Raw genomic sequence first — 121896 nt, forward strand, 5'->3', positions numbered from 1 at the left:
CGGTCCCGCACTCTAAGAGCGAGCAGTAGCTGGAGGGACAGAGAGCGCCTGCAGGGCCCCGGGGCGGAATTAATCTCCATCCCAGCAAATCAACATGCATTTACGCCAATTTCTGTCTTATTCAAGAAGCGTGCGGGATAGATGCTAATGACTGGATGGATGATTATGAGCCACTCCTCTCATTTACACTCCGTGTGTCAGCTCAGCAGACCCGAGGGCGGTTGCTGGGGAGGTCAGCCCTGCTCCTGCCGCCCAGGGGACAGCCAGTGACCAAACCTGCCCGCGCTACCCAAAGCAGGCAAGAAGTTTTTAAAAATCCCCCTGCTTTTGAGAAAACCCTGCCCTGCAGTCGCTCAGGTGTGCGGTTTCTCCCGCTGGAGTTTGCTGTGCTTTGGGGGGGGTCTTTGCACAGCACCAAGCGCAGCGGGGAACTGGTCCCTGCCCGGGTCCTCGGCACTGGGATGGTGGAAACAACCCACTGGGAACCTACTCCCAATCCCAGCGGTGGCTGGGAGTGGAGCCGTATCACGCTTGGAATAGCCGGGCAGTGATGCAGCCCTGGATGAATCCAGAATTTGCAGCTCCCACATCCAGCCCTCGTCCCTCCGCAGCCCCCCACTGTCGCCAGCCCCGGATGAAGCCGGGATTTGCAGCTCCCACGTCCAGTCCTGTCCCTCCGCAGCCCCCCACTGTCCCCAGCCCCTGCGCTGCCGCCGGGAACCAGCGACCGGGGACGCGCCTCGCCGGCTGCTGGTGATGGTGAGGAAGGGAGCGTTAAGCACGTGTCAGCGGCAGCCAACCCAGCCCTTCATTTAGACAGATTAAGCAAGTTGCTTATTGCCTGTGACATAATTTAGATGAATGGTGTGGGTAATCCATCAGGCAGACCCCTGCGCAGGCCCTGCGAGCAGCCGGTGGGGGATCCCATTACCTTACATGTGTTAACAGCCAAACTCCTTTGTATAAACAACAAAGTGGCTCTCCTGAAAAGGCCGATTTTCCCTCATTGTCTGGGAGAGGAGCGGCGGGTCGGCGGTGATGGATGGCGGCGGCTGGCGGGGCGGGATGCGGCCGTGCGGCGGGTGAAGAGGGACATCGTGTGGGGATGCGCCGATGCACCGCGCCGTGCCACGCCGCACTGCTGCATGCTGCAAGCTCCCCACGCTGCATCGCTGCACGGCTGCATCCCTGCGTGGCTGCATCCCTGCGTGGCTGCATCCCTGCACGCAGCTCACGGCATGGCTGCATCCCTGCATGGCTGCATCCCTGCATCGCTTCATCCTTGCATGACTGTATCCCTGCATGCAGCACACTGCATGGCTGCATCCCTGCGTGGCTGCATCCCTGCGTGGCTGCATCCCTGCACGGCTGCATGGCTGCATCCCTGCACAGCTGCATCCCTGCACGGCTGCATCCCTGCACGCAGCGCACGGCATGGCTGCATCCCTGCATGGCTGCATCCCTGCACGGCTGCATGGCTGCATCCCTGCACGGCTGCATCCCTGCACGCAGCGCACGGCATGGCTGCATCCCTGCACGGCTGCATCCCTGCACGCAGCACATTGCTTGGCTGCATCCCTGTGTGGCTGCATCCCTGCATGGTTGCATCCCTGCGTGGCTGCATCCCTGCGTGGCTGCATCCCTGCATCACTTCATCCTTGCATGACTGTATCCCTGCATGCAGCACACTGCATGGCTGCTTCCCTGCGTGGCTGCATCCCTGCACGCAGCGCATGGCATGGCTGCATCCCTGCACAGCTGCATCCCTGCATGCGGCACACTGCATGGCTGCAGCACACTGCATGACTGCGTCCCTGCGTGGCTGCATCCCTGCATGGCTGCATCCCTGTGTGGCTGTATCCCTGCACACAGCACACTGCATGGCTGCATCCCTGCATGCAGCACACTGCATGACTGCGTCCCCGCATGGCTGTATCCCTGCATGGCTGCATCCCGCATGGCTGCATCCCTGCATGCAGCACACTGCATGACTGCGTCCCTGCATGGCTGCATCCCTGCATGTAGCACACTGCATGGCTGCAGCACACTGCATGACCGCATCCCTGCACGGCTGCACCCCTGCATGGTTCCACCCCTGCACACCGCATGCAGCACCGCTGCACTGCAGCACTTGAGCACGGCGCTTCGCCCCAGGAACGCTTTGCCCAGGTGGTGCCAGCAGCACCCGCGCCGCTGCCCGTCTCCCCAGGGAGCACCAGCTGCACCAGCCCCTGCCGTGGAAGCCACATCTGAGGGGAAGCTCAGCTGCTCCGGGGGGTGTTATCCTCCCCCTTGGCTGTTGTCACTGGGGCACCGCTGAGTTGTGCCCTTGTCCCCTCCCCGTGTCGCACACCAACAGGTTTCTAGCTGCTTGAGCAGAGTGATTTGGGGAGAACATTTGTGGCTTGCTCTTCATAAATTCTGAGGTGAGACCTGACTAGCGCGGTGCTGCGGGTGGGGAATCAAGAGCTGGGAGGTCACAACCCCGACACACTGGGGCGTCCTCAGTAAAATTAGCTGGGCTGCGAGACACCCCTTGTCCGCCCTGCTCTCTGCAGGGTGCGGCGAGGACAGAGACCAACATGTCAAGACACACAGGGGACATGGGAAAACACGAGCTGTAGTGCTGGAGGGATAAAACTGCAGGAGCAGAGGCAGCTTTCCCATTCCCCCCCCTCGGGTGTTCGGTTTGGCAGCCCCACGGCTGTGTGTCCCCGGGGCGCCTCGGTGGGGGGGTTCCACACTCCGGCTGCAGCAGTTTCTCCTCCTCCCTCTGGTGTTATTCTCCATGGTCCCACGGAGGCCGAGGTGTCCCCAGGCTGCAGCCACCCTTGCGTTAGTTAAACAAGATTTGGTGGGGGGGTCAAACGCCGCAACTGGAGCTGGGTCAGTCCCCTGTCAACAATCAACATTAAAAACCTCATTAGGCTTATATTGGAGGCACAGAAAAGAAGGAAAGCAGTTACAGCATCTTAAAAACTGAGTATTCAGCAAAGCTTTCAACTAACAAACCATTTATTTCCTTTCCCCGTGGTAAGAGCCAGGCTTTAAAAAGGGGAAAACCAGAACCTCTCAGCCAGACGTGGAGATGGTGACACCGTGCTGGGGGCATCAGCCGAGACTGGCTGGTGCTGCTGCTGCCGCTGTTGGAGCTGATCTCTCTTCCTTGGAGGCAAAATGAGAAAAACACAGGCAAAGGGGAGAAAAACACACGCAAAGGGGAGAAAAACAGCAGAGAGAGAAACTGCTGCTTCGGTGTGTGGCACCCAGCCCCTCTTACCGCCCCAGCGGGCTCAGGGGGAGCAGCATGAGACAGTGGGGGGACTATGGGTGCTGGGTGGCGGAGGATGAGCCACGGCCAGGGGAGACGTTAGACTGGTTCCCCGAGAGCCAGCCGTGGCAGAGAGGCATCCCCGGGTATCCCTGCTCACAGGCTGCCCCCTGGACAGGCATCCCCGCTCGAACCACCCCACCTCCAGCATTTGAGGTCTCTCTGGGGTCTCGGGGCGATGTGAAGGGCCGTGACAGATACCTGACGAGGAGGATTCCCCGTACCCAGCCCTCATGCCCTGGCACAGCCCGCAGAACCAGCCCAAAGTGCCGGAGCCGCCCAAGGGCTTCCCCATCAGGACAGCCCCTGCCTTACTCCAGCCTTAAAACCAGCCACCAAAGTCGTTTCTCGCTCCTCAACTCCCCACCAGGAACATTATCCCTTAATTGCTGCATTTATTCAGACTTATTCTGTATATCTAACAATAATGAGTATATTAGATATGTAATTATTACTGTCATAAACGTAATAGTGACAAAACAATAATTGAAATAGTGTCTATGAGGATAATTCACCATTGCAATTAATACTGCCCTGCTTAGTTAATATGTCACGGTTTAAAATAAATGCTGTCATTACTCCATTACTAATACTGTGTTATAATAATTATTGCGGCAATAATTAAGTGTCTATAGTGATCGTGGATTGCCATAGATGGGAATAAAAATCACCGTAAATAACACGGGAGAAAGAGACACCAGAGGACGAGGCGAGTTTTGGCAGAGAGCGTTGACGTGGGGATGCTCTTTGTCTGCACCGCCGCGACGAAATTCATGAGCCGGCGGCTCTGCTCGCTGACCCCTGCATCCCCGCGCTGCTCCGGCAAGCCAGGCATCACCCCCTGAAGTCTTCGAGCATCTTTTGCCAACGCTGGGGAGACTGTGGGAGGAGGGGACGGGGAGTTTGCTGGGCGGGATGTGCATCCCCATGGGGTTGTGTTGGGTGGGGGGATGTACGGTGCCCGCAGAATCTTCGCTTTCCTGGGATGCCTGGGGGGCAGCCGGGCGGCCTTTTGGCCGCCCGGCTGCCCCCCAGGCATCCCAGGAAAGCATCAGCCATCCCAAAGCTAACACCAACCCTCGCTAACTCCCCCCAGTCTACGCTGGACGGGGGTCCCTGACCTCAGAGGGGTGACCCACAGCCAGGTCTCTGCCGTTTCTCCAGGGGAACGTCACCCAGGCGCCGGCCCTTCTGCCCGGGGAGGGGCCTGCGCTGCAGCTGAGGGCGTACGGTAGTGATTACATATCTAACACACTCTATCTACCATATCTAATAATAATCCAATATAATAGTAATCATCATCATCTGATATAATCATAATCTAATAATAGTCTAATATATCTAATAATTACTTATCTAATGTACTCTATCTAATAACAATCTAATATTATAATAATCTAATAATAATCTAGTCTATCTAATATGCCCAATACACTCTAATATATCCAATATATCTAATAATTAATCTAATAATAATCTAATAACAATCTAATGTATTTAATAATTGCATACCTAATATACCTAATAACAAGCCAATGTAATAATAATACTCTAATATAATAATAATCTAATAATAATCTAATAATTACATATCTAATACTCTAATATATCTAAAAATAATCTAATATTACAATAACAATATAATAATTACATATCTATATACTCTAATATATCTAATAATAATCTAATAGTATAATAATAATCTAATCTAATAATTACATGTCTAATATACTCTAAAATATCTAATATATCTAATAACAATCTAATACAATAATAATCTAATTATAATCTAATCTACCTAATAATTGCATATCTAATCTATCTAATAATTACATACCTAATAGACTCTAACGTACCTAATGTATCTAATAATCTAATGTAATTATGTAATAATAATCTAATATATCTAATAATTGCATATCTAATATACTCTATCTAATAATAATCTAATACAATACTAATTTAATAATAATCTCATAATCCAATATATCTAGTAATTACATATCTGATATCTACAGATCTAGATACAGATATACAGATATACAGGCTATAGATATAGAGATATATAGGCTATAGATATACAGATATACAGAATAAGTCTGAATAAATGCAGCAATTAAGGGATAATGTTCCTGGTGGGGAGTTGAGGAGCGAGAAACGACTTTGGTGGCTGGTTTTAAGGCTGGAGTAAGGCAGGGGCTGTCCTGATGGGGAAGCCCTTGGGCGGCTCCGGCACTTTGGGCTTGTTCTGCTAAAACCGGGAGGATGAAAGACCACCAGCAAGAGCAATAAAAGGCAGATCGCCTTAGCGCTGGCTGGCAGAAGTGAGGAGCAGATTCCCGCGAGCGTCTCCCTGCCGTTGTGCACTCGAGATGCCCGCGGGCAGCAGCAGGGATGCCCCGTCCATTGGGAAGAGCTGGGTGGGACTGGACGACCTTCCAGCTCGGCAGGCTGCTCCCCACAGGGAGGCTTTAAAGCACCCGGCGCCACCAGCACCATCAGTTGCTCCACTTCGCCTGTTTTTTTTTCGGTACAGAAACTTTCACAGTGCAAACTCTCCTGGCCAGCTTGCAGCCGGTCTGCTGCAGCCCCTTCGCTGCTTTACCCCCCTCCCGCCCCCGCTTTCCTCCCACGCCTTCGTCGAGTGCGTTTTCTACCCAGTGCAGGTACTTCATGATAACTCAACTTTACTGGAGCTCAACTCAATTTTCTCAGATTAAATAAAATTTCAAAGTGTCACTCACTAGCAAACTATCAGTTGGAAGGTGGTTGATTTTTCTAACCCTATCTCTGGTCCAATTACAATTTTTAATCTATATGTAGATAATGGTGAACAAAACCCCTGTAGAAATGTCAAGAGTGAGGAGGTTATTAGCTTAGTTTTAATTACTGTCTATCATTCTTAGAAAACCGCAGTAACCTGATAAATTAGGTGACAGCTCCCGTTGTAGGAGTTTAGGTGGGCTTTAAAGGCAGATGATTTTTTTTAACCAGAGGTATCTGGGGGTGGGCTGTCCTTCCGGGTGGGCAGCGTTAATGGTCGCAGATTTTGCTGAGTCTCCTGGCGCCTCCCCATCCCCGGAGCAGGCACCCATCCTCCTGCAGCACCCTCCCCGCACCCACCACCCAGCCCCGACGGCCGGGAAAACCCCGCGTCTTCCGCTGGGAAGAGGCTGGCGAGGCGGCTTATTTGTTCAAACCATCATTTGAGGTGAGTTTTGTTTCTAAATGAGCAGGGGACGGCGCCCGGCGCTCGTCTCATTGACAAACAGCGTGTCCATCGCTTTTAAGGAGACAAGCTGCCATTTGGCTCCCCTGAAAAGCACATAATATGACAGGTGAAATGTCAGAAATGAGACTAAAGGCTCGGGGAAAACATTCTTCAGCTGGGAAGTATTCCCGCCAGGAATGTTAAACCGTAGATTAAACGTAAATGTCTCTAAAAGCCAGGAAAGCAGCGCACTTCGTCAGCCGCGTGTACACACACCCGTCGCCACGTGTCTACACGGGAGGCTCTTTGCAGTTGGGCTCAGCGCCCGCTTCCAGCGGCTCCGGAGATGCCGAAGTGGGCACGGCAAGGGATGGGGAAGCAGCCTTGGATTCTACCTCCAGGCAGGGCAGGGTCAGGTTTTGGGCAGGACACGCGGGGTCTGCTCTGCAGGGTTTCCCAAACCCTCCCCTCCGAAGATGCTGCTGAACACAGCGCACGGCGCGGAGAGGAGCCGGGCTGCTCACGCTGCTGCGGGAGGGATGTCGGGGGGATGCTCCAGCCACGGCAAGGGCCCCCCCCTGCCCCGCGTTCCCATCCCCACGCAGGAGCTCTGGGGGCTGGCAGGTCTGCGGGGATCACCCTGCGTGACAGGGCTGTATCCATCAGCCAATAAACAGTTCATTGCGCTGAAAGAATTATCTTTGCTGGCATTAAGGTCAGCTGTAACACAGACATTATTACTAGCGGGAGGCATATAAGTAGAGCCTGTGGCAGAGAGCAGCCTGTAACTCTTTATTATTTATACCGAAGCTCCCGGGAGGCGGAGGCGCGGGTCCCCGGAGCCCGCAGGGATGGCTCATTCCCCCCCGTGCTTCGTGGGGACACCCTGGGATGGGGCACGGGGAGCGGAGGGCTGCGATGCCAGGTCCGGCTGTGGCTCCTCCCGTGTGCTCCTGCCAACAGGGTCCTGCCCCGGCCGGTTCTGTGCACCGCCGGGAGTACTGCATCAGCCGGGAATAACACAGGAGCAAATAAAACCTGGAAGACATTTAAGGACACGGCGGGGTTTCGGCTGCGTGCTCGGCTGCTCCAGCCACGTGTCGGTTCTGCCGCTCGCGGTGCTGCCGCGCGGTGAAGAGCATCCCGGTGGCAAAGCATCCCGCTGGCAGCTCGGATGGGGAGGCGTGGGCAGCTCGGCTGGTGCTCAGCGAGCCGAGAGCCCTTCAGGAATTCACCAGCCGCATCCTTCATGGCATTAAGCTCAATTTTTCTCTAAATAAAACTTACCTGCAGCACGCTGCCCAGGCTCCGGCAGCTCCCGTCGAGCCCCAGGGTGATGTTCAATGCTTGCACAGGTCAGAAAGCCACTGTTGTCCCAGCCACCTGACATTGTCATGGAAATCCTGACACCCTTCCACACTTCCCGAAGTTGAAATGTGCCTCGTCTATCAGTTGTTATCAAAAATAGAAGCATTTTATCTATCTTTAGTACAGAACACAGATTGCATGGAGACATTCAATTTGGAGTCAATTTAAATTTCAATTGTCTGTGAAATCTAAATCAATAGGCTATAGTTCAATGGCGCTTTAATAAAACAGGACATAACAGAGAAATCATTAGGGATTACATATGATAAGAGATTGAAAACAGTGTCTGTGTAATGGTGGAGGAGCCATTAGAGAATTACCTCAAGCATTTGCAAGTAAACCAACAACCTCCTTCTCCTCCTGAGACTAACAAGAAGACTTAATTGTGCTGCAGCAGCTAAAAATACATCTCTGTCAGCCCTTGGATTGGTAGACGATTTACAGGGACATAAAACCATCCGGGTGCTCTGCGGCTCCTCCTCGGCGTGGGTCGGCCGGTTCCGCTCCCCAGCCACCCTCTGGTCCCCCGTTGCCATCCCTCATCCCTCTGCCCGGCCGCGCTCCGGGAGCTGCTCTGCACGGGCTACGGCAGAGCCGCAGCTCCCCTTCACGTCCCCAGGCGTGTAATCACCGTCCCCAGTTAACGGGAAGGTAATTGAGGGTCTGGGCAGCTCTGGACACACAGCCAGGTATTTAGAGGTGATAACTACCTGCGGTGATATATTACCCCAGGTTAAACCTTCCCCTGATTTATGCGGATGGTGCAACATAGAGCAGCTCCCAAACAGCATAATTTAACTTTTATTTGCATTTAATAATAATTCACTTTTCCTTAGCTCATTGCAAATTATCACAATCAGACTGAAGATGAGATTGGATTTCATCAGCCTTGGTTTTCCACTCTGCAGCGAGACAATCATCTGCATAGAAATGGCGTTCTCGGGGTGAGAGGAGAGGACAGCGATCACTCATCTGCCATGCGAGCAGCACTGGCCCTGACCCACCTCTGCCCAGGTCTCCTGGCGAGGCGCAGGAGCAGGAGCAGCCGTCCTGGCACTGCTTGGGTGAGTGACCCTTGGGGACATCGGCCAAGGGGCTGGCTGGGGGGAAAAAAGAGCTATTGCTGAGTGTGGAGAAGCGTTGTGCCACAGCCATGATGGTCCCAACTGCTCTAAGAGAGGAGGAGGCAGTGAGGAGGGGAGGAAGAGAGGAGATTGGGTTGGGTTGGGTTGGATTGGATTGAGTTGGATTGGATTGGGTTGGGTTGGAATGGATTGCGTTGGGTTGGGTTGGGTTGGATTGGATTGGATTGGGTTGGGTTGGGTTGGGTTGGGTTGGATTGGGTTGGGTTGGGTTGGGTTGGGTTGGATTGGGTTGGGTTGGGTTGGGTTGGATTGGGTTGGGTTGGATTGGGTTGGGTTGAGTTAGATTGGGTTGGATTTGGTTGGGTTGAGTTAGATTGGGTTGGATTGGGTTGGGTTGAGTTGGATTGGGTTGGGTTGGGTTGGGTTGGGTTGGATTGGGTTAGGTTGGATTGGGTTGGGTTGGATTGGGTTGAGTTGGGTTGGGTTAGGTTGGATTGGATTGCATGGCAGAGGGATGCTCCAGTGCCAGTCCCCAGCCTCCTGCCCTGCCCTCTCACTGGGGCTGGCCTTATGTGTGATTTGCCAGGCAATGCCCCTCATGGGCAATTAAACTAAGAGTAGTTTTAATTGCTGCAGATCCCATTTGCACCGGTTTAGGGGGGGATCAAGGCAACAGAAGACACTGACCTAACCACGAGAGTTTTGCGAGCTTGTCAGAAAAGTCTCAACAGCCAAACCCAAGGTGTCCTCGGCCACCGCAGGGCCCGACCCAGCCAGGGCAGAAGGTACGCGTGTGCCTGTGTGGATGCACGAAGGAGTTTGCCAGGCAGAAATTTAACACAAAAAGTGCGAGGACTGAACTGACACGGAAATCTCGGGGTTGTTAGCCACAACACCCATCCGGGGTGGTGCAGAGCAGTTGTGCGGCCCCGGCGCTGCCCGGGGAGACACCAAGAGGATGCTCGAGCCGCTGCCGGGGGAGCAGAAAGCTCAGCTCAGCCAGATAAGAGCTGGTTTTGCCTATTTTATACCAGTGTGATAGGGAAAAATATCTAAACGCAAGATTAACAATTTCAATAACAAACCAAGCAAAGTTAAGGGCATTTGAAAAATGTTTTTACAACCTTTGGTTAACCTGCAGTAACAGCTGTTTGAGTGTGTATAAATAAGACTATTCTGTGGAGGAGGCAGGAAAAATTGGTTTTATTTTAAAGGACACTGTTTGGCTCCCGCGGTGCAGTGGCATCTGAGGAAATATTGTGTAGCGGCGACTGCGCGTCATGTTTAATACTCAGAAATGCAGCCATGGAGAGCAATACATTTGCTGGCTCCTGACAGCTGGAAAGCTGGGGTGTATTTTAAAAGCAGCTTCTCTCTCAGAAGGAAAATTTCGAGAGGGATGCGGATGAAAAAAACACCTTCCAAAGAGCCGGGATGCTTTCCGGGTGTGAGCTGCCTGGCCGAGGGTGCAAGGGTGACGGTTCAGGGGTGCTCGGGGTGCACGGAGGAGGCTCGGCGGGGGCTGCCCGGCTCTGCCCTGCCCGCGGGGCTGCAGTCGTGTCCCCAGCACAGCACCAAGGTGTCCCAGCTCTGCGTGGTGTCGCCCACCTTTCCAGCACTGCAGGGACAGGGGCTGCCACCCGCCACAGCCCCGGGAAATCCATCCCCTGGAGTAACGGCCGTAAAATACAAATAATCCCCCATGCCCCTTTTGTTAGAAAAAATCATGGCCTGGCTTGGAACCAGAGACATTCTTTTCTCCACCTGAAAATAAAAGCGTCACGCTGCTCGCCACTTCAAACCCTGCCAGAAAGGACTCGGGAGTCCACTAAAGAGTGAGACTTTAAGCCCCGCCGTTAAGAATTACAAGAGATCCGCTGGGCAGCGTGGAAATACAAGAAATACTACAATGCCAGTGCTAAAACCTAATGAGAAATGGAACAAGCTGAGACAGAAGCTTAACAAGAAATACTGGACAAGTCCCCCAAGAAAAACTACAGGCAGCAGCGGAGAGGAGCTGCCAGCCGGCTCTGCAGCTGTATTGATCAGGGCCGGAGAAATAAGAGGAGGCCTTTGGAAAGTAGATAAACAGGGAGATATACAGCGGCAGAGGTCCAGAACTGATGAAAACAGGAGAAAATGCAGCTTAAATCAAAGGGCAAATACACAGAAAGGGAAAAGGTAATAGGATTTGTGTTTATGGCTAAAGAGGAGAGTTGTGGGGAGGTGATGAGACACGGCGGTAATTGAAAAGAAATGGAAAATGGAGCTCAGTATAAATATTTTCTTGGGAGAAAGTGGGCTGAAAACTTGAAATAAGCCGTTATTAATATCAGTTCTAGCCTGAGTCTGGGAAGAATATGCAGGGAGGTGTGCAGGAGGGGGGTGTGGGCAAGGGATGGGGAGCGAAAGTAGGGGGTTAAGATGCAGAATGGCTTCTACTTGCCCCGCGGTGGCCCATCCTGAGCTGTGCCGTGGGTCAGGCGAGGGAGGTCTCCTCTGGCTGAGCAGGAGGATGAGGATCCCCCTTCCTCGCCTGCTCAAAAGCCGGTGGCAATGTCCCCCTGCCCCAGCCTGCAGCGTGCCTGTCCCCTCCTGCCTGCCCTGCGATGCTGCTGCGGTGTGGGGGGTTCTCCGCAGGGAGAGGGGCTGTGATGAGCTCCTGGGGCAGGGAGGGTGTAGGGCTGGATGGCGTGGGGCAAGGATGGCGTGGGGCCGGGCTGCGGGGTCCTCTGCCCTCCTTGGGGCAGGAGATGGGCATGCAGCGTGGTCCATGAACCCTCTGCCCGGGCAGGAGGACCATGCTGGCTCCGGGGACAGCACGGCGTTAATCCCAAAGTCGTAAGGGTCCAGGGCTTGGGATCGAGCGAAGGGTCCCTGTCCCTCCGAGCGAGGGGTCCGGGACCCACGGCATGGCTGTGTGGGGCTGAGGGACCGTGTGCTGCTGGCTGCTGCCTGCCTCCACCTCCCAGACTCTGGCGCCATAAAGCAGGGAGCCCATACACAAATTCTCCGCCTCCTGCCTACTAAATCTCGCCTGTCTCTGACTTGCTGCAAGACGCACTCACCAGCATGCAGAAAATATGTGCCGGGTGCGGGAATTTGCAGCCGCCTCACTCCCTCCGTCAGTGCCGGGCAGGGGTGGGAGGGTCCCACACTGGGAGGGACTGGGGGGCACTGGGCAGGGGGCTCAGCATCCTCATCCACCTTGCACACTGGGGTCTTTCCCAGGAGCTGCCTGCTGTCCCGGGGGGGGCTGAGCCCCACTGGATGGGGGGGATCTGGGGCCAGATCTCCGCATCCCACCCTGCTGCAGCGGGTCTGGGTGCCTGCACAGAGCCAGGCGGGGGGCTGGGGGGGCTCTGGGTGATGGAGGACCCCATGGCATCCCACCAGGTGCAGCCCATCTATCCCTCTCCCAGAGGGGGATTTTGGGGGAGGCTTCGCAGCCAACCCAACCGGGGGGGTTGGCTGTTGACAGGGAGGGATGCATCTCCCCCCATGCGCCCCTCGCAGCTCTCCAGCCGCTCCTCCGCGGTTGCCATGGCAATGAGGGAGGAAGGCTCCCCTTCGCCTCCCGTGATGCTCGGCGCCAGCATTCCTCCGCATGGCCATGGCCGCGCTGCCGGGCCACCGCTGAAATATTAATCAGAGCTAATTGCCAGGAAGCCACCCCCATCCTCCTTGCCGAGCGTGGCAGCTGCCGGCACAGGGTTGTCCCCAGCCCACGGCTTGCCCTCAATGGCACTGCGTCGTCCCCGGCAGCGTGAGGAGTCCTGGTGTCCCCAAACCTGGCCCGGAGCGGGGCCCTGCGGTGGCAGAGCATCATTTGGCAGGTCCCCTGCTCCTTCTAAATGCCGCCAAAGCTCTTCACACGGCACTGGGGGAAAGCTGATATATTCCCCACATCTAAAAAAAAAAGTAATTAAATGGAAAGGTCGTTCTTATTTATTCTTTTGTTACGCAAGCCCCGAGCTATCAAATAGTCAAATTAAGTCTTGGAAGCATTTAATGAAGGATTTGGACTGGAGGCAGGGGCTGGGGCTGCTCCGGGGCTGGGCAGATGCTGCAGAGACGGGCCCCGGGGCTGCCGGGCAGGGACGGGGCGGCAGCAGCACCGCAGCCCGACGCGTTACCCCGCGCAAGAGCGCAATATTCGCAGGGGAAGAATTTTTTTTAATAGGGCCCCATGGAGACATCAGAGCAATTTTCAAGGAGGCTTGAAGCCACCGGGAAGCTTATTAGATCCGTTCTGCAGAGTTAATTTGATGTTGGTAATCAGTGAGCAAGTTAAGCAGTTAAGGAGATAGTGGCTGCTGAATGGTTTGGCTGTTTAGCCTGCTTGTAAGCAGTGGTTACTAATGAGCGGTTCATGAATATGAATGAGAGATGATTACAGTGTGGAAAGGGCAGTCAGCAAACCATAAACTTAATTTTAATCTTTTTATTATCAAAGTCACGTTATTAATAATAGACTTTACATTAAGACCAAGCTTCATCAGCCAATTACTGCGCTCCCCTGCATCCTCCAGCAGCACTCAGCACCAGGCTCCGCGGGGTGGGGGGCGGGGGGCGAGGACGGGAACTGCCACACTCTGACATGCCCATCACCGGGGCATCTGGTCTCCTCCACCAGTGTGGGCTGGACCACCGGTGACCCTCCCCCACCCCCCTGCCCAGGGCTGATGCTCGTAGGGTGAGACCACCCTGTCCCCCCCCCGACATGGTGGCCCTGTCCCACCAGCCACCAGCATCCCGGTCACCGCCGCCGCCACGGGGGTGGCACATCGCAACTGAACACTGTCCCTCGCTCCCTGTAAAAGGACGGTCCTATTGTCTCTGTGTCTAATTAATTATAATTATTTTCTCATGGCACTATCAATACAGGCTGCTCGTGTAATGAGGCGGCAGTTCCTGTGTGAAATGCTGAAGCAAGGAATGTAGAACATGTTAAAAAATATTAATCTACAAATGAAAATGATTTTAATTGGATTCTGCCTTTGGGGTCGGGTCACTGTTACATTTTCAATCAGAGTTGTCCAGTCAGCAAAGCGGCTGCACAGCCCTTTCAAATGGAAACGGCGAGTGGCTCGCAGAGGTTAATAGGAATGTTGGAAAATAAATAGGTTATTGATTGATAATAACAATAAGCTGACTCCAGTCCTACCTTGGTGACCTTCCCTCACCCAACTTAGAGAAAACTCAGTTAGCATCTAATTATGGATCGTCTTACGGTCCCGCGTATTAATGAGCAGGCCGGGACCCTGCTCTCGGCGGAGGGGAGATCCCGGAGCGTGGCCGGACGGAGCAGCCGCAGCCACTCTGAAGGCGCCGTGTCCCTTGGAGATGACACAGGGGACCCCACGGCATGGACCCAGCCTGTTCACCAGAAATCACCCGGATCCCTTCCCCTCCCTGCTGCACCCCTGCTGCCGGGGCCACCAGCATCCGCTGGGCTGGTGGGCACTGGGGGTTTATGTAGTGAGCTTCTCCCTCGGGAACATCCGAGCTGATCTTTTACCAGCAGTGATCACCGGGATGGCTCCATCGAGAGGCTTTTCCTTTATAAAGCATCCCTGCCTGCCGGGAAGGGGTGATCCTTGCCCGGCCGCGGCTGCCATCGGCGCAGCCACGGGGACACTTTGCTCCATGGGGGCGTTAAATATTTATCGTGGTACCCAACCAAGTGGCAGCCACTGCCGTGTTCTGCAAAGGTGGCAGAAGAAAGGATGGCGGCTTTGCACGCGCGGAAGTTGGTAACTGATATTTTAATTGCTTCAAGACGTGCCAGGATCTCCTCGCCTTAAGCTTCAGCTTTACTCATTATTCCACATATGGCTTTCGGCTCTGTTTGCTGCAAGATATGAAATAGTCATAACCATCTGGGAAACAAGTGGATTCCAACCGGTTGGCACGGCTCTCGTGGAAGGAGGCTCTTCCTTGCCCGGATGCGAGCAGCCGTGCCAACAGCCCGGGGCAACAAGGCGCCCACTTAAACCCTCCCCACCGGGAGATGCCATCGCTGCCCGCACAGCAGGGCACGGCAACGGGATGATGCCTGTGGCTAACAACAGTTTTCCCATTTAAGGTGCATTCACCATACCTGTTTCCCTGCTTTCCAAGGGTATTTCCATGCAGACCCTCCCAGGACGGTGGCAGGGTGACCCGATGGTCCCAGGCACGGATCCCGGGGGTGCGGGAGCTCCCGGCAGTGCGCGGCTCGTGCAGGGTTTGCTCAGAAATGAGGTTTGGCCACGCAGGAGCCAGAGCATTAGCAGAAATGAATGTGCTTCCCCAGCTGGCACCACTGCAGCCCTGGGTGTAAACGCCATGAAAAGGCCCAGACACCCAAAATGGCCCTGAAACGGGTTTCATTTTGCACTGCCCACCTTTTTATCACTTTCCGAATATTAACCCGATGGAGTTGTGGGAATGAGAAGTGGCAAGAAATAAATTAAACCAGGAGATTCGCACAGTTTGGGACTGCACGCTTTTAATTAATCTTACTTCCACCTTCCTAATGAGGTTAGGTTAAGAGGCCGCGTGTGCAGCCGCATTTCAATCCACACCGCGACAGGCCAAACACAGTCCCCCCGTGGTGGCCCTGCAAGCTGCTGGGGACAGCAAACACACGACGCTTCCCAGGATCGAGCTCCAGCACCTGCAGAAAACCTCACCAAGGGTCCGTGTGACGGGTGCGTGGCACGGTGACAGCGCTGCCACGGCCAGCCACCTCCAGCACCCGCTTGGCTCCATTTGCCTCCTGGAGTGAAAGCAGGGAGGGGAAAATGGAAAATTTATTTTTTTAGTGTCGTTTTTGCAGATCTGGGAGCAGAGATACTAAAACTTCGTCACACCCACCTCCCCGGGGTCCCTCGGCAGCTCTACAGCTGGCACCGGGACCTTTGGGAAAGCCGGCGGTGCTCGGGGCTTTCACAATCCCGCTGGCAAAGCCCTTCCCTTGGGGACCCTTCGTGGCTCCCTGCCTGCGGTGGCAGAGGCGCCCGCACCGCTCGCAGCCGCTCGCAGAAATGCCACCTATCAATTTCACAGAACCGCTTCGCAATTTGATGCAAATGAACAACATTTCTCTTGCTTGTACACATTTTCTGTCAACATGTGTTTGAGAGACTTGCTGTGACATGTCAAAATGCTGCTGCTTACTGGGGGGAAAATAAACACGGCGGTTTGGCTGCTGCCTTCCCGCACCACCGGGAACGCCCGGGGCAGGGGCCGTGGCAGCGGGGGCTCTCCAGCCTCCCTCCTAGGTGGGGGGCAGGCGAGCGCTGTGTCCCCACGCTCCGTGACAGTTTTGCCCCCGGTTGGAGCTGCCACCCTGTCCAAAACGCCTCCTCCGCAGCTGCGGGGGCTCTGGGCTTTGCGGGATGCCAAGTGACACTGTCAGCTCCTGCGGGTCCCTCCTGTGCTCCCCTGCCCTGGGGAGTGTCCGGGCTGAGCCTGACCCCGCTGGGAGCAAGGCAGGGACACGCCAGGCCTGCTCACGCAGCCATTGCTGCACACACGGGTTCGGGCTCACCCCGCTCCCTTGCCCCGCGTCTCCCTGTGCAGGGCAGGAGCTGCCGGTGGCTGCGGGGCAGCCGGGGTGGTTGCCCTCAGCCCCTTCTCCGGGGGGATTCGGGGTGCTCTGCAGCACCCAGGCATCGCTGGCACAGCCCTGCCCGGGGCTGCCCTGCGGGATGGGGGCCTGGCTCAGACCCTCTGCCCTCGCTTCTGCTGCTGGCTCCGGCGCAGGGCTGCGGGCAGGGTGCGGGAGGAGTGCAGCTGGAGTGTGGGCAGGGTGCAGGCAGGGTGCGGGCAGGGTGCGGGCAGGGTGTGGGAGGAGTGTGGAGGGGGTGCGGGCAGGGTGCGGGCAGGGTGCGGGCAGGGCTTTCCTGGAGCACGAGCTCCACCTGCCGCCGCCCTCCCGGTCCGGGCCGGTACGGGCGGGTGTCCGGCGCCCCGCGGCCAGGGCCGGCAGCACCCTGCACTCCGGGCCGGTCCCCCGCATTCCCCGCACCCCGGAGAGGTGACCCCGCACGGGGGAGGCGTCCCCGCAGCCCCCGGGCGCTGCCCACCCCGGCGCCGCGCTGCCTGCGGCTCCCCTCCGCCCCCCCCCGCCACGGGACCCCGGGGACGTCCCCGCCCCGCGGTGTGTCCCGGAGCGAGCGGGGACCCCGGGCTGTGCCCTCCGCCGGCGCCGGCACCGCACCCTGCGCTGCCCGGGAGTGCTGCCTGCGCTGCCTGCGCTGCCTGCGCTGCATGATGTCACTTCTCCGCTCCAGAGCCATCCTCCGGCAGTGCCTGGGGAGGTGACACCCGCCCTTGCGCCCTCCCGCAGTGCCCTCCCCCGCCTGCCATGGGAGGGAGCCCCTTCCTCCCGCCGGGCACCCAGGGACCGTGGCATTTTTGTCCCCTCCCGCCCTGACGCCCCGTCGAGTGGCCCTGGCTGCTCAGCGGGGTGCCGAGATGGCCGTGGTGAGAACAGCCTGTCCTGCCCCCCCCCCCGCCACGCTGTGCCCCATGGCATGGTGCGCACGGGAGCTGGGGCACCCCCAGACCATCCTCCCCGTCTCCCCCCGCCTGCCTCGCCCCACAAAGACACCAGACTGCAGGCCGTTTGCACACTTGCCATTGTTCACAGCAGAGATTACAGGCAGTAGGGACATCCTGGGGGCTGTGGGGACGCGCTGGGCTCCGGCTCGCGCCACAGAGGTAGCCCCAGGAGCCCCTTCCCCAGGGCATCCTCACCCCGCGCCAGCGCTCAGCCCCGCTCCTGCGCCCAGCCCCACCACGGCCGTGCCCGCTCCCACCACACTGGGCGAGGGGCGGCAGCGGGGTCCCAGCAGAGCAGGAGCAGCCCTGGCCAGCTTGGGCTGGCATGCCCTGGGCAGGACGGTGCCCCCCAGGGCTGGGCACCATCCCTGGAGCTCTGCTCACGTCGCTGCTGGGGTGACATGGCCCCACGCCTGCTGTCACTGCAGCTGGTAAAGGGGGATCTGCACATCCCGCTTGCGTTGCTGCCTTCCCTCTTCAGACAGCTCTGGGGACACCAGCAAAGGGGGGTGGACAGACAGACCGACCGACTCCTCTCCCAGCTGAGGGAAGTGGGGAGCAGGCGCAGGGAGCCCTGAGGTGCTGGGGCAGAGCAAAGGAGCAACCTGGCTCTTTCGTGAAGCCTCTCTTGCCCCCCAGTCCCGCTCTGTTCAGAAGGGGTGGCCCTGCAGGGGGGAGCAGCCATCTGGTGGGTGCTGGTGTCCTGTCCCCACCAAGGTAGGCAGCACTTGCTGCCTGTGCGGGGTTGCACTTGCCCGGTGCATCCTCTGGGCCACCTGCGTGACTCGTGGTCCCATTGCTGTCTTGGTGACCGGCCTGGGAAGGTCCCCCTGGGTGCGAGGCTGGCTGGAAGGCTGCTCTGGAGCTGAAAAGGGGGTCTGTGGGGGCAGCGAGGGCAGCCCCTCACGACTGGCAGGCTCCGACAACCCCTGCCCGGTGCTCATGGTGCTCCTGACCCGTGCAGGAGCCCTGACCCCGCCTGCCCCGATGGGCACCCACCTGCTCTGTGCCCAACCCGTCTTGTCCCCCTGACCCTTTCCCATCCCCATGCCTCTGCTTGACCCTCTGCCCCGAGCCTGCAGCAGGGCCCTGCCTCCCCCTTCAGTCAAAATGAGGAGCATCAGCCCAAAAATCCCCCCTGGTCCCAGCCGTGCAGAGGAAAGGGAGGTGCGTGGTTAGTGGGTTAAGGTGGGGGTCGAGCAGCCACGGAGCTGGGTGGGGAGGGCAGCCCCGTCAGTGAGAGAGCCCAGCAAGACCCCCCTGTCCTAGCTGAAGGGCCAGGCTGTGGTCGGTGCGGACCAGGGGTGCCAAGGGGAGGCGGGCAGCGGTGCTGCATGAACCCGGCCACCCGGGGCACCCGGCTCCAGCTCTGCCTTCCAGAGCAGGAGAGCTGCTGTCAGGTGAGACTGAAACCAGACAGCAACACTGGGTTATTGGGGAAGTCCTCATCACCGGGTTAGCGAGCACAAGCCAAAGCCACCAAGGACAAGAGGAAGAGAGAGCAGCTGGAGCTGGATGCTGGCTGGATCCATTCACCCCCTGGACAGAGCTGCCCCGACCCTTGAGCGAGGCAATCCCCCCAGGTCGCCCCAGGGCTGCATCCCCCCAGCAGCCACGGTCCGGGATGTCCTCAGGAGCCAGCACCCGTCCCGGCCAGCAGCATGGGGCCACCCTCCTCTCCTGGCACGGGGCTTGGCTTCTGCCCCGCGGGTCACCGCAGCGCTGCTGCCGGTACAGCCAGCACTTAATGCTGACGGTGTCTTCACCCCGGATCACTACCCTGCGTGCCAAACCCACACAGATGGGCCAGATCCTGGAGCCTTAACCCCGTCAGAATCCCTGTAGAGGCATGGGATGTTTATCTGCCTGACAGATGGACAGAAAGCAAAGCACAGGGTGCACCCCCCTGGCTCTGCCGGGCAGCAGGGCCACCATCCACCGCTCGCTGCCCACTTCTGCCCTTCCAGCTCGTGGCCGGGGGTGGGGGGGGGACCCTGCAAGTACCAACCCCGTGGTTAGATGCAGCCCTCGGCGCCGTGCGGTTAGTCAGGACCACGCTGCCGGCAACGGCTTCCACATGCACCAGAGTCACAAGATAAACTGTGGAGAGACAAAAGGAGTGAAGAGAGGAGCCCGGGAGCGCCCTGCAGCCGCCCCGGCGCCCGCGTGCCGATGCGGGGAGCAGCACGAGACCATTCCCCATGACGGGTGAACTGGGGCCCCGGGAGAGCCCCGAGCCCGGGCTCTGTTGGGGCTCATAGCAATAGCATCGCTTTTTGGCTCAAACTCTGCAAACTGGGTTTGCTGGACTTTTGTGGCCGCTACCGATTGTTATTAGCGGTTTCCACATTGTCCTGTTTCCACTCAGCCTCTTCTCTTCGTTTAGCCCCATGAAATTTCTTGGAAAACAGAAGGCCAATAGGGAAATTTTCAAAGCCCCCCCAGCCTGAGCGTCTTCCTTCCCATCGCACCGAATGGGAGACAAAGATGCTCAGCAGCGTTGAAAACTGGGCTGCTGCAAGTGAATAAGCAAGAGTCCAGGAGGCGGCCACTGTTCATTTGTCATGGCGAATGGCGTCCGAGAGTTAAAAGTGCAAAGAGTATTGGTTAGTAGCAATAGAGAAACAGGTCAGGAACGATTAGTACAGGCGGTTAGTGAGAGAAGCATGGCACAATCAGTCTGACTTAGAGGACATACATACTGGAAGAGAAATGAAGAGAAAAGCAGCAACGGTTAGTTTGTTTAATTCAGTTCAGGAATGTGTTAGTAACAGAGATCTACTGGCTTAAAAAGGAACTGAAAAGCTTCTGCTGATAAAACCGTTTTAGGCTCCTAGTCAGCAACAGACTCCACAGGCAGAGCCGGGGATGGCGAGGTGGGGAGAAACCCTCTCCTCGTGCGGGTTGTGGGGCAGGGGCTGCCCCACTGCCCCTCCTGCCCGCTGCGGGGGCTCAGACCGCCCGGCGCTGCCTGCGCAGCCCGTCACCGACGCAGCATCACCCGGCACTTACAAACCTACTTACCCAGCTTTTCCGTTCCCCTTTAAAGACTGTCCGCGGTTAGTGGGGGGGCGAGACAAGGCCGGTTAGTAGGGCATGCGCTGGAGCCGGTTAGTGGGTTAGTCCGTTCGCCAGGGGCTTCGGCAGCCCCTGGGCACCCCGTGCAGACGGGGGTCCCAGCGGTTAGTAGGTTAATATGGGAGCGCAGCGGCAGCATGCAGAGCCGGTCCCGGTTAGCCCCCCCGCTGCTGGTGGAGGAGCACCCTCCCGGGGGTGGGTCTGCTCGGCTCCTGCGGAAGCAGCGGGGCTCCGGCTGGCCAGAGCAGGAGGCATTTTTGGGCTTTGCTACTGGGTTGAATTTGGGAAGGTGTTAGCGGAGGGCTCAGCCTGCGTAATGTAACCTGCTTTCCAAGTTAAATGCTTTGCGGGGGATCTGCCCTGTCGTCCATGGGGGTGAGGTACCCACCCCCAGCAGCGTGTGCTCCCACTCAATACACGTTTCCCACCCCCGGTACTGGTGAAGAGGAGAGATGGGCTGCACAGAGGAGACAATCCTGGCAGTGCCGGACTGACTCGGCATTGCAAGGCTCCGGGGTAAGGGTGCGAAAGGAGCTGGAAGAAGCAGAGAGAGGGAAGGGGTGACGGCATCGCTGGCGGTGCCTGGAGCAAGGCTACGGGCAGCTCTGCAAGAGCAGGGCTTCTGCCGAGACAGTGACGGCGCCTCTGGCTTTCCACCGAGCTCCCACTGCCCATGGAGGGAGGAGGGGGTCCAGCAGGGAAAACCAGGGTATGGAGCAGAGGAAAGGTGCCTGACAGCTTATCCCCTCCCCGTCAGAAGCTGCCTCTCCCCAGGGCTGCCCGCAGGAGCGGGTGGCTGAGCGGTGCCGGTTGTCCGGGGGCGGCAGGAGCAGCAGCTCTGCACCGTGCCCAAGAGATAAGGCTGGGAAGGGGCACCCAGGGCACCCTCTGCCCCGTGTTACCCTGGGTCACCTCCTCCTGCAGCGCTAACTGCCTCTGGTCCCCAAGAGGATGCTCCTCCATTTTGGGCTTCAAGCCTGCTGCAAGCCTGCCATGAGCTGTGTCTGTCCTCAGCCCCCAGCCCACCATACGCCCAGCCCTCCTGCCTGCTCGGAGAGGGCTGCTCAGCGAGGCAATGGTCACACACGCTTATGGGGCCACTGTCGGCCCCACACGGCCCCGCAGAGGCCATGCCACAGGCTTCTCGGGAGGAGGATGCACTGCCCATGTCCCTCCCTGTGCTCCAGGCTGCTCCACGAACCAGGTGTTTTCTCAAAGCAGAGTAGGGGCAGGGTCCTGCCGGGACGTGGCACCGGCAGTGCAGGGCACTTCCAGAGCAGAAAGTACTGGGACAGAGGGACAGATGGGCAGGATCAGTGGGACAACCAGGGTCCCTTTGGGCTCTGGGCCCTGTGTCTCCTTGAGGAGGTGGCACAGCTCCGCTCCCGTCCCCTTCTCCCTCCTCCTACACTGCATTCAGTGAAGGGGACGGGTCTCATCCTGCCCGTTGCTGGGGAGGGCACATGGGGAGACCCATGCACTGGTTCTGGCTGGGATGGAGCAGCAGGAGGGAAGGGGACCCCAGCACCTCGTTGTAAAGCCGCGCGCACACGCAGACCCATGTCCTCAGGTGTCACCACCGCCGTCTCTTCGGCCGCGTCCCCTGCAGTGGCCGGGCTCATGGCTCTGGCCCATGGCAGCCGACACCAGGTTGCTCTGCTGTGGCTGGCCCGTCTCTGGCATCCGTGCGCGGGTGGCGATGGTGGCTCCTGAGCCCCGGCTCCCCTCCGGGCACAGCTGGTCTGGCCGGTCAGGAGCTGGGGCTGTGCCCTGGGGCTGGTGGCACTGGGGAGCAGAGATGCTGTGAGACCCTGGGCAGCGCAGTGGCTGCTCCCTCCCCACCACTGGGCATGAGTGAGGGACGCATCCTCTCATGGAAGTGACCCTGGGGACAGTGTGACACCACGGATCCAGCCAGAGCCCAAGGAGAGCCCGTGAGGGGATGGGACCCCTGGGAGGAAGGCTGGCTCCCTGCTGCCCAGAGCCCTCCTGGGTCGCGAGGGGTGGGGGGAGCACGGGGCTGTCACTGTCCACGTCCACCACCCCAGGGGTCCTACCTGTGGTCACCGGCTACGCGAGTGCCATGCAATGTCCCCCCGTCCTGTCTGGCTGCTCCGCCGCAGAGGCCGCGCAGGGGACTGTGTGTGAACAGACCTCAGGTCAGTCATTAGCAGCTGCAAAAGAAAGCAACCAACGCAGCAAGGGAGAGCAATGCGGTGCCGCCGTCCCCGGCAGAGCCGAGCCGAGCCGGTGGGGGACGCGTGGTGCTGCTGGGAGCCTGGCAGGAGGCACAGGCAGGGCAGGGCAGGCAGGAACGCAGGCAGAGCCTCCCTCCGCTCCCCTACCACCCCTGCGGCTCCCCATCCCTGCAGGATTAAAGCCCCCAGGTGCCATCCTCTGCTCCGAACCCCACTGCTGCTGGCACTGCTCCTGGTCCCTGCAAGGCGGCTGGGCGCTGCCCAAAGCCGGGGGCAAAGGAAGGGGCCGGATCCCGTGGGATGGGGATGTAAGACCTCTGCAGGGGGAGATGCCTTGCCAGCGGCTGAGCCTGCCCCGTGCAACTTCTCCGTCCCACGCACTGGACTGCCCGGGGGAGCAGGGACCAGCCCGGGCATCTTGGCAGCTCCGGCAAAGTGACACCCCTGTCCTGGCGCTGCCTTGGGACAGCACGGCAATGACCAGCTGCCTCCTGCAGCGGGTGAGCCCCCTGCCCCACGGGTGCTCCCCCAAACCAGCGCTGCCCCTTGGCGCCTGGGTGCTCGCAGCAGCTTGTATGGCTGCAGGCCGCTGGTGCTGGGCTCTGCCGTGGGGCAGAGGCAGGCAGGGGGCAGCTGGGGTAGCAGGAGCCTTGGGGGAGCTCCAGCCCGCACTCCCCGTGGGGACCCCTCGCCCCCTGCGTGGGTCTGCTCGGCTGCCCACCTCTTGCTGTGGGGCACCCAGTGACCAAGGAAATGGCCCCTCTCCCTCCTGTGCCTGTCCCTTTGCGGGGGCCAGGAGGGAAAGCCGGAGCTGCCACCAGGGATGGGACACTGGGAAGGACCACACCAGAAGTGGCGGCAATGCCCCAAACTGTCCCTGTCTGCTGCTGGAAATCCCTGCACAGGGGCAGGGACTGTCTGCCTCTGCTGCCTCTGCCACTGCTGTCTCTGCCACTGCCTCTGCCACTGTCACTGTCACTGCCACTGTCACTACCTCTGCCACTACCACTGCCACTGTCACTGTTACTGCCTCTGCCACTGCCTCTGCCGTCTCTGCCACTGCTACTGTCACTGTCTCTGCCACTGCCATCTCTGCCATTGCCTCTGCCATCTCTGCCACTGCTACTGTCACTGCCTCTGCCACTGCCGCTCCTGTCACTGCCTCTGCCACTGCCACTGTCACTGCCTCTGCTGTTTCTGCCCCTGCCTCTGCCACTGCCACTGCTACCGCCACTGCTACTGTCACTGCCTCCGCCGTCTCTGCCATTGCCCCTGCCAGTGCCTCTGACACTGCTTCCACTGCCACTGCCGCCCCTGCCCCGTGGTTACACTGGGTCACTTGGATCCTGCGTGTGCCGCAGGCGCTGGCCGTAGGGAGCGGCCGTCGGTCCCCACCATGCTGCGGTGGGTGCCGCTCCACCTCCGCGGGGCTGTGGGCACACGCGGCCGGCGCCAGCCTGCGCTGCCCGCCCTCCTCCTGCCCTGCCCGCCTGGAAAAGCCACAATGGCAGCTGGTCCCGGGGGAGCCGGGCCGTGATGACTCTGCAGTTCAGCTGCGGAGCCGCTGTTGCTCCCCGCGGCTCATTGTCTCCGCACTTGCCGGCAGTTCTCCCGTGGGGACAGCATGTCCGGGCAGCATTTGCAAACCAGCTGCCGTGGGGCCGGGCTGTGGGAGCCGGGCTCTGGCTCGGCGGGGGGATTGGGCAGAGGAGATGCCGTCGAGCATCTGGCAAATGGATTCCCCGCCTGGATCCGAGCAGGAGGTGCCTATGGTGGGGCAGGCGGGATGTGTCTGCGCGGGATGACCGCGGCAGGGTGGCCTCTCTCTTGCTCAGCAATGAAGACAGGGGGGAGAAAACCCTCTCATCCCTGCCAGCACTGCCCATCCCTCGCTGCCACCCGGCAGAGCCCAGGCTCTGGTGCTGCCGCAGCGGTGCCGGCGCTGCCTCCCTTTGTCTGCAGCTCTCGGGGGCTGGGCAGCCCTGGGAGAAGGCGGGGGGGACACAAAGGCTCCCTGGAAAAGCCAGAAGCGACTGAAAATCTGATTATTTCTGGGCTCCTCCTGGCTCCCCAGGGTAGGATATACTCGCAACACACAAAAGGCGGTGAGACAATGAGGGAGAGAAAATGGCTCCCCAAAAGGAGCCCAGGGAGCATCTGTCAGGTTAACTCTTTGCAGGGGGGAGGGCTGTGCTGAAGCGCCCTGGGGGGGTGCTGGCCCCAGCCTCTTCTCTAACCCCCTACCTAAGATCACCAGGTTTAGGAGAAAATGGTGGTTTCAAGACAAAGAAGTAACCCAGCATTTTGGCTACATTTCCTTCCAGGAGCATTGAAAATCAGGCAAGAATCCATTTACCTGTCTCGAGCCCTATTCTTGATGAGGTTTCTGAAAAAAAGATACAAACAAGTGGTGCATCAGTTAATCTTAATTTTGGTACGGGGGCTGCAGACGGTGCCCAGCTGCCCGGGTGCCGCCATCCGGACCGGGCATCGCCCCGTTGGGCCGGGTCTGCGGCCGGGAACGCGCTGTGGATGCGGCTGCTGCTCCTGCTCCTAACAAAGGGAGCGGGGCCCAGGCTGCCCCCAGCCTGGTGCCCCTTGGGAGAAGTTGGCGGCTCTGCCATCGCGTGTGGGTTCGTGTGAGAATTACTTATAACCAGGGAATAAGAATATAGGGGGGGGGGGGGGGGGGGCAGCTTTTTTTTTTTTTTTTTTTTTTGGAGACCGAGCGGATGGAGCAGCAGCGCCCGGAGGCCCCCGCAGCCTCCCGGGAGCGATGCCCGCGGGACAAGCCGTGTCCCGGGGGCAGCATCTCTCCCTGCTCCTGTCCCTGCATCACTCCCCGAGGTGGAGGGCAGCCCCCGGCGCTCCGCCTTGACGCCCCTGCGCCCCAAGACAAACCCCCCCCCCCCCGCACCTCCCCAGCGCCTGGAGAGGAGCCACATTCCCGTCCGGAAAATAGCAGAGAGAAACGTAAGGGCGGTTTTACCTGATTTCCAGGGGAGGGCTGGGCTCGGGGGTCGCCGGGCTCCGCACGCTCCTGGCCGCGGTGCAGCTTCTTTGTGCTGGAGCTTTCCAGAGAGCATCCCTGAGGAAGAGATTGCCATGCAAACTCCTCCTCCCCGCAGCCCCCGCCGGGCCCGCCCGGCCCTACCTACGGCGCAGGAGGATGCTGCAACTCCCATTAAATTTTAATGCTGGAAATGCGGCCGAATCACCTTCCCCCCCCCCCCCCCCCCGGCCCCCGCACGCGGCCCCGCACGGCTCCCTGCTGCGGCAGACCCCCCGGGGGACACCCACCCATCTGCAGCCGGGCCACGGCCCCCACCGCAAAGGCCACCGTCACCCCCTCTGCCCAGGACACTGGCCCACCGCGGTGGCATGGGCTCTCCACGGCCATTTGGGATGGCGCGGGCACTCCATACCCATGGGGGGTGGCACAAGGGGACGTGGGGTGGGGGACACAAACCACTTGGGGACATGGCGCGCAGGATCCGGCCACGCTCAGTGGGATGGCAGGGAGACCAGCCCAGCCTGGGGACACATCCGTGGCCTCGGTGCCAGGACACGCAGGGGTCCGGGAGTGCCGCAGCCCTGCCCGGCTGGGCACAGCCAGGCACACCCCCATCACGGGGGCCACAGGGCTGTGACGGCCCCTCCGCAGTGCTTTGCAGCTGCTGGGCTCTTGCATTGTTCTCCAGGTCCCCGCCAGGTCCCTGGGGACCCACCAGTCCCGCTGCCAGCTTCCCGCCGTGCCTGGCTGTGTGCTGGCCCCGCTCCCAGTCGCCCACGTCACCCCAGGGCTCTGGGACTGGGCAGGGGCAGGGTGGGCTGGCCAGGATGGGGCTTCCCACCAGATGTGGCCATGGAGGGGCCAGGAAGCTCCACTCCTCCACAGCTCACTGACTGGCAGCCCCAGACGGGTTTGCCCTGGGGCGGCAGGAGGGCTTCACTCAGCCCATCCCCAAACCTTTTGTTTCTTCTTCTATTCTGAATTTTTAATTATGATTTCCTGCGGAGAGAATCCCTTCCTGGGCAGCATTGTCTCCAATGGTGGTCCTTCTGCTGCAAATGTCAGGAGTGGGGTATTTTCATCACGTCAAACCTTTTCTCCAGAGCCCTTCTGAAATGAGAAATTTTTCCAAACCAGCCTTTCCCTGCCACATTTTCAACTTCAGTTAAAGGCTGCTCTCTCATGAGCTGAAGAAGGTGGTTTATCAGCAGCATCCGATGGCTTCTCGCTTCCCCAGGTATCCTGCAGCAGCAGCCCAGGGCCATGCGGGGAGGAGCAGGCGCTGCCTGTGCCCACTGCGCTGCTGGGGCAAAGACGGAGCCACCAGCCTACGGTGTCACCTCGCTGTCCCAGGGCCAGCACACGGTGTGGCCTGGTCCTCCGCACCGCTGCGGGCAGAGGGGCTCACCCGCCTCTGCCCTGGGTTGCCCGCTCCACGCCGGGCACGAGGGGTGCTGCAAGCTGGGGTGGGTGCTGGGGTGCGTGCGTGGGTACAGGGGGGTGCGTGGGCGCAGGGATGGCTGCAGGGGTGCGCAGGGGTGCGGGGATGGGTGCAGAGTGCACAGCTGCAGCTTGCTGGATCCTGCAGCTCCTTCCAGCTCCCGAGCAAGGCTGAGGCTCGGCAGCGGCCGCACGGTGTCCTCCTCAGCCTTGCTGGAGATGCAGCGCAGCCCCCAGCAGGTACCGGCAGAGCGGATGGGGTCTGCAGGGATGTGTGGGTCCTGCGGGGATGTGTGGGTCCTGCAGAGCCCCGGAGCCGGCAGCCGGGCTGGTGCAGGGACAGGACAGACACGGTCCTCGCCGGCGGGATGTGCAGCGCTGTGCAAGGGCTGCACTGCTGCTCCCGCTGGGTCAGCGCCCGGCTCCTCACCCCTGCACTGGGCCTGACCACTGTGCCCTGGCCCCGCAGCTCCTCACGGGGCTGGCAATGGGGCCGAGGGCAGGCCATTGCACAGCATTGCATCTCCGTATATGAGCCAAGCAGGGGCTTCGCCTGCCTGTGACAGGGACATGTGGATGCCTGTGCTGGCTGCAGGGGCAGAAAAGGGTGGTTGTTCCCCCTCACCCCATCCCTGCCCCTGCAGAGCCCTCATTCTGCATTCAGGCATGGCGTCACTCCCAGCCACGCACCCCCATGGCGTCCCCTCCCCAACTGCCAGCGTGCTGCCTTGGACAACTGAGCCTTTATTGAGCTTTGCCCCCGCCGCCTGCAGGAGAGACGGTGCCCAGGGCACACAGCCGGCGGCACAGTGGCTCCAGCACCGGCGGTCATTGCTGGACCCTGCGGATGGACTGGACCTGGCCCGTCTGCGCGTGGGAGCCCCACTCCCGCACGTGCTTGTACTCGCCCGCGTGGCTGTCACTCTCCAGGAGGTACTGGAAGCCCCGGTACCCCGGGTACTGGGAGCAGACCCACCTGTGGCAGAGCAGAGAGTGGCGGCGGCTCAGGGCTGGCAGCACCATGAAGCACCCCGCACCGCAGGCAGGGTGCCGGCAGCTGCCAGAGCATCCTCAGCTCCGGTGCGTGCCCCCGGTGCTGGGTCCTGGCAGGATGCAAGGCCACGGGGTACTCACGCGCCGGAGCGGACGAGGAAGGAGCCCACAGCGCTGCTGTCCCAGCCCAGGGCAGGCAGCGAGGGGCAGTCGTCGCTCAGTTCCGCCCGCTTGCCCTGGAAGTTCTCCTGCTCGAAGAGCATCAGCCTGCTGCGCCCGTGGTCCTGCCACCAAGAGGAGCATGGCATCGGCATGGCTGCCCTGCTTGGCCCCCCAGCCAGCGGCTGGTGGTGGGCTCCAGGGGCCAGCCCCAAGGTGGGGAGCTGGGGAGGGGGCACTCACAGCGCAGGCGATGGGGCGGAAGGAGCACATCCTCTCCACGTGGTAGGCGTTGCTGCCGCTCCACGCCTCCCAGCATGGGTACTCGCCACGCTCCAGCACAAACTGCTGCCCCTGGAAGCCACAGTGCTCGAAGCCTGCCCACCTGCCGGGGGCGGGAGGGGGGTGAGACCCCCACGGCACCCACCACCCCGCTAACACAGAGCCCGCTGCACCCCACGGGGACGAGGCTGTTCCCCAGTGGAGGCAGCCCCATGGCTCAGGTGGCAAAAGGCACTGAAGACCTCCATTCTCCAACCCCCCTCCATCCGTGGGGTCCCACAGCACCGTGGGGTGGCAGCCCCCTGTGACCCCCACTCACGCCCCGCTCTCGATCTTGCAGGAGCGGACGGTGCTGAAGCCGTGCTCCGGGGTGCTGTAGCAGTCGGTGGTGAACTCGTGCTTCTTGCCCTGGAAGAAAGCCTCATCCCACACCACGATCTGGGGAGGATGGAGCAGGTCAGGGGGCTCTGTGGGTGCAGAGGCCCCGAGCAGAGACTGCAGCCCCATGCCCAGGTGTTCATGGGGCTCAAGCTGCGTCGATGGTCCTCCCCAGGCTCTTGTACCTTCCAGAGGCTGGAGGATCTCCTGCAGCGGTGGGTCATGGTGGCTCTGCCAGGGCACAAGGGAAAAGGACCGTTAAACCTGCCCCAGGGCTGGTGCATCGCTGGTCCCTGCAAGCCTGGCCTCGCCGCCGTAGCCTGGCCAGACCCACCAACCCTGCGCTGGGGGCCTGGCCTTTTCCTGGGACTCCCGCATCCCGGGACGGGGCTTCAGGCCATGCGTTGCGTGGCCAGTGCAGGCAGATGGAGGCAGGAGCCCGTGGCCTCCTGCTCCGCACTGCAGGGCTCGCTCCAGCCTCTGCCCAGGTGACTCGGGAGCCTGTGCGTGTCCCTTCACCGGAGGGGTGGGAGGCAGTGATGGGGTGGCACCACGCCGCAGTAGGTGCAGAGCATGGGCCAGGGCTCTCCCAGCCCGCCCAGGGCTGCCATCCAGGCCATGCGGAAGCCGTGGCCCTGGCAGCCGTCCTGGCAGCACGGCAGTCCCGCAGCGGGGTGAGCACGCTGCCTGCCCGCGGGGCTGCCTGTGCCCAGCCAGGCTCTTCCTCCCGCAGGCACATCCCTGAGCCAAAGCCCCCGTGCAGGCAGCCCCGGTGCAGGGTCCCCCTGTGGGTCCCCAGGCGCGCTCACAGAAGCGCTGCAGAGGTGGCCGCGTGCCCACGCTGAGCAGCAGCACCCTGGCCCCTGATCCCTGCCACCGTTCCCCCGCGCCGAGGCATGTGACGGCAGAGCAGAGCCGCAGCCCATCCCCGGCGGCTGCCCTCTGCTCGTTCCCCAGCTGCAGAGCCCCGCAGCCCCCGGCCACGTCATGCCAGCAGCTTCGGATTCTCCTCCATTCTCCTCCTCCGCTCCCAGGACCCGGCCATCACGGGGCAGGGGCAGCTGCCACCAGGGTCCCACGCTTACCTGGGGTGAGGCGCTGGTGCCCGAGGAGGTGACATGTCCAGCAGCCCTCTGGCTGGGTTTTTATAGCCTCCAGATAGAGACAGAGCCCAGGAGAGCATTACTGAAACCCCTAACTCAGCACATGGCAGGGAGGAGGGACCGGGCAGAACAAAGGCGACGCTGCAGAGAAGCTGATGAGCCGGGACGTCGCAACTCCCGCTCCCCCAGCCCACCGGGCATGGGCTCTGAGCCCCGGCACCGCAGCTCCGGAGCCGGAGCATCGGCCCTGGGGTCTGCCGGGGCAGCAGGTTGAACACACAGCAACCACAGAGCATGGTAACAAGCGGGTACTGGGGGCACAGGAAAGCAAGAGGCAGGTTTGCAAAGGCATTAGAGGGACTAAAGATGCAGATCAAGACTTCGGGAGTGCCGCGGCCGCCTCCTGCCTCTGCGCACAGGGACCTGGAAAGAGCCCGCTGCATCCACATTTTGGATATCTAAATACCTTCAAGGTTTGCTCACGGTGACACCACCACCCCTACAAAATCATTCCGGGGTCGTGCTGGGAGCGTGCAGGGCTCCCAGGGCTGGGCACCTTGCAGAGGGACCCCCACAGCCTGCCATGGGAGGGGGCAGCAGTGGGGCAGCAGCGATAGGAGGCTGCTGGCCTGGGAGGCAAAACCCATGTGTCCAGGTCGTGCTGCGTTTTGGGACAGCATTTGCCAGCAAACTGCTGGAGCATCCTCCTTTGTGCAGCCCCGGGCACCGCGGGGGAGGCAGAGCAGGAGAACACAGCAGCCAGGGAGGGCTCACATCCAAGGGGCTGCTCCTGGCCACAGTGGGGCTGCGCTGGCCGTCCCCGACATCTGCACATGTGTGTTTGGCACAAGTTGCCTCTCGCTGTGGCCTGAGCTAAACTCGGCTTGCTGCCGGCCACCAACGCGGTGATGACAGCTTGGTCACTCTCCACGACACGTCCCAGCACCGGGACGCGGTCGTGCGGAGCCCGGGCTGTGGCTGGGTGCACCCGTGGTGCCGCTCAGCGCTGGGCAGGGGACACGGCAGCGGGAGCTGCGCGTGCAGCAGGGCTCACCGGGGCAGAACAAACCCCTCGCGCTGGGCATGTGCCCGTGCCTCTGCCTGCCAGGGCTGAGCTGGGTCGGCTCCAGCCATCTGCATGGGGGGGACGCTTGGGCAGCTCTTTGCTGTGTTTGAGCTCAGCGTCACACGTGTCCCTCCGCGCCGGGGCGGGACGGTGCCGTGAGGGGACAGTGCGGGACAGGACGGTGCAGCGAGGGGCTTTCCAAAGCGCCTGCAGCCGGCTGCGGGGACGCTCAGTAGGGAGGGCAGAGATTTTGTGTCCGGGGGGGGGCTCAAGAACCGCCAAGGACAGATCCCTGCTGTCAGCCCTTCCACAGCACCGTCTCAGGGAAAATCACCAGGCTGCCGAGTCCTCGGAGTAATGGCCAAAGCAGCGGGGAGCAGCCGTCGGGAGCAGAGGTCCGTCCCTCCGAGCCCCGTTTTCCAATGCCCAAGTCCAAAGGTGCTGGGAGTCGGGAGGGAAAGCAGAGGCAGGAGCAGGGGTGGGTGAGACCTGCCGATTAACAGATGAGGCAGAGCGGTTAAAAAACCCACCCCGGCTCCCAGAGGAAGAGAACGCAGCTTAAAATAGCAATCTGTCGAAAAAACATGAAAATTAATGTAAATTGAAAGCCATAAAAGCTGCCCAGTGTCGAGGTGAGAGACTGCGGGGAGCACCCAGGGGAAACGGGGCAGCAGCACCCGCACCCGGCCGTGCCTGCGGGCACGGCACAGCCTGCCACAACACTGCGAGGAAAGAAGGAGGAATCGATAAATGCTTTTTGTTTGGGATTTTGGGCAATAGCCCGGAGGGTGCAGCCGGATCCCACCGCTGCCAGTTCGCGTTGGAGGGGAACGAAAGAGGACAGCGAAACGGAGGGCTCTGAGCTTTCTGAACGCGCAGCGCTGGCTGATTTACTGCTGCCAGCAATGAAGAGCCAGCCCAGGTGCTGGATGCTGCAGGAGGCTGGGAGCATTGGAAAGATCAGGAGGAAAGGAGTGTGTAGGTATATACACAATGACCAGGATCACAGCGGGCAAACAGGGCGAGCAGCTGGTTGAAGGCTCGGTGGGAGCCAGGGGAAGGTCCCCCCGGTGCCTCTGAGTGCGGAGAGTGGCCGTGGGGTGCAGGAGACGCGGCACCGCAGGCTGAGCCACTGCAGGGACCGATGCCCAGCATGTCCACGGCCAGCCGCCCCACGGGCCCCTCCGCCTGCCATCAGTCAGAGACAGCACTGATGCACCGAAACCCCACGTGGGATTTGGTACCGTGATGGGAAAGCTAGGGATGGTATAGAATGAGCACAGCACAAGTTAAATGGGCTAAAAACTAGCTAACGTCCATGCCAGTGGCCACAGTGAGCAGGGACATCCTCAAAGGAGAATACCATTTTCAGGGACTGAGATGTTTTGGAAAGTGTCAGCTCGAATTACACGTCATTTGGAAAAAAAACTCCAACCCCTGAAGCGTTTCAAAACACTTAATTCTTGCATCCTGGCATCTTCAGGGCAGCACACTCAGGCGTTTGCGGGTATGGAGTGATGTTTAAAGCAAGAGATATAGTGTTTAGAGGGGAGAAACGAGCAGAGCGCGGTGCTAGGGCTGGGCACCATGCAGCCATGGGGCTGGGCATGATGCAGCCATGGGGCACAGGGCTGGTGCATCCTCCCCGGCTGCGGTGGCACTGGAGCTGGGTGCCCGTGCTGGCACAGGCACCGGGGGCGGTGGGCAGGGGAGAGTGGCGTGCTGGCACCGGGCGGGTGGTACAGGGGCTATATATGCCCTGTCGGGGTGGCCGCATGCGGGGCAGCGGGTGCCGCCGCATGCTGCAAAGTGGCACGGTCAGGTCTTCTGTTGTGCCGCGGGCACAAAGGAAAGTGCTGGGTTCAGCGGCTGGGCACGGGGCTGGGGAGAGGCTTCCAGCTCGCCCAGCGCTTTGCAGGATGTGATGACTGGGCGGCCGCGCAGACACTGATGAGCTGGCAGTTCCTTTGTGCGCCTGCCCGGGGGTCTGCCCTTGCCAGGCTATAAAGTGGGGGCCTCGCTGCACCCCGAAACACAAGCCCGCTCACTCCAACAAGAAGCAGCAGCTGCCCAGGTAAGATGACAAAGTCCCCGGGCACCGGGCTGCAGCCGGACCCGAGGAGGGGAGAGGGAAACGCAGGGTCTCAGCCGTGGCCACCACTGTGGTCATCGTGTCTAGGAGCACCCTGGTGCTCAGCGTCCCACCACCCTCCGCTCCCCCGGCAGCCACTGGTGACGCTCCTCTGTGCGGCCACCAGCTCCTCTGTGTGGCCACCAGCAGGGTGCCCGCTGGAGGGCCTCAGCAAAGCAGGGCTGTTCCCTTCCCACCCCATCATGGGCTGCCCCGGTCCCCAACGGGATCCCAGGCACACCCTGTGTGGGACATCCCCAGCACCCGCTGCAGCGTCAGGCCCCAGCCTGGCTCGGGGGAGCACGGAGCAACTGGGCACCGGGGCTCGGGGCCGCCCTGGGCACCCCTGCAGCGGTGGGACCATGCTCAGGGCTCTCCTGACCACAGAAGGAGAGTGTCAATGCCTGGGACCTCCTATGGTCCTCCTGGTGAAGGCAGAACCCCTCTGCCTGTGCCTGCCTGGAGAAGCTCCCGGCAGCTCCTCTCCTGCCCCCAGCCGCCCACCCCACTGCTGAGCCCCCCCATCCCAATGCGACCATCCCCAGGGCAGGGGAAGGGCTGGGGCGGCTGGTGGGTGCCCACGTCCATGCCTCCCCTCTAATCTGCTGGCATCTCCACCTGGTGCCCTGTCCCAGACTTGAGCCCCAACACCACGATGTCTGAGACCACGAAACTTGCTGCTCCCGGCCAGGCCATGGAGGAGAAGGAGAAGGTGGCCCCAGCGCCCACTCCATCCCTCGACCCTGCTCCCGTCGCAAACAGCAAGGGCGAGGAGCCCTCCACAGAAGCCTTCAGGGTAAGCCCTGCTGCTCCCCACGCGCAGGGACGCAGTCCGGGGATGAGGGACTGTGGGAGCATCTCTGGGGCAGTTGACAGGAGGAGATCAGAGGCGTCCCAAGGGGAAGGACCCTCCTTCAAGAGCAGGAGAGTGTAGACGATGCTGTCCCTCCCTGCTGTATCTCTCCTGGGCAGCCGCTCTCTAGGTGCAGGATTTGGGCAGCCGCTTGCAGGGCTGCTGCATGAGGGATGTTCCGTGTGCCCCTTGGCTGGGACAGCTTGTTGGGGACCACAGGCTTTGGAAATGCTCTCCCCGGGTCATGGAATCAGGGCTGGGTGCTGTCACCTGCTCCCCCTGGTCACCCTCTGCATGCGGGGGGGTCCTGCGGTGCTGCTGGGGGGTGGAGGAGGAGGCTGCGGGTGACAGGGCCAGCACTGAAACACCGCGGTGACGCTGGGGCATCATACCACTGAGGTGCTGCAGAGGGGCTGGGGACAAGGGGCGAGCAATGTGAGGGCTCCGGCGACACTTCCGCACATGCCAGGCATCGAAGGCGATGGCACAGATGCAGCTCCTGGAAAAGCAGCTCCTTTCCAGCCTGGCTGGGGCCCAATGTGGGCACCGGCACAGGGAGATGTGGCTTTGCAGCAGCAAAACCGGAGGCAGGATGAAGCTTTCTCAGAGCAGGGATGGTCGTCAGGAGGGGACCTTCTTGTGCTCAGCCCACGTTGGGATGGGGCTGCTCATGCACAGAGCCCAGCTCGGCTTGCCCAGGCACCAGATCTGAAAAGCTGCAGGAAGCCTTGGAGAGCCAAGGGGGAGGCGTGGGGTGGTGGGCTCATGAATGCAGGGTCCCTGCAGGGACATGCAGCACTGCCCTGCCCTCCCGGAGCATGCCTGTCCCTGCCCGACCCTTTCCCTCTGTCCCCAGATCATCGTCTTCGACCAGGAGAACTTCCAGGGCAGGCAGATGGAGTTCACCACTGAGTGCCTGAACCTGGGGGACCGCGGCTTCGACCGGGTGCGCAGTGTCATCGTCACCTCTGGACCGTAAGTGACCCCAGCCATGGAGGGGACCATGTCCCTGGGGGGGGGCGGTCCTGGGAGCAGCCCTGGGCGCAGCGTGACGTGCGGGGACATTTCCCTGCAGCCCTGGTAGAGGGTGGAACGGGGCCAGTGCAGGAGCAGAGCTGGGGACCCTGGGTCTGCTTTGAGGAGGGCAGGGTGGCCTGGACAGGCAGGAAGGATGCCAGGGCCATTTGTAAAGCAAAGGGCACCAGAGGCAAAGTCGAAGGCTGAGGAAAGGCGTCCATCAGATCCGCTACATGAAGCCGTCCATGAAATGCAAGAGACCTGTAGATTTTAGAAAAGCCAAGGTGAAACGAGGCAGGTGCCTTGGACCTGGTCGGTGGCCAGGGCCACCACAGAGACAAGGCTAGAGACAACTGTTCCCACGGCTTTCGGACCTCCCCAGACCCTTTATCGCTGCTCAGCTGCCTGAGCAGCAATAAAGGGTCCGGGGAGGTCCGAAAGCCATGGGAACAACTGACACAGGCAGGGACAAAAAAGATTGCCAAACCAGATGATAACTGCACAGACAGATGATTTTCGTGTTGAAAGAGCATCTCACCGCGGCCGTGACCGGCTGGAAAGGCTGTGCCTGGTGGCACTGGGACAGCCGGGGGGTGGCAGTGCTGCAGGGAGGATGCGCGGGATACGGCTTGCCCTGACAGCAGCCCTGAGGGACAGGGCAAGGTGACCTGTGCTCACCTTGAATGACACCACGTAGCGCCGATGACAACTTTTTTATTAGGAACCCAGAATATCCAACTCTTCTTGAAATGAAAAGGGGATGGAGCAGGCCCAAAGGAGCTCAGGTGTGACACCTGGGAAGCTGCACTAGATATAGAACGGGTGAAACTTGGAGAACAGAGGTCCTCAATCCTCAGGGTTTTCTTGAGAGTCACTGGTGACTCTCAAAAATTTACTTAGGGAAAGACAACAGCAAAATCAACCAAGCCGAGCCTTAGAAGTCAGTGTAAGGTCATGCTGCCTGTGGTACTCGGAACGCACCTCCTGCCGTTAGGAAAATACCTGTTGGCATCTGCAGAAATAGCCCTGTTTTGCAGCAAAATGTGAAGCAGCAAACGCAGGGCTAGGCTGGCGTCGAGGGCTTTTGGAGTCCTGAGCCTGTGACATTCACAGCACAGCAGCACCTTGTGGCCCTGCTAAAGAGGTGACATTGCAGCTGCACGAGCCCTGAGCGCCCGCGCCCCGGGAGCGGGAGGAATGCCAGAGCTGGCTGAAGCTGGTGCAGTGAAGCGTGCGGGCATGCCAGGATCAGACAGCCTGGGCTCAGTGGTGCAAGAGGGAAAATAGTCAAAATCCTGAGATAACACAAGGACGAGTCTCCGGGGTGCAGTGTGCAGGGCTCGCCAGCTGCCTGGGGGTCCCGCCGCTCCCCGGGGTGAGGAAGGGGAGCACCGGGTGTCTTCTCCTGCCTTGGACACTGAGCCGAGAGCCTGTGAGCTCGGTGCTTCACGGCAGCTGCCAGCTCTGTGCATGCCCATGCTCTGAGAAAGGTGGGAGCAGGATGGTGGGGCCAGTCCCGACACCTGCAGCCTTTTTGGGTGCTGGGAGCCCAGCTCTGGCACCCCACAGGCTGGCAGAGCAGGAGAGGAGCTGCTGGGTGGCATTTGACCTGCTGTCTTCTCCTCCCCCTCTCCCCAGCTGGGTGGCCTATGAGCAGGCCAACATGCGCGGGGAGATGTTTATCCTGGAGAAGGGTGAGTACCCTCGCTGGGACACCTGGTCTAGCAGCTACCGGAGCGACTGCTTCATGTCCATGCGTCCCATCAAAATGGTGAGTCCTCCAGGAGCAGAAAGCACCCAGTGGGGTCTGGCCAGGGCCGGATCTGTGCTGCTCGATGCCTCATGGCAGCGAGCTCCAGGGCTTTGGCCACACGACCCAGCGCCTTCCCTCTGTCTTCCCCAGGAGGCTGAGGACCACAAAATCTCCCTGTACGAGTCTGCTGACTTCAAGGGCAACAAGATGGAAATCCAGGAGGATGACGTGCCCAGCCTCTGGGCTTATGGCTTCTGCGACCGTGTGGGCAGCGTGCAGGTGCCCAGTGGAACGTAAGCCGGGCTGCGGCGGGGGCTGCCTCCTGCCAGGCCCCCCCTCCTCCCCCCTGCCCCAGCTCGGGGGCAGCATGTGCCCCACTCCAGCTCGCTGCCCGCTGATCCTGAGCATCCGCACGGAGCTCTTGGGCAGCCAGAAAGTGACACATGGCTGTTTTCGGTGGTGGTGTAACCCATCACCCAGGGGCACGGGAGGCGGCGGGGGGCTCTGCCGGCTTCCCGAGAGCGTGCCGGCCACGTCACTGCTACCTGTAGCAGCCGACACCGCTCAGGTGCCCTGTGTTTGCTTTCCCTGCAGCTGGGTCGGGTACCAGTACCCTGGCTACAGAGGCTACCAGTACCTCTTTGAGACCGGAGACTTCCGACACTGGAACGAGTGGTCTGCCTTCCAGCCCCAGATCCAGTCCATCCGCCGCATCCGGGACATGCAGTGGGACCAGAAGGGCACCTTCGTCACCCCCGACGCGCCCTCCGACTGAGCGTGCCCCCTGCTAGCTACGAGTCCCGGGCCCCGTGGGGCACCCCCGCCTCCCCTCGCGCTCGCCTGCTCAGCACTTTCCTTGTACATTGCACATTCCCTGGATGTACTCGACCTTGTGAGGCAAATTAAAAAAAAAAACAGAAGCCTAGAGCTGCTCGGGAGTCGGTGGAGCGCGAGCGCGGCCGGGGGACGGCTCTTCTTCGCCGTCCCACTCAAAGCCTGGCGCTGGAAACCGGGTGGGATGCAGTGGAGGGCGATTTTCCCAGGGGAATCGCTCTCAGGGAGGGAGGGCCCCCCCCACGCTGGGGATGCTGCAGGGTCAAGGGAGACCCCGGTGGAAGCTGGAGCATCCGTGGGAAGGAGGTGCCTCCGGCATGGTCTCACCAGCCCCCGGGGGGTCTCTCGTAGGTGGGGGGCTCGGGGCGTCCTGGGAGCAGTTGGACCATGACGGGGGGTTCCTGTGTCCCCCCGTGCTGCGGGGCCGGGGGGAGCGGGGGCTCACGGGGCCCTGCCGGCGGGTACACGCCACGAGACAGCTCTGTGAGCAGCCTGCAGCAGAATCCACCCGAGCGGTAAATAATTAACAGCCCCTAATTGCAGTCAATCAAAGCCTAATTCACTTTCAAGGAGGTGCTTTTTCCCCTGGGACGCCCCCCTCCCCACCGGACGCCCCCGCCCTCCTCCCTTCCCCGTCCCCTTCCCCTCCCGCTGAAGCACTTTCGGTGGCATCTTCCCGCGCTCCCACTTTGCTAATTAGCGATGGCGGTAATTGATAGCGGCGGCGGCGCCGCCGGGCACCGTGCAACCAGCACCCCGGGGCTCGGGGGCGATGGCTGGGGGGGCGGGCAGCCCCCCCACCTCCGGAGCACCCCCCGCCACGGGGCCGTGTCCCGGCACCGGCTCCCCCGCGCTGCCCGTGGAGTGTCCCGGGCACACGCACCCCGGCCGCTGCAGGCACGCGCCTGTCACGTGACATCTCCCGCCGCCGTCGCCGTCCGCGCGCCCCCGGTGCCGCCCGGTATCGCCCGCGGGCGGCGGGGCGCATGCGCAGTGGGGGCGGCGCGCGGCGCGGGGATCCCGGCCCCTCGTGCGCGTGACGTCGCCGCGTCTCGCGCCGCTCCGGGCCGGCGGCGGCGGCGGCGGCCCCGGTAAGTGGCGTGTGGGGAGAGGGGGGGAGGGATCGGTACGGCGCGGCGGGGGCTGCCAGCGCTGCTCGGCAGCGACACCGGCAGCGACACCGTGCCCCCCCGCCGCCGCGTCGGCCGGCAGGTGACAGCGGCGGGTCCGGGCGGCGCTCGGTAGCGGCGGGGCGGGCGGGGGGAGCGCGGCGGGCAGCGCTCGGTGGGTGGCGTGCGGGGCGCGGAGCGGCGTGGGATGCTCGGTGCTCCGTGCGGGCGGCGTGCGGGAAGCTCGGTGCACGGAATGGTGCAGGGCGCTCGGTGCGGGGTGCTCGGTGCACGGCATGGTGCTCGGTGCACGGAGCGATGCGGGGTGCTCGGTGCGGGGTGCTCGGTGCACAGAGCAGTGCAAGGTGCGGGGTGCTCGGGGCACAGAGTGGTGCAGGGTGCTCGGTGTGGGGTGCTCGGTGCACGGAATGGTACAGGGTGCTCGGTGCGGGGCACTCAGTGTGGGGTGCTCAGTGCATGGAGCGATGTGGGATGCTCGGTGTGGGGTGCTCGGTGCGTGGAGTGATGCAGGGTGCTCGGTGCACGGAGCAGTGTGGGATGCTCGGTGCAGGGTGCTCCATGTACCTTTTTTCCCCCCCTCTTTCCTTCCTTCCGACACGCTCCCCTCACCCCCAGTCTCCCTGGCACCCCTTTGGGAGCCCTCCATCACCCCCGTGTCACTGTACAGGACAGCGGTGTGGAGAGCAGGCTTGGGCACGCTGCTTGTCCGGAGGCACCCACGGGCTGGGGCTGTCTGTCCGTCCATCCAGGCGCCTGGGGCTGAACTCGGGGGTTGGGGCAGCCCTCCTCTGCTGGGGCGAGTGGCTGCCTGTGTCGCGGTGGCCTGGGCAAGCGAGTGCTTGGTGAGAGGCTGCACCCATGGGTCTCGCTCGACGTTAGCCTCAACTTTTGGGACGAAAGGTGTTGGGCAGCAGCTGAGGTCTGGGTGGCCATGGGGTGCGGGTGCCTTGGCAGGGACATTGCAGACAGGCTCCTGAGCAGCTGCGATGGTGCCTCGCGGCCCCCCCCAAAACACCGATGCTCTCCCTGCTCTGCCCTTCTGTCACCGAGCCGCTGCCCTGTGGTGCTGCATGGCAGGGATGCGAGATCCACGCTATTTCCGTAGCAAGCTCGAGTTCCCTGGGACTTGTGGCTGGAGCCACAGTCCCTGGCGCTGCTGGCAGCGCGTTCCCACTGCCGGCAGCATGAGCTGGGCCACGCTCTTCCATGGGAAGGGTATGGTTTGCATTGCGTGGGCCTTTGTTCTGTCCCTCGCTGTGTTTGTTTGCATGCTGGGTCTCCGTCCAAAAAACATCTCACAGCTTGAAACCCCTTCACACGTCTTCCTCTTGCGATTCGGAGCCCGGCCCCGCCAGCTGCTTGTGCTTAATATACGGGTGGTGAGTCTCCCCTGCACACAGCTGTGCTGCTCTCTCACGCGCGGGTACCGAGCGAGGGCGAGTGGAGAGATTAAAATGATTTGTACTAACAGGTTTCCAAATTTGACGTTGCTTTTCTGGGAATACTGCAGTGTGCTCGTGGGGAGCTTGTCAAGTGCCAACGCAGGTTCAAATGTTTCCTGCGAGCAGGGTTTTGTAATAGTGTGGTGCCTGCCTGCAGCTTGTGCTCCTGCGTGTGTGGCGCTCGGCAGGAACAGCCACGCCGTGCCGCCCGCAGAGTGAGCCAAGGGTCTGCAGGGTGCTCAGGCAGGGGGGGCAGCCCCTGGAATTTGGGGGGTGATTTCCAGTGCTGATCTTTGTAGATGTTCCACGGTTTGTTCGTGGACCCGCAGGGGTGGAGTTGGAGGGGTTTGAGGAAGGGACTGGTGGAACTTGCTGGTGCACCCATCAGCGTCCCGGTGTTTTGGTCCAGGGCATTGAGCTTTCTCCATTCCTGCGAGTTCCTTCTGTGCCTGTGTGCGCGCTTAGGGGGTAACGCTGCTCTCTGGGGGTGCAGTGGCTGACTGATGCCAGCAGCTCCGCGTTTCCCAGAAGACCGGAGCATCGCTGCTAGGACCCGGCCATGAGAGCCAGTTTCTACACCTCGGTGTTTGGCAGCGCGTCAGCTGAGATGGGGCAGCCACCACCGTGCTCCGGGCCCCCTTTGCCAAGCTGAAAGCGCCTCGCCTGGGGTGAGCAGCACCGTATCCCGCGGCAGCGGCTGAGCCGGGCATGGTGCCGCATGGATCTTTCCTGGCATCACCCGGAGCCAGTGCCGGCATCAGGGGCATCGCTGCAGGGGGACGCGGGCAGAATTGTGCCGTCCACACCGGTGCTGGCGAGATGTCCCAGGCTGGGGGCGAGGAGGCAGGAGCCGATGCGGGTCTCTCCAGGACATGGTTCGCTGGTGGGCTCACCAGCAGGACGGGCAGGCTCATGCCGCTGCCATTCTCTGCCGGTAGCTTTTAAAAACTGTATTAGTAATTTCTGTCGCTATTTTAGGAAGATACTTCCAAAGGCAGTTTGCATTACAGATACGCTGAGCCTTCAGGGGATGTGCGGGATGGCAGGAGCGCTACAAAACACAGTGACTTGTCAAGAACATTTTTGGAGAGAGAAAACAAACACCCAGCAGGTGGTTTTATTTGGCACCGTACAGATGCGTCTTCTGACGAATTTGTGATGCATTTAGGAAGCCTCAGCTGAGCATGTTTCGCTTTGGATTTCACAGCCCTCCGAGCGCAGGCAGCGAGCACGTGGGCCGGCGGGAGAAGCTTGCCATGTTGTCTGCCTGCTTTGTTTCGTACCATTTTGCAAGCCTTTAGTCTGTGCAGTTCTCCTAAACCTCTATCCGTCTCCAGTATCGCAGGGATTCTCCTCGAATCCTGTTTAATGGTGAACGATGCTTTTTTTCCCCCCCCCCCCCCCTTTTCACCCCCAATCCATCCTTTTTGCTGATCTTGCAGCACAGGTGCAGGCAGGAGCATGGGCTGGCAGCGCTGCCAGGGGCTGGCCGTGCCCGTAGGAGCCATGCGGTAGGCGACAGGCTCACCAAGGAGCCCCCCCGAGCCCCTTGCCCTCTTGCTGGGTCAGTAAACAAGACCCAGTGATAGCCGCAGAGGGTTGCTCAATCCGCAGCGCTCGGAAGTTAAGCAAGCGGCTGGTTCCCATCGTGCGTTCCCAGGCGAGTGAGCCCAATTCGAGACCAGCGAATCCGCAAGTGGCTGCGGCGTCGAGGTGCTTCTCCATGGGGAAACGACTGCCGGCTCGTCAAGGTGCTTTTCCGTGGAGAAATGACCACCATCTCATCGGCTTCGGAGCCGCTGGGATCCGCAGCCTGTTGTAGCAGGACAGGGAGAAGCAGCTGGGTTTTTCCAGTGCTCCTGTTCCTGCTCGGTGCTGGGGGTGGATCCTGTGGCGTGAGTGACCGTTTCTGGCAGCGGCTTTGCCCGGACACGCTGCAAGGGTGGTGGGAGAGCACCCAGCCCCCCCGGCCGGCTCCCAGCTGTGCTCACAGCTGGCTGTGGGCTAGCGCGGCGGGGTGTGGGTGGCATGCAGAGGCAGCCCTCAGTGGCCCAGCGTTTGCAGCTGTAAATGGCAGCAGAGGATGCAGGGCTCGCAGCTGCGTGTCTGAAGACAGGAACAGAGCCGTGAAGCACTCGGATGTGCTGTTCAGGGTAATTTGTCTTACGGGTCAGCCATGCCACGCACAGAGCAGCACATCTCGGAAGGAGCCAATTCCATTCCTTCCATACACGGTTTCACGGGAAGAGCTTCTCCCACAGCGGGGCTTGGTGGGAGGTGGTTGCACGTCCTCGCTGGGGGCTGCGCGGGCAGAGATGGCTTTTGTGTCGTATTGAGTGGGAGGCCACGTATTCGCACGTTGCTGAAGTTGGTGCTGGGCAGCACTCTGTGCCCTTCCCAAAATTACTGGCTTTGTGAAAATGCCAAACACTCGCCCTCGTGGCAGCCAAAATGCTGAGCCCCGGCCCCGGTGCCGGTCTGTGCAGGGAGATGGGGCATCGCTACCGAAGCGTGGCTGGCCGTGGCGTTTCCTCCTGGCCCGGCAGCCCTTCTGTCCGCGTTACCCTCTCCTCAGCCAGCGCCATCAGCTCTGGGGACGGCCTGGTGTTGCTGCATGGGGAAATAAAATATTTTGATTTTGCTTCTTAAGCAAATTTGAGGTTTTGGGGTTTCTCTTGCAGAAACAACCTTTTATTTGCAAATCCTGATCTTTGTGCCTGCAAGAATGGAGCTTGTTGAGACTTACGGTTTGGCATGTGGATTTGGAAAATATTTTTTTTGAAGATACTTAGTATTTTTTCTAGCAGTTCCTCTGCCTTCTTTTTCTCCCTGTGTTTTATGGCGGGCTCCGACCACCCACATCCACGCGGGGAACCTTGGTTCAGTTTTGGGAGGGAAGCGTCATGTTTGCACCGAGCGCGGTGAATTAACGTGGAGGCTGCAAACTCTGGCTCCCCTCGCCCTGCGGCGTTCCGTGTGCCCCTCTCCCGGTTCTCCGGGACCTATCCTGGGACAGGGGTGGGAGTTCGAGGGATGCTGGTCGGAGGAGCGGGGGAGCAGCTCCGTGCTTCCCAAGACCCCCCTCGTCCAGCTCTGTGGGGGGAGCGGGACGACAGGCCCATGGGTCAGGGCGCAAGGGGAGCGAGTGTGGGAGTGCGTTTGTCTGTCTGTCACCGTTCGTGCAGCGGCACCCGCGCTGGCTTTGCCTTTGCCCCCTGGAGGCAGCGACTGCGGAGTAATTAAGAAAAGGTAAAGCTCGGTGAGTTGGAGCTGCGGATTGATTAAAAGTCAGAAGCGCCCCTCCGAAGTGCAGAGCTCCTGGCCCGTTGCGGCTAAAGTTCTTCCAAAGTGAAGACTGAGCCGATCTGGCAGGCTCCGTCTGTCACTGGGGGGTCACAGACACCCCTCCTGCTGTGGCACCTGTCCCTTGCAGCCCACGGGGTGGCGGGGGGGGTCTCCCTTCTCCGCCTGTACCCCCTCACTCGGCTCAGTCCTTCCAGCGGCAGCTGTACCTCCCGACCCTGCTCCTCGAGCCAAGGGGGGGACGTGGCAAGCCCCTCTCCTCCTGGCTTTGCCGGAGCTTTGCTGGGGTGCGGTGACTTGTGCCAGGTTGCTGGGGTGGGTGCCTCCATCACCGCCTTCTGGCAGCGGCTTTCACTTCGGGCGTTTCATAATTAATAAGCCAGTTTGAGACAAAGGCCGTTGTCTTACGGAGAGGTTGGCAGAGGTGGATAGTGTGGTTTCCATCGCCGGGTGATAAAATGCTGTTGCTGTGCTTGGAACGAGAGGCGGGTGGAGCAAAGATGCTGTAAATTGGTGCGATTTTTATTATTTTGGGAACATTGTAGCATTGAGCAGGATAATAAAATGTTTTTCTAATCATAACAGCCTTGAGGCAATAAACAAACAGTACATTTGTGCTGTGAAATGTCTGTCGATTCTTTGTTGATGTGATTTAGAGCCTGCTAAAGCAGGCTGGCGCGCTGTGCGTGCGTCCCTGGCCAGGCTCTCTGGGGACGGTGTGCCGGGGTGCTCGGCTGGGAACGCGCTGCGTGGCTCAGGGCTTCCACCTCACGGGCTTTTCTGGGCGAGAAAGCTGGTATTTGAAGCCGGTGTGCTCTGCTTTAATCCTCAGGGCATCAGATTCTGCTAGGTTAATTTTCTAGGTACTCGGTCAGCAGCGAGAATGAAATCCCCCGTGTCCCCCTCTTGGAGGAGGGCTTTGTGCTTTGGGAGAAAAGTGGTCTTTTGTGAAAACCCCTCGCTCCTGCAGGTCCAAGCCAGCGATCTCCGGGCTGCAGGAATGTGGGAATTGTGGTGGTGCTGGGGAGCAGGAGCTGTGCCGTGGGGGTGGGCTGTGCCACCGGACCCTCGCACCCGGCCGCTGGGGTGGCTTCGGCACCTGAGCGGAGCGGCCAGAGCCACGGCGAGCATCTTGCGCAGTGAGGGGGTGCGCAGTGAGGGGATGCGGCGAGCATCTTTCGCAGTGGAAGGCGAAGAGGAGATGCTCAGGAGCTGGCATCATTGCAGGGATGCTGGATGGTGCATGGCATTGAGTGTGCTCAACTGTAAGGAAACGGGGCAGGACCTACGAGCGCAGCAGTGTCGGCGCGCCCTGTGGATGCTGTGGGGGTGAGCTGAGCCGGCTGGGTGCTAAGGCGCGAGCTTAAACATCCTCCTTGTGGTTTGCGTGCCAAGATGTCTGCTTAAGCACTCGTTCTTGCAGTCTTCTGCCTATTTCTTCCAGTTTTACTTGGGATGATGTTGGCAGTGCCAATGCAAACCACGGTGCTGTTTGTTCTGTCTGGGGATTTTCAAAGGGATGCATTATCCTGAAGTGCTCTAAAATCCATGTATTTTTACTGGGATTGGCTTCTGGTTCCTGTAGATGCGCCTGGGTTTGTGACCTGTAGTGCATCTTTAGCTTTAATAAGCAAAAACCGTTCTGCTGTCGATGTTGCTGTTCTCACCACTTGGTGGCCTGAAAGCAACTTCTTTTTCCACCCTCCCCTCCCCGAGTGCTGTAGGTGCCGCTCAGCAGCTTAATTTCATGCACATAAAAGTGGGCTCTTCTCTCACCTGCAGCAGAGGTTTGTACCAAGCTCCCGTTGCGCCGCGGTATTGATTGGGGTGGGCAGCGAACGGCAGAGAGGGTTGGACCCTGCTCCCGCAGGCTGGCCGTCCCTGCGGGGATCGATCCCGGCCCTGGTGGGGGCGGACGAGCACAAACCGCGTTGTGCAACGGGGCTGACGCTGCACTTGGGTGAACCTCAGCCTCGGCCGCCTCCGTGGGCACGCAGCAGCAAGCGGAGATCCCTGCTGCTTCTATGCTTTCCAGGGCTGCTCCTCCACCTCTTGGTGAACGTTTTAAAATTTGCTGTTCAGCTTTCGCTCGGGCTGCTTTGAAATTGAGACGGAGAAACACCCCGTGCGTTGCGTGCCGGCAGTCCGTCCCCTCCCGCTCCTCGCCCTCAGTCCCCGCCAGCTCTTCCCGGCGTTCCTCTCCCGGGGCTCGTTGACCCCTCTCCTCTTTGCTGCTGCCTCCTCAGGAGTCAGCATCTCTGTCCTGCTAAAGGGAGATGCCTTGGAGTCGTCGGGCGTTTTGAAACGCGCATTGCAAGCTCCCACCCGGAGAAGCACGCAAATCTTCGGCGGTGACAGCACTTCTGGGCGCATTGTTCGCCCGAACTCAGGTTGGGATAACAGCGGCCGCAAGCTGTGTTTATTTTTGTGTTGCACGCCGCGTGTGAATTAACTGGAGACTATCAATTAAGTGATTAAATTTTGCTGATTTGTAAAGATGAGCGCTAGATATACTGAGATATTTTTTGCTGACCACAGCTTCTGCTGCCGTTCCACCACAAAGACGTCTGCAGTTCCTCATCCTCTTATTAAGCACCAACGATTTGAACTAAAATTTTCCAGGCCACACCTATGTCTTTTGGGGAAGCCGCAGTTAATAGCAATCATTTCTGGGAAGGGTTTAAAGAAAAACGCGTTTTTTGATGATGTTGAGCTTCTCGGAGAAACTGGTTTGGTTGTTTGTTTGTAACGCTTTGCTGCTTTAAAAGGAAAGGGCTTTGAGATGCTGCTTCATGGCTACAGATGGAGCAGGGCTCCCTGGCTCGCGCGGGGCCGCTCGCCGGCAGCGGTGGCGGTGGTTTGCCCGTTTCACAACAGCAGGTGAAGGAGGCGGTGGAGGCTGCGGTCGGTTGGCGCTGGCCGTTGGTGCTCGCTCGGCCACGGTGTCCGCCCGTCCGGCACAGCGGCACGCTGCCCGGCCCCGCACTGCGGTGGCAGGCGTCAGGAAGGAAGTCTGCAAGCGTGTGTGTGTCTGTGTGTCTGTCTGCGTGTGCATGGGCGAGAGCTGGAGCCGTTTCCGGAGCAGGGTGTCTCGGGGCCGGGCTGTTAAACCGCTGCCGCTCCGTGCACCAGATCGTTCGTGGCACTGCAGAAGCGCATCCGGGGATGCAGCGGCTGCTCCGCAGACCTGCAGCCTCATCCGGACCTGAAATCCCGTGGTCGATGGAGGCCAGGCCAGGGTCGAGCAGAAAAAGCCTTGCAGGGAAGGAGGGCGATGCGTGCACTGCGGACGAATTCTTGCAAAGTTCGTGCTGGGTGGAGTTTCCCTCTGTTTTTTAATTAGTGTTAAAGCAGAGGGGCTGTGTGATGTTTGATGGCAGCTGGGCAGGAGAGGAGGAGACTCTTGGGTGGCTGGAATAACAATTAGTGTCTGTACTCGAAATGTTCTCAAAAACATCCTCCAAGGCCGGGACGCCATCGTGCATCAAGGGGAAGCTGGCTGCAGGAAGGGCCTGGCTGCAGCGGCCCCATGACGAGCCCATGGTCCCGTGCACACGCTGTAAGCCTCGGAGCGGAGTGCCACCCTGCCACCCTGCCACCCTGCCTGCCCACTGGGTCCTGCCCCTTGGGGTGCTCCATTGCAGCACAGCCCCCAGATGGTGGCCTTGCTGGGAAACCTTCAGCCCTGCTGGGACGGGTCCAGCCTGCTGCTGCCCTCCTGTGCCTGGAGGAGGGTATTCTGCAGGGACACGGCTGCTGCACCGCCAGCGGGACGCGGGCAGGACCCCTGCACCGGCGTGGTGTCACCGGGATGCTCTGTGCTTGCAGGACAGCTTCAGCCAAGGCGGTGCAGGTTGCTGCTGGGCTCCCCAGGATGGGTGACAGCTCTGTTGGGCGCAGGTGTCGTGTCCTTGTGGGAAATCTGGCGTTCGGGATGATGTGCAGGTTTTGGTTCCCCTACCTGGTGGGGTTTGCATGCCGCATGGGGCCGGTGCTGCTGCTTTGGTGGATGGTGAGGCTGGAGAGAGATTTGTTCCTTGGGCTGGAGCCGGGGAGATGCCGGCAGCGCGGGCAGCTCTTGGTGCTGAGGTTGGCATCCCCATGACCACCCCTGCAGGCACGAGCGTGACCTGACAGACCTGGGGAGTCCTCTGGACCCCGTCTCCTTTTGCTGTTACTGGTTTGGGGACTGACCATAGCCTGATTTCAGCATTTGTACCAAAGTCTGTGGCAGGCAGGTCTGGAGCTGCTTCCTCTGGGATGGGCCGTTGCGCCGGTCACTTGTGTGCAATGGAATCGTGCCACGTTCGGGCTGTTGTCCCCCGTGTTTTAAACATCCCAGCTGCTCCTGTCCCCCTGAGGCTTCTCCCTTCCAGGAGGCTTCATTTTAGGAAATGACAGCGGTCACCTTCCCGCTTCCCTTGGTTTCCCCTTTTGGCTCAGCCTTGTGAACGCCGCTGTGATGGAGCGGTGCCGGTGCCTCCTTGGGGCGGGTGGCCGAGTCACAAGTGGGCCACATCTGTCTGCCAGCGCTGGCCGTGAGCTGGGACCACCATCTCCACCAGGACCACCTTTCCCTGGGCTCGGAGGGAAGTTGTGAGCAGGAGGGGTACGTGCGGCAGGGGAAGTTGCCAAGGAGGAGAGCATTGCATGTCAGCTCGTGTGCAGATGTCTGTGATAAGTAAGCAAATCGACATTGTGGCTTTTCTTTCCCATTAGGTATTTTCGCGGCCACCTGTGTTTCAGCATGAAGCTCGGCTAACAGCAAAATGAATTTACCGGGGGAAGGTAAGTACATACGGATGGCAGTGCCAGAGCGGTTGATTCTCCAGTGATGCTGGGCACGGGCTGGTGAATATTTCATACATCTGTGTACACCGCCACCGATGTCCCGTTAATACTGTATTGCCTTCAAAAGCTGACAAGAAATGGTTTAAGCCTTGTTTACACTAATGTCCGATCAGCATGCAAAATAAGGAAGACTTGCTGCCTGTAGGACCTCTTGTGTCCTCGTTTGTCACTGCTCTGCTGTCACTTCCCCACCAGCTCCCGTCCTCCCCCGCGCTCTCTGCTCTCGGTGCCAGCCTTGCCCTGGTGGCAGCTGGGGACAGAGCCCTTGGCTGTGGGTCACGGCAGTGTCTGAGCTGCACTTGGGGGCTTCCGCCTGGGATCGGCTGCTGGCACTTTGATTTCTGCTCCCTGTCACCAGCTGCAGTGGTTTTTAGTCCCTGCCACAATGTGCCAGAGAAGCCCCCAAGAGCTCCCTAATTCCTGCTGGAGTGGAAAGCTCACAGAGCCAGCTTGGGCATCTGAAGGACTAGAAGGTTGTCTGATCAGACAGCCGTGCCGCCTGATTAAGCCATGATATTTTCCACCAGATATCTGCTGTGGAGGAAATTATCCATCCCCGTGCTCTCGTAGCCTAATAAGCCCCGTAAATTTTGGGGAATTCTTAGCGGAGGTTTGCACAAAAGAGTTGAAAATAAGCCAGGATTGTTTGCGGTCGCTCAGCGGACAGCTGCCGAGCACGCTCACGGATGCTTGTTCATCCCGCCCGGCTACACTGGGGTAGTCCCAGCGGAGAAGTTCTGCTCCAGCCCTCCCAGCGCCCGCGGGTGCCGTGCAGGAGGCAGAGCGGGGCTGTGGTGTGCTGGAGCCGCGGGGAGAGTCCAGAGCACAGCAGGGAGGGAGAAGCCGTCGGCACCTGCCTCTCTGCCTTTCCTGTTGCCCCGCAGCGGAGCCAGAGCTTCCCCATGCTGCTGGTGTCGGATGGGCAGCGGTGGGGGCTACATCTCTGCCGGGGCCGGGGCAGCAGGATGGTCCCAGGGACACGGCACTTTGTCCCACCGGGTGCTGCTGGAGCAGAGCCGGTACCGCGGGCTCCCCGCCAGCCTCCCGCGCTGCACGGCAAAATGAGGGAGTCCCTTTGTTCCTCTCCGGCGGCACTCGGACTGGAGCTGCTGGGAGCATCGCGGTGGGAAACGCTCACTGTAAGCCGTTTTTGCAAAGAACAGAGCACTTCTGTGCTCCCGGCCTCCTTTCGAAACTGCGGATCTTTCCTGTTAATTAGCCTGTCTTGGTCTGCATAGCCGTAATTATTCCAGTTGGCCTTAAATCCTGCCTGCTCCAGCTACAATGCATTGAAATGGGTCTTGTGGCATTTGCAATTATTTTTAGGGTGAACATTTGAATATATTTACATGACTGAAACAGATCAAGATAGCAGGAAGGAGCAGATGAGCGCTTGTCTTTTTAATGGGTCTGAGTCTGCTGCAAAAATGCCAGAGCTGTTTGTTATTCCCTCTGATTTACATCTAAACAAATAGGCCAGCATTTGGTTTTTTGACTTTTGTATAGTACGTGGCCGTGCATTTCAAACTGTTTAACCTTGGTATGTTAACCAAGCAGCTGGCCAGGATGTCAACCATGGTGCTAAAGAGTCACGGAAATCATTTTGGTGGTGATTTTACTTTGCTGCTGGGATGGGAAAACGCATACCTGGGTGGGCAGAGCGGCACTGCCTCTTCGTGCGGCGGTAACCCAGTGGTTTGAGCAGAAGTGGATAAAAGCAGAGCGGGTGGATGGTGAGCAGCTGCCCGCTACATCCGTCCCGATAGGTGGAGCGGGATGTTAGGGGTTGGAAGGGGAATGGAGCGAGTCCTCCGGCACCCGGCCGGTTCTGGGGCCCCTGTGCTGGCATGTAGGGCAGGGACAGGGGGCTGCCTGGCTCCGGGGGGGCTCTCCTGCCTGCTCCCTGCCGCACAGCGGCTTTGGACGGGCTGCTGCTAAATGTGGTCTTTCATGGAAAGAGTCGAAAGGAGAAAACCTTTTTTTCTGAAGCGGTTCTTTGGATTTTCAGCAAAACAAAACGCGTGGACGTCCCGTTCCTTCCACTCCATTCAGCGCCCGCCCCAGCCACATAATCACAAAGAACTTGAAATCCCTGGGTGAGCCCAGGGGAGGATTGCAAAACCTGTGCTCGCAAATGGAGCAGAAGCGGGGGGAGGGTGTGGGGAGCCGTGCCAGCCTTCGCAGGAGTCCCTCCCGTCAGGCAGCAGAGCGGGGGACTTGCAGGAACAGCAGGCTTCCTGCTGGATATCATCCTACCAAGGCGCGGAAAACCCAAAAAAGCCTTAATGCCAGATGAAGTCTTCCAGGATTTTTATGTAAGGTCAGTCTCCAGAGGAGGGGCATTTAACGCTGACTTTGTGTGTTTGCTGTTAGGCTGCAGATGGTTTAATTTCTCAAAAGTGTTTCATTCTAATGGGTAACTGCCTTTCCTGACTCAGACCCTTAAAATTTGCACGAGATGCTTTTGTTTTTCTCTTATTTCAGCTTTCTCCCCTCCCTTGCGACAGCACATTGAAACAAAAGAAAATGTAGGAAGGAGACAGGTGGCTGAGAGAAGTGAGAAGACGGTGGTGAGCTGAGCTCAGTTTTGGAAGGAAGGAAGAACTGCAGGGAGGGTCTGGGCTTCATCTGGGATGGAACAGACTCTCTGTAAAGATTTTTTTTTTTTTTTTAAGGACTGAGCGGGTATGCATGGCCCCTCCTCTCCGAAACATTCCTGGAGCTTTGCTTCAGCTGTAAACTTGTGATTCTGGGTACGCAAACAGTGCAGAAATAATCTCTTTGGGTGTGTTCTGAGGCAGATTTTAATTACCTCCTTGGTAGAAGGCACCTAGCCTGGAAGTTGCTGATAAGTGAAAGAGATGATGAAAGCCTGGGATGGTGTCAGCGTCCTGAAGGAGCCAGGCTGGATGCTGAGGTTGCCGGCGGGGCTGGGCTGGATTGTGGATCCTGCTCCTCTGACCCTGCTGTGTTTCTCTTGCAGATGCCCGTTGGGTTGGACGCTTGCTAGCTGAAAGCTGAAGCGTGGTCACCAGCCTGTGCGGAGGAGAACAGGATGCGGGTCACCATGAGGAGGGTGTTGCTGGTGGTGGGCTCGGTGGTCGCCCTGATGGTGACTCTGCACCTCGGCCAGCAGGTCCTGGAGTGCCAGCAGGTCCTGAGCGAGAGGAGGCACAGGCTGATGAGACCTGAGAACGAGGAGCTGGTCATGATGGACTCCAACCACGTCGAGTACCGTTACAGCAAGGAGATGCCCCTGATATTCATTGGTGGGGTCCCACGGAGCGGCACGACGCTGATGAGGGCCATGCTCGATGCCCACCCTGAGGTGCGCTGTGGAGAGGAGACCCGCATCATCCCCCGCGTGCTGGCGATGCGGCAGGCCTGGTCCAAATCAGGGCGAGAGAAAATGCGCCTGGACGAAGCCGGGGTGACGGACCAGGTTTTGGACGCCGCTATGCAGGCCTTTATACTGGAAGTGATCGCCAAGCATGGTGAGCCAGCCAGGTATTTGTGTAACAAGGACCCCTTCACGCTGAAGTCCTCTGTCTACCTGTCCAGGCTCTTCCCCAATTCCAAATTCCTCCTGATGGTTCGAGATGGCCGGGCTTCGGTCCACTCCATGATCACACGCAAAGTGACAATCGCGGGCTTTGACCTGAACAGCTACCGAGACTGCCTGACCAAGTGGAACAAAGCCATCGAGGTGATGTACTCCCAGTGCTTGGAGATCGGGAGGTCCCGCTGCCTGCCCGTCTACTACGAGCAGCTGGTGCTGCACCCCGAGCAGTCCATGCACGCCATCATGAAGTTCCTGGACATCTCCTGGAGCGACACGGTGCTGCACCACGAGGAGCTGATAGGGAAGCCTGGCGGGGTGTCGCTTTCCAAGTGAGTGTCTCGGCTTTTCGAGGAGCGTTTTCGTTACACAGAGGAGGTCAAGGTTAAAACTGGGGGTGCAGATGCGTTGTTTGTGTTTATAGATGCTTTTTCAGGGCCAGAAGTGGCAGCATGTCCAGTTTTGCTGAATAGCTTTTGCGTTTGTGAGTAGAAGACGGCTTGATTACTAGCAATCTGTTGTACCCGGCAAAGCAACTTGTCAGGCGAGGATTTTAGGAGCAGGTGACTGCTTTATTCATGTCTTGACAGTGCAGAAATGATTTTGGTCTCTAATTTGAGAAGAACTGCTGGCTCTGAAACGTGAGCTCTTTAATGCCTCTTTTCTCCACCCATCCTCAAATACCTCCTTGCCATGATTACTTTTGCTGCTAATGAATGGCTTTCAGTGGTGAGCAGCAATTCTTGTCAGGTTTGGTGCTGGTATTGCAGAATAAAAGAAATACCTGCTCCGTGGAGACACACCCCAGCATTTCCTCCTTGCTGGCTGTCCGTCTCTGGGTGCCTGGGGGGTGCTTGCCTTCTCCCACTTCTTCTGCTCTTTTAATGCTCTTTATTTCCTAAATGGAGACTTAAGTCTAACGTAGCAAAATTTAATCCGTGGTGTAAGGGAATATGAGCAGTCTTTGTATGAATTGCTCACGCTGCTCCGTTTCTCTGTGTTGGCCGTGGGCATGCGGCCGGGCTCTGCTTCCCCCCGCCCTGAGACACTCTCCCCCGCGAGGCTGTGCGGCACTGCCTGTGCCTGGGCGGGCGGTAACTGTGAGGCTCGCACGAGGCTCAGGATCCACAGCCTCTGTGCACATACCTCCCTCTTAGGATTCCGGGTCGCCTGTGCCGCGTGGGATGTGGTTTCCCTTGGCTGGAGTCGAGCAAGTGGCTGCTTGCCCCAGGCCAGTGTGCGGAGGGGGGGCTGTACCCACGAGGGGCTCGCTCCTCGGCAGGGTTGGAGGGCAGGGGCATGGCCAGCGGGGAGCATGTCCCATCACCCTTACCCCAGGCAAACCAGGAAGGCAGCTGTGGTGTAGGATAGAGAGACGCAGGCACCTTTGATGGCAGAAGCGATGATTTCTCCAGGGCTTTCAGCACTATTTGCTCAGAGTGGGTTTTGCCGAAGTTGCCTAAACGGCTAAGTTTTTGGATTTTCAGTGGGGCCGTGTGGTGTATCTGCGCTACAGGCCACACATCTTTCATTATTTTGCTGTAATAAGCAGAGGTGTCCTGGTAACACCCTCACCCTGATGCAGGATGGATCCCACCACATATGGGGGGACCCAACCTCTGGGGCCGTGGAAACCCCTGCCAGGATCCGCTCCCCCAGAGCAGGGCTGTGGGTGGGAAGTGGCTGCCCTGAGGCTGTCCCGCTGTCCCTTGCGCCGGCTCTGCCCCGGGTCAACCCGGGGGTGCTGATTATTCGCGCTGCACGTGTGTCTTGGGCATTGGAAGCAAACTGTTGGACTGGCAGTGAACCTGGCTGAAGGCCATTCTGTCTACACCCAGTACGTGAAACCCAACTTTAGTGTCTTGTTTTGTTTGTTTTTTTTTTTCTTTATTATTTTTCCCCAGGATAGAAAGATCAACAGACCAGGTTATCAAGCCGGTGAACATGGAGGCATTATCTAAATGGATCGGGCACATCCCGGGGGATGTGCTGCAGGACATGGCCCACATCGCACCGATGCTCGCCAGGCTTGGCTACGACCCCTACGCCAACCCACCCAACTACGGCCACCCCGACCCCTTAGTTGTCAACAACACGCACAGAGTGAGTGTCGCTGCCGTCTGCCCGCGGCGCTGCCACGGGAGGGAGTGCAGATGCGGGGCGGTGGGGGGCTGCACCCACAGAGCCCTCCGGAGTAGAGGCGGCAGCTGAAACCAAATCAGAAAAGAGCAGGGGAGAAACAAATGCTCTCTTCCTTTTGGGAGGCTGGGAGCAACAGACACGCAGTTACACCGAGATGATTTCAAAACAGATGCGTGTGGTAGATTTGAGTCTGGTGTGGCTCAAACTGATGACGTTCCCTATGATTTTGTGGTGGTGTTCGTTTCTTCTGTTGTGGCAGATACTGACCCGTCCCTCCCTGATCCGGCCCTGCTCTCGAACCCAGGCGTGGGAGTTACTGGTGTGTGCTGATGTTATCTAGGTGCACAGCTGTAGGCACCAGACACGCCGGTCTGGCCCCAGGAGGACGCGCAGACTGGGCTGTGTCTGTGTGGAGCTCACCAGCCACTCCCGCGGTCCCGCGGGGAATGCGAGTGGAGGCTCGTAATGCACTTGGGCAAAACCAGAAGATTTTCTTTTTTTTTTTTTTTTTTTTAGAATATTGACTCATGTCCCTTGAGCAGAACTGGAAGGAAGAAGCTGCAGAGCCACAGACAGCAGTTACTAAACACAGGGAGTTTCTCATGCTTTGGGGCAGACCGGTTCCTCCCTGGCCTGAGGCTGGACTCTGCAGCCGCCCCAGCTTTGCACGTGCTCCCCGTAACGGTGCCCTTGGACCAGGTGTCCTTTGTCACACTGGTGGGAGCAGGGGAATGTCTGCGGGTGGGACCAGTCCCCATGGTACTATGTGCGGATCGTGGCCAGGCAGCCAAGTAGCAGCACTGAGGGTCAGAAGAGGTTCCCTGGAGCTGGTCTGTGCTCCAAGTGCTCTGGTTTCTTCCAGTTCCTCCTTACTCTCTCTGGTTGCTGAGAGCTGTTCTAGGACACAGTGAGTTGGGCGAACATCAGCCCTGGGCAGGGTCAGGGACTCTTTGGGTCTCTGATGTGGACCTTTCAGTACTTCTTGGGATGAATGTGGAGAACTGGAACAATGGTAAAGACCAAAATACTCTCCCCTCCCAAGCTAAGGGGGAGACCAGAGAATTGCTTGTGTTGTTTCCCTGCCCATGCAGGATGCCTCTCTCTGTCTTTGCTTTCAGTCAAGGAGGATGAAACCTCCCACTTTTGCCCCAGTACAGCACCACAATGTAGAACAAACACCCATTGGGGTATTTCAGCTGGTTCAGGTATACTGGGACATAGGATGCAGTTAATGAGGTGGATTTACCAATGTTGATAGATCCACTACCCCAGAAAGGTCACTCGAGTTTTCTCTTTTCCATAGGTTTTAAAGGGGGATTATAAAACGCCAGCCAATTTGAAAGGTCATCTGCAGGTAAGAGTCTGATGTCCCTTTCAGGTCCTTGCCCTGTTTGGTTAATCCTAGGTGCCTGATCCCTTGCTCCCTCTTATGGGCATTTGCAGGCTGGGCAGCCGAGTGCAGGAAATGTCCCTGCTCTCTTGCCTCGATCCATGGGGATGATGTGCCTGTCCTTCCTGCCGTGCACCGCTCCCACCTTCCACGCTTTCGTTGTTGATGTCCTGTGTATTCTGCGCTCCTCAGACCCTGCTCATTCATCTCTGCCACCTCCTTCCTGGTCTGCTCGTGTGTTTGGTTTCGTGCTGTGGAGTTCCGTGTTCACTCATCAGAAACTCGTGCTCTGCGTTCTCTTACTTTAAGACACTTCCTACCTTGCACTCTGTTCCAAAACTCTTAACGTTTTCATTGCCGTGGGTCTTGCCTGCCTTAGGGAAGGGGGGCTTGTCTGATTGACAGGTTACAGATAGGTCTAGTTCTTGCGCTTGGGTGTGTTCAGGTGTCAAAAATGGGGCTCCCTCTCTAAAGAGCAGTGCTTGAAAACAATTAATAACCATCTTTCCTAATGCAAAGCAGTCCAACAACATTGCACATACAGACTTAAAAATAAATAAATAAATAAATAAATAAAAGACTTCTTGACTCTCCAGAAAGCGCTCCAAGCACAGTAGGGGGATGCAGTAGATTGGTGGTGATGTGTCGATCAAAGGTGCCAGGTTTTACCTGCGCAACATGTGGCCTTCTGAAGAAAGCGGGGGGTTGAGCTGCATCGCCAGCGTCGGGCGAGAAGATGCAGAGCCCAGTCCCGGCCTGAGGAAGCCGGGCTGCCTTTGAAGCGAGCGTGTAGTGGCTTTCACTGTGAGAGGTGTTCCTGGCGGTTCCCAGATGGCCGCCCAGGGTGGTTCGTGTTGAGTGAACGGTAGCCAAGTAAGAGCCTGCAGTCTCGTGGCAGCGTCTCCTGGCTGCTGGTTCTCTGCCCTCGTGCTGCTTTCCCTGTCCCAAACATTTCCTTCTCTTGCTGCTGGGAACACAGCGGGGAATGTTTTGAGTTGCAGATGGTGGCTTAAAGTTGACCCTTCTGTTTCTGGGTTATTCTAGGTGACTCAGAACACATCATCTTCTCACTAAGAAAATTAATGATTTCCAGGTAAGACCTTGTACTTCATCTTAAGACTCAGGCAAATCTGCCTGCGTTGCTCCAGGGTTAGCATTTTGCTTGTGTAATTTCTTGTGCCTCTGGATTAGCCAGGCTGCTCCAGGCACGCTCGTGATGCAAATTATCTCCTTCACAGTTGCTTTATGTTTCCAGAACAATACCGTTATGTGAGACGATTTGTCAGAAATTCTTTTTCTGAGTGCTGGAAACAGGCTTACTTCAGCAAAATCGAAATCAGCCACTTGGGAGAGTTATTACTGACTGTCCCCGTGGGGAGCGTTGAAACGGGATGTGGAAATGTGTAGATGAGCTGAGCTGCTCCCCAGCTGTCTTCTACGGCGAGCTGTGCACCCGTGGAAGGGAAGATAAAGCAGTTGTATCTGCTGTCAGTTTGGAAAAACAAAGCTGCTGCCTTGGGTTTCTGCTCCAGATACAACTGTTGATATGTTGGATGTTTTTCCGTCTCTCTTTTCAGCTAGCCTCTACGCTAAAACATAAAATGTCATTTTTTTCTTACTAAAAATGACCCTCTAAAAACTAGTTTCTGTGTACAAGCAGTAAAAAAACAATAATCAGAAGCATTGAGTGAGAATAGAAGTTGTGTGCCTGTCAGTCTGGAGCTGGGACTTGTTTTTTTTTCTAACTGTTTAAAACCATTAGTGGGGCACCTGCTGTGACGGGATCCTGCTCCTGAGCCCGTGTGTTTCTCTCTTCCAGAATGCTGCAAATGGCCTTTTGTTGTCCAACAAAGAAGAGTTTGCAATGGCACCAGTGGAAATCGGTTATCCAAGCATATTGCTTGCTAATACTATTGCCAAAATGACTGCTATACGAGGAATGTATTTGCATTTATTTGCAAAGGCCCAACGTTTGACAGGCCGGATCCCCGTTGTCCCACCTTTTCCCGGCGCTCCGTGGTGGAAGCATCTGAGGAAATCCGCACTCGGCGGGGGCTCGGGTGTGCAGCAGGAAGGGATTTTGTACGCCGCGGCCGGAGGACTCGTTAAACCGTGTTTAAATGTCTCGTAACGCTGTTCTCTAATTCACGGGTCAGAAATAGCCGTCCTGACCTTGTAGAGCCTTTGTGGTGCGAGTGACCCCCACCCCCCCAGCCCTCCCTTCACTGTGACTTACAGAGGCTATTGCAGAGTTAATATATGAGCCGACCCCTCCCCGCCTCCTTCCTTTGTTGCACATCATTAAAGTATTGTTTTAATAAAAAAACCTCCCTCTCTGCTCCCGAGGCCTTCCCCACCCCCTTGCGGCGCTGCAGGCCGCGCCCGGGCCGCCAAACCATAGAGGAGACGCTGCCCGCGAGGCCCTAGCGCGGCCGCTCCTTCCAACTCTATGGTTGTAGGCGTGGTTCCGGTGGTGCGCCACCGGAAGGAGACGATTCACTTCCGGGCGGAAGCGGCGGTGGCGGGCAGCGGGTACCGGGGTGTCGGTGTGTGGGTCGGGCTGGGGGCGTCCCCGCTGTCGCCATGTCGATGTCGCACCTGTACGGGACGGACGGGGACGATGGCGTGGAGATGGAGAACTTCGAGGTGTCGGACTGGGACCTCCAGAACGAGTTCAACCCCCACCGGCAGCGCCACAGGCAGACCAAGGAGGAGGCCACCTACGGCGTGTGGGCCGAGCGCGACTCGGACGAGGAGCGGCCCAGCTTCGGCGGCAAGCGGTACGGGCTGGGGGCGGGGGGAAGGGGGGCCCCGGGCCGAGCCGTCCCCTCTCGCCCAGGGCCGGGCCTCTGGCGGACCCTGGTTGTGGGTCCGCGGAGCCGCGGGGGCAGGGCTCGGGCGGCTGCCGCGCTTCGTGGTGGTTTTGAGGCTGTAACGTCCTCCGGAACAGCCTAGCCGGGGACAGGGGCTGCCCTCGGGGCGGCCGTGGGGCGCACAGAGCTGCCTGTGGGGACTTAGGGCCACGGAGATGCTGGGAGGGCTGGAGCCCCTCTGCTGTGGGGACAGGCTGAGAGAGCTGGGGGGGTTCAGCCTGGAGAAGAGAAGGCTCCGGGGAGACCTTCCAGCCCCTTCCAGTCCCTAAAGGGGCTCCAGGAAAGCTGGGGAGGGACTCTGGAGCAGGGAGGGGAGCCATAGGACAACGGGGAATGGTTGTAAACTGGAAGAGGGGTAGATTTAGATTGGATCTCAGGAAGAAATTCTCTGCTGTGAGGGTGGTGAGCCCCTGGCCCAGGTTGCCCAGAGAAGCTGTGGCTGCCCCATCCCTGGGGGGGTTCAAGGCCAGGTTGGACGGGGCTTGGAGCAACCTGGTCTGGTGGGAGATGTCCCTGCCTAGGGCAGGGGAGTTGGAAAGGGATGATCTTTGTGGTCCCTTCCAACCCAAACCATTCTATGATTCTATAACTTTGCCTGTGCAAGTGTGTCCTCGCTGAACAGGGGGAAAGAACAGTTATTTTCTGACAAAAACTGTGTTGAACTGCTCATCAGTTTTTAATGTTTCATTTTAAAGGGGGGGAATCTAAAGCATAGTAATCCCTGGGCTCGTGCAGGGATGCGCACTGGTCCACTGGAACATAATTCACTCACAAGTCTCATTTTGGTGTAGCTCTAGGGATTACTCGGCCCCTGTGAACTTCATCAGTGCCGGGCTGAAAAAGTCAGCAGCTGAGGATCTGTCAGAAGACGACTCTGATGAGGATGAAAAGCCTGTGAAGCAGGAAGAAATCCCAAAAGAGTTTGTGCCGAAGAAGTTAAAAACAGTGAGTTATCTATGAAGTTTTCGATTCTGCGTAATGTATTTATGAAACTTAGGCTGTATTCTAAAGATGCTAAAACAATAATAGAGCAGTAAAGGAAGGGGAGAAATAATTAAAATCGTAGAACCACATACGACAGCATGCCATTAAGGGAGGTGTTTTCCTTTGTGTTTTGTAGCTATTCTGATGTATCATTGTGTGTCCTTGGGAACATCAGTCCTTTTAGGCCCTGTTATCTTCCTTTATATTCCTTTGGGTTATTTGAGGTTAAAATAAAAGAATGTGTATAGTTTACTGCCTTTCAAAGACTTTTTTTTTTTTTTTTCAATCTCACAGAACAGGATGACAAATCTAGGTCAATCAAACCCTAAAACTCAAACTCTTATTTTCCTTTACCCTACACAGAAGAATCGGGAATCGGCTTCAGCTGAAGTCAGTGGTAGACTCTAATAAAACTGGCAGCTGGTCAGGACTTTCTTTTTCAGGAAACTCCTTAGATGTCAGGCAGCTTATGTGTATGCATAAGTCACGACGTTGTGAGCTGTGCAGTGTGGTGACAACTGTATCGCTTCTGGGATGAACCTTCCTTTTGACAAGTGAAATTATGCAGAGCTTGGTTAGTACGGTGCCTTAAGGTTGTGTGGGATTTTTGTTTGTTTTAACAGGGTGGTAATTTCAAGCCTAGTCAGAAAGGCTTTGTAGGAGGGACAAAATCTTTCGTGGATTTTGGCAGCTGGGAGAGACACACTAAGGGGATTGGGCAGAAGCTTCTCCAGAAGATGGGTTACGTCCCTGGAAGAGGTCTCGGGAAGAATGCTCAAGGTACTGTGTTTGGTTGTTTATTGTTAACTAGTAATTTGGAGAAGAGATTGTATTCTTTAAATAACTGCCATCTCCAGATGACTTACAACTTGGTTCTTGTCTTCTTACATCTCATGCAAATGATCTGGGTCCTTATGGTAAGGTTCAGTTGTGTTTAAATTACTGTAGGCAAATTTTATACTCTTCTTATTTTGCAAGAGAAAAAAGGGAGATAAATTCCAAAGGTAGTCAGCTCACAGAAAAGGAGATGTTATTTTATGTGATGGAATAAAAAAGCAGTGAAATGCAGATGTGAATAATACTTTGCTTTGGTTTTTTTGGTGTGTGCTGGAATTAAGTGACGTTATAGCCACTAAGAAATTAGCGAAGTGGTAGAAGATGCAATAGTGATAGAGGCAGAATACCAGGCTGGATATTTGTGCTTATTGATAACTTAGGGTACTGTAGAAAAGTACTTGCTTTTCTCTCTCAGTAAACTGCTCCTTCTGATCTAACTACCGTCCTCTCAGGTATTATCAATCCAATCGAGGCCAAACAAAGAAAAGGCAAAGGAGCTGTGGGGGCCTATGGCTCTGAAAGAACCAGCCAGTCTTTGCAAGACTTTCCTGTTGTGGACTCGGAAGAAGAAGCTGAGGAGGTATTTGTATGATTCCTGGTATATCTCTTTCCCTGTTGTGTTGTATGTCCAAAATTCTGTTCTAATATTAGAATAGGGTGGTTGACTGGACCACAGCATCTGAGCTGATTTGTCACTGAGCTTTACCGCTTTCCCAATTATTTTGCTGTACAGCATTCTTCCTTTTCCTGTAGAAAACAGAGGCAAATTTGGGGTGTGACAAAGAGCAGCAACCACAGCTCTTCTTTGGTTTTGTTCAGGAATTTCAAAAAGAGCTCAGTCAGTGGCGGAAGGATCCTAATGGAGGCAAGAAAAAGCCCAAATACAGCTACAAGACAGTAGAAGAACTGAAAGCCAAGGGCAGGATCAGCAAGCAGCTTTCAGCCCCTCAGAAGGAGCTGTCTCAAGTCAAGGTAAGGTTCCTAACGCAAGAGGTGGCATCTCTAGGAAACAGTTTGTCCACTTTGGTATTGTGAGTGCTTTTTCGCCATTGGTAGCCTTAATAGAAGCCAGTTCTAAGAACTGTCCCTCTGCAGCCTCATGAAAATCAAGGCCTGAGACTCATCACTGAGTCATGTAATAGGCCACTGTGTCATCTAGAATATTGGATTTGTTTTTAAGCAAGTTCTCTGGCCTCAGAAAAATGCAAATTACCTTAAATGTGGGTAGTTTGTTTTTGGGGTTTTTTTTTTATTGCAAGTTTAATTGTTTCACATTTGTCATAGATGAAACGCTTATCCACTTCTGAAAGTACGGTTGTCCTTATTGGGACTGTGAAACTAAACACATAGTTTGAACCATCTTCTACCTAAAAGGGACAGTAAGGGATTTGTCTTGTATGCGCTTAATAAAATTATTCATGTAAAATTAGTATACCTTTAAAAAAAGTATAAAAGTACCTACGACTTCTGTGCAATAATGAATAGTATACTACTTGCATCATCACTGCTTGTAGAATTATTCAGTGAAATGATAAAACTGAGCTCAGAAGAGCTCTGATTCCAAATTGTTTCTTATTCATTCTAACTTCTCATGTCTGGCATAGGCCTTTTTGGAGGCAACCCCTAGTTGCCTCATTCAGAATACCAGTGTGTATTAGTAGCCTGCTGGAGCAATTACAGTACTTGGAAATCTCCAGTTTTCAATTTGGAGTAAGGGATTTCCTCCTTTTTAAAATACAAAATACAAATTTTTTTGAGACGTGTTTTGTTCTTGTTTGTTGCAAGGTTATAGACATGACAGGCCGAGAACAAAAGGTTTATTACAGCTACAGTCAAATTAGCCACAAGCACAATATCCCGGATGACAGTCCTCAGCAGCCACTGGGCAAAGACTCCAAGCCCCAGGGATTTGCTTTGCCTGAGCTGGAGCACAACTTGCAACTTCTCATTGACATCACAGAGCAGGAGATCATCCAGAACGACCGGCAGCTGCAGTACGAGAGGGACATGGTTGTCAACTTGACCCATGAGATACAGAAGATGTCTGAAGTTCTCTCGCACGAGGAGACGGCAATTAGCAATCTCAGCAAGGTGCTGGAGATGGTGGAAGAGTGCGAGAGGCGGATGCAGCCCAGTTGTGAAAATCCCTTAACCTTGGATGAGTGTGCAAAGATTTTTGAGACGCTTCAAGACAAATACTATGAAGAGTACAGAATGTCTGACAGAGTAGACCTGGCAGTAGCAATAGTCTATCCTCTCATGAAAGATTACTTCAAGAACTGGGATCCCCTCAAGGTGTGTATTAGTTTGATTTATCTGCAGTTCATTCCTGATGGCTTAGGTAGTCTTTGTTATCTTGACTTCCCCCCCAATTTCTGATCAGTCTGGAGAGAAAGAAAAAAAACAAAACAAAACCCCACTCTGCACCCGCTCTCAGACATTTGCTATGACTGAAGGTTACTGTTCTGCAAAGTGGCTAACAACTTAGGAGCTTGTAAGGTTAAAATCAATCCCTTTCATAGGTGTTGGGAAGAAAAAGTCTGTAGTTGTTATTTTTAGCAAAAGCAGGAGAGGTCTGTCTTTCGTGTAGTCAGATAGGCGCTGTCTGTTCTTAATGCCATCAGGGCTGTGATAGGTAAGAGTCTGAACTCTGTCTGTACATCTGAAAAAGTTCAGACTATCCGTTTTCTCCCTGGATGTATGTTAAATCCATAAAGTGGGATTTTCCTTCTGTGGGACTTTACTAATCACAGCTGCAAGCTCCTAGCTTGCTTTTGAGTGTGTGAGAAAGCTGTAGCCAAGCATACCATCAGCCTGCTCTTTGTACGTACCAGCTGAAATTAATGAAAAAAGGATAAAGGCTGCTCATGCCTTACCATTTCCAGGACTGTACGTATGGCACAGAGATCATAGCCAAGTGGAAGAACCTTTTGGAAAACGATCAGCTGTTATCACACAGTGGGCAGGACCTGTCAACAGATGCTTTTCACAGGTAAAGAGCAAATGAGTTGTACTTTGTGCAGCATCTTCAAGTGCTGCTTCCTCTGTGATGGATACAAGCATGCTTTCCAGATGATTCTTTTGATGTGTCTGTTAGAATCCAGCTGTCAGCTATATAAAAAGAAGTAGCTTTTAAATAACAGTTACCATTTGGTTTATTTGGGCCTCGGGCTATAGCTTTAAGTTTAACTTTGATTTATTTATATTTTTTTTTCCAGACTGATGTGGGAAATCTGGATGCCATATGTCAGAAACATAGTGGCGCAGTGGCAACCGAGGAACTGTGGATCGATGGTGGATTTCTTGGATAGCTGGGTAAACGTTATTCCTGTCTGGATACTGGATAACATTCTTGATCAGCTCATCTTCCCCAAGCTACAGAAAGAGGTAAGGTGAGAGCTGCATTCGAATGAAACCGTGCTCTGAACCAGTATTTGAATTGCAGTCAACTACAACTTCTGAAATGCTGGTCTGCTGCCTCTGTCGATGCATTTAGGAGTTAGGGCGTTGCATTATGGCTCTTTTTGCATCCGGCAGGACTTACTGCTAACGAGTGCACTTATTTTAATCTTTTCTATCTTACCTTAAGGTTGAAAGCTGGAATCCTTTAACAGACACAGTCCCAATCCATTCCTGGATCCATCCCTGGCTTCCCCTGATGCAGGCGCGATTAGAGCCGCTGTATTCTCCTATCCGAAACAAGCTGGCGAATGCACTGCAGAAGTGGCATCCCAGTGACTCTTCCGCCAAACTTATCCTGCAGCCCTGGAAAGATGTGTTCACACCTGGGTCATGGGAGGCTTTCATGGTGAAAAACATCGTGCCTAAACTAGGTGAGACAAGCTTAACAGTGCTGAATTTCTGGGATCTGCTGGTTTTCACCTTCCCCCTTAGGTCTAGAAAAGATACACGTTAACATGGTTGCCAGTGTTACTTCAAAGAATATTATTAGTAAGTTTAGACCAAGCTTGCATCTTCTTTTCTGCTATTAGTACCATGCATTTTTTTCAGAGGCAGACATTTTAGAAAATGCTGGGAAGTGCTCTGATTATTCTCAATGTTTTTCATCTTATTTTTCTAAATCATGGGATTCTTTTGTTCTTCAGCTGACAGGAATATCTGATAGCTGTCAGATAGTACCAAGCTATACAATATCTCTCTGTTACTCCTGTATTCTTTGGTCTATGCTAATGTTTTCGCCATGAGATTTTGTAATTCACCATTCAGCTATGCAAACTGGCTAAAAGGCCCTGTAGTCCAAAAAAAGTAAAAGTCAGATGTTTTAAGTTTCTCCGTTCTAGCAGCAAATTGTAGTCGCTGGAAATGGAAGCGCGCTGTTTTGGTGGCAGGGATCAGCCAGTTTAAAGATCCTGAATGTCCCTGAGGATAGTATGCCATGCAGGTGCTCTTCAGATCATGTGTGTTGCTAGTGAAATAGGCCAGGGCACTGAAAAACTGCAAGTCAAGTTCTTTTCTGACTCTTCTCCCCCTTTTTCCAGGGATGTGTTTGAATGAACTCATCATAAACCCTCACCAGCAGCACATGGATGCCTTCTACTGGGTGATTGACTGGGAGGGGATGATTTCTGTCTCCAGTCTTGTTGGGCTGCTGGAGAAACACTTCTTCCCAAAGTGGCTGCAGGTGAGAAATTATTAAGGCTGAGTAAGCAGGCTTGATTCTCTGTGAAGTGTTTTAGTGACTCCTACCTCGAAATTGCCCCACTGCTGAAACGGTTTAACTACCAAATGGGGTGATTTCCACTCCTAACTCCATACACATCAGAACAGGCTATTTCTTAAGACTGTCACGGTCCTTTCTTTTACTGAAAGCTCCGAAATAAACTAAGCTATAATAAGGATTCTCCTCCATAAATGTACCTGCCCTACTGCATTTCATCTGTCGCGTTGTTTTGCAGGTGCTGTGCTCTTGGCTTAGTAACAGCCCCAATTACGAAGAGATTACAAAGTGGTACTTGGGTTGGAAGTCCATGTTCTCAGACCAAGTGTTAGCACATCCATCGATCAAAGACAAATTTAATGAAGCTCTTGATATCATGAACCGGGCTGTCTCTTCCAGTGTTGGTAGGTGGCTTATGGTGATGGCTCCGCTTGCTGTGATGGCAGTACAGCAATGCTTGGTTCTTGTGAGTTTGTATCTAGGCATGGCCCTGCTAATCGGCGTTGTAGCAGCTCCCATGAGCAGTGAAATTCAAACTGTGCTTCGCCTTGCGGTGTCCATAAATAACACCTGTAAGGTGCTAATTAATAACTGTCTGTGCTTCGCTGAAGCAGAAACAGATTTTTTGGTGACTGGCTGCCTGTGCCATTAAGCAACCGATTCTTTTTCTGCCTTGCCTGATTATAGTGTATTTTGTGGTTTAACCCCAGCTGGCAGCAAGGAGCACGCAGTCGCTCGCTCAATTCTCTCTCCATTTCATCCCCCGACGGGTAGGGAGAAAAGGAGGGGGAAAGAAACATGGAGAATTCCTTGAGGCACATTTTAAGTGTTATGTTTATTTCTGTGGTAAAATGATAACAACTGCAGGCAAGCATCACATAAAGAGGAATTCACCTTCTGAGGAACATCTGGCATGACAGTCATGCGGCCAAAAAGTGAACAGGAGCTGATAGCGTAAGTGCTCCTGATGCAGTGCTGCTTCCTACAGTATGGTACTGCTCCATCCTTAGCCTGATTTTGCAATAATCACCGTTTGTAACCCAGCCGTGGCCTGTGGTGACCAAAGGCCAGGTTTTGGCTTTGAGGAGTATTTTTCTGTTGCTGTTCTTTTTATCATTCACATTTTTCCGTTGGCAGTAGCAGTGCAGCATCCTCCGCTCCTGTGCATGCACGGATACAATTTGGGATTGTATCAAATCCTGCTGCTTCTGCTGCAGTTCTCCAACTCACCCAGATAGTCTATGTTGCATTAGCAATAACAGTATAAAATCGAATGAATTAGAACGTGTAAAGGAGGATTCAGAGAATTATTCATTGATTGTGTCCTAGACTGCAGTTTACCCATAGACCTTGCAGCAGGAAGGGACTGGCACCTTGTTTTCACGTGTTTTGTCTCTCCAAACAGGTGGGTACATGCAGCCAGGCGCTCGAGAGAACATCGCTTACCTTACCCACACCGAGCGGAGGAAAGACTTTCAGTACGAAGCCATGCAGGAGCGTCGGGAGGCTGAGAATATGGCCCAGCGTGGCATTGGCATGGCCGCCAGCTCTGTGCCGATGAACTTTAAGGACCTAATTCAGACAAAAGCAGAGGAGCACAACATCGTTTTCATGCCTGTGATTGGAAAGCGGCACGAAGGGAAACAGTTGTATACGTTCGGACGGATTGTCATTTATATTGACAGAGGTGTTGTGTTTGTACAAGGAGAAAAGACTTGGGTGCCAACCTCGCTCCAGAGTCTCATTGACATGGCTAAGTGAGGCCCCGCTTCGAACTGTGAAGACCATCTTGCTAACATTTTTAGCGTAACTGTCTTAGAATAAAGAAGTTACAGATTTGTAAATAGAGTGAAACTGTAGGTGTATGCCAGGATTTTTTTCCTAGAAAAAACACTAGTTCAGGCAGCGTCAAGAAGTGAAACTACACCTGGAAGTTGGTCTTAAGGGAGGAACAAGCAGTTCTGACACTTGGGTAATTGCCAGCCATGACAGAGGTTTATCAGCAGAAGGGACCACAGGAGGTGATTCTCTGCTCCAACAAGAGATGAGTGAGGGCTGGTCTGGCTGAGTCCTGAAGGTCTCCAGCGACAGAGATGTTAGCGCTTCTCCTTGCGTGCTGCGCAGTGGGCTCCTTTCTGCTGCACGCAGACAGGACTTGTCCCATCTCTCTTCAGGTGTGATGGTGGCTCTTCAGCCTGGTTGCTAGCCCACAGGCCATCAACCGCTCCTGGTGCCCTCTGCCCTGTCAGCGCAGAGCTGCAAGAGGGGGGATTTGTCCCAGCAAATTCACAGAACATGTGCTGTGGGACCACAGCAGTTCAGGGCAGAGGTGAGGGGGGGAAAGCGAGGCTTTTTTTCCCCCCTCGAGGGAGATGACCCGATTCTTCACAGAAGAACAGCTAAAGAGCCGCTTTCAGTAGCACTGGACAGCTGAAGCCTGTGAGAAAGCTTTTCTAAGCCTGCATTTGGAACTAGACACCAGTATTGTCAACTACACACCCCTCTCAAATAATTCCCCCTTCCTGATGCTTCAAAATGTGTGCAGTACATGCAAAGGCTTTGAATTGTGCATGAAAGGGAAGGGGATCAAAAGACGGATGGTGCAGTACAGATGGCTTAAAAGGCAGGTTATAGTTAAATTTGTTCACTGTATTTAAAGTCAAAGCACAGCTTTACTTTTTATTAAATAATTAAGATACAAAAATGTCCCATCATGCTCAGTGTTCGAGTGCTGTCACTTCTGGCAGAGCACGATGACACTGTCAGTACTTGAGCTTCATCTCGGCTGCACAGAAGCTGCCATGAGAAAAGAGGGAGCGGTCAGGACTCGATGGCAGCGGGACTGCACTGGTCAGCCCCGTCCTCCTTTCTGATGATCTCACATTCTTCGTACGTTGGCTCCTCCACAAAGTCCCAGACCTCAGGGGAGAGTTCCTCCAGTTTTTGCAAGGGAAACCAGTGGATGGAGGTGTCATTAAAGGTGTCGAGGTACTGAGGGTGGGCTGGGAGTGCCACTTCCTCTGTCCCTTTCAAGACCTAAAGAGCATTTGGGGGAAAGAGTTATGTATGATGCAGAAGAACCTTTCTGTAAAGTTCAGACAAGGAGTCAGTGAAGATGAGGACGGTATTGTTAATCTCAACCCCTGCGTGCACTGTGTTCTGCAGGCAACGTAGAATGATCCTAAAGCAATTCATTTTTATAGTGTAGCAGCCAGGAAAAAAAAGTTTTTAAAATAACCACCCTCTTCTTTCCAACTGCAATTAATTTCCTTTCTCATCAAAATGTGCGTTGTCAACACAAAACCAAAAATGTTAAAACGCTAGTGGCTCATACCTTTGCTATGTAAGAATAATCTCTCTCCAATATTCTTGACAATAATCTAGAATAACACAAGGAAACAGTATTAGACACGACACTCGTGTGAAATGAAGAAAGCTCTTCCAAGCGGGGGTGCGGGACAGATGGTTGATGACTGCAAATGTGGCAGCAAGTCGAAAAATGAGCAAAACATGGAAATCATTGTTAGAAGCACTAAAAGAGTGAAGAAAGCAAGGAGAGGAAAAGGCTGTTGGAGGCACCAGAAGCTTTCCCTGCCGGGGCTGCACGCACCTTTCCTCGATTCCTTTAAAGCTGTTCCCGATGATGACCATCTTGGACAGTGCTCCTGCGGACCAGTTCCTCCAGAGGAGGTTGTTGTACAGGGCTTTCCCGCAGTGCACCATGTAAAACAGCGTGGCCGATCCCTCAATGCCATGTTTCCCCTCCTGCGGGGAAACCAATGCCTCCCGTTACCGTCTGGCACCGGAGGCCGGACGGTGTCTCCCTCCTCGGATCCCGGGGCGGTCTGGCCCCGGGAACCCCTCAGCAGCGGGGATGGGAGTCCAGCCCCGCGGTCCCCGCTCACCTCGTTGTCCGGGAGCAGCCGCAGCCCCAGCTCCGCCAGCGTGGCCGCCTCCTGGGCCGAGAACGCGGGGTCGAACACGGAGCACCGGCTCGGCGGCACCTGCGGGGAGAGGGGCAGCCGTGGAGCGGGGGCTCGTTCCCCACTCCCCGGTTCCCCATCCCCCGGTTCCCCTCCTTTCTCACCCCCAGCTCCTCCAGCAGCAGCAGCAGAAAGGCCAACTGGTGCCGTGCGGCGGGGCAGCAGCTGAACCGCCCCAGGCCGTAGCAGACGCAGCGGGCGGGCGGCTCGGTGGTGTCACCCAGCGGGGCCCGCACAGCTCCTGCGGGCACGGAGAGAGGCGTCAGACCCGGCGGGGGAAGAAGGGGAGCGGCCCGTTCTCCCTCCCGGTGCCCCCGCACGCACCAGCGCTCGCCGCCCAGAAACCGGAACTCAGCAGATCGTTCCTGCGGGGAGAGCGCAGCGTTAGCGGGGCCCAGGGGAGGGACGCACGGGTTGGGACCGGGGCACTCACCGCGCCTCCCGGAGCCTCCGCAGCACCGCACCGCCTTCCGCCTCTTCCTCCTCTCGGCGCCGCCGCCGCCGCCTTCCCCCGCCCGCTGGGCGCCACCCGCCCTCCGCCGCCATGTGCGCCGGGCGGTCACGTGGCGCGGTCACGCGACCGGCGGGCCGCTGCCTACCCGGAAGCGGCGGCGGCGGGAAGCCGGAGCCGTTCGGTCTCGGTGCCGGCAGGGCCCTGCTGGAGGGACGGCTGGCCGGCCGGCCCCTCTCTCGGCCGTGGTAGCCTGGCGCCCATGGCCCGCCCCACCGCGCCGGAGCCCGGCTCGGCGCCATGGTGAGCCCCTTTCCCCCCACCCCACCCCGTGTCTCCTACCGGCGACCGCGGGGCTCTCCCGGTCCGTGCCCCCACCGCCGGGTTGTCGGTGTGGAGGAGAGGCCGGGGCCGCTCCTGCCCGGCCGGGGCCGCGGGCTGGGTGTGCGGGGCTATGGGCGATCACGCGTGGCCTGGGCAGTGCTTGTGACCAGCTATGAGAGGGAAGAGCTGTTATTAAACATGTGTATCTTTGAAATTATGAGGTAAATAATGTTACAGCATAGGCCATCTTCAGGAGGAAACCACCACTTAGCGCTCCCCTGGCCTGTCGTGTACAGTCAGCGAGTGAATTAAAAGCAGCAGGTCGTGGGAACGCTGTGGATTGCACACGGTTAATGCTTAATGATAATTGTTCTGTATGGATAAGGCGTACGTGGATATATGTAGATAGGGGAATATCTCAAGTCCGGATCTCCTTCCTCATGTCTTCACTGTAAAGTTATAGAATCTGTGTTAAACCCAGAAAAGTGGTTAAATTTAATATTATGGGACCCTTTTAAGTGCTTCTTTCATGTCTAAGCTCGGTGTGATTGTGTAAGAACCGTGTCTGTCTTCATCTGTAATAACCTTTTTGGAGCTCTGCCTGAAATAATAGAAAGGACAGGGAGAAGCGTAACAGTTTTCAAATATACAATCGTTTCTGCTAATGCTTTGCTTTTTTAGGTGGAATTACTTTTTCCTTTACGATGGTTCAAAGGTTAAGGAAGAAGGAGATCCTACAAGTGCCGGGATTTGCTATTTCTATCCATCTCAGGTAACGTCTGCTTTTATTCTGTGCCTGTGTTGTGGGTCAGTGCTGATAATTCTGGTTCAGGAATGGTCGGGCTTCCAAGTGGAGCTTTGGATTCATTCTTATCTAGTGTTCACAGAGGTTTTAAGAAAACTGACGCAGCTGGAACCAGAGTGGCGTGCTGCTCCACCGGGCTCGGTGCACAGAACTCCTCGCGCTTCTGAGGCTGGGCACGGTGGTGTTGGACTCTGCGCCCTCGCCGTGGGTTCTGGTCGGTAGAGTCATCCAGCAGAGTCCAGGACTGTTCTGGTGATGTGAATAAATACGCAGGAGACATGAAAGTGCCCCTAAATAAGCTCTAGGCCCTTGTGCTGCCTGAAAAAAAGCAGTCCGCTTTTTTCCCCTGGAGTCTGCCTGTGCTACTGCATTTGATTTAGAACTGAATTGAACTTATAATTAATTTTTATTTATACCTGAATACAGTAGTGATTTTTTTCCAAGCTCTTTCAAAAGGGGGAATAAAAAGAGTCTTTCTTCCTGCCTTCCTCGACAGACTCTCCCTGACCAGCAGGAACTGCTGTGCGGACAGATTGCCGGAGTGGTGCGTTGCATGACAGAGATTTCTGGAGTTCCTCCAAGTCTCATTCGCCTGAGGAAGCTCAAGTTTGCAGTTGTAGTGGATGGAGACTATCTGTGGGTGAGTTCAAGAGATCTGGAGGCAGTCACGGGGCGAAAACAGCGAGAGACTGAACTACTGTATCAAAGAGGGCTTTTTATTTTTTTTTTTATTGTTTTTTTTCCAGGGATGGGCTGCACACAGCTAGACCTGGGGAGAGCTAGGGTGGGAACTTGCAATGCACAGCTTTTCATTGCAAGGTAACTTAAGTTTTGTTTACCGCAGGCTACAGCCACGTGTCATGGCAGTCACTTCACTCTTCTGTGAAAAGCTTCACACACATCATTTTTGTGTCCAAACCCAGCATGTTTTCTTAAGATTTGCCTGGCAATGGCTGTAAAAAGTTGAGCTCTGCATCATTGTGTGTATCCGTGGGTTACTGGCAATGACTGGAAACAGGGTTCCTTGTGCTGCAGTTTATAAGAAGGACTCAGCCTCCCTACTTGATAGTCTGATTGATCTTTCCTTCTAACCCTCAGTATTCCCTGCTGCAGAGCTTTGTCAGTGTCAACAGACATTTAGTATATAAAGAGCAGCGTGCGGCAGAGTTGTGACAAAAATCCCCCAGACCATCCCCTGGAAACTGGGCTGAGACTGGTCAGGCGTGTTTCATTGACAGTGCAGTTCGGGCTCGCGGGGCTGTCTCTGAGGCAGAAGGTCTGATGCTTCTGTTTCTCTCAGCATCTCAAAACCTAAACGAATCATCATCATCAGAGTAAATGACAAGTTAATTTGAATATTTTTAAGTACTTAGTTTCAGGAAAATGTTCTTAGCTATTAGAGCACTGAGCTGGGTCATCTAATGTGGGAGGGAGTGTGTCTAAAACGCTGGAATTCTGTTATAATTTATTTATCCTGTTTGTGCCAGGGCTTTTCTCTGGGTATTTTTGAATTTCCTTTTCATCTGACTTGTGAATCTGGGGGATGTTTGCCTGACAAAGAACTGCTTGTACGCCTTTGATACTCTGCTGTGCCTGGGTTTTGTCAGTAAACATTCTTTCTTCATGGCTTTCTGTGTTAAAGGTTCTGGGCTGTGCTGTTGAGCTCCCTGATGTCAGCTGTAGGCGGTTTCTGGAGCAGCTGATCAGCCTCTTCACCTTCTACAATGGACCTGTGCACCGTGCGTACATGGTAATTAAAGATCAGCAGCTGTGAGGTTTCTGCCTAGGAGGAGATCCTAAACACTTTCCATATTGGCCGAGCTTTGCCCAGGCACATATGTGCTGGCATGTTCCCTTATGTTGTCTTCCTACTCGCAAGGGTCAGAGCAAGCGCGCATATCAAAGAATTGGGACCTGGAAAAGCGTACAGGCACATCCTCCTATTGCAGCCGAGGTAGTGTGAGCGTCTGCTAAAAGTTTCCTCGATGTTCAGTCTAAAGCGGTTTCCTGTCGATATCGTCTTCCTCCTTATCCTCACAAGATTCGTCACTGTGTGAGCCATCACAGGCAGGACGCAGGAACAAGTACAAAACCACGGATGAAACACAAAGAGTGAATTTAATCTCGCTACCTCACCAACCGGGGGATCTCTGAAGGCAGGCACCGTGGAGCTCGGTCCTTTGTAGAGAGAGTTACCCAACCTGCTGTTCTTGCCTGTATCTCGGGGATTCGAGCAGGCGTAGTTACCACTGTGCTTTGATCTTTTCCCACAGCAGGGCAGGAATCTCAAGCGTGTTTGATAAGGTGCCTCTGAGCCTATCACAGGCCTGTGTTTGCTAAACGCAGGTGTTCTACTTGTCGAGCACACACGACTAAACAACGATTAGTATGATACATGTGGGTTTTTGATACCTCAGCTGCTGGTCGCTTGAGTGTTTTTACAATCGTCCTCGCCAACCTTCCGTTATTTTCGCGCAGTGACTTATAGGTGCTGTCCCAGATTGATTGCATCTAACCATCCTGAACGCATTAAGGCCTGTGCAGTGACAGCCTTGTGGATTTTTGTTGTCCGCAGGCATTTTCTCGGGAGGAACTGAGCAGGCAATGGAACAGATACATTAAACATATCCAAAAAAACACCAGTGACCTCCACAAGATTTTCAATTCTCTCTGGAATCTGGACAAGACCAAGGTAAAAGGCTGTCCTCTGCAGTGTCTGCCTCTAGAGCTGCCTTAGTGCCAACGGGTTTGTGCTTATTTGCCGCTTTGAGCATTTTCCAGGATTCTCTTCCTTAACTTCTTGTGGTTTTCCCTGTTTAGGTGGATCCACTACTTTTACTGAAAGCAGCTCTCATCTTGCAAACTTGCCAGCGGTCTCCCCATGTCTTGGCAGGCTGCATTCTCTACAAAGGCTTGTAAGTAACCGGGTATTAGCCAAAGGGCTAACCTGCACGTTAAATCTGCCCCTTCCTGGGGCTGTGATCCCGGAGTGCATCCGGGGAGCAGAGCAAGGGCACTCGCTATGCACAAAGAGCTGCTGTTCGTTATTGGCAGGAATATGAATGCTTCAGGCAAGGTAATCCCTGTCTGCTGGTGTATTTCAGAGAGGATAAGCGGTTATTTGCGTTTATCAGTGGGAGAACTGGAAGCATGAAGAAATTCAAGGTTTGAGGTTAGTGTAATCTGCTGTCTTTGATATTCAGCAGGATGCGAAGACTGAACTTTTTAGGCTTTTTAGGTGGAAGTCACCGAGAAAAAGAGAGATGTGTGAATATTATTCTTTCTCCTTAGTGTTTTCTTTGCAGTCTTGCAAATACAGTGCACGTGTGTGTCTGTATATATGTATTTTTGACTGACTTGTTGGCCAGGACCACTGTCTATACTGGTAGAAAGCGCTCAGAAGAATGAGCCAGGGTTTCCCACAAGAAATGCTGACTTCTTTCAGCCGTTCATAGCTGAAGAAACTGCAGATGTGGCACTGAATGACATCAAGGAGACCCTCAAAGGTGGCCTTGAAAGACAGGAGGTGGCGGATTCTGAGAATTTCTTGGCAATAGCATTTAAGTGCCATTTTTCTTTGGCTTAAGCTGTTCCTGTAACACCTTTTATGAGGACTGGAAATATGCCACAATGTGTGCGTCTTTCCAGGTCTGACAGAGGCAGACCAGACATTTTTAAGGGAGTGATCTCATACTTGCAAGCAGGACACTGAGCGTGAGTCACTGCAGCACCTTGAAGCTGCAGCATGTTGCAGTGGAAGTGGACGTCTGACTTGAGAATGGGGTCTTGTCCTGCACCTGCCCATTTCTGATGTGTGTGTCTCATTGTATCACTGGTCTGTCTGGTAGAGATTTTGTTTCACCAAGTGTCACCAGAGTTTTCTGAACTCGGAATCTTACTACAACACTGCAAAGGGCTTTGTACTTGAGATAAACTTTTCCCTCTTTAGGGTCTTTTGGAGAATCTCCAGAACGGACAGACCAAGAACACCTTTGGAAGCCCTGTCCAAAGGGCCTGTCCTGCAGTACTTTGAGTGATAGTCTTTCTGAATCTTCTCCACTGCCCACAGTTCTTTGTGGGGTGGCAGGAAGCCTGTATGAATTGGTCTGTCTTAGGTCTTGACTCAGCGAAACCAGATTTGTTGGCCTAAAGTAAATGCCAGCAGGCATTTTTTCTAAGTCTAGAGTGGAACTGACCCAAAGTAAAGAAGAAAATGAGAGTCCTGATGGTCAGTCAGCTTGTGTTTCTCATCTGTGGCAATGTGTGAGCCCATGTCTGGAGGTGGCCCTTCAACACTTGCAGAGTCTCTAGCAGGACTGGGAGAGGTGGCTGCAGGGGAACCTTAGAGATTCCCCCAGAGATCACCCAGCTGTGACATGGGGCTCTGCCTGTCCCGATGCACTGAGCAATGGGAGTCTATGACCGAGCGTCAGGAAATGACACTCTGCTCACAGATGACTTTGTTTTGTCTTTTTAGGATTGTGAGCACCCAGCTGCCACCTCCTCTCACTGCCAAAGTTCTCCTCCAAGGTGATGAGTCTCCAGGCCAGGTATGTTGCTAAACACGTTCCCTGCATGCAGATACCCACTTATAAGGATGTGGTGTGGGAGCTCTTGTGACATAAATCTTAGATGTGCCATTACTGTGAAGGACAAATATCGATGCTGATGCTAAAAGCTTTTATTAGTTATTATTGAGCAAGGTTTCAAGACTTCTGCACTAGGAATTGTCTTTTTTTTTTTTCCCCGATCTTTAAGTTACTGAATTCGTCAGTTCTCATCTATGTGATGTTTTGATTAGCTTTTTGCCCAAGTTTAGGTATTTAGTGCTAAATGTACACACAGTGAATGTCTGAAAGTGATAAACAGATCAGTTTTCGTTTGCATTAAAACTTGTCAAAAATAATTATTTATGTGGTTCAAGATCTTCTACAACAAAAACCATCAAGATCCAGATATGAAGAAGGCCTGTGCTCTTACTGTGGTTGTGTGAACCAAGGTTTTGTGACCTAAGCAGGCGGTAATGACACATTGTGGTATTTGTCCTTGCTTTCAGGTGTATTTTGGTTCTTGGGAAGTCCTCTTGACTTTGAGGTCTGCCTAAGGAACAAACCACTGCCCAGCGTGGTAAACCAGTCACAGCGTTGGCTGAAGGGGCTGGTCTGGGGTCTGCTGTAGTCACAGGGAGGCAGAGGAAGCTGGGAGAGGTGTCCTTGTGGCACTGATGGCAAGTGTTGAGTCATGCCACAGAGCTGATTCTTGGCTTTTCTTTCAGAGTGAGCCTGGAGGTGAGGAGCAGCGGGAGCCTGGTGAGCATCCAGCTGCAGAGTACTGGTTGCCAAGTGCACAGCAGCAGTGTATGGACAACCCTCTGGGGTTGCATTCTCTGCAGTGAGGGCGGGAGCTGCTTCTCTGGGATTCACATCAAAGCTCTTACTGCATGCAGGAATATATCCCTGAGCGTGTTTGCTGCCACTAGTCAGCATGTGCCCGTGGGTGTTGTGTAATGAGAACTAGTTCCTTCCTTTGGCTAAGCAAAGGAGTTTGCTCTTTTGCGTTTAATTGTCAGTTCTGCCGATTCCCAACGTGCCTGCTTTAATTCCAGTTACCCATGTGCCTACTTGGCCACTGTCAGAGCCCTGAAAACAGATGGCTGATGCTTTCAGTCCAAACCTTCAGTCATCGTTTTTGAGCATCAGTTCTGCCAGGACGGTTAGGAAAAAAAAAAAAAAAAAAAACAAAAAAAAAAAAAAACAAACAAAAAAAAAACAACAAAAAAACACCTAAGGGAAAATTTAACTCTGTTGGGCATTAAGTATATGAGGAGGATTGGAGGATGCAGCCTAGTCAGATGTGGTCAGTTTGCGGTGCCCCAGGATGATAGCATGCATTCTCCTTCTGCAGAAGCCTTCAGGCTGATGCAGTCTGGCTTCTGGGGCATGTTAATTTAATCCTCAAACCCCTATTGCTCTTGCAGATTCTCCGTTGCCACAGGGTGTCCGTATCATCCCTGTATTCCTAACAGAAAATGAAGTCTCAGTGCTCCGAGACTTTCCAGTGGAGTGGATGACCAGGTAGGAAATCAACCTGAGGCATAGAGAGGCTCTTGCACCAAGGGAGCTAACGTGTAGCGCTGTGTCCTCGCTAGCCGTTGTTACTGTTTTCTCTGATCCTAACTCAAACTCTCATCTGGCTGTTAAAGCTACCTGAGGTCTTTCAGGCTGGACAGAATTTGTGGTGTCCATATCTCTATTGTGAAGCAGCCTGAAGCAGAACTGTTTCTCTAGACCAACTGCCATCTCCTGTCGTTTCTTGGCTTGCAGTGCTGCCTAAAGCCTTTTTGCTTTGTGAATAAGGGAGTGACGTTCCTGGGAGTCTGCAGTGTAAGAGGCCCATGCTTTTCACCTGTGTTAGACCTTATCCTGTCCTTTTCCAAGGTATATACTCTTTGCAGCAGAGAATAGATCAGCTATTGAATGCTACCAGGAGGTGGTAGTGTTATTAGGTATGTAATAACTCCCAACAGATCGTACTCAGTAATTTAATCAACTTATTATTTCCTGCTAGGTCATCCGTGTCCCCAGCAAGCCCTGGAGGAGAGAAGAATGCTCTCTGCTCCCAGGCAGTTTCAGAATCAACAGGAGCTCATGAAAACCAAGACCTGAGTAATATCTCTGTGCAGGAGTCCCCTGAGCAACCTTCAAGCACAGCTGCACCAGAAGATGCTGTGCAATCAGGCAGCCTTGGGAACACGGGGCCTTTGAAGGGCTTCCCCCAAATGGAAGCCAGAACAAAGAATTCTCCAACTGCAAAACTGAGCACACCAGACAGCAAAAGCTCAGAGCTCCGTAGAAAAGCATCCTTCCCATCAGAAAGAGACACGAAGCAGCTGCCAAGCCCTTCCACACTCCATACTGATGAATATGCTCAGACTGCAGGTCCATATCTGGAAGGCTTTTTCTTTCCAAACCCTTACACCCGGGAGCAGGAGAGTCAAAATGTGGGGAAATCCCTTGCGGACTCTGTTGAGCAGTGCAGCTTCCAAAGTTATTCTGCAGCCAGTGGCAATCCATCTGTTTGCTCTCCTGCCCAAGAGTTGAGCAGAAGGAAGTTGAGTGAACAAGAGCGAGGGACTCTGAGCCAAAATAGTGTCCCTGGAGAAAGCAGTGGTGCAGCTGGTGACAATGTGCGGGGTTTGGATTGTCCAGCCACAGCTGTACAATCAGAGCTCCAAAGCAGGAGGCAGCTGCCAGCTCTAGAGGTTCAGGAGAGTCTGTCCAGTGAGACAGCAGAGAACATGCAGAGTCCCAGGAGCGGGGAGAGTGGCCGGCTGCCTCAGCTGGCCAGTCTGGGAGCCCAGGCTGGTGTGGAGTCGGGCAAGCAGAGCAAACTGGTTAAAATGAGCTTGTACATTCACTGTATTAAGGGGCTTGTGCTCTCCCTGCTGGCTGAAGATCACCTCCGAGAGGACCAGAGCTCCATTGAAGATGTGGTAAGTGGGAAAGTTCTTCCACACCTGCAGGTACACTCACTGCTGCTTGTCTGGTGGTGGTGGCAGCGGGGACAGGGGTTACAACTGGAGTTGAGCGTTGGATCACACTTCCCCTCTCTTTCCTCACCTGCTCCGTGTTGCGCGAGGCAAAGCCATTTGTCTTAGGGTTCATCACCGCTACGTGGGAGGTTGTTCACAAACGTCAGGCAGCGAGCCTGAGAGGTGAGAGTGTTGTCTCGCAGGCGACTCCTGTTGTCTGTTGTTGTCTGTCAGTGCCATCGCCGGAGCAGAACGTGTAGGTGTGACCGTCAGACAGCCCCGCTGGCTGCCAAAGGCCTGTGCTGGATTTGGGATTTGTTGGGGAAACCCTGTCAGTTTTGTAGTGCTTTTTGGAAAGCAAGGTTTGTTCTCTGTTTAACCTCCGCTTTGCATGTCACAGCTTCTCACTCTGGAAGCACCAGAGAGACGTGTCTGGCAGCAAGTCCCCGACTCGTTTCCTTTCTAGGCGAAAATCTGTCTGAGTCCCCAGCCTGCTCTCCCCGGCGCTGCTCTCCAGGGGCCAGAGTGAAGGGTGCCATTTGGGTGCTGCAAATAGGTGCTGTACCAGAGCAATCCCAAATTACTCTGCTGTGGGATTTGCTTCGGTGCACAGGCTTCCTGCCAGGCAGCGTGGGTGCAGCTAATGGGGCTGCGGGGGAAGGACGTGCCGGCCCCCGGCGTCTCCCGGTGAAGCATTAGTCTGCAGAGCCTGCCTGGCCTCTGCTTCCCTACCAGGGAGCTGAGTCAAAGCTGCAGAGGCCTGTTTGATATGCCAGTTGCCATAGGAACAACCTAATTTCTGTAACCGTCAGACTGGAAGGTGCAGGGAAGCTCAGACTAATGCTGGCTCCCAGCATTAGCAGAGCCTGAAGGTTACCCCTTTTACTTCTGAGCTCTGGGACTCGGAGCCTGTGGCTGTGGCCACCCCCCGTAAGCAGGGGGATGCCGCCTCTGTGCAGGACGTGAGGGTTGGCATGCCCAGGAAGGGATTGCTGCAAGATCAGCAGAGGCCGGGAGGTGCAGCCTTGGCCTTCTGCAGCGGACATGGCTCTGTCCCCTTTCTGCTCGTTTGAAACAGGCAGCTGCACAACAGCTCCCGCTCTACCGCGACTTTTCCGGTTGCAGGGAGAGAGGGGGATGCAGGCAGGTAGGAACTGATGCTTTTGAGAGCTGAAGGTTGTCCTCTTTGCACAGGTACCCTCAGCTAGTGTGTGAAATGCCTCGTTGGGGGATTTAGCTCTGCTAATGACACGTTGCACGTCCTCCCCCCATCAAATGCCTGGGCAAGGCCAGCAGTGGGCCCAGCCTGGCTCAATTTGTCATTCAGTTCATTACGTCTCAAAAGCAACTGCCTGACACTGGTGCACCACACTTCAGTTGATTTTCCGTTATGTATTGGTCCAGGGTTGACAAAGCCCTTTTCCATCGGGTTCTTCTCTTCCCAAACATGCTGCTTCCATCTCATATATTCTTGCTTTGGATCTCATCTTGGCAAAACTGTGCTTTCACACAGCTTGGATTTTGACTGTGCTTGGGTTCTTCTGACTGCTCCCTTCCTCTGGGTGCAGGTGTTTGTTATCTCTTGGAAGAGATGCACTGCATGTCTCGTCATCCCAGGAGGAGGAGTATTGTTCAAGGAGGTAGAGCTGGGCTCTGCTGCTGGCATCATGGTGGATTTGAGGCGTAACCTCAGCTTGTCTGTTCCTTTGTTTATCTGTAGATTAAAAATGATCCTCAGCTCTCAGGGATGTCAAAGCTTAGCTATAATTAATGTTTGTCGAATGCTTTGAGGCCCCTGAATGACACCAAAGAAGGGTAAAGTATGCTACTTGTGCAGACAAGAACAGCAGGCAGTACCGATCATCCCTCTTGGAGGGCGGTTTCCAATACAGGCTTTCCCTGCAGAGCAGGAGGCTTTGGAGGCTTTCAGGCTCGCTTCCCGCCTGGCTTTAGGTCTTACGCTTTCATTTCACCGCACAGAAAAGAAAATCTGTTCCGTGACCAGCAGGGTCGAGGGTAGGCTGGGCGCTGCCGTCCTGCTGAATGGAGGCTTGATCCTCTCCGTGGTGGAGGAAAGCACGGGGGCAGGCTGGAGGATTACGGAGTTAATCTTCCCAGCACTGCCAGAGGGCCCCTCAGCCCTGTCTGAGCCCTTCCTGCTGCTGAGGAGCCTCAGCACAGCCAGGGCAGCTGGGCTACTGAAAGTCCAGTAGGGAAAATAGCTTGGCTTTCATGTTAGTGTGTTGTGCGAATCCATTGCTCCAGGCCAGGCCTGTCATTACCCCACAGGTGAGGCTGTTTTCTTGGTTTTCCTTTTTTTTTTTTTTTCCTTCTGATGACAGCCCAGTGCCTGCAGTCTGCAACTGGCCAGAAGCTCAGCGCGGAGGCTGGGTGCCCACTAGAAGACTTGCTCGTGTGTTGAGAGGGTGTTGCAGGAAACACTGCAGGCAATTAAATCCAGCCCAAGTGTGTAAAGCCGCATCCTGTGTCGTGCTGGCTGTCTGGTGTAATAAAGGCTGGTAAGCAAAGAAATATTCCTTGCTGCAGCTGAAAGTCATGGCCAAGATGTGAAAATGAGCCCTGGAGAGGAATTTTTGATGGTAAATTAATGGAGTCTTGCATTTTCCTGTAATTAATAGCATCAGGTGGTTTAATGGCTTATTTTCAGGTTAAAGTGCCCCTTTTCTGAGATCCCGTCTCACTGACTTGTAAGCTGTGAGACTCGTCTGCTTTCCTCTGTGCCCAAGTTTCCCAGCCGCTCCTGGGTGGGAGCCTGGGGTCCAGTCCCTTTGTCACCAACGTCAGTCACCCAAGCTCCCCCTGGTACCTCCCTGGAAGTCTAGGTGAAGCAGGGCTTCTCCTCTAACCCTTTTTTTTCCCTGTCTGCAGTACCACAGCAGTCTGGCTTCTCTAAACGGCCTCGAGGTTCATCTGAGGGAAACTCTGCCCAAAGACTCCTCATCCTCAGCCAAGATAACCTACAGTTTCACTCACTATGATTGCGTTCAGAACGTGCTCATGGGTAAGCCTCCACCTTCTGGAACTGCAGCCGCTTAAGAGGAGGGAATAAGGAAGAGAATAGGGTTTATGGTAACCTTTTCTCATGCTTCAGACAACTTCTCAGAAACATTGCTTGCTGTAACTCTTATAAAATAGCCTGGATATAAGACCCTGTTGAGGAAGCTTTGTCTTTTGTAAGTTTATAATCTACTGAAGGCTTGTTGATCGCTTTGTTTGGATGCGAGCCAGAGGCCGCTGGGAGATGGAGCGGCTGCCACTGGCGCTTTGCTCAGAAAGGTGTTGCTTGGGGTTCTGCTAAGGGCTAGGTCTGAGGATCTGAGGACAGGACTCGACATCCTCTTCAGACCTGCCCTTCCTCCCTCCCCCTAACTTCATTCATCCCTGGTGTGATGCCTTTTGTCCCGCCGTACACCAGAGTGTTTGTCAGTCATTTCTGGCCACAAGAAGCCAAAACTGGGAACAGGTAGTAGCCAGCAGTTTGGAGGCTGCTGCTCTGGATTTACGGGTAGACCAGTGACATGCAGAAAGCCCCGTGTACCTATTGCTCCAGTTCATTCTACTCTTTCCTGTTTTCTGGCAGCCTCACAGGCAGCGTCCCACCTCTCTCCAGCTTAGAAGAAGTGCTTTAGGGAAAGAGAGAACCCCAGTGATTCCAGGTGACCCAGATCTCAGGCCTTCTTGTCACCCCTCTGATGTGTGTACACGCAGGGAAGGGTACGCCAGGGTTGTTTGTGCGTGGCTGAACACGCTGCAAGCCGCTGCCTAATTTCATTGAGGTCACACTGGGGCTTAGGGTGTCACCCAGTCTCGGTTCTGTAGATATCCAGGGTCTGTGGGAGAGGTCCACAGCTTTTCCCTGTTCAGTAACTGGGGGCATGCTCCTCTACAGAGAGGGCTTTTAACCCACACCCATTACTCCTATTCCGCAGCCAACCTGCCCCATACACCAGGGCCTCTGGATCGGCACTTCCTGAGAGCCGCTACGCTGATCCACTCCGACTTCAACCAGCTTCCGACTGCTTCAGAAATGATAATTAGGTAAGGTGTGCTTGTAACTCCCTCCTCTTCCAGGCACAAGAGTGCTGTGTGGCACACAGAATAGGCAGAAGAGAGGAACCCCTTTTCTAAGGCTTGCTGAATTTGGTGGTCGCTGTAATCACACCGGTGTCTCTTGCCAAAGGTCAGTCATGTCACCTCATTGCCTGAAGTTTGCTCTTTAGACGTGGGCTACTTAATATTCTGGGTGTTGAGAGGCCAGAGTGGCACCAAGGCAAGTGAGCTGAAGGCGCAGCTGAGTTGTGCCACGGGTTTGGATTAAGATACAGTGCTACGATATTGCCAGTTCCTGGCACCATAAGGTTCTAAGACGCAGTTTTAAATATAGCTGTTCCTAATAAATTTGTGTCTCGGCTGGGAGCCAAAGGCGCCCAGAATTGGCAACCTAGATTTTGTTTTCTTGCACGGCTTCTTGGGTTGGAAACACGCTGTAATGTGCGTGGCAAACTCAGTTGTAATGCGCCAAGCAAAGACAGTCTTATCACAGCCAGAGCCCTTCCGCACAGCCGCGGCTCAAGCTGATCCCGTGCTACAGCACTCCCCCCGTTCCTGTAGCAGATCTCGGGGAGGATGGTTACGTTGTGAGGGCGCAGAGATTCTGCTTGCCTGGCTGCGCTTGTTTGTCCAAAACATGATGAAATAAAGATGCTTCTGGGAATTACACTGTTTCACTCCTCTGACACAGCTTGCCAAGGAAACGTGAATCATACACTTCGGTGCTGGAGAATTCCTTGTTTAGCATTAGTCTGACTGGCTCCTTAAATCCTATACCGGCTAAGCTGTCATATTCTGTGTTGCCCCCAAAAAAGCAACTCCATGTGTGAATCAGACTGAGTAACAAGATGACTAAAACTGCTTTCTTTTATGGAGAGTTGTCACAGAAGGGTGTCAGCAAACATATCAGTTGCTGCTTTCCTCCGTCAAGGAGGAATGCAGAATCCTTTGCTTTGCTCCCTGGCAGCCCTCTTGCAGGTAAATACTGAGTGGTGGGTTTTAGTCAACGACTTGAGCTTTCGTGGTTACAGCATCTGACTATTGTCTGAGCTTTGTCTCGCGTGTGACTAAACAACCACGTATGGTTCCTGCTGCAAGGGTGCTGTGCTGGGATTTCTTACGGACAGCAGCAGTGAGATAGGTTCCTCCAGGAACAAGGGGATATTAAACACCAGGAGTGTTCAACTACCGGCTCTTGATGTACTGGGCTGGTCTGCCAGCGAGGGAAATACTCAGAGGATGGCCACGTGCATGGGTGCTAATGCTGCTGAGTAGGTCCCAGGGGATGAGGCATATGGTGCTTTCTCTTTTAGGATGTCGGGACCCTTGAGAAGGAGGGTCAGGTTGCTGGTGGCCTTCTGGCAATACATTGCAGGGTTTTGGTGCCCGTTTTAGCTCTCTGCTCCATTGCTCTGTTGAGAGAGACCTAAAAGTCCCTCTGTTGAGCTGGGAATCCAGTGCCACAAGCATCTCAATGCCCAGCCTGGTGAGTTGAAGGGGAACTTGCACAAATCCGTAAATACTAACTGCTGCCTTCTCTCCTGCCCTGCTTAGGAATGCCTCCACGGCTGTGTACGCCTGCCGGAATCCCGTCCAAGAAACCTACTTCCAGCAGCTGGGTGCTCCACACCGCAACTCGGGCGTTCCCAACCCTCACGACAGCGCATTCAGCTTGCCGAGCAAGGCCAAGCAAAAGCTGCTGAAGCATGGAGTGAACCTGCTTTGAACTGATGCGCTGAGGCAAGGCGTCTCAGCCCGTTCATCTCCAATAAGTGAAATCTCAAAGCCACTCATTCCGTAGGAGGTACGAGGCTCTGTCCGAAGTCCACGGAGTCTCCAGCCTGCCTTGCCCTGGGGACGGGGCACTCTTACTGCCCTGTTCCTGCACCACATCTTGTGCCGGGTATTGTTGATGTTAGCACTTACCAAAGACTGAAGATAGAAAATAGCTGTGTTGGGGTGCTTGGTTTACCTTGACGCTAGGACTGTTCGTGGTGCTCTGCTGCCACAGGCAGAGACTCCTGAAGTGCCTTGACCTAAAGTAAAACCTTTTCTTGCTCTAAGCTACACAGAGACCAGGCTGCAGGGCAGTACTGCATTCAGAGATGTCAGTCAGACACGGCGTCTGCCTGGAGTTCTGTGCCTACCCTTGCCCTGTTCAGACTTGGGCTTTATTTATACCTCTTAATCTATAGAAATAATCCCCTGCCATGATGTAATGCCTTGCCTTGATTAACAAAGCCTGCATGTTCTCAGACTAACTGGAATAGAACAAGTGCTGCAAAACTCATAATCCTCCTACAGGCCTGATCCGGAGGTTCTTATACTGTAGCTGAATCTGGGAGATCCTTGTCCCTTCATGCGTGCCTGATCGGTGATCGTGCAGCACAGCGCTGCCTTCCCCGCTGCCCGCCATCGCAGCTGTAACCCGCCGCTCTCTCACAGGGTCCCTGGTGATGGTGGTGGTATGAATGCACTACACCTGCCCGCTCCTTGGCCTTCTCTTCCTCCTCTCCCTCCTGGTGGAGGACCTTGTTTCACCTCCTTGCTCTCGCTGCTCAATTTGGCTATGCTATGTTGACAGAAAAGGCAAGTGGGAGTCCCTGAGGCTAATGGGACCAAAGAGGCTCTCTAGCTCCTCGGCAGCTCTTCTCTTTCTGCTCAGACAGATGGTGTGTCCCCTCTCCACGCAGGCTGGGGGGGTTGTTGGTGATGGCTGCTTAGACCTGAGTGACGGATACCCGCGTCTGACTGCGCTGTATGTTTCAGAGCCTGCTGCTGTTACGTACGCACCCATCACTGTGAAAATAAAAGAGTCTCCAAGGCTCCTCCAAGCACTATGTGTCAGCGACCAGAGTCAGGCTTACTGCGTGGTCATCTTGTTCGTGATTCCTGGTGTGAGAGTTTGGGGCTGGGTGGCCTGTTACCCTGAGTTAGCTCCATGCCGAGGGCGAGTTCCTGCGCTGGGGTTGAACAGGCAGTGCCTGTTGCTTCTATCACTCCTGCAAAGCGGCTACTTCTCAGGGTCTGTGAAGATGGCTAAAGGTAGATGTATTACTCGCTTCACCGTGAAATGGTGAGCAGGCTTGTGTTGGTGTTAGCAGGGCACCCTCAGGAGCTGGACACGGTAAAGCCACCATTGTCACAGCTTCTTGTTCCACTCTGACAGTAGACGGTTCCCAAGGTAGCTCTGCCATTGCAGGGCTCCTCCACAGACCTCAGCTGGGAAACTCGGTGGAGTCCAGAGGAGGAGCCAGCTGCTCGCTCAGGGGATGGCTGGCCATGGGTTGCCATCTGGCTTCCAGCTGTGACAGCTGAGGAGGTGTTGCAGCAGCGGGAGAGCTCTGTGATGCTGCTCCTTCCTCCCGCCATCCTCCTCGTGGGGACTACGGGAGTGGAACTGAAGTGCTACCAGTTGCCTGTCGGCTCACGGCAGCGTAGAAGTGAAACCTCATTGGAAAGCCTGAGCTACAGCCATCCAGGAGACCTGCCTCGGTGATACCCGTGCTGAAGGGGGCACAGGGTAAGGCACGGCTTCCCTCAGTTATGGACAAGCCGCTTCGGTTCTGGAGCGCAGCACAGAGAGGCACATGTGGGTGAGGGATGAGGTGGTGGGAGTAGCGGGAGGAAAGACGGTTGTGGGCTCCAGCCCTCTTGCGATCCTCTGGGCTCCTCTGATGTACTGAGCCGAGAGGCTCCCTCTGTCAGATGCTGCTTTGTCTCCTCTCCGCACACTCAGCAGCCCTCATCCCGCTTCCCTCTGCGATGCTCGGGAGGCAAGGAAGCCTCGGACTGCCAGAAGGAGCAGCCAGACAGCAGGCAGGGCTGCGAGGCAGCTCCAGACCACTCTGCTCCCCCGAGGGAGAGCCTGCCGTCTCCTAGCTGGGTGTTTTGGGAAGTGGTTTTCTGCTCTATCAGGAAACACGAAGAAGTTGAAGGAAAAGCCTGAGAGGGACAGGAGGGGGTTTTGGCACAGCAGCAAAGCACAAAATAGATGCTTTTGCCTGCTGTCATCAGGAATCTTCCGCTACAATCTGCTGTGCCGTCTGTCGGCGGTGGAACAGCTGGGGCGGCTTCATTCCCTTTCGCTTCTTGAACTGCATCTGGCCACCAGGACCTATTTCTGTCCTTCGATCGTTAAGAGGAAAGTTGTCTTGGGGTAGTGCAAGCGAAGAGCTCCAGGCTCTTGACTTAATGGTTGCATGGGAGAGAGGATGTTTAAGAATTGGCCATTTCAAGTATATCGGGATGAGGAGCAGCTGCTGCCCTGGCTCTGTCCTGTGAGCGTGGGAGAGTGCTGCTAACGACGGCCAGGGGCCTCGTGTGGAGCGATTCCTGCCTTGCCAAACTGGCCCTGTGTTGGGGGTGAAGTCTGGCACTGGTTTTTGTGGTATTTGGGCAGGAATTGAGTGGCAGCCCAGCACACACACCCCCCCCCGGCCCCAGAGCTGCTCCCGACGGAGCTGCCTTGGCTGCGGCAGAGCAGGCAGCTGGAAGCGTTTTCTGCAGTGGTTCCTTTGAAGGCTCCCTGGCGGGCTGGTGGCCCTGCTGTGGAGCCCGGCAAGCATGGCCAGTGTGAGGGAGGGCTGGTGGCCCTGCTGGGGAGCCCGGCGAGCATGGCTAGCCGGGGGGGCGGGCTGGTGGCCCTGCTGCAGAGCCCCCTGAGCATGGCCAGCAGGGGGGTAGGCTGGTGGCCCTGTTGCGGAGCCCCGTGAGCGTGGCCAGTTGGGGGGCAGGCTGGTGGCCCTGCTGCGGAGCCTGGCGAGCATGGCCAGCGGGGGCGGCAGGTGGGGACGCGTCTCTTGCTGACCGGTGACAGTCGGTGACCTGCGGGCTCTGCAGTGCCCGGACCGAAGGGGTATGGCAGATGCAAGGAGATCCAAAGCAGATATTCCCTGTGCTCCCTGGCAGCGCGGGCTGCGGGTGGAATAGGGACTAGGGAGGCTGTAACTGGTCAGGACACAAGCGCTGAGTATTTTAAAGCAATGCCCTTGCTCACCGTATCCCTTGCAAACCCAGGCCAGGCCCATCCCCTTCCTCCCGTCCCGCAGCTGCTTTTCCAGCAGGTTTCCCCCCACCTGGGGGGAAGCAGCACCCAACCCCTCGGTGTTTTCCCTGACCCTGGAGCGGTTACACCAGCAGGCAGAGCCCGTTCTGTTTTCAGCACAACTGTTTATTGATAATCTTTGCTTATCCACTGTATGAATGTTACCAAACTGTAAGACGGTTACCAAGCCAGCCTGCATCCTCAGGCTCTGCTTCCAGGTAGTCAATGCGTGTAGAAATCATGCACTTCGGATATTCTGTAACAAGACAGGTGTAAAAAATATCTCGGATGTATTTGAAATCTCTGCCTTATCTTGCAATCTCATCATTGAAAAACCTGTAGAGAAATCGGAGGGGAGCGGGGGCTGCGTTCCCTCCCAGGAGGTGAGCGGTCCCCGGAGCCGTGCCGAGGCCACCGAGCCTGGCGCAGCCGCTTCCCAACCGGAGGCGCAAGGACAGGGGTGAGCATCGGTGAGCATCCACGACATGCCGTGCTTCACGTTTAGCATGTTCTAAACTGTACGGTAGCTCTGTACCCCCAAAAAAAACCCCAAACACACCCTGGATGCTGGGCGACTTCAGGAAAAGCGTGTTGGTTGCCAGGTGGGCAGGACTCACGGGGGGGTGGAGGGCTTGTTCCTCGGGCTGCAGAATTAAACACCCCCTGCCTTTGGAAACCTTTCCTTTGCTGTCACGAATGCATGAGCTGCCTCTGTACGCTCGCCCTAGCCCCAGGAAAGGAGATGGAGCAGCAGAAGGAAGCGTGACCTCCGTTCTTCCCTGGCCTTTGGCTACGGGCAAACAAAAGCCCCGCGCTGCCTTCCCGAGCAGTGTCCCTGCCCCTGCGGGGGCTTCCCAGCTTGAGCTGTGAAAACCGAAGGTTGGAGATAAAGCAAGAAGGGGCTTTAGGCAACTGATAATGGCCTTCGTCACATTAAAGAGCAGGGCTCGATGCGTGCTGTCCCCTCGACAGGGCATATGTCGGGGCGCTTTGGGGCTGGGGGCACCGTGGCTGCCAGGGCAGCCGGGGACCCGGTGTCGGCTCTTCTCCCTGGCTGCGCGGCAGAGAGGTTTCTCAAGGCAAGGAGGGACCCTGCTGGCATGCGAGGGAGGAAGCGGGAGCCCCTGGGCTCGTGGTGCGAGAGCTCTCTGCGGGCAGAGCGCTGCCCCGGCCTGAACAGCCCCTGGATCCATCCGTCTGTCCGTCCATCCAGGGACTGCAACGGGGCTGGGCGCAGGCTGAGCACGGCTGTTTGGCTGGTTTGCTGTTTTGGTTGTGTGTGTGTGTGCATGTTGTTGTTCTGATGACCATGAGAAGTTTTACATTATTACATTCAAACAAACACCCCTGTTTTTTTTGTTACTCTACTTCTGAACACCGCAAAAACACAGTAGCAACATAACACGTAGGAGAGTGGTGCTGCAGCTAACCACGGAGGGAAGGCGATGCGCTGTCATGTTGGAAAAATAATCCCTGAAGCCAACGATGGAAGGAAGGAGATGAGCGTTGATACACGTCGCAGTTTCCATTTACAAGAGCCCCCGGGAGGGAGGACCCGAGGCCGTGCGCGTCCACGTGCGGTGCTGGACCCGCGGCAGAGCCGAGCCGGCACGGCCGCCTGCCCGCCGGCTGCCCTCGAACCCACGACACCGGGCAGCGCCGTCATCGTCCCGGGGCGAAGATAAAGTCGAGGGCTTGGCGCTCGGCAGCAGCCACGTTGGGGTGCCACAGGTCCACCATGAAGACCACGCGGGGACCCTCCTCCGGGGGACCTGGGTGGGATGCGAGCACGGGGTGAGGCTGGGCTCCCCCAGGAGAGGCCGGTGCTCGCCCCGGCACACGGGTGATGGGCTCCACGCCGGGAGGCTGCTGCCAGCGCCCAGCACGGAGGCGTCTGCCCAGTGCAACCCCAGGAAACACCTAAACTGCTGCTAACCGGGAGCCCAGTGCCTCCAGCAGCCAGCGTGGGGCAGGGTCCCCCCTGCCAGGGCTCCGGGGTTGCTTTGAACAATCAGACCCGAAAGTTTCCCGTGGCAGGGCAGCGGCACGACGCCGAGCTCCCCCTCCTGCAGCTGTGTCTCGGAGCCGTGCAGGGAGCTGCTGCTGCCGCATTCCAGCCTTCCCGGCCCCGCGGCTGCGCTTCCCGACGCCACAGCAGGGTTGATGTGGGAGCAACAGCTTTTGTTCTCCCACTCTCTTCGCACGCTCCCCTGCATAAAACAGCTCCGCTTGATGCTTTTATGCCATCAGCGGCTAACGCCGGTTAACCTGGGAGAGCTGAAGCGTAACAGCCTCCGTCAGTGACGGAGAGGGGCAACAAAACAGGCCGGCGTGAAGCTTTTCTCCGTGCACGGGAGACAAAGGTGCCGCTGGCATGTCAGCGCAGAGCTGCTGCCTTGCGACAGGGCCACTGCAGCCGGCAGCGCTGCCGCGAGCAAGGGCGAGAGGATGAGGATGCCGACAGCATCGGAGCCCATGCCGCCCTGCAAAGCTCTGGGGGACGAGGGAAGAAGTTCTGTGCCAGCTGCCATGGCGGGGAGAGGACCACCGGGCCCCGTGCAGGGCCACAAACAAGTCAGGATGGGCTAAAAGCGAGTCAGGGTGGGAGTGGGTCCTGGGGCAGGCTGAGGAGGGGCTGCAGGGGCTCTGCTGGGGAAGGGGTGCCGGGATGCTCCGCCACCCCGAAGCAGCAAGGAGCGTCTGTGATGGGCAATCCCCACCATGCCAGGAACGGGGCTGCTGCCCTCCCCGGTGCAAGCCAAGGGCAGCAGCGGTGTAACCCCCACGGGACGCGGGTGCCTCCAGCCCTGCAGACAGGAGGAGGGACTGGGCGCTGCCTGCCCGCTCCTCCTCGGCCCCCCGGCACTTACCTTCGTGGAACGCCGTGTGCAGGAAGGAGTCGTCGAAGAGCAGGCAGCGACCCTCAGCCCAGCACTGGGGTTCGCCCCCCACCACCAGCTCGCAGTTGCTGGGCGTCTTCAGACCTGCGGGCGCAAAGAGAGAGGACGCGGGAGGGTGAGATGCTGCGCTCCCGGGCACAAGGGAACAGCCCTGAAATGCCACCGGCGACCTCCACGCTACTGTCAAGGGCTTGCTTCCCTCCAAGGAGCAGCAGCAGCAGACGCTGCGCTGAACTCGGCGCGTGGCAGAGTCCTGGGTTCAAACCACACGCGAAGCTGGCACTGCATTTGCAAGCTGAACCTGATGCAGCTCAGCCCCTGCCCCGCTCCCCCCTGCCCTCTCCTCCCCAGCTGCTGCAGGGCACCCCCCGCAGTCACTCGCTGTACCCCAACGGGCTCAGCGTCACGGGCACCCTCCTTTGCACCTGGAACGGCCAACAAGTCCCCAGAGCCCACAGTTTCCCCGATACCCTTTCCAGCTTCAAGACCAAAGGCAGAGCCTGCCCCCTCCTCCTTCTTAATTCTGCTGCAATTACCCTGCCCGCTGCAGGGCTGGGGCGGGAGGAAACGCTGCACAGGGGCTCGAGAAACGGGCTCAACTCCTGGCTCTGCCACAACGTCCCCGCTTGACCTTGTCCCTCAGTCCCCCACCTGAGCTGCTGCCGATCCGTCCCCCACCAGGCAGCTGCAAGGACAGAAACCCAGGGGAGGGTCACAAAATGCTCGTAAGGGAAGATGTTCTGTGAAGGCCGTATGAAGGTCAATCTTAGAAATAAAACGTATCTTTTCCCAAAACACGAGCGCAAGTCAGGCCCCTTTGACAAGGGTTGATCCCGTCACCCCCTGCACCAGGAACGTCACCCCCCGCAGTGCTGGGGACCGCTGGAGCTGGCGCAGAGCCGACCTGCCCCGAGGATGCAGCCGTGGCGGAGAAAGGGGTCAGGGCTCACGTGGCTTGCGAACGGTAACGATGCAGCAAATGAGCAGGAACGGATCTTACAGCGATGCCAAAAACCAAGCGAGCGCAGCAGGGACTCCCGGCTGCCCGGGAGAGCTGGGACCGCAGAAAGCCGCTCCGCTTTTCCAACGGCTGTGTCAAAGCCTACAAAACCCGAAGCCATTTCCCTGCACAACGGCCTCAGCTGGAGACGCTCCAGCTGGGAAGGGGGAGCTGAGCAGCCGGGGGAGGCGGGGAGGAGGCGGCCAGCAGCACCCAGCCTTTCCATGGCACCCCTGGGGACACTGCCCTGTCCCTTGCGGGGGGCAGAGCCGGTGCCTGTGCTTGGCCCTGTGCGTTCAGCAGAGCAGTAGTGGGGTTGGGGTAAATCCTAGAGAGCGACTTGGATTATGCTGACGGCTCTCCTGGCTTTTCAAACCAGCCTGAAAGGGCTGGTTGTCTCTTAAACACATCCGTGCCCTGGGCACGGTGAGAGCCGAGTCCCCAGCGCCACCGGGGGGGATGTCGGTGAGTGCAGGAGCAGCCCATCGGCGTGCCCCGTGCTGTGTCCTGGCTGGAGAGCCAGCAGCTGCAGAGCAGATGGAGCTGGAAAACGCGGAAGGACAAGGGAATGACCCACATGGCTCATTTCCCCAGGGCGTGCGGGCTCCAGCTGGAGGGCTGGCCCCAGCTCCACGCTGCCGGGGCAGGGTGCGTTCATCTGAGCCAGCCTGGACTTTGCCACACTGGCCCCCTCCCGGGAGCCGCTCTCAGCCCCCTGCAAGGAGAAGGCATCTCCCCAGCCAGCGGAGAGAGCCGGTGGCCGGGCGGTGGGCTGCCTCCCCGCACCAGCAAGGGCAGGTCCCGGCTTCCCCAGCGGCTTCCCAGGCCTGGAGAACTCCTCGGATCAGCTCTGAAGACTGATTCCCATTCTAAATAAATGGCCAGTCACCGCCTGAGTGTGTTTACCCAAGAGGAGTTGGCTGAACAAGCGCGCTCCGTGTTTGCCAGCAGGGCCCGTGCGGTGCCTCCCCCGGCACGATCTGCGCCGCTTCCAGCGCGGCAGCGTCCCGACCATCTGTGCCGCCTGGGCTCTCCCCATCCTGGGCACCCGCGGGGCCGGGAGCACCGTGCCGTCAGCCCAACGCTTACCCCGCCAGAGGGGATACCCCTGGGACCCCCCCCCCACACACTCCTGATTTGCACCAAAGCGGCATCTTTGCTTGCATCTGCCTGTACCATGCCTGAAATCCCAGGAGGGAGGGAGCTGCCGGAGGGGCGGCGCTGGGAGACAGCTTGGTCCCTGGAGCAGCATCCCAGGTTGCCCCGCATCCTGCGATGCGAGGGGGGGCTGCCTGTAGAGTGGGGGGGTGTTGGGAGACCCCTGCACAACATCAGCCCCGTATCTCTCACCCGCCTCCAGGACAGTGGGAAGAGGAGGCGAAACTCTCCTGCTGCTGAGCTGGGGACCTGGGGGAGGTCGGGCACCCATCGGGGACCGAGCGCTGGCCTCTCCCGGGAAGGCTGCTGCTTCCAAAGCCCCAAAACCTCCCTCACGCCATGAGCTGGCTCCAATTAGCAGCAATTAGCAGCTGAACTCGGAGAGCACGGGGTGCAAGAGGCCTTTTCTGGGCTCCCGCGCCCAGGCGTGGCTGCAGCCCTCTGTCCGCCCGTGGTGGGGACGCCCCGCCGGCATGAACCACCCCCCCGGGCGCTTACCTAGATGGCAGCGGATGCGGATGTTGGTGGGTCCGTAGTGCTCGGCGATGACGGTGCCCGGGCTGAGCACGGAGATGCATGCATTCCCAAAGACATTGTTGCCAATGCAGGTGCGAAGGCTGCCGAGCAAGCGGTACGTCCGTGGGCATCTCCTGCAGTTCCTGGGCACGCACATGCCCTGGTTCACCAGGTAGAAGGTGAACCACTCCCCGCTGGGCGTGCTGTTCATTTTCCATCCTTGCGGGAGGCTGCAGTTTGAGAAAGCTTTGTAGAGGGTCTCAAACTCGCACAGGATGGTCTGGAAGTTGCGTTCCAGCAACTCCACGTCGTGCTTTTGAGCGTCCCGGGAGAAATAGGGCATGGTCGGCAAGTCCGGCAAGAAGAAGACTTCTGGCTTCTGGATGGACGGCCGGCTGTTGAGGTAGCGGCCCTGCTCGCGGATGCCCTTGTGGATCCTGCCCATGCCGGACCAGGAGTAGCGCTTGGCGTACTCCTGCAGGTTGTGGTAGAGTTTCTGGTTGAGCCCGTCGTGGTGCGTGCAGCGCACGCACTCGGGCGAGTGGCAGTAGACGTACCCATTCTGCACGCCGTTGGCCTCGGCGCTCTGCATCAGGGCGTTGACGGTGGCGTAGGCGCGGGGCTGCTCCCGCCCCACGTGGTAGCAGTACCACACGAAGAGGACCAGGAGGCAGGCGACGGCAGCCAGGGCGGTGGCGTCGCAGTCCCGGAAAGACTGGATGCCAGTGGCGATGAAATCCCGGAGGCCGTCCAGGGACCAGCTCCAATCCATCAGCCACTCCAAAGACATGGTGGTGCAGCGGGTGGCGGGTCCGCGCAGGGGGGCCCGGCGGTCAGTCCTCGTGGTCCTCAGGGGCACCCACACCATGCAGCTGGGCCAGGGCGCGAGGGGAAGGGGCTGCCATGGGGAAGTGGAGCTGTGGCTCTCCCCTGCGCGCCCGGGGGCTCTGCATTGGCAGCGGCTGACGGCAGCTCCCGGGGAGGCGGGCGGCCAGGCTGCCCGGGGGTCCCGGCGCTGTGGGTCAGCAGCGATGTGCCTGGAGGGTCTCCGCTGGCGCTCCTGGGCTGATCATCCTGAAAGGCAGCGCTGGAGGAAGGCTCTGGGGAAAGAAACACGGAGGTGTTAGGGAGGCAGTTTCCCCTGGGGGTCCCTGCCGGGTCTCAGGGCACAGGGTGCAGCCAAAGCCACGTCCCGGGGCTGCGTGGGGCTCTGACTCCTCATGACGGGGTGATGGATAAAGAGCCCTCCCCTCTGCCCAGGAGCCCAACATCACCCCATGCTGAGAAACCCCCCCATCCTTCCAAACAGCATGTTCCACAAATATCCAAATGGAAGGTGAGGGGGGAGAGACAGGCCCCTCGGCTCCCTCTGCCCCAGGGCGAGCGTCCCCCTCCTGCTCTCCCCTCCATTTCTCTCCTCCATCGCTGCCTTATCATGTCTGAAATCCGGCTGATAAGGCAGCAGGGCAAGGCTGGGAACAGACACTTAACAGCCCTATCTTGCAGCACATCAGTTTATCCCCTCCACCTAAATGCTCTGAAATGACTCTCCCTCCAGACACTGAGCCCGCCGGTGGCTCTGCTCTCCAGGGACACAGGACCCCAGCGCTCGGCCAGGGCACAGCGGCGATGGTGGCAGATGGCTTCTTTGATTTCACCAACCAGAGGCTACCGGCTTGCAGGTCACAGGAGCCGAACGGCTCCCAGCACCATCACAGCTCTTGGGAAAGCAGCTGGGGGAAGAGAAGATGCTCCAACTCCTCATAACCACGAGCGATGTTTTCTTGCCCCAAAATCCATCCCCGGGCACCTCCGAGCAGCAGGCAGCGGGGGCAGATGGGCAGGTAAGGCAACGGGTGAGAAATGGAGGGGAAGCACAAACCGGGTTGGAAGGCATGCTGAGAGCTATCCTGGCCTCCGGCACACTGCCAGCGCCAAAGGAGAGCCTTGGAATTACTGATGTGCAGCGTTTAAAACTGCTGGTGAGGAGTGTCCGCAGGTCAGGTCTCCACACCAAGCAGGTGCTCAGGCTGGGCACATGCGGAGGGTCACAGCCCACCCCGAAGCACCAAAAGTGGGGTGAAGGATGCGCCCAGACTGCACCTCCCAGACGTGCCAAGGTCTGGCCAGCCCCGGGCAGGGCAGGGGGATGCAGGCCGGCAGGAGTTGCAGAGCCAACAGCTCTCCGTCTGGGAGGAGATCCCAGGAACAAGGATGATCCAGGTAAGGGGGAGGGAGACGCCGTGGGAGCTCCTCTGTAAGAGCATTGACTTGAAGGAGTAGGATGGGTTTATTAGCCAGGGAAGCCATCCAAACCCTTCCCAGCCCTCCCTGCCAAGGTCCTGCAGCCTGTTAATGAATGTGCATTTCCCTATTGATCACAATGGTGATGCGCTTCAGCTGGTGGAGCTTTGGCTGGGACCTGACCCTGCAGCTGTGGACCTCGTGCAGGGCTGGGGACACAGGCTTTGGGGAGGGACATCCTCACAGCTGACCTCCCTCCTCCCTACTTCCTCGTAGCACGTTGCACGTGTGCCCCGTCCCGGGATCCGCAATCCACGTGGCACGTCGCAGCCTCCTGGGAATTTTAAGATAACTTTGCTCTATCCCCACCGGCTGGCATCCCTCCAGACACACTGACTTCTCCAGGCCTCGGTACGCAGGGCACGGCCGTGAAGCTGGTCCCAGGGGTATTCCCCGAGGCTGGCACAATGTCCCTGTGGAGCCGGAGCGTGGCCGGGAAGGCAGGCAGAGCCCTGGCATGATCTGTATTCAGGGTGGCTCTCGCCCTGGCAGGCGAGCCGGGAGCTGCCTCAGCGCAGCAGCCAGGCTCGTCCAGAAGCCAACTGACAAAGCGAGTGTGCGGGGGGGCAGAGCTGGGGGTCTGACAGCCGTGGGGTCCCCAAGCCGGAGTCAGTCACACCCCTGCAAGGGTGGCACAGCACAAACACTGCCCTGCTGCTGCCCCGGAGCTGCTGTCAACACCTCAAAGGGGGAAAATCAGTGGGACACCAAAGCCCCCGTGCCCACGTGCAGCCTGCCTGGCCCCAGAGCCGCGCAGCCAGGGAGCCTCTGGGCTACTGAGCCCTGGACTGCACAGGGATGCTTCAGGAAGAGCCTCCTGCAGGGATGCAACCCAGTAACTGCCTCCTGCACCCCTGATGCAAACCTGCCCAAACCCACCTTCCGCAGGGGTTGTGCCAGCGGTGGCAAGCAGGGCCCCAAACGCCGGCACCGCTCCCAGCGGACGCTGTATGGCCGGGACTGGTCGTTGCCGTCACCCTTCCAGCCTGTCTGCGCGCAGCGCGGCGTCCCCGTGCCGAGATGGGTAGTTGCATAAAGCACCCCTGGCCCGAGATCCAAGAAAAGACCCGTCAGCTAATAATAAACAGCGGCGCCAGTCCAGAAGAGTGGAAATCAATTCCACATCACACTGAAGTTGTGCAGGACGTGGAGGCGAGCACCGTGCCAGGCAGCAGCGCCGTTACATAATGAAGGCAGAGAGGCTTCGATGCAGCAGAAAGTTGCATCTTCGGCAGCTCCGTGGGGGCCCCGGCATCTCCCGGAGGAGGCAGGTTTCGCTCAGCCCCGCCGGGATCCCCAGGCCATGGGCCCCGCGGTGATGAGGACGCGTGGCGGGGCTGTCCTCGGCTCGGCACCAGCAGCGTCGCCTTTGGGAGCGGTGTGGGGAGCCTGCTCGGGATGCAGGAGCGTTGGGGTGAGGGCAGGGTGCCGGCTGCTACTACGGAGCTGGAGCACGGCCAGGCAGCCGCGGGCGCCGGCTTGGCCCTTTCCTCCGGCGTGCCACCCCCGCGGTGTCACCCGGCTCACTGGTCTCACCCAGTGTGATCGTGTCACCCGGCGTGGCGGCGTCAGCTGGTGTCACTGGTGTGGCTGCCTGCATCACCCGGTGTGTGGCGAGCGCTGGCGTCACGTCACCCAACCTGGCGGTGGCACCTGCCGCCGCGGTGTCACCCGGCCGCGGCCGTGTCGCCCGCCCGACGCCGAGCCCCGCTGCTCCGGCCGGGCGGAGCCGGGCTGCGCTCCCCGCCGGGGGCACCGCTCCCCGCCCCGCAACCCCCCCGCGGCCTCGCCCTTTCCCTCCCCCTCTCCCCCCGCGGTGCGGTGCGGTGCGGTGCGGTACCGACCTGCTGCCCGGGCCGTGCGGGGCCGCCGCTCCGCTCCTCTCCGCTCCTCTCCGTTCGCCGCCGCCGCCGCCGCCGCGGACCACAACTCCCAGCAGCCCGGGCAGGAGGGGCCCGCACCGCCCCCGCCGGGACCGCGCCGGGGGCCGGCAGCTTGCGGGCCCCGGGCGAGGCACCGCCCGCTCGCCCGCCCCCGCCCATCGCCGCGGCCTCGGGGCGGCGCGCCGCGCCCCCTCACCGCGCAGCCGGGCGGGGTTGCGGCACCCCGGGGTTGGGGGTCGGCTGGGAGAGGTGGGGGGGTGCTGGTCCCTAGGGGAACATCCATCCCGGCTGCGGGCACCCCGGGACGGAGTGGGGCGGGGAACACGGTCCCCCGGGGCACAGGCGTCTGGGGCTGCAGCAGCGGGGATGCAGGAGGTGCAGAGGCACCGAGGGGGATGCAGGAGGACGTGCAGGGAAAACGGGCTCCGAGGATACAGGTGCTGGGGGCTGCAGCAGTCAGGATGCAGAGGATGCTGGCCCCGGGGGTTGCTGGCCCCAGGGGTGGGAGCACACAGGGATGCAGGCACCCGGGAGACAGGATACTGGTTCCAGGGACGCAGACTATTAGGGATGCAGCAGCTGGGATGTGCGGGATGCTGGCTCCAGGGGTGCAGGGAGTACTGGCTGCAGGGATGCAGGCACCTAGGGATGCAGCACCCGGGATGCAGGGATTGCTGGTCCCCAAGGATGCCTGCATCTGGTATGCAGGGGACAGGAGCACCCAGGGAGGCAGTGCCTGAGATGCAGCCAGCCAGGGATGCCTCAGCAAGGATGTGAGGGCGTGCTGCAGCACCTGAGGTGGGGGGAAGCTGCTCCCGGGGGTGCTGGCTGCCAGGATACAGGAGATGCTGTCCTGGGGGGCTGGGGGCACCTGGGATGCAGCCCCATGGATGCAGATGCCTGGGGAGGCAGCCCCCAGGGTTGTGGGCACTCCCAGGGGGTGGCAGAAGTGTCTGAGTGACCCCCCCCCCACCTCCGCCACCGCAGCCAGTTCCTGCCCTTCCAGTTAGGAAGGTCCCTCGGATGGTAAATGACAACCTGTCTGCTGGCATCTCCTGTTCCCATTCCCGCTGCGCTGCGGCGCTTCCTCCCTCCGTCAGGGCTGAGGTTCCTGGGCCATGGGAGCTTCAGCTCCTGGAATTTCCCTTTGAGAGCCCACAGGCAGCGGGTGCAGGAGCTGCAGAGCCCTGGCAGTGCCCGGCCGTGTCTAAGAGCAGCAGCTCAGCGCTTGGAGCAGACTGCGAGCGCAGCCAGCCCCACACACACTGGGCTCCAACCAGTTCAACCAGCCTGAGAGGGCTGACAAAACCTTCCCTTTCCAAGCTGACCTTGCACACATCCACGCTTTGGCCCTATGGAAAAAGAGGAGAGCAGCTTTGCCGGTTGGCTGTAGAGGAAGTAAAATTTTTAGCAATTTGGGGTGTCCCTTATCAACTCAGGTGCTGGTGGAGGAACAGTTTGTCTTCAGCCTTGCTGCTGCCTGCTTCTTGCTTTTTTTCCTCCCCAGCCCTTTTCCCATTCACCTAAGGGAATACTGTCAAATCCGTGGGCCCCAAAATTCCAGCCCTCCCTCCACCGTTCCCATTGGTGCCGGATGAGCCGCCGTGTCGAGCTGAGAGTGGGCAGAGCCCGGGTGCGGGCAGAGCGCTGGCAGCGCTGCCCTGGCCCTGTGGCAGGGTGCCACGTGGAGCTGCGTGGGACACGTGTCACCGCTCCCAGCGCGGGGGAAGCCCTGCCTTGTTTCGCAGGTTCCCTGCGTGCTGCAGGTAGCCAGCCTGCCCGTCTGCCACCGTCACGGCTCGAGCTGGGCTTTAGGAGTGAAAGAAGGGCTCTGCTCAGCCCCTCAGGTGTGTGTCCATGCTCTGGAGCAACTTCATCCCCGGCTACTGCAGACCTAAGCAAGCCGCACCTTGTTTTCTGCCCTGTCACATTCTTGCCTCCTGTCTTCTCCTGTTGTTTCCCTGCTCCCACGAGCACATTCCCCATCCCAGCCCTCTCCCTGCTTTGCTCCTGCAGGGCCCTGGCAGCGCCGCATGTTGCCGGGTGAAAGGAGGGTGAGTTTATTCCTTCCTGCTCTTTCCCAGACCCTTCCCAGCCTCAGCCCGCACCTCCTGCCTGCTCTTGGCAGACGGCGCATCCTTCTATCGGCAGCCACAGACTCTGCTGGCTCTCGGCGCTGGGCTCTGGACTCTCCCATCCTTTCTCCCCTCTGCCTGCCTTCTGCTCTCTGGCCTCTCCAGTCCCTGGTCCTCAGCTCCGCCGCTCGTCTCTTCTCCACAGGACGAGCTGTCCCTCTCTTCCCTCTGCCTTTGGGGTGTCGCCTGGCTCTCTTCACCCTCCAGCGCAACAACCCCCTTCTCAACACTTCATGCACTGCAGAAACCGATCTGCTGTGCAGCCTTCCACAGCTCGGAGAGCTTGGGGGAGAGAAGGGGCAAGGGGTCTGAGGGACGGGGGTCTCATCCTGATTCCCTGCTGTGCGTTTCCTCCAGTAATGCTAAGCCTGTAACATGCAGCACAGAGACACCCTGCACCACGCATACCATGCATGTCCCACGCTGAGGGTGCAGGGACCCAATGCCTCTGCCCTGTGCTCCTCTGGGGGGCTGGCTGCGAGGGTTAATCCTGCTGCCATCGTCCTCTGCTTCTCAGGTCCCTCCTCTGCCCTATCAACTCCTCTCCTCCTGTTTGGCCCGGGTGATTCACCCAGCCGGGGAGCTCAGGGGAGATGTCATTGCTGTGAGTCAGGGCAGGGGCTGGGATGGCTCAGCTGGGATCCCCTGAAGCGCTGCAGGCTGGGGGGAGCGCCCCAAGCACCCACCCCGCAGCACTGCCTCTGCAGCCCCTGCTTCCACAGTGCCCAGGGATGCGGGATGCGGGATGGAGGGGCGACTGCAGGATGGAGTGCTGCTGCTGGGGCAGAGCCTGGCCCCCCTGCTGGCACCTGGGCATCAGAAAGGGTCATTGGGCTCCGGGCAGGGACAGCAAGAGTCTAGCAGGGGACAAACAGTCAGCGAGAGCAGGCTCAGGAACCGTTACACAGCAGAAAGGCTGGGAGCAGACCTGGGATGCGCTTGGCATGGCTCTGCCAGCGACACCCGGCTCAGGCACCGTTACACAGCAGAAGGGCTGGGAGCAGCCCTGGGATGTGCTTGGCATGGCTCTGCCAGCGACACCCTGGCAGGAGCCCTGTCTGCGTGGCAGCCTCCTGGCTCCGGTGATTCCTTCTCCCTTTTCCTGAGCTCCTGGGGCAGACACCGCCCGGTGTCCTCCCCTGAGCCTCTGCCAGGACACGGCTGCAGCCAAAACTGCGCTCGTGTTCTGCCAAGGCCAGGATTTCCCGGAGCGTTTAGGCTGGAGCTGGGATGGTGCTCCCGGAGGGGCCGTCCCTGTGCTCCCCGAGACAAGGAGACCCGCACCACGCAGGATCCTGTTCCCTGAGTCCCTGCCAGAGCAGCTTGTGCCCAGGCAACGTGCAGGAAGCTCAGAGCATGGCTTTATCACGCAGCCCTGCACCCCTCCCTCAGCGTTTCTTCCTCTGGGTGCTGCTCTGCAGCCGGTGGCCCCCCAGCTCTTTGCTCTTTAGTCGTATTCCACCCTGCTGCTATTTTCCGACTCTGCACTGGAGGATGCCAGCGCCAGCCCCAGGGCTCTGTCACCACTGACACCAGTGACCGTGGGCACTCGGTGGCCGGTTCCAGCCTCCTGGCTCTGAGCAAAGCCCTTAGCAGAGCCGAGGGGCTGGGGGCCGGCTGCTGCCCCAGCTCTCCATCCCCGGCACGGCTCCCCAAAACCGGCTTTTTGTTCCTGCTGAGAAATAACCCCACGATCAGGGAAGGAGCAGGAACGCAGCCAGCAAACGGCTGCGTGAAATCCTGCTAGGGAGCGCAAGCCCCCCGCGCCGGGGCAGAGCATCCCCTGGGGCTGGGCAGGGATGCTCTGCCTCACCGCCCTGCGACGCGGCTGGAGAGGAGGTGAGGTGTCCCCGAGCTCGGGTGGGTGGGCACGGGGATCCTTCGCTACGTGACTGCCGGGGGACAAGCACGTTGCCTCCTCCCGCTCGGGCTCTCCGCAGGGGAGAGGCGGGGAATGGCTGTGGCTGCTGCGCCCAGACAAAGCTTAATCCACAGCACAAAGCATGAGGCCAGAGATTGGCTCCCGCTTTACGTCACCGAGGAAGAATGGCAGCATAAAGACATTTTTTTTTTTCCCCCCTTCATTTTAATTCTCTTGCAATCTCTGTCCAAAAATAACCCAAGCTTCCTCCCCCGGGAATACTCCACATCAGAGCCTTGGCTCCTTCGCCCCCCGCCCCGTGCATTAGCCTGACAGCTGCTACATGAAGCTATTATCTTGTGTCGCATCATAACCTTTTTTAAAAGCACATTTTCAGAGTGCAGGATTATTTTATTGTTTTGTGTGGGGAGGTGCAGGGATGCACAGGAGGCCCCGGGTTTCCTGGCAGGGCAGCGGATGCTCCAAGAGAGGGAATTTCCCAGGGTGCTGGGTGGGATCCTCGTCCCCATCCCTCCCCACTGGCCATTGCCAGGGTAACCTGGCACTCTGCAGGTGTCAGGAAATGGTATTTAACCCGGCATTTCACAGTGGCCCTGCTCCTTGGCAAGGTGGCGACATCCGCCACCCTGCCACCATGCTCCCGGATAGCAGGAACCTGTTCCGCAGGCACCCGGGGGTCCCCCCGGGCAGGACCCTGCCCTGCACATTCCTGATGCTTTTCATCCTCCCCACTCCCCAGGGACGTGCCAGGGCCCGGCTGGCTCCTGAAAGGATGCTCGGGGGGGAAAACTCCTGTGGGCAAGGGGCAGAGACAAGCCCCCGCTGGAGCCGGGGGTGGAGAGGCTCCCGGGGAGACACAAAGGGATTTTTCCCACCCAGCTGCAAGATCTTCCCGAGCTGTGCCAGACAGCGTGGAGCTGTACAGGGGGCAGGCAAGGGTTTTGGGGAGCTACCCTGCCCCAGCTGCCACGTGCCCCATAGGAGCTGACGTGTGACAGCCACAGGTCATCGGGCAGCCATCGGCGAGCGGGGCACAGGCAGGATGGGTCCCCAGAGGCCCCCTGCCCTGCGGGTCTGTGCTAGCAGGGCTCCCCCGAACCTTCTGTGCATCCTCTGTGACATGGCCATGGGTGTCCAAAAGTGTCCCAGTGCCTCGGGGCAGGACCCAGACTCTCACCCAGCCCACGGGGCATCACTGCTGGGCTGGCACGGGCAGTGCTCTGGGAAGGGATGAGGCTGGGTGTGTGGGAGGGGGGGAGCCGGTGTTGGGTCCCACAGGGCGTCCGGTGGAGGAAAGATGTCCCCAGGGCCATGCCACCTCACCCTGTGTCCCAGCAGTGCTTGGCCAACTCCCTCCCATGGGAGCAGGGGGGACCCCATGGGGTTGCACCAGGGTAGGATCTGGCCCCTGGAAGCCACATTCAGAGCCAAGGCAAAGGCACCGGGTCACCGTCCCGCAGCGAGGCGTGCGATGTCCCCAGCGCTCACCCTCTCTTGCAGCGCCGCAGCCCCTGCAGCCGGCCGCGCCGTGGGCCTGCCTGCCGTTCAGGTCTCTGCAAACTTATTTCAGGCACTTAAAAATACAGAGCAATTTGTATTGAGGTTATAGTGAACGCTAGAGCTTCCCACGGAAGTATTTTATCATGTTCAAAAATATTTAATCCCAGCAATTTTCACATTGTTCTTATAAAAACAGACATGTATGAAGGGAAATGAAATGCTTAGTACATTTTTGGCACATTTTTTTTCTTTTTTTTTTTTTTTTTTTTTTAACCTTTACAAATTACAAACACACATTCATTGTTTTTAAAGGAAAAAAACTAAGTCTCAGCTGTACACTGCAGAGATGCACTAACCATCCCGAAACTAAACCAGCCTCCCGTGGTTACAATTGCAGTTCTACAAGGACAAAAGAAAGACACCAGCAGCCAAGGACACGTCGGCGGCTTCTCTCTCCCCCCCGCCCCCAGAGCCTGGCTGGAGGGGTGGCAGCGCGGAGGAGAAGATGGCCCTTTTGGGGGTCTGTGTCCCCACAGAGTGGGACCAGCCCCGCCAGTGTCCGGCTCTGGCAGAAGTGAAGGCAGCGAAGGCGCGCAGGGGATGCTGAGGCTCGAACTGGGTTTCGCTTGGGGTGGGACCAGCTTTGATGGGCTGATTTCTGCCTGTTTTGCTCCCCCCCGGGCTGGTCTCCCACGCTGGAGCCCGGCCACGCTGTCTACTTGCCTTTCCTTCCCCAGTACACCTCCACCTTCATCCCCTTGTCCGTGCCCTGCCCAGCAAGGTGCCAGCCCCGGGGGGGTTTGGGTGGGAGCTGCAGACGCGGGGGGGTCTGGGCAGGGCTGCGATGCCCCCATCCCTGCCCGGTGCTGTGCCGGCACGGCTGCCCGCACACCGGGGCGGGTGCTGGACCCTCCTGCGGCCAAGGGGATCTCGGCAGCTGGCGGGAGCGGTGGCAGGGAGCCCAGTCCGTCCTGCTTACCCTGAGATGCTACCGGGGGGGGAAAAGGGGCGACCTCTGGCCATTAGCGGGACCGGGGCTTTCCTGGCAAGGGTGACGGTAAGTGTTATGAAAGAGGAATGACTGATGTGAGCAAAGGGATGCCGGCCGCTCCGCTCCCTGTGCCCAGGGAGGCTTCCCACGGCTCCCAGGCTGGGGCGGGGTGTGGGGGGGTCGCTGGTTAATGCTTCTCCGTAAAGCTGCAAGTCCTGGTTTGCTGGCTCTCCAGCATCCAAAGCAAAGCAGGAAAAGAAAGCGGGATGTACCTGGTGCGTGCCGGGCTGTCCCCTGCTCCCCGGGCACGGCCAGCGGGGCTCCGCACCAGCCGGCAGCTTTCCTGAGCCACAGTCCGCTTCCCCGCAGCGAGGACTGTCCCTGCACCCATGGCACACAAGACCCTGAGCCCCCAGCTGCGGCTCCCACTGGGGGCGAGGGGAACCGGGAGCTGCGGGATGGGGAGGGCAGGACCCTGCGGCAAACCCTGCGCCTACCTCAGCTCCCAGCAATCAACTGCAGGCTCTTGCAATGGAGACATTTTTAATTTTTAACAACATCAGAAACCGCAAAAATCCCCCTGCGTGTGCGTGGGCAGTGCTGGGGGATGTGCCACCGCGCGGGGGCGGGGGACACAGCGGGTACCCCCACGTCATCCCGGCCCTCGCCGGGACCCAGCTCTGCCCCAGCTCCCGCTGCTGCCTGCGCCCGGGGCTCCGCAGCACACCTATCGCAGTTTAAATAGAATAAATACAGTGAAGAAAACAGTAAAATCTTCAATAAAGAGGCAAAAGGAAAGACAACAGCAGGTCCAGGGGTCCAACCAAACTCCACGTGGTCTCTGGATTAGTTACTGAGGAAGTTCTATGAGAGCACATTAAGTTCGCAGCCGGAGACTCTCTTACCGCTGTCCTTATATCGAAACTTCGTATTCTCTCGTTTCCTGAAAAGCAGGAAAAGCCAGTTGAGGGCAGCAGCTGCGTTTCAGGATAATTCCCCATTCCCGGGCGGCAAGAGAGGCCCTGGGCGTTGTTTTGCTCTCGCGAAAACGGTGCCCTCCCAGCCTGGACCGTCAGCCCCCTCTGCCTCCCTGCCTGCCGGAGCCCCCCCAGCCCCCCTGGAGACGCAGACAGGGACGGAGCCTCCCGTTACTCTGTGCGCCCACATCAGGACGGCTTGACTCATCCTATTGCCACACGCCCGGCGAAACCCCCGCTTCCCCATCAGGACGGTCCCCAGGGAGGCAAGCGCGCAGCAGGACTCACCCCTGTCTCATAAATCGGGTTGTCGAACTCCGTTTCTACCGTGATCTGGCTGTAGGGGTGGGAGTACATGAGGGGCAGGCGGAGGCTGGAGTAGTACCGACACCTGCGGGGGAGACGCCGGAGTCACTGGGCTGCACGGCACCACCCCAGAGCAAAGCACGGCCAGCCCCGTCCTCCCACGTCCCCCCCATCCCAGCTCCCCACCAGTGCCCCAGGGAGCCCGGAGCGAGAGCTCGGTGCCCGGCTCCCCAGGACGGTGCCTGGGGCGTGTGGCCAGCGAGGGCACGGCGATGCTGAGCCACGTCACCATGGGGGTCTGCCACCGGCCCCCCCGCCCATCTGCAAGCCCAACCTTGTGAGATAGATGTAGGCTCCTCCCAGCAGCAGGGAGATGATCAGCACCGGGATGAATATGGCTAAGGCCATATTTCCCCCCTCGAGCGATGTCTCTGCAGCAGCTTCTGCTACTAAAAGGACAGGATCTGTTATGGTGGCATTTGCAAGCACCTTGTGATCCCCCCTGTGCCCCTGCTCCCCCGCTCCCTCCTCCCGGGCTCCACGCAGGCTCTGGCTGAGGGCCGCGCGCGGGGCTCAAACACATGTCACTCACCTTCCAGAGCATGTTCAAAGCTGTCTTGATTCACTGGAAGAGAAATGGAGAGTTACCGGTACGTAACTGGGTTTGACTGGGTGCCGGCAGCTGTTGGCTGCGCGGGCAGCCCAGGCCCGGGGTCTCCCTGCCCCGTTTGGCCCCAAGCCACGCTGCAAACTTGTGGTTTTTAATAAACTCTCTGTCTCTGTAAGCGATGGCATGGGACTGAGCGGGCTGGGCAAGCGAGACACCGGCAGGACGGCTCTGCCTGGGGCGGTGGTACCCTCCAGAGAGCCCTGTTCCCCAAGAGACAAGGTCTCCACGTAGTCCCATTAAGTAGTAATTAAGAACAATTCCTCCCTGAAGTTTAGTGGCGATGGGAGGACTGTCCTGTGCCCAGAAAGTGCACTAAACCCTTATTTATCCCAGTGCCCAGGGCGTTCCCCGGGGCTGAGCTCTCCCATCTCAGTGGGTCCCCAAGGAGAGCATCCCTGCCGAGCCTGGGCAAACCACTATGGGAAGCAACAAAGCAAGGAAAGCAGATGACGCCCTGCATGGCCCACACCATCAGCATGGTGGCCAGAAGGTTTGCTCCCCCTCCCTGGGTCGCCAGAGCTCGCTCAGCACAAATCCAGAAAAGCACCCAGGTTTCAGATGAGTTTCACCCCCAGCTAGAGAACCGCCGGGAGTCTGCAGCCAGACAAAGGTCCCTGGGCTGGCCCGGGTTGGGGACCGAGGCTGTGGCTGCCCCCATGACCCCCCCAGCCACCCCACGCCGTTACCTTTGCAGATGGGCAGGGGTCCGCTCCAGTGGGACGGCTGGCCCAGGATGCATTTGATGGTAACTTCCCCCATGAGCTCAAAGCCCTCATAGCACATGAACGTCAGGGACTCTCCTGGCAAGTAGAGGCGCTTATAAAGTATTTGGTAGCCGTTTTCTGGCAGTCCTGGGTTATCGCAGGCCAGCGACTCCTCGGCTGAAAGGGAACACATCCCGGGGTGAGCCCCAGGGCTTGGACTGCCAAGGGAGAGAAGGAGCCTGGGAGGCAGCGGGCAAGCACCTGAGATCTCACCCCATCCCGCTTTCACGTAGCTCAAAGCTCTGCCCCACCCCGCGAAGCTAGGGAAGGTCTCGTCTGCAGGAAAGGGCTTCCCAGGACCCCCCCGAGCAGAGGAGCCGGGCTGCGGGAGGGCAGGAGGAACTTACAGACGCAGTGCGGGAGCCGCGAGGTCCAGATGGGCGTCCCCGTCTCGCGGCTGTAGCAGGTCAGCAGCGAGCTGCCCTCCAGCACGAAGCCGGGGTTGCAGGTGTACTGGATGGTGGTCCCCACCAGCAGCACGGGGTCGGAGATGAGGCGGGTCGAGTGCTCCACCTCCCCCGGGTCCGTGCAGTACATAACTGGGGAAAAGAAGGCGTCTGAGTGGGGCAGCGTGGACCAGCAGCTGTTAAAAACTGGTGTGGGTCACCGGAATGCGATGGGGACAGCAGCATGTTGCTCGGGGCACTTACTCTTTTCGCAGAAGGGGGGGTCGCTGCTCCAGCTGAGGTCCCACTGGCAGGTGAGGGTGTCACTCCCCACGATATCGTAGCCCGGGTCGCACTGGTAGGTGATCTTGGCCCCTCTCACCAGCTCCGTGTGCGACGTGGTCTTCCAGCCGTTCTGGATCTCGGGCAGGTCGGAGCAGGAGTCATTGCGGGACACCTCTGCAGCCAAGAGAGATGCTGACCGTCACCCACCGAGCGAGACTCCACGGCGCAGCCCTCCACGGAGCCACTGCACGTGGACACACGGCTCGTCGCTGAATGCCTGTCGCTCCCCGAGAGCTCTCCAGCCCCATGCACCGCAAACAGCAGGGCCACAGCTGGCAGCCCTGTCCACGGGTGGCATCCCCGGGCAGAGGGAAGGGGCAGCAGTGGGTAACGGGGGCTCTTTGAAGCCTCCCCAGCCCTGACCCTAAAACCAGGCAGAGAGCTGTGCTGATGAAAACAGGGCACTACCTTTGCTGGGGTCAGGACAGAAGGAGCAACCCGGGAACACCAGGCTGAGCTCTGGCTGCAGGCGCAGGAGAGGAGCAGTCCTGCTCCTCAGATGCCGCGGTCATGGCATGCCTGGTTTGCTCCGGTGAGGGGTTTCTGCCCTGCTCCCCCCAGCCCCGTGCCCACCAAACGCTGTGCCCAGCGCCAAGCGTGCGCTGCAGTGCACCCGGGATAGGACCTGCAGCCTCACAGGTGATCTGCATTGCAGCTTGCTCTCTGTCGTAGCCAGAGCTGTCAGCAATGGAAAGAAAACACGCTTGGAAGAAGTCTGGCAGGGGAAGACGGGTCAGAGGAGAGGCAGGCAGCAAGGCCACAGGCAGCTGCGGGGAAGAAGCGCCCTTCCCAGTCCTTGTGCCTTCCTTGGGCATCAGCCGCCCCGGTCTAGCAGACATGGCTGCACCGAAGGACGATGTGAACAGACGTCTCCAGACGTAGTCTAAGCCTCTCTGGAGCAAGGAGCTGTGAGCCGGGAATGTCCATCTCAGGAGCCCACCCGGGGACTGGCTTCCGTGACCTCTCCTAGGAGGACACTTCGCTGCAGTGCCTCAGTACCATCAGCTTCATGCCTGACGGAGTGTGCGTGGCGGGGATCCTGCAACCCTGTTTCCAGCAATTTCTTTCCCTGTTCTGCTTTGCAGACCGGGGCTAACAGGGACCAAAAATGCCACTGCCTTCTTGCCAGCCTGGAAGAGGGGAGGCATACGGGGACACCCCAGAACTGACTGACCCAGAGACTTGCAGTGGGGCTGGGGGGTTCTGCAGGAACTCGGTGGGATGTGGAGAGGAGTCACATTCTCCTTGCTTCCAAACCTGGCACCTGGACAACCTGGTCCGGCTGTGTCATGGTCCTCACCTGCACTGCAGTGGCAGGGGAGGCACCCAGCACCCCGCTCTCCCTACCTATGTAGTTCATGATGAATCCTTGCCCCTTCCCAAAGATGAGCCCGGCAGGATCTGAGTGGAACTGGATGGTGAGGTCGGGGCTGGAGGAGTAGAGCTTCTGGGGACCGCTGCTGCCGACGTACTGCCCCAGGATGCGGGCGGTGAGCTCGTCCCCATCATAAATGGTGAGAATGTCGCTGTTGGTGAGGTTCAGGCTGGAAAGGAGAGCTTGGTTAGAGAGCAGCTTGGGCAGGGAGCCCAGGCAGGACACGACAGTGTCGGGCTTAAGGAGCAGCCGGGTGGCGACCTGCCCCGGCGCTGCAGTGCAGCGAACCTGCCTCGCGTCCCGTCCCCATCCCTGTCCCTGTCCCCATCCCCAGGCAGGCTGGGCAAGCACGGTGATGCTGGCCTGTCCTGGATGGGTCAGCGGTGCTGGGGGTCAAACGGCAGCCCCATAACTCGCCCAGGCTCCCTCCTCCCTGCCGGCAGCGGTGGGTGGCTCGGGAGGGAGCGAGCCCTCGCCCGCCGCCCCGAATGCCGGGGAGGTGCCGGCGGCTCCGTGGGGCAGGGCGGCCCCAAGCCCCGCGGTGGGGTGACACCAGCTTCACCAGACCCTGCCCCACGGCGTGGAAAAGCCCAGCCCCACGGCGGCTGTGTCCCCCCCCGCGCCTCTTCACGCGTTGCTGCAGCGCCGGTGGCCGCGGCCAGCAGAGAGCAGTGGCGGCCCGCGGATGGCGCAGGGAAGCGGAGCGGGGAGGGCTGGCGTCCTGCCGGGCGGGCAGGGCAGGCAGGGCAGGCAGCAAACCCTGCTCCAGAGCCAGCGCCAGCACCGGCAGCAGCCTCCATCCACCCCCGTTGCAGCAGGGATGCGGCTGCCCCCCGGCCGGGAGGGGACAAGGGACTCTCTCCTCGCTCCCAAGCAAAGGGCAGGCAAATGGGCTGCGCATCCCCGGGGGAAATATTGCTCCGGGGCTGCCATCCCTGCTGCCAGGCTGTTTCTTTTGCCTCTGCAGCCCCTGCAAGCCCCCACCGCTGGCTGCCTGCTCGGTGCTGGTAGCGGTAGCGTGGGTGAACCGATGGGATCAACCCCAAGGATGGGCACAGGCATCACCTTCCCCTACTTGCCACCCTGCCTCATCCTGCGTGCCAGCGTGGCTCACCAGTGCTGGGGAGCACGGCCAGCACCCAGCACTCTGCTAGTGGGCGTCTCAGGAAGGGCAGCAAGGGCTTGGGGCAGGGACACCACGTCCTGCCCTTCCCCATGGGGGAGAGGGGCAGGGGGAGAGCACCAGGATGCTCCCAGCCCCACAGGAGGAGCCTCCACCATGTTAGAGGCTTGAAGTAACTTTCCCAGCCAAGCCTGCACTCCTGTACACGGGGGAGGATCTGGCTGGCTGTACGTGCACAGTACCCGTGGGCCCAGGAGACACTCGGTCACTGCGGCACCCCTGCCCTGCGCATCTAATTCAGCCTTGTTTGGAGACGCCTGAGCTGATCCCCAAACGTTTTATTAAGAATGTTCCTGGAAGGCGCCCAGCTAATCCCCGTGGCAAGCTGACATTTGTAGTAAATCTCTGCTCTCTGTCAAACATGATTTTCTCAGTGACATTTATGTCTGATGACTTCAAATCACTTGGCCTCCAGTTCTGCTCAGCCCGAGCACCCACAAAGCCGGGAGAGGTGCACTGGGAGCTCCGACTTGTGACTGTAGAAAAAGCTTTAAAATCCTTATGACTCTAAGCCCTACTTGAAACATGCCCTCCTCTTGAAAACCCAAAATAGCATTGAAGGAGATTCCCTTTGCATCGGCAGCATTATCACGCCAAGGGCCTCCAGCCTGGCTTCAAATCCCCTACCCCTCTAACCCCCGGCATGTGCAGTGAGTGCTGCGGTGCCTGCTCCCCGCTGCTTTCTGTGCCGTGTCGCTGAATGGCACAGGAGTGGGCTGGCTGTCAGGAGGGGAACGGACACATTTTGTGAAGACAGGTTGGTCCCACAAGGAAAAGAAGGCAGGGCACAGGACTGAGGGCCGGGCAGAGCCTCCCCCTGCCCCTTGCCCTCCCTTAGGCATCCTGGTACTGCCTGTATCCCATTCAGCCCAAAGACCAAGCCGAGGTTTCCAGCTCATGGATGTCCCTAGGCTTTCCTAGCCCTGAAATGAACCCAGCTCGTGATGGTGCTGTGTGTCACTCCCAGTTGCGTGTGTCTGTGTGCTCCCTATGACTTTGTGCTCCCAAGGAGCTGTCTTGGGAGCAATTAACTACCGCAGTGGATGGTATAACAGCGCTTTGAACTCAAGGAGCAGCACCCAGTGCTGCCCTGGACCTCCCCCTGCATGCTGAGTACATCATAGAGGATTAGGAAAGCTCCAAGGGGGAGAACAGGGAAAGGCGTGGGTCCCTGGGGCGAGGGGAGCAGGGATACTGCAGTGAAGTGGGCTGAGCACTGTCACGGCAGAGACACACACCGAGGCCCTGGGCTACTCACAGCTGGATGTCCAGGAAAAGCCGCTTTTCCTCGCCGACATGGACCCTCCAGATGCAGTCCTCCCCTTCCGCGTAGGGCTCCGGCCAGTTTGGGGACAGGATCACCCCAGCCACGGCAGTCAGCTCCCCCCCACACATGGCTGCAGGAGGGAGAGGCAGGCAGGGCTCAGCAGGGGTGCCGGGGGTGTTTGTGCCCGCCGCCCGGCATCGCCCCGCGGCACGGGGACTGACCTCGGCACAGTGGCTCCGTGTCGTTCCAGTACGGGTCCCGCATGTTGACGCACTCGATGACGGCAGGGCCCTGCTCCAGGGAGTGCCCGGGGTCGCACGTGAACTCCACGGTGGTGCCCAGGTTGTAGGTGGGGTCGGAGGTGGTGAAGTTCCCGTTCTGGATGTAGGGCTCGTAGCAGTGGCCCCTCTCGAAGGCTGGAAGAGAAACTTCCCGTTAGCCACAGGGGCTGGCTGGGGGGAGCACTACCTTCCCCTGCTCCTCACACCCTCGGCCCCTGGGGTGATAAGCCCAGGGCTCTGCCTCCGTCCCCAGCTAGAAACCCTTCCCTCCATCCCCGCCGTGCATGCATGGCCTCTTCCACGGTGTATTTTACAGGCAATTAGGATTAACAACAGTTTATCTGCCCTGAGCCACGCAGGCTTAACCAAACCCCACTTCCATTGTGTACCAGCATCAGTAACACGCTCGCTGTGTTGCCAGTTGCTGTATTTGCTGAGCAATCTCCCCTGGGATTACTGCGCGTTATTGAGCTTGCTCAGAGGCACGGGGCTCCCGCGGGACCGATCCCGGCAGCAGGACGCACTTAAATGACAACTGGAGCAAATCCGTGTGAGCTGCCGGGCCTTGCCCAGTGCCCCGTCCCTGCCGGTCCCCGGAGGAGCCGCTGGTGGGTCTGGAGGAAGGCAGACGGGTGAGCGAGCGCTGCAGGGAGGGCAGGGGCTGGGACAGCCCCCGTCCCCGCGGCTGGCGTGGGCTCGGTACCCAGCACTACAGGGACCGAGGGAAGGGAATAGAGTGGGCTTTTGGTGGTGAGGGTCACCGCAGGCTGTGTGATTCCCACGGCACCGATGGCCTTTTCAGCTGGGGTTTGGAGGGGCCCCATCCTGGACGAGGCACCCACTGCGCCAGGGCTGCCCCACGGCAGGCTCAGATGAGTCCTGTGGACACTCAGCTTACCAACGAACTTTTCTGTTGGAATAAATGACATTTAGCTATTTCTTTTCCTATTTCTTGCTAGGCAAACCTGTTCCCCAAAGCTAGTTCAGCCCCAGGGGAGGTTTGGGTTGCCCTGTGTGCCTACAGTGACCTGGGGACAATGCCACAGTGGAGCTCCGGGTCTGCTGGTGGCGGGGGGCAGCCAAGACCCTTTCTACAGCCTTATCTCTGTTAATTGCCCAAATGTCCCGAGAGCGTTGGCTGAGGCCGGCCTGCTGCTCTTAGGGGTACCAAAATGAGAGCACATCACCTTCGAAGCGTATGTTGAAAGCCGTGGCAGCCGCCGGCTCCTCCGCGAGGAACTCGATCCTGATGGAGGAGCCGTCGCTGATCACCCCTTCGAAGGGCACGCTGTCGGCACGCAGCGAGTCGTAGAGGACGGCGGACTGGTTCGTGTCCCCGCTGTACACCACCATCCTGCACGGGAGGACACCGCACGTTACATGGGACAAGTGTCCCCACGTCCCCCCCCCAGAGCATCACCCGGCCCCTCCTCCTCGCCAGCGCCCGCTCTCTGGTGATCCTGGAATACGGCATTTTAAAGAAATTGTGCAAACAAAAATTCACCAACCAGATAAGTCTCTTTTACTGTGTCATAAACAGGGGCTTTATTCTTTGATTTTACTACAAGCCATAAACCTGCTTTACTGCCTGTTACCAGACTGAATGTTAATGCTGTTTAAACCCAAGCGCCAGCACCCTAAGTGTGTGCTTTGTGTTACGGATGCGGATAGCGGGGGATTTGCAGCTTCTTGCACCGCGGTGCTGAGCGGTGCCGGGCATCGGGTGTTCGGGGGGAGAAAAGGAGGGGTGTGACACAGCGCACTGTGTCACCCTGCAGCCAGCGGGATCAGGAGACCGGCAAGATCCCCTGGCACGAAGCGCAGGGTCTCGGGATAGCAGGGGCTGGTCCTCTTTCGGCTCAAAGACCCGTCTTGCCTCCTGAGCGCTTGAACATCTGAATCAGGATTCTCCTCTCCTGCGTCAGGAACTTTCTCTGCCCCCGTCCCCACCATCCTCTGGCTGGCAGCCTCCCTTGTGCTGCATCCCGAGCTGGGGTCGGTGCTGCCTGCGGGGACACCCGCACCCCAGGCACCGGGAGGGCAGGAGGTGCGAGGTGGGAGAGCTGAGACCATCTGGGAACTTCCAAGCTTTGTAGATGTAGCACCCAGCAAAGCTCTCCGCAGTCCCAGGGATGCAGGGATGCAGGGATGCAGGCTCAGCACAGCCCTCGCCACTGGCCAGCAGCACCCGAGCAGCTCCTGGATCCTCACCTGTCCTTCTCTGTCAACAGGAGCTTCTCGAAGTGCAGGTGCAGCTTCTGGCCCGGGGGGGCCCCGATCGCCCACACGCAGTACATGCTGCTGGACTGGTTCCCCGTGTAGCTGGGGGAGAGGACGCGGCCGATGGTGGCATTGTGGACCGTCCCGCCGCAGGGCGCTGCCAAGACAGAGCACAGCCCCGCTGAGACGGGCAAGGAGACGGGGCAGGGCAAAGGGGACGGGCAGGGGTTCGCGCTTGGGGCTTCTGCACAGCAAAGGGGATGAACACCCCCCCCCGATGCCTGCCCAGCTCTTCTCAGCACTCTTTAATGCATGAACCTCTTGCCTGGCTTGGCTTTGCTTTGTTTTATGTATACGTATATATGCTCACACATTAAATCTGTAATTTCCTTTCCGCTTAATTAGGAAGCAGATTCTGCTGCCATTGGCGTGCAAACCCGCGGTACCTCGGGTTGTGCTGCGCGCAGCGCTGGGCGTTGCTTTCACCCTCCCCCAGGGACCGCATTCAACACACGGCGCAAAGAAAGCAACTCTAATTTTTTTTTTTCTTTGGGGATCCCAGTCTCTCTTAGCGCTGAGGCTAATTAAGGAGGACCGTACCTGAGCAGATTGGCTCCGGGCTGCTCCAGTGCGGCCTCGATGCGTTAATGCAGGTAAGCACCCTGGGACCCTGCAGCTCGTAGCCCAGGTGACAGTGAAAATGAGCAATTCCACCCGAGTGCAAATCCATCACGGTGACGTCTCCGAAATCAGGTCTCCGGGGAAAGTTGCAGCTCAGCATAAACACTGGAACAAGCAGAAGCATTTCAGAGCTTAGGGCTTGTCTGCTCCAAGCCACCCTGCAGTCGGTGGCAGGGGGGGAGCGCTGGGGACACGCTGGATGTGCCCACGGTGGCACGGACAGACCTCGCCGCACAGAGCACAGACAAACCACCACGCTGCTGCTTCTCCACCTGTTACTGCTTTTGCTCAGACCCAGTTTCTATTTCAAAAAGAATTTTCTTGAACTCGTCTATTTTTTATAGCTCTTCAAGGAAAAAAAATAGACTTGCAGCCTGAGCCTGTGCAGGAAGAGCTGCTGCACGGGGACAGAAACGGGGCAAGGCAGATGTGAGGAGCAGAGCCAGCGCGGGGGTCCGGGACATCGGTGCACATTGCACCCTCTGCTCTGGGGAAAACACAGGCTGCCGCCCGACCCACCCCAGACGATGCTCTGAGCATGGACACGCAGCAAAACAGGAGCCCGGCTGGGCTGCCAGGGAAGAGCCTGGCATCCTTCCACCCCTGCAGCCCGGTGGGGCCGAGCCCCACGGGACTGACCCCCCAAACCCACCCCTCCTCGCGCATCCATGTCAGAGAGGCACCCACCCTGGTAGTGGAGCTGGAAGGTCCCCACCACCTCATCCTGGAAGGTGCGGAAGTAGACAGAGATGGTGTTGGTGGGGCTGCGGATCACCTGGCCCTCCACCAGCAGGGTCTGGTTGGCCAGGACCACCAGGGCATCGCCGTCCACCCCACGGATGGAGAGCACCTCCCCGTCCGACAGGTTCACGCTCTTCACCTGGGCGGGAGCAGAGACCTGTGAGCTGCGGGGGCGAAGCTGGGGGTCCCGACGGGGTGCAGGTGACCAGACATGTCCCAGCCCCAAACACCCGCGGCGCCCGCAGAGCATTGCACCGCCGCAGCCTTCCCTCCGCACCGCTCCCAGCGCTGGGGGCTTGCTGCAGACAGAAACTGCTCGTTCAGCTGCCATGGAGCAACCTGTGCCCTGCGCGAGCCCGGGGCCCCCCGTGACCACCGACCCCTTCTCCCTCCCCTGGGACAGCAGGCGCAGGCAGGATGCTTGAAAGGATTTCAAAGCAGGATGCTCCTGTGCGGCACGAGTTGACCCATCTCTGCTTCCCTGCTGAAACTGCGGATTTGGGCAGGGGGGTCGAGGAGGTGAGGGTGAGACAGGACAAAGACGGAGGGGTCCCATAAGTCACTGGTTATGGTAGTGGTGATGCTCCAACTCCACTCGCATCAGCCCTGGGAGCAGACCTGCATCTCAGGGCACCACGGCACAGAACATGGCCATGGCCAAGGCTCACTGGTCCCAGCCAGGGCTGGACAATTTGGCACAGATCTGCAACACAAGCGGGGTATTTTGTAGGGCTTGGTGCTCACCATCCACCCCGTGCAGCTCCCCGGGATCCCTCACCCACACACGGCAAATGCGTCTAATGAGCAGTCCCAAAAGGCTTTAATTATTATTTGGAAATAGCTGAAAAGTAACCTCACATTTACATTTCACGTCCATTTAGCGCAATAAATGGGCTCATATTTCAGCAGAAAGATGCTCATCAGATCATTTGTTTCCTTAAGTGTGCGAGGACCAGGGCTCTATATTTAGCACACACCACAGCCTTAGCCCGTGATTGCGAGCGCTCCCGACGATGTTGTGACTAGGAGGATTTGTTGCTGTTGTCACAACCCTGCCCGTCTTCCCCACCCAGCGCACCAGGCGGGGATGTGCCCGGCTCTTGGGCCGCCGGTACCGCGCACACAGCCACCCGCGGCGCTCGGCATCCTCCGGCCTTCTGCTGGAAGAAGTGAGGCTTCAGGAGAAACGACCCCGACCCCATCAGGTAATTCCCTGCCTGCCCCGAAGGTCCGTAAACCCTGAGCAGTGCCTGGAAAAGCCTGGTCCTTGCTGTGGGGCTGGGCCGAGCAGCTCCCGGCGCCTTGGGTCACCCCAGCCCATGCTTTTAACCCAGGAGGAGCTGATTTTGCCTTATTTTGCGGCAGGGTCACTGCAGAGAGTTTCTGGTCCTCACCACAGGGAAACACAGTCCTGGGTCCTCACGGGTGCCGCAGGGTGCATCGGAAACACGGGGCAAGTGCCTGTCCTGGACCCTGACCTATCCTGGGTCATTTCTTCTTCCCCAGGTTTTGCCTTGAAAACGTGCCTCCCCAGCACAGCACACACACCTCGCGTCTGGTGGGATGGCTCAGATCTAATTGTTAATAAATTTAATGAAGGAAACGTTATCGGGGATGAATTATTGGGAGCGTGGGATCCAGGGATGCTAAGTGGGCTTACGTACAACGCTAACGACTGTCCCCCAGCTCCCACCGGGGCAGAGTTTTGCTTCCTGAGCTGGGTCTGAATCACTGCAAAGACGTTTCCAGGGTGTTTGTAACACATTTTGTTCCAAAATCACCCAAAGACAAACCGGCTCCCCAGCCAGCTTCCTCCAGTGATGACTGGTCTCCAACACGCTAGCGAGCACCAAATCACCCCAGCAAACGAGAAAGAGAATGGATCAGGAGTGCCATCGGAGCAGCCGACTGCAGCCGAGCTGTTCTGCTCTCCCTCCCCAGTTCTGCTGCTGGGAAAGGGTTTCCGAGGAGCAGCTGGAGCAGGCAGAGCTCTGCAGAAGGGAGGGAGCCCATGAACACTGCGGCATCTCCCCGGCCCTTCGCAGGGTGCCCCGGGGTGGGGACACCGCTGGGAGCCTCCCCCTCCTGTAAAGCCGGGCTCAGAGGAGCCTGGAGCAGGGATGTCGTTGCGAAGGACCCGCAGTTCCCCGTGGCAGTGCCAGGTAGGCTGGCATCCTCAGAGGTCCCCGGCCGCTCTGGAGTAACCGGCGGGTACAGACGGATGCGGTGGCCTCGTGCCAGGGACCGTCAGCCGCTGCGAGAGGGACCATATGGGCAAATTCCTGCCAGGGGCTGGGGAGGACAAGTTCTTACTTTAATCAAAGACTGCACCAATGTCAGCTCCTGAAGTCTGTTGGGAAGACAGGAGGGATCCTCGATTCAGGCTGCCAGCCTCGCTCACCCACTAGAAAAATCTCTTTAGGGAAATGCTATTTTCCTGCCAGGAAGATTCAAGAATTTTAAAAATAAATAGAATTTAACTAAGCATTCGGAGAGCTGGCTGCTCCACGGCTCTCGGGGCTGCCATGGTGCGACCTGGCTGGTGCGGGGGCAGCCGGGGTAAGGCACAGCTCCCTCCGGGATGCTGTGAGGGGCATGGAGGGGCGCTGCCGGCAGGGACCTAAGCAGGGGCCCTGAGCTCTCACCCACCCCTGGGCAGCCCCCAGCACCAGGCAGGTTTGCTGGCAGCCTTTCCCGAGACGATGCCTGACATCCAGGCTTTGTGCCCGCTCCTCACGAAAGGCAGCTTTGCTCTGCAGCGAGCGAGGGTCTGACTCCAAAGGGCTCAAGGGAAGGAAGCGGAGGGTCCCCGGGGCCTCCTGAATGGCCCCAAGTGCCCACAGGAGCAGCCCCAGGGTGTCGTCGTCTCCTGTTACAGGGCAGGGCTGCCATACCACAGTCATTCCTGCCACACCGTGCTCTCCCATGGTCCCTGCACTGAGATGTGACCCCCTCCATGCAGGGTCAGCACCTTCCCATTCCAGGGGCTTCTCTTTTCTCCTGCAGGTGACTTTAAAAAGATTCACAGAGGTAAGAGGGAGCACTTCACCATCAGTTGCTCTGCCCTCCCCCTCATGCCACATGCTGAATCCTGAAGGAGACCTTCCCCCACGCTCTCCAGGACATCCTTCCTCTTGCCCAGCCTCTAGCAGGGCCTGCTGAGACCGTGCACCGCTCGTGACAGGGGAGCACGCCAGATCAGGCTCCACGCAGAGCCCGTCCAACCCACCTCCCCGCCCCAGAGCCAGGCAGCGCCTGCCCAGCTCCACTCCCCAGCCCAGCCTGGCTTCTCCCAAACCAGCATCCCCGAGCAGATCTGGCCTCCGGAGCTGCCAGCTTGGCCCCAGCAAATCCACGTGAAAAAAAAGGAAACCCCCACGGGTCACTTTGGCATCACACCATCCTTGCAGGAGAGCTCAGCCCCGCTCCTCCTCACCCAGCGAGGTCTTCCCTGCCCATCTCCATTACAGGAACTGCGAATTAAATCCAAATCACTTAAATGTTAACCAATTACCCACATCACGGTGAGGCAGCTGAGGAAGTCGCACTGCATTACTCCAGCACCTGCCCGATGTAATTAGCCTCGGAGCCACTGAAGCTCGTAGAGCTTGTACATGTGAAATAATTAAAAAGCGATGGAAGCGAGTCCATCAGCACTGGGCAAAACAACGGGGAGCAGCGGGGAGGTAACGGCAAAGCCTGTTCGTGACAGCGGGGAAAAGTCCCAGCCGTGGGACCAGAGCTTTCTGCACCAGCCCCACTGCTCAGGGGTGACGTCCAGGGTGGACTTGTCATTTTAAACTCAGGTTTCCATGCAAACACAGACTAAATTCCTGCCCTGCACTGTCTTTCTCCTCCATGGGCTCATCAGTATGGATTGCATGCGACATCCCCTGCGCGAACTAAAAAGAGGGGATAAATCTGTTGTCTTGCTTGCCGTGAATGCTATTTCTAGCTTCCTCGGGACATAAATCATGTCTCCGCTGCTGCCTAAATGGTTAAAAAGCCTTCTGCAGAGCTTGTTGCCTGCCGTGGCGGGTCAGACGCTCACTGATGCTGATGTGCTGGAGCACACGGGCACCTGCGGAGGGGCCCTGGGGTGGGGGGACAGGGACCACCCCCCCCACTTCCCTCCTCCCTGCTGAGCCGCTGCGCACCCTGAGGCAGGGCACGGGTGGTTTTCCTGCACTCAAGTGCCCGCAGCAGCTCCGGGGCACTCAGCGCCGCTGCCTGCAGTCCCAGGACCCATCCTCCTCCGGTTCTCACCGGTGCCCATCCATCTGGGGTGGCTCAGCCCTTCCCGGCCACCCGCGGGCATCCCGGGCACCCCAGGGGCTGTTGCCGGGCGGGCTGCACGGCGTACGCCCAGCCAGCTCCAAATGAGGCCGTGCCCAGCCAGCGCGGACCCGCTCTTGCGATTTAATTTGTCTGAAAAGCTCAGAAGCATCAACAAAGTGAAACGCAGAGCTCGGGGGAGGGTGGAGAGGCTAATTTTATGCTCCATTAAAACCTCAGCTTACAACGGAGCAGGGTCAGGAGTGGTGTCACCTGATGGATCATGGACGGAGGCGAATTTACAGCGCATCGGCCTGTCTTTAGCGCCCTGCGGATTTGGGGAGACAGAGTTAGTGCCACGGAAAAGTGTCGGAGATGCACGTATCCCAGTGCTCGCCCCTGTGCCGGTGCCAGGACAACCTCCGCAGCGGGGCTCACTGCCGCGGTGGCAGTCGTGCCACGGAGGTCAGCCCCTCCTGCCCGCCGGAGGGACGGCAGGAACAAGCTCACTGGAACTACTCCTCTTCTTAATGCACATTCTTAATTACACAGATCAAAAGTTAATGGATTTTAATTGGATGCAAACGGTGACACGGGGAAAAGACAAAAAATGAGAAAGGATTGGGCACCAGAGCGTGGAGACCGTGGACTGGTGGTGTTTGAAACGTGTTGAGGCTGGAGACAGCCCTGCTGCTTCGCCCCTTCCCACGAAGCCCGAGTGCCTTTTTTTTTTTTTTTTTTTGCAAATTGCCTGCCAGTGTCTCGTTGTTACATTAATTGCATGGCATTTTAGTGCTTTGATCATCGCTGACGTTCAGGATGTACCAGTTCCCTCGTACAGTTTATATATTACACGGCCTAAGAAAAAATCTAGTTGGTTTTTTTTTCCCTGGGAAGGGTATTTTTTTAGCAAGTGCAGGTGCCCGGGGCGGCCGTGCCTGAGGCCATGGGTGTTTGCATCCTTTGCCGCCACGGCGCAGGGGGTCTGGGCCATGGTGATCCCCCCCAACCGACGCGCTTCTCACCTGGAGCTCGACGCCGTAGCCCGTGTAGACGGTGACATTGTAGGTGCACTCCAGGAAGCTGTGCAGGGGCAGCGGGGGGTAGTCCGTGGAGTCGATGTAGCCCTCGGGGTCGTGGAAGCTCATGCTGCAGAGGACTGGGGGGGAACACGCAGCAGTGATTGCCCCAGGTACCGGCTCGCCCCACGTCCGGGTGCTCCCGCTGCCCTAAAACCCAGCACCCAGGTCCCTGCTCCAGCGGCCAACACCGCTGGGGTGCAGATTTGAGGCAGCCCCAAACCCCAAGATTTTAAGCAGCCCCAAACCCCAAGATTTTCGGCAGACCACACAGAGCTGCTCCCCGTCAGCTGCCGTAACCCCATCCCCGCACACCCCCCCGGCCCCATGCGTGGCTTACCCGGGGTGGGCTCCGTGGTTGTGACGGTGGTGGTGATGATGGTGGACGTGGTGGTTTCTTGGCTCTCTTCCCACACGGAGCCGTGCGCCTCGCTCTCCACCATACTCGTCCGGTTAACGGCGGCGGCGGCGGGAGCGGCGGTCGGAGCCTCGCCGGCACCGTCCGTGCCGTCGGGGAAGGGCCGAGGGACCACTGGTGGCAGGGTGGATGGGGAGATCTGCAGCACGGGGAGGCTGGTGGTGGCCCGACTCCCCCAGGGCAGCTCAGGGGGGCTCTGCTCTGCATCCCCCACCCCAGCCGCTGCCTCTGCCGGCACCGGCGGCTCTTGGGAGGCGGTGGGGAGCCCAGAGCCCAACGGGGTGGCTGGGGAGGCAGCCCGGGGTGGCCCTGGCAGGGCGGGCTTGGGCCTCGGGTGCTTCCTTGCTGTATTTACTTGCTTTAGAGTAGGTGGCTTTTTCTTAACAGGGAAAGTTTGTTTGTCATCAGCATCAGGGGCGGCGGTGGGGGTTGGCAGGACGTGGCTCTGCACCAGCATCGTCGTCTCCTCCGCCGCCGGGTCGGTGCTGTCCTGGGCAGGTGGCAGCAGGTTGAGGGCGGTGGCGTGTCCGAGCTCCCCGGCTCTGCTGGCCGGCTTCTCCATCAGCTCATCCGCAGCCAGCGGGTCCGGGCTGGCGGGGACCAGCGCTGCCCCCGATCCGCTGTCTGCCAAAAAAAAATGGGGAAAAAGTGGGACTTGGGCAACTCTGGGCATGAAGTTACAGCTGTGCTAGGGGCACGGAATCAGCCCCCCCCGGGGAGCCGCAGCTGATTGAACATCTGCCGCTCTCCCAAACGGGCTCATTATGGGAAAGCCATAACAAGCCTGCACCAACTCCCTGAAAGCTGTTTTTTCTGCTGAAACTCGGTGGCCTTATCTCCCCGTTTCAGAGCTGCTATTTGGTCTCTTTATCTAGAGGTCACTTTTTCAGGGAGGTTCACTTGCTCCCGCTGAGTTTGTTGCTCTGGCTCGGGCCTCTCTGAAAAGCCTTTATTTTTGCAATTGTCATCAGCAAATACGGCTATTTCAAAGCTCCTGATTAGGCGGCAGCTTTTTCCCATTGTCTTCCCCATGCTGCTGCCTGGCGGGGAACAGATGCCGATTAACCTGCTTCCTCCGGCCTCCCGCGGCAAAACACCACCCGCTTCGGCAAAGTCTCTCCTTAGGCAGCCGCAAACCTTTTGTGTTGGGCAAAGGAATGCGCGGGAAGGAAAGAGTAATCAAAGCCGCACCGCCACCGCTTCGGCCGGGGAGCTTAATTGCACGAAATACAGATTTATTCGACACCAATGCGCCTGGCTGGGCTGCGGGCCACGGTGTGAAAGAAGCTGTGAGCAGCGCCGTGGCTCTGCGAAACGCTGCAGAAAGCTCCGAGAGGCAGCGAGTCAACATTTTCCATGGAAACAGCAGTTGCCAGGGAAGGCGCTTAATGCACAGTACATAAAGACTGTCA

At 57.8% G+C, this 121896-nt stretch overlaps 8 protein-coding genes across 39 annotated transcripts; 4 read left to right on the plus strand and 4 right to left on the minus strand.

Moving 5' to 3' along the window:
- Positions 1 to 28105: 28105 nt before the first annotated feature.
- CRYBA4 (crystallin beta A4) lies at positions 28106 to 29313 on the minus strand. Its single transcript, XM_054219063.1, has 5 exons — positions 29275 to 29313; positions 29031 to 29149; positions 28673 to 28814; positions 28412 to 28554; positions 28106 to 28253 (listed from the first exon to the last, which is right to left on the minus strand). Exons 1-5 carry the CDS (start codon positions 29311 to 29313, stop codon positions 28106 to 28108), a joined length of 591 nt encoding a protein of 196 aa, XP_054075038.1.
- A 4731-nt stretch (positions 29314 to 34044) lies between these two features.
- Positions 34045 to 37787, plus strand: CRYBB1 (crystallin beta B1). 2 transcript variants are annotated; one of them, XM_054219061.1, is made up of 5 exons: positions 34045 to 34185; positions 35099 to 35217; positions 36898 to 37030; positions 37163 to 37305; positions 37607 to 37787. In XM_054219061.1, exons 1-5 carry the CDS (start codon positions 34045 to 34047, stop codon positions 37785 to 37787), a joined length of 717 nt encoding a protein of 238 aa, XP_054075036.1. The 2 variants fall into 2 exon arrangements, with proteins under 2 accessions (XP_054075036.1, XP_054075034.1); XM_054219059.1 differs by having other exon boundaries at positions 36898 to 37305.
- A 1079-nt stretch (positions 37788 to 38866) lies between these two features.
- On the plus strand, positions 38867 to 58028 carry TPST2 (tyrosylprotein sulfotransferase 2). 23 transcript variants are annotated; one of them, XM_054219054.1, is made up of 10 exons: positions 42028 to 42169; positions 48441 to 48509; positions 51248 to 51325; positions 51556 to 52463; positions 54036 to 54234; positions 54533 to 54592; positions 54790 to 54972; positions 55577 to 55627; positions 56708 to 56756; positions 57483 to 58028. In XM_054219054.1, exons 4-9 carry the CDS (start codon positions 51628 to 51630, stop codon positions 56735 to 56737), a joined length of 1359 nt encoding a protein of 452 aa, XP_054075029.1. In that variant the 5' UTR covers positions 42028 to 42169; positions 48441 to 48509; positions 51248 to 51325; positions 51556 to 51627; the 3' UTR covers positions 56738 to 56756; positions 57483 to 58028. The 23 variants fall into 23 exon arrangements, 22 of the variants coding, with proteins under 22 accessions (XP_054075011.1, XP_054075014.1, XP_054075019.1 ...); XM_054219056.1 differs by lacking the exons at positions 54533 to 54592; positions 54790 to 54972 and adding an exon at positions 55392 to 55478 and having other exon boundaries at positions 42029 to 42169; XR_008469078.1 differs by lacking the exons at positions 55577 to 55627; positions 56708 to 56756; positions 57483 to 58028 and adding an exon at positions 55392 to 55478 and having other exon boundaries at positions 54790 to 55285.
- A 123-nt stretch (positions 58029 to 58151) lies between these two features.
- Positions 58152 to 66889, plus strand: TFIP11 (tuftelin interacting protein 11). The gene is made up of 12 exons (XM_054219025.1): positions 58152 to 58443; positions 59328 to 59481; positions 60144 to 60300; positions 60810 to 60937; positions 61177 to 61329; positions 62143 to 62652; positions 63243 to 63349; positions 63576 to 63744; positions 63947 to 64190; positions 64857 to 64999; positions 65274 to 65439; positions 66441 to 66889. Exons 1-12 carry the CDS (start codon positions 58247 to 58249, stop codon positions 66794 to 66796), a joined length of 2484 nt encoding a protein of 827 aa, XP_054075000.1. The 5' UTR covers positions 58152 to 58246; the 3' UTR covers positions 66797 to 66889.
- Positions 66890 to 67663: 774 nt separating this feature from the next.
- On the minus strand, positions 67664 to 69600 carry SRRD (SRR1 domain containing). The gene is made up of 7 exons (XM_054219062.1): positions 69452 to 69600; positions 69343 to 69383; positions 69123 to 69259; positions 68941 to 69039; positions 68646 to 68800; positions 68370 to 68415; positions 67664 to 68071 (listed from the first exon to the last, which is right to left on the minus strand). Exons 1-7 carry the CDS (start codon positions 69562 to 69564, stop codon positions 67856 to 67858), a joined length of 807 nt encoding a protein of 268 aa, XP_054075037.1. The 5' UTR covers positions 69565 to 69600; the 3' UTR covers positions 67664 to 67855.
- A 5-nt stretch (positions 69601 to 69605) lies between these two features.
- Positions 69606 to 88341, plus strand: HPS4 (HPS4 biogenesis of lysosomal organelles complex 3 subunit 2). 9 transcript variants are annotated; one of them, XM_054219033.1, is made up of 14 exons: positions 69606 to 69772; positions 70475 to 70565; positions 70672 to 71238; positions 71345 to 71417; positions 72241 to 72348; positions 73174 to 73290; positions 73419 to 73513; positions 75076 to 75148; positions 75874 to 75955; positions 76576 to 76672; positions 77166 to 78090; positions 81019 to 81151; positions 82080 to 82188; positions 83755 to 88341. In XM_054219033.1, exons 5-14 carry the CDS (start codon positions 72346 to 72348, stop codon positions 83924 to 83926), a joined length of 1806 nt encoding a protein of 601 aa, XP_054075008.1. In that variant the 5' UTR covers positions 69606 to 69772; positions 70475 to 70565; positions 70672 to 71238; positions 71345 to 71417; positions 72241 to 72345; the 3' UTR covers positions 83927 to 88341. The 9 variants fall into 9 exon arrangements, 7 of the variants coding, with proteins under 7 accessions (XP_054075008.1, XP_054075004.1, XP_054075006.1 ...); XM_054219029.1 differs by lacking the exon at positions 71345 to 71417 and having other exon boundaries at positions 70672 to 70850; positions 71095 to 71238; XM_054219031.1 differs by lacking the exon at positions 71345 to 71417 and having other exon boundaries at positions 70672 to 70812; positions 71095 to 71238.
- On the minus strand, positions 88340 to 97021 carry ASPHD2 (aspartate beta-hydroxylase domain containing 2). The gene is made up of 4 exons (XM_054219058.1): positions 96970 to 97021; positions 92804 to 93921; positions 90118 to 90231; positions 88340 to 89019 (listed from the first exon to the last, which is right to left on the minus strand). Exons 2-4 carry the CDS (start codon positions 93687 to 93689, stop codon positions 88910 to 88912), a joined length of 1110 nt encoding a protein of 369 aa, XP_054075033.1. The 5' UTR covers positions 93690 to 93921; positions 96970 to 97021; the 3' UTR covers positions 88340 to 88909.
- A 7408-nt stretch (positions 97022 to 104429) lies between these two features.
- SEZ6L (seizure related 6 homolog like) lies at positions 104430 to 121247 on the minus strand. The gene is given in 18 exon segments (XM_054219655.1): positions 104430 to 104459; positions 104782 to 104884; positions 105134 to 105248; positions 105392 to 105424; positions 106156 to 106350; positions 106581 to 106772; positions 106884 to 107078; positions 108312 to 108508; positions 110781 to 110919; positions 111011 to 111205; positions 112258 to 112424; positions 113282 to 113447; positions 113891 to 114076; positions 114659 to 114851; positions 120013 to 120146; positions 120407 to 121124; positions 121126 to 121194; positions 121197 to 121247. Coding segments are annotated over 18 exon segments (3078 nt in total).
- Between the last annotated feature and the right edge of the window lie 649 nt (positions 121248 to 121896).

The sequence above is a fragment of the Rissa tridactyla genome, chromosome 13 (genome assembly GCF_028500815.1).
Source record: "Rissa tridactyla isolate bRisTri1 chromosome 13, bRisTri1.patW.cur.20221130, whole genome shotgun sequence".
NCBI lineage: Eukaryota > Metazoa > Chordata > Aves > Charadriiformes > Laridae > Rissa > Rissa tridactyla.

Excerpts from the sequence above, each read along its gene's own strand:
- CRYBA4 (XM_054219063.1), bottom strand. The coding sequence starts at position 29,313 with ATGACCCACCGCTGCAGGAGATCCTCCAGCCTCTGGAAG. Across the intron at positions 28,815-29,030 it reads TGCAAGATCGAGAGCGGGGC|GTGGGCAGGCTTCGAGCACT; the intron begins GTGAGTGGGGGT and ends CGCCCCCGGCAG. Across the intron at positions 28,555-28,672 it reads TCCGCCCCATCGCCTGCGCT|GACCACGGGCGCAGCAGGCT; the intron begins GTGAGTGCCCCC and ends TCTTGGTGGCAG.
- CRYBB1 (XM_054219059.1), top strand. The coding sequence starts at position 34,045 with ATGTCTGAGACCACGAAACTTGCTGCTCCCGGCCAGGCCATGGAGGAG. Across the intron at positions 34,186-35,098 it reads CCTCCACAGAAGCCTTCAGG|ATCATCGTCTTCGACCAGGA; the intron begins GTAAGCCCTGCT and ends CTCTGTCCCCAG. Across the intron at positions 37,306-37,606 it reads GTGCAGGTGCCCAGTGGAAC|CTGGGTCGGGTACCAGTACC; the intron begins GTAAGCCGGGCT and ends CTTTCCCTGCAG.
- TPST2 (XM_054219036.1), top strand. The coding sequence starts at position 51,628 with ATGCGGGTCACCATGAGGAGGGTGTTGCTGGTGGTGGGCTCGGTGGTC. Across the intron at positions 52,464-54,035 it reads GGCGGGGTGTCGCTTTCCAA|GATAGAAAGATCAACAGACC; the intron begins GTGAGTGTCTCG and ends ATTTTTCCCCAG. Across the intron at positions 54,593-54,789 it reads CCCAGGCGTGGGAGTTACTG|AATATTGACTCATGTCCCTT; the intron begins GTGTGTGCTGAT and ends TTTTTTTTTTAG.
- TFIP11 (XM_054219025.1), top strand. The coding sequence starts at position 58,247 with ATGTCGATGTCGCACCTGTACGGGACGGACGGGGACGATGGCGTGGAG. Across the intron at positions 63,350-63,575 it reads TCAACAGATGCTTTTCACAG|ACTGATGTGGGAAATCTGGA; the intron begins GTAAAGAGCAAA and ends TTTTTTTTCCAG. Across the intron at positions 65,440-66,440 it reads GGCTGTCTCTTCCAGTGTTG|GTGGGTACATGCAGCCAGGC; the intron begins GTAGGTGGCTTA and ends CTCTCCAAACAG.
- SRRD (XM_054219062.1), bottom strand. The coding sequence starts at position 69,564 with ATGGCGGCGGAGGGCGGGTGGCGCCCAGCGGGCGGGGGAAGGCGGCGG. Across the intron at positions 68,416-68,645 it reads TTTAAAGGAATCGAGGAAAG|ATTATTGTCAAGAATATTGG; the intron begins GTGCGTGCAGCC and ends GTGTTATTCTAG. Across the intron at positions 68,072-68,369 it reads ATTATTCTTACATAGCAAAG|GTCTTGAAAGGGACAGAGGA; the intron begins GTATGAGCCACT and ends AATGCTCTTTAG.
- HPS4 (XM_054219026.1), top strand. The coding sequence starts at position 69,732 with ATGGCCCGCCCCACCGCGCCGGAGCCCGGCTCGGCGCCATG. Across the intron at positions 73,291-73,418 it reads GGAATCTGGACAAGACCAAG|GTGGATCCACTACTTTTACT; the intron begins GTAAAAGGCTGT and ends TTCCCTGTTTAG. Across the intron at positions 75,149-75,873 it reads GTGATGAGTCTCCAGGCCAG|AGTGAGCCTGGAGGTGAGGA; the intron begins GTATGTTGCTAA and ends CTTTTCTTTCAG.
- ASPHD2 (XM_054219058.1), bottom strand. The coding sequence starts at position 93,689 with ATGGTGTGGGTGCCCCTGAGGACCACGAGGACTGACCGCCGGGCCCCC. Across the intron at positions 90,232-92,803 it reads CCGCATCCGCTGCCATCTAG|GTCTGAAGACGCCCAGCAAC; the intron begins GTAAGCGCCCGG and ends TTGCGCCCGCAG. Across the intron at positions 89,020-90,117 it reads GCACACGGCGTTCCACGAAG|GTCCCCCGGAGGAGGGTCCC; the intron begins GTAAGTGCCGGG and ends CATCCCACCCAG.